The sequence below is a fragment of the Balaenoptera ricei genome, chromosome 19 (assembly GCF_028023285.1).
Source record: "Balaenoptera ricei isolate mBalRic1 chromosome 19, mBalRic1.hap2, whole genome shotgun sequence".
NCBI lineage: Eukaryota > Metazoa > Chordata > Mammalia > Artiodactyla > Balaenopteridae > Balaenoptera > Balaenoptera ricei.
This window is the reverse complement of record NC_082657.1, coordinates 6,727,991-6,835,932: the sequence shown is the minus strand read 5'-3', so window position 1 is coordinate 6,835,932 and position 107,942 is coordinate 6,727,991. Positions and strand designations below refer to the sequence as shown.

The 107,942-nt window shown below is 47.6% G+C and overlaps 3 protein-coding genes across 14 annotated transcripts; 1 reads left to right on the top strand and 2 right to left on the bottom strand.

Moving 5' to 3' along the window:
• Positions 1 to 889: 889 nt before the first annotated feature.
• Positions 890 to 67,259, bottom strand: VRK3 (VRK serine/threonine kinase 3). 8 transcript variants are annotated; one of them, XM_059904112.1, is made up of 16 exons: positions 66,254 to 66,270; positions 47,884 to 47,966; positions 45,576 to 45,638; positions 37,362 to 37,498; positions 32,104 to 32,253; positions 30,583 to 30,777; positions 22,903 to 22,967; positions 21,511 to 21,577; positions 20,080 to 20,164; positions 19,699 to 19,804; positions 17,951 to 18,043; positions 15,317 to 15,449; positions 13,990 to 14,110; positions 7,771 to 7,829; positions 4,077 to 4,213; positions 890 to 1,231 (listed from the first exon to the last, which is right to left on the bottom strand). In XM_059904112.1, the coding sequence occupies exons 4-16, from the start codon at positions 37,495 to 37,497 to the stop codon at positions 1,211 to 1,213; spliced, it is 1,368 nt and encodes a 455-aa protein (XP_059760095.1). In that variant the 5' UTR covers position 37,498; positions 45,576 to 45,638; positions 47,884 to 47,966; positions 66,254 to 66,270; the 3' UTR covers positions 890 to 1,210. The 8 variants fall into 8 exon arrangements, with proteins under 8 accessions (XP_059760095.1, XP_059760094.1, XP_059760093.1 ...); XM_059904111.1 differs by lacking the exons at positions 47,884 to 47,966; positions 66,254 to 66,270 and adding an exon at positions 46,924 to 47,094; XM_059904110.1 differs by lacking the exons at positions 47,884 to 47,966; positions 66,254 to 66,270 and adding an exon at positions 46,963 to 47,094.
• Positions 47,254 to 60,161, top strand: ZNF473 (zinc finger protein 473). Of its 5 annotated transcripts, none has more exons than XM_059904100.1 (5): positions 47,254 to 47,557; positions 50,414 to 50,569; positions 52,732 to 52,858; positions 56,053 to 56,142; positions 57,423 to 60,161. In XM_059904100.1, the coding sequence occupies exons 2-5, from the start codon at positions 50,561 to 50,563 to the stop codon at positions 59,984 to 59,986; spliced, it is 2,790 nt and encodes a 929-aa protein (XP_059760083.1). In that variant the 5' UTR covers positions 47,254 to 47,557; positions 50,414 to 50,560; the 3' UTR covers positions 59,987 to 60,161. The 5 variants fall into 5 exon arrangements, with proteins under 5 accessions (XP_059760083.1, XP_059760084.1, XP_059760085.1 ...); XM_059904101.1 differs by having other exon boundaries at positions 47,254 to 47,596; XM_059904102.1 differs by having other exon boundaries at positions 47,254 to 47,770.
• A 5,326-nt stretch (positions 67,260 to 72,585) lies between the features above and the next one.
• On the bottom strand, positions 72,586 to 107,447 carry LOC132353944 (zinc finger protein 420-like). Its single transcript, XM_059905448.1, has 10 exons — positions 107,190 to 107,447; positions 106,916 to 106,990; positions 102,451 to 102,537; positions 101,207 to 101,287; positions 97,987 to 98,110; positions 87,983 to 88,112; positions 81,636 to 81,710; positions 80,566 to 80,692; positions 77,955 to 78,056; positions 72,586 to 74,840 (listed from the first exon to the last, which is right to left on the bottom strand). The coding sequence occupies exons 1-10, from the start codon at positions 107,419 to 107,421 to the stop codon at positions 72,994 to 72,996; spliced, it is 2,880 nt and encodes a 959-aa protein (XP_059761431.1). The 5' UTR covers positions 107,422 to 107,447; the 3' UTR covers positions 72,586 to 72,993.
• Between the last annotated feature and the right edge of the window lie 495 nt (positions 107,448 to 107,942).

Below are 107,942 nucleotides of genomic sequence, written 5' to 3'. Positions count from 1 at the left end.
GGAAAGAATTATACACACTTCCTTTCAGCCAGGAAATGATCATCAGTCTGCTAATCTCCTTTCCTCTCCTGAGCAGGGAGAGAATCAGGGCGTCTCAGAGCAGTTTCCTCCCCCGTCCGGCCTCTGATTCTCCCCATCTCAAAGCAGGGTGGATGGTTTAAGATATCCAAGGTCAGATGCGGGGAGGCGGGTTTATCTCCTCCTCCTTCTTAACCTCTCCCAGTCTAATCATTTGCCACATGCTGCTGGCCAGCCTGCCTTTGACATCTCTCCCCAGGCCCTCCTTTCCTCTAACTACCATCCTACAGCTTCCTCCCGGTCCCTCTGAGTCCAGGCTCTCCCCAAAGGTGCCCTCCTGTCCCGAGGCCTCTCCCTCTCCATCACAGCCCGAGCTTTGTCTTCAGAGTGCCGATCACCACCTGAAGTCGTCTCCTTTAACACCGTCTCCTCCCGCTCAACTGTAGGCTCCATCAGCTCAAGGACCTTGGCATGTATATGTGGTTCATCGGAATCCTCTGCGCAGCATGATGCATGTCACATAGCATGTACTAAAGAAGTGCCTGCTGAATATTTCTCGAATGAAAGGAAGGGTCAATGTATGGAAGAGAAGAAGGGTAAGTGGATGGGAGAATGAGTCGTAAATGAATGGACGGACGAAGGGTGAATGGATGGAGGGATGGACAGACAAGTATATGGAGGGATGGATGGAGGGATGGATGGATAGATAAGTGAAAGAATGGATGGATGAGTGTCTGCCTGAAAGTGTGAATAGATGTATGAAAGAGTGGATGGCTGGGTGAAAGGTTGAAGGGATGGGTAGGTGGGAGAAAAAACATGAGCTAAATTTTTCCAAAAGGAACTTCTTTTGCAGACACTCAACCCTCCAAGCTCCAATGAAACAATTTATTGTTAAAGCATAGTGGTGCCAATGGCAGCGTCCTCACTGAGAGGACCAGCCCAACCCCCGTCTGTGAATTGGGGGTCTTCTCCGTCCAAAACGCCAGTGGCTGGTGGGAGACAACGGCTGAAGGGAGGGAAGGTCAAAGGAGGGAGTTCACAGTGTCTGAGCCTAACTTACGGGCTCCCTGAGGCTGATCTAGACGGATGATCTAAAGAAGTGGCAGGATACACATTCGAGGGATCTTTCTAGAAGCTTGTCTGTGATTCTACAGCAGGCCTTGAGTCACATGTCTTCTTTTTTTTTTCTATTTCAAACTGCAGGCTGAAAGTTCTGGAAGACGATAAAAGTGGCTGTCAGTGTCATTCATTCAAAGAGCACCCTTAAGCCCTACTGTGTGATAGGGGCTTTCTACTTTCTAGGGACAGGAGATACCACCACGAACAAGAGGAACAAGAAGACTTTGCTGGGCTTACAATCTGGAGGAGAAGCGTGGAGACACGACAGATTAAACACATGTTCCCTCCAGAAGGCGATAAGGGGAGGCCTCGGGATCTGAGAGGCAGTGATGAGAAGCAGCCGGTCATGCAAAAACGAAGGGGAGGGACTTCCCTGGTGGCACAGTGGTTAGGAAACCACGTGCCAACGCAGGGGACACGGGTTCGAGCCCTGGTCTGGGAAGATCCCACATGCTGCGGAGCAACTAAGCCCATGCACCATAACTACTGAGCCTGTGGTCTAGAGCCCGCGAGCCACAACTACTGAGCCCGTGAGCCACAACTACTGAGCCCGTGCGCCTAGAGCCCCTGCTCCGCAACAAGAAAAGCCACCACAATGAGAAGCCCGCGCACTGCAAGGAAGAGTAGCCCCCACTCACCTCAACTAGAGAAAGCCCGTGCATAGCAACGAAAACCCAACACAGCCAAAAATAATAAATAAATAAATTAATTAAGTAAAAAAGAAGGGGAAAATCGTCACAGACCATGCGAATGGCAAGTGCAAAGGTCCTGAGGTAGGATTGCGCTCGGCCTGGCCTAGAATCTGAGGGGTAGTTGGGCACTCGGGCCAAGGCAGAGGCAAGATGATCCTCAAGGTACTCCAAAGTCCCTGGGCTCCTTAAGGAGCATCTCTTCGTTAAGTTCCTAACCAAGGGACAAACTTGCCACTGAGTAAGTGGTCCCCAGAGAGTGAGCTGTAATGATCCTGAAAGGGGCCGTTCGGTCTTTAGCTTTTAAATTTCCATGGTACCGGAGGGTGGGGGACAGGGAGATGCTGTAAGACAGGCCAGCACTGACGGGAAGGCTGGACTCACCCACTCGGTAAATATGGGCGGAATATTTATGAGCCAGGCCAGTGACGTGAGTGGGCAACACAGAGATGCAGAGACAGACGTGACCCGGCCCTCCCAGAGCTCACCGCCAGCAGGTGACCACACTCGGGGGAACTGGGCAGAGGCAGAGCCCTGGAGGAGAGGGCTAGAAGAGACTTAGCAACCGCCTGGAGGGACAGGGCTGGGGTCAGAGAGGGGTGTGGGAGGACCCAGAGGTCTCTCGGGACAGCTGGGGGTTGGGGGGACACAAAGACTTCACGCCTTCACTTTTGGAGAGTGTCTGTGATTAAGGCAGGGAGCCTGCTAGGTTACTGAACAAACAAACAAACAACCTGGGATTTTTGGAGCGCTCTGCACCCAGGCACTGTGTGAAGAGCTGGATACACATGTTATCTCGTGTCTTCAGCTCTGGGATGTGAGCAAGGGTGGCAGGGCTGAAGAAGCACCTGTCGTCAAGGTGCCAACGGAAGACGACCACTGTGGGAGACAGGCTGCCACCCACAAAGATGCTCCTCAAGACGCACGTGGGCCTGCTTCCTCGGCCATGGCACTGCTGAGAGCAGGGCGGCCTGTGTGTCGCACGACAGGGAGCAGCGTCCCCCGCCTCGACCCCTGAGGTGCCAGCAGCACCTCTCCCCAGGCGTGACCACCAGAAATGTCTCCAGACGCTGCCAAATGGCCCCTGGGGGAACACTGCCTCTGTCTGAGAACCGCTGAGTTGGACAGACACTGAGCTTTGAATCCAGACAGACATGTGAGAGAAATGACAACCCCACGGACAGGGGACGGCCTTGGGGAAGCGTCTCCTCAGAACCCATCCATGCCGCCTCGCCAAAATGAACCGTCAAGTGAACTGAGTTTATAATTTTGACCTTCCACAGATTCCTGTACGCTCTCACTCAGTGCTAAGGGGAGTGTAAATGAGTGAGTACAGCCCCCAGGTGGAGCAATCTGCTTATCTCCTTCAAAAGAAATCCATCCTCAGGCCTGTATGCAGACGGGTGTTCAAGGTGTTTTGTCTGGAAAACAAAAGCCTGGCAAAGCAAGCAAACACCCAGCCACTGGCGTTATAAAGAGCATCCTTCATCCCCGCCATGGGAGCGCTGCAAGACTGCGGGGGAAGGAACCAAACAGTATGAGTTGCCCTTCCCCATTATCCCAAGGAACGGCCATATGGGCTCAGTGGAACAACAACGAAAAAGGCAAAAGGACCAATACAGCCCCTTTTATAAAGATGTGGAATGTTTTGTCAATGTGTTCGTCCACGTGTTGTACGGTGTGGCCTTTCTACTTCCTGGGCGTTAGCTCCCCTACTTCCTGTATGTGTATGCTTACTGTAGTCAAACAGTCATCACACACACACACACACACACACACACACACACACACGAGCAAGGTGAGGCACTGGACACAGAGCCAGGGGTTTTGGTGGGGGAGAGATGGGGTTTTGGGGGGAGTGACCCAAAGGAAAGCAGAGACTGCAGGTGGATGGGTAGAGGGATGGAGGGAAGAGAAAAGGGACAGAGAAAGACAGAGACTGCCAACATCTCGGTGCTAACTTCCAGGCCCCGAATCCAGTCACACCTAAAGCTTCCCCCTCGGAATGTTCTAGTGACAAGGGCCAATCAATTGCCCTTTTCCTTAAAGCCAGTTTGAGTCGAGTTCCTGCTACTTGTGATGCCTGGGGGCTGGAAGGTTCAAGAATCCTGTGGAAAAAGGCAGCAGCTCACTGGGAAGTTGGCTCCTGGAGTATAAACATCAAATGGCATGGGTGGAAACAGCGGTGGGAGCTGGGGAGAGGGTTAAGCCTCACAAACTCTTCCCACTGGAACCCACCTAGGGTACCACCTGGAGGTCCAAGGGGTCATAGGCCGACACCCGCAGATCCTGCAGCAGGGCTTCCAGATTGTTCCTCAGGGCGGTGTAGGGCGGCTTCTCCTCGTACTTGAGGGCCATCACCACCTTCAGGTACTCCCGCAGGGTCTCTGTGGTCAAGACACGGGAGGAACCTGAGAGGGGTACCCAACCCAGAGCCTGAGGGGCTCTGCCTAGAGGGTCTCAACAATGGTGCCCATTTGCTCAGTGCTTCCTCTGTGCCTGGCACTGCCATGGCCACGGCCACTTAGATTTAAATTGGTTTTTTTTTGGAAAACGTGAAACATAAGCAACAGGAGAGCGGTACCATGAACAGCAGCATACCCGTCACCCAGTCTCATCAGCTGTCAACTCATGCCCATCTTGTTTCATCAAAACCCCTACCCCTTCTCCCTCCTGTATTGTTTTAAAGCAAATCCAGGCTGATTATACGATTTTATCTCTAACTATTTGGTGGGTATCTCTAAATGGGAGCCAGCAAGCTTTTACTGTAAAGTGCCAGAGAATAAATATTTTTGGCTTTGTACGCCGGGAGTCTGTGTGGCCAGGACCCAACTCAGCTGTTCTCCCACAAAAGGCCCACAGAAGGCAGGAAGCCAATGGGCGTAGCTATGCACCAAGACTACTTTATTTATGGACTCTGCAGCTTGAACTTCAGACAGGTTTCATGTGTCACAAAATATTCTTCTCTTGACTTTTTTCCCCAGCCATTTCAAAAGGTAAAACAGGGCTTCCCTGGTGGCACAGTGGTTGAGAATCTGCCTGCCAATGCAGCGGACACGGGTTCGAGCCCTGGTCTGGGAAGATCCCACATGCCGCAGAGCAGCTAGGCCCGTGAGCCACAACTACTGAGCCTGCGTGTCTGGAGCCTGTGCTCCACAACAAGAGAGTCTGCGATAGTGAGAGGCCCGCGCACCGCGATGAAGAGTGGCCCCCGCTTGCCGCAACTAGAGAAAGCCCTCGCACAGAAATGAAGACCGAACACAGCCAAAAATAAATAAATAAATAAATTAATTAAAAAAAAAAAAAAAGGTAAAACAATTCTTAGGGGAATTCCCTTGCAGTCCTGTGGTTGTGACTCCGTGATTCCACTGCAGGGGGCACGGGTTGGATCCCTGGTCAGGGAACGAAGATCCCGCAAGTCAGGGTACGCGGCCAAAAAAACCCCCACAAAAACTTAGTTCACTGGCTTACAAAACCAGGCTGGCTGCCCCAGGGACGGAGTTTAAAAGATAGAGGCTGTTTTGAAAGATAAAGCCTTTTTGTTGTCTGTTTTCCCTAAATAGCACAATGCCATTATTACACTTTTTAAAAGTGCCAATTATGAAACCAATAATCATAAGAGCTCCCACTTGAGCAATGTCTGTCTCAGGCTGGCTCTGAGCACGTTTAATTAGGGCTGCAGCAGAAGCTAAGGCAGCACCCTTGGGCCCAGTTCTACGCTGAATTCTCGGGACAAACCTCGGGAGGTGAGGGCTATTATTGGCCCCATTTTACACGTGGGGAAGCGGAAGCTCAGAGAGGCTGTAAACCTGGGGCTGAACTTCCTTCTGGCCCCGCCCACCCCAAGCCCGGACCCACCAGCCCCACTGGCGCCACTGGCTCCGCTTCCCCGTGACTGGCTTAGAATCTCAGAGCTGCAATAAACTAACCGGGGGGCTCCTTGTTTTTGTTTTTTTGGCCATGCTGGCGCAGCTTGCGTAATCTCAGTTCCCCGACCAGGGATTGAACCTGGCCGGGCCCTGGGCAGTAAAAGCCTGGCATTCTAACCACTAGACCACCAGGGAACTCCCAATGGAGCTCATTCTTACGGAGCAAGAGCCCGAGGCTGGAGGGGAGAGTGACCTGAGCAGCAGAGACATGATTTGAATCCAGGGATGTCAGGTAATTTAAAAATGAGTCCTTACAGAGCTGGAGGGGATAAACTATACTTTTCCGGCTGTCTTTCTGCCTCATGTTTAGAGAGCAATGTAGACGTCCTATAGCAGGGACGCTGGAAAAAACCACTCGCCCAAACAAAACAAAAACAGCCTCAATCTTCAATAATAGGGATTGGCTTTAAAAATGATGGTTTACATGAAAAGATGCTCACCATCGCTAATTATTAGAGAAATGCAAATTGAAGCTACAATGAGGTATCGCCTCACTCCGGTCAGAATGGCCATCAGCGAAAAGTCTACAAATAATAAATTCTGGAAAGGGTGTGGAGAAAAGGGAACCCTCCTACACTGTTGGTGGGAATGTAAAGTGGTGCAGCCACTATGGAGAACAGTATGGATGTTCCTTAAAAAACTAAAAATAGAATTACCATATGAACCAGCAATCCCACTTCTGGGCATGTATCTGGAGAAACCTCTAATTCACAAACATACACACACACCAATATTCATAGCATCACTATTTGAAGTAGGCAAGACAGGGAAGCAACGTAAATGACCATTGACAGATGAATGAATAAAGAAGCCGTGGCATATATATATATATATATATATATATATATATATATACACACACACACACACACACACACACACATATATACATATATATACAGTGGAATATTACTCAGCCAAAAAAAGAATGAAATAATGCCATTTGCAGCAACATGGGTTATCAAACTAAGTGAAGTAAGCCAGACAGAGAAAGACAAATATCATATGATATTGCTTATATGTAGAATCTAAAAAAAAAAAAAGATACAAATGAAATTATAAACAAAACAGAAATAGAGATATAATTAGAAATACATTTTATAATATAAAATATAAATATATTATAAGATGTATTTCTAATTATAACCCATTACTCACATACATATATATGAGTATAAATATGTATCACTGAAGATATGGCATTTCCTTAACTTCTGTAAGGCATTCATATTTTTTTGTCTGTTTTTTAATTTTTAAAAATCCTGTTTTCGGGGGCTTCCCTGGTGGCGCAGTGGTTGAGAATCTGCCTGCCAACGCAGGGGACACGGGTTCGAGCCCTGGTCTGGGAAGATCCCACATGCCGCAGAACAGCTGGGCCCGTGAGCCACAATTACTGAGCCTGTGCGTCTGGAGCCTGTGCTCCGCAACAAGAGAGGCCGCGATAGTGAGAGGCCCGCGCACCGTGATGAAGAGTGGCCCCCGCTTGCCACAACTAGAGAAAGCCCTTGCACAGAAACGAAGACCCAACACAGCCATAAATAAATAAATTAATTAATTAATTTAAAAAAAAAATCCTGTTTTTGACCCGTTAAACGGATTTCAGGACTGACTAATGAGTCAGAACTGTAGTTTTAACTGACGTTAAGTGTATTATACCACAATTTAAAAAAATACCCATAAAATTCTACAAGTATTGACACAGAAATCTCTAAGGTATCACCGTCTTAAATGAAAAAGTAAGTCAGAGACCAATATACGTAATATGATTCCATTAAAAAAACCCACACATTATGTGTGTATGGTTGCATGTGTGTGTGTGTTGCTGTTATTACTGTTCAGACACACTTCTGAAATTTGGGAGAAGATTTTTGTTTTTCTACAAGGGGCACAAATACATGTGTGATTTGGAAAACTCAAAGAAGGAAAATAGAGGGGTGGTAAAGAGAGGCATCTGGGATGCGCCTGAGCCCCGGTCCCTCCATGGCCCCCGCCGGCTCCCTCCTCTTGGGACATACCTGAGGTATTGATCCAGCGACTGCGCTGTCCCACGAGGCCTTCTGGGTTGTCAAGAAACCTGAGAGGGCAGAGGTACATGTGAAAGGCCTTTTAGGGAAGGACAGCAACCTTCTGAAACTGGATGTCTGGTAGATGTGCCCTAGTTCTCATTATTCACGGTAGTTATGCCTTGGACACTGAAGGAGCAAATTCTGAGCCAGGAGTTTACCAGAAGCACAGCTTCCAATTCCAACATTTTTACCAACTGATCAATACATCACCTGGTTTTACCTGTGTGCCTAAAGACATCTTATTTAATATAATGTTGAGTCATTCACATGGATCTCTGGCCCAACAGCACTATAGTTCACACCTGAAGGAGGCTTATCTCACACACGTATTTCCTTGCGCTTAGCACTTCATCACTATGCTTGGGGCCATTTTAAACAGCAAAATCCCCCCCCAAAAGCATAAAAGTGTGGAAAATGTGGCACTAAACAGACCACATGAAGGACACTTGTGAGCTGAAACAAGAAGGCAGAGTGTTGCCTTGTTCAACCTCGGCTAGGATCATGTGCATCGGGCAACTCAAAATTTTCTCCACTCTGCGTGTCTGAGAATGACTTTGAAAGCCATTCAAAGTATTGATTTTGGGGTTACAAATACATTTTAGGGAAGAGGTCAATTCACAAATACAGAATCTGTGAATAATGAGGATCAACTGTCTATCCACACACATTTGTATACATATACATGTATAAATACACAGACACACAGACACACAGACACACACACACACACACACCCTCTTGGACCACTCAAGAAAAATGAAAGTTGGGGGGGGAGGGATAAACAAGGAGGTTAAGGACCTACTGTATATAGCACAGGAAACTCTACTCAATATTTTGTAATAATCTATAAGGGAAAAGAATCTGAAATAGAATATATATATGTTCACATATATATTCATATATATATATTCATATATATATAACTGAATCACTGTGCTGTATGATGAAACTAACATGCTGGGGACTTTCCTGGTGGTGCAGTGGTTAAGAACCCGCCTGCCAATGCAGGGGACACGGGTTTGATCCCTGGTCCGGGAAGATCACACATGCCGTGGAGCAACTAAGCCCGTGCGCCACAACTATTGAGCCTGCGCTCTAGAGCCTGTGAGCCACGACAACTGAGCCCTCGTGCCACAACTACTGAAGCCCGCACGCCTAGAGCCCGTGCTCCGCAACAAGAGAAGCCACCGCAATGAGAAGCACGCCCACCGCAACAAAGAGTAGCCCTGCTCTCCGCAACTAGAGAAAGCCTGCATGCGGCAACAAAGACCCAATGCAGCCAAAAATAAATAAATAAAATAAATTTATTCCCCTTCCCCTCCCCTACAGCCCAGAAGTCCCCAAGCCCCACCCTCCTGCTCCCCAACACTCTCTGCCCCATCCCCCTCTCTGTCCACGGCTCTAAGCCCAACTCAGGCCTCACCCTTTCTCCCTGGACCCCAGCCTCCTCCCCAGTTTTCCATGCACCCCCCCCCCCCCACAGCCCCAGAGAGTCTTTCTATGCCCAAGTGGACCCTGCACCTCCCTGCTCACAGCCCTCCTGTGGTTCCCCAGTGCCCTGCTGGGAAACCTCTGGCACCAAAGCCACCAGCCCCTGTGGCTTTGTCTCCCTGACTTCCTCCCTCCCGTCTCATGCTCCAGTCACACCAAACTCCTTCTAGTCCCCCAACCAGGTCACACATCCACCCACATCTCCTGGCCTCTGTACATACTGCTCCTCTGCCTTTGGCAGCCTTTCCCCACCTTGACCCCCAGTACGTGGCTGCTCTCCCTTCTGGACATGGCTTGAGGGCTGGTCCCCTGGAAGCTTCCCCTGGACCCCTGCAGGTGCAGGAAACGGATCCCTGCCGAGTGTTTGCACACCCTGCGCATAGGTCCACGGATCCCCTACAGCTACTGTCATATGTGCACAAGAAGGGCTGGGTCTGACCCTCGTCTCTCCCTAGCAGCCTCAGGATGTATGTGGTAAATGATTGAGCGAGCGAGTGATGGCAGAAAAGAGCTGTGCCAGCCTCAGGACGTTGTAAACTGTGTGAGCAATTCTCCCATCACAGGCTGTCACTGTGTTCGTGGGACCTCCCCGCCCAGCGGCAGCCTTGAGAGCAGGGACCCAACTCCGACCGTAGTCTGTGCTTTCCCAGCTGGGAGCCTTGCACAACAGTAAGCCATGGGGAATCAAATTGCCTTCCTCTTTCTTTTATTCATTCATTGTCATGAACTAGAACTTTCAAAAAAATGAATACATATTTGCTGAGTGAATGGAAAAAAGCCACGCACACCAGTAAGACTTCGGAGAGGACAGGTTAGGGCTCCGGAAAACGTGCATGTGGCAACACTGCCCCCTTGTGGGCCGTTTGGTTACTGCCTCAAGTCAACCGACAGAGGCTGGGCTGGGGGTGTCTAGAATGAGTCCCACATCACCACTGATGCTCCCTGTGGAGCATCTTCATGTTCCCCGCCCTCCCTCTGTGATCGTGACTGGGATCTGGGGTTCTGGAAGGAACTCTTACTTATTCTGAAGTCACTGATATGAAAATGATTACTAAGACCTATTTTATTTACTCTGCGTCCGACTTGACAAGGGCAGAGCCTCTTAGTGAAGCATTTCACAGTCACATTTGATTAACTCCTGTGAAGGGGAAGGTGGGAGAGAGGTGAAAAGGGAGATAAGACTGTTCTTAGGAGTTCGAGGAGGTAGAGGGAGGGAGGATCCAACCCAGTGGAGCCTCAGGAAGCAGGTTCAGAATGTACGAATGAACGAACAGAGGGTTCACATATGTGACACGCTGTCTGCCCAGAAATCTTGCCTCCCCTTTGCCTGCCTGGGAAGCTCCTCGGCCGACCGGGTCAGGCGCCTCTTGGGTAAGGGCTCCCAGCAGCCCCGAGGCAGGTCACGTGCCTCCCCCCTGCTCCCACAATGCCCCGGGGCTGCCTCCACCCTCACAGGCACCGCCCACTTCCTGCCTGCGTGTCTCCTCCCGGGCCTGGGAACCTCCAAACCTGGGGCTGCATCTGCCCGACCCGTGTGCCCACGCGGAAGCCCAGGCCTGGGTGTGAAGAAGGTTCACGCCTTCTTTCCTTAGTCGTTCATCCATCCTGCAACTATCTCATGAGCACCCACAACGTGCCAAGCGCTGTACTGCGAACAACACAGTGACAAGAGAGCTGACGCGGTCCCTGCCTTCAGAGAAATCCGACTAAAGGGGGTACTGCGGAGGAGTCCGCTACCTGGCACCCCGTGTCACTCCTCCCCTGCGATGGCAGAATCCCAGGGGTCGGCAGCCACGGGCTGGAGACATTTCCCAGCCCCCACTGCAGCTTGGGGTGGCCACGGGACCAAGAGACATGTCATTTCCGGTCCTGCCCTCTAAAAGCAACGGGAGTCAGTGGCACTAGAGCTCGCACCCAGTATGAGGGGGGCCGAGGTGCTCCACAACCCTTGGTCTCCTACCTCGGGACTGTTAGTGAGAAGGAAGTCAAGATCTACCTCCTTTGAGCCGCAGTCTTTCGGGGTCTCCTCGTAAGAGCAACTCAGCCTCCTCACTAACACAGCAGAGCGCTTCAAGGAGCAGTTCACAAACTTCAGCCTCACTTAACCGCTTTAGCGGCTGGGCTGTGGCCTCCGACTACTTGTGTTGCTAATTCTGTGACTCGTTTTCACCTGGCTTCAATGCAAAAATGGAAAACTACTGGAAAACTAGACAATAAGTGCAGAAAGAAATTAAGGAAGCAGGGAAGTGGGCTCATGTTCTGGCAGGTTCTGATGCAGAGGAAACCTGGGAGCTGAAAGCTGCTCTTTCTCTGTCGTCTCTTCGTCCTTCAGCAGAGGTGTCGGGGCATATCAGCACGGAAGTGGGACCTCCTACTTGCCTCCCTGCCTTTCTGGAGGTGATTCATCTGTCACCACTGCCATGAGACCTGCCCTGGCCTTTAAACGTAAAACAGCAGGCAGGCCCACACCCTGACAGCCCCCCTGATGGCTACCCAGGGTTCCGACCCGATGGCCCCCACCGTCTGACCTCTGCCATGCTGTGTGTTTCACTATCTCTGTACTGTCTATCTCCCCCATTAGAAAGCGAGTTCCCTGAGGGCAGGGATGTTTGTCCTAGTTACTCCTGTATCCTCAGGCCCTGGAATAGAGCCTGGTGCATGGGAGGTGCTCCACGAGTATTTGGTGAGTGGAGGACAGCTGCACCCAAACACCACCAATCCACGTGCGATACGCCTCCCGTACTTGGGAGATACTAGCTTCCAGGTGAAAGGGCCTCCTCTGGAGTCAAATGACCTGGGAGCAACTCTAATCAGCTGTGTGACCTGGGCTGATTACCTAAGGTCTCTGTGCTTTCAGATCATGAGCACACTTAGCTCAGAGCTGCTCTGAGGATGACACAGGGGAGCACTGCCCTCACTGCCCGGCACAGGAAAGTGTACAATAAAGGTCAGCCTTGAACAGGTCATTACGGGCAGGCCAATGTGACGGGCGTCCCTTCCTCTGAGCGTGAACAAGCAGGAGACCTGATGCAGTGGGGGCGAGGGAAGGGCTCCCTGGGGAGTGACGACTAAGCTGAAACCTGAAGGAGGGTGAGATTTGGGGCATGGCATCTGGGTGTGTGTTCCATCGGCATAAATCAAACATAACATATTTCAAACACAACATGTTCTTCAAGGACACAGCTACATCTAAAATTAATTGAGGAGAAGCACTGAGCTTCTTTAACAATGTAAAGTTAAAAAAATACAGCATTGAGTGAAAGAAAGAAAGAGAATGAAATTTAGAGCACAGTACCATTTATGCAAGTTAAATACACTCATCATATGTTGTATAAGGACATACACGTGTCTATACAAACTTATTTGAAAGCAGTAGTCAGAAGCAGTAAAGTTGATGCACGTGTAATGATGGGGTTAAAGTGCTGAGTGAAAAAAGCCAGAAACAGGTGAGATTCAGAACAGAATACCATTTATGCAAGTCAAATACACACAGTGCCACCACCGTCATGCAAGTTTAAGGATACAAGTACATTTACACAAGCATATCGGTAGGACATATATTCAGCAAGTATGTGTGTCCACAGTTGAGAGATCGGAAGTTGGGGGATAATAAAGGGGGCAAAATAAAATGAGAGAGAGGCGCAACACGAACCAACAACTGAGAACTTAAAAGTACGACAGACTCAATGCTGTTCACTGGAGAGTTTTCCCTCTTCCCACTCTGCACACTTTTCCTGGATAATCTCTCACCCTCTCCCAGGGCTTCTGCTGACAATTCCTGAGACACTGCTGGGGTCTAAGGCTCCGTTTGGACTTCATTCCTGCACTTCAGATGGGAGAGCCAACCATCTCCTGGATGGCCCCTCCTGGATGACTCCTCTTGGGGCAACTCTCACACCCCAAGGCTATACCAGATCTTGAATCCCAACATGTGGACCTGCAGAGCTTCCCTGTGTCTAGCTGTCTACTGTCCTTGGTGCTGAAGACCAAAGCCCCTGTGCTCGCTTCCCTCTGCGCCCAGCTGCCCTCTGTCCTTGGTGCTGAGCAGCACCTCCCTTAGCACCGAGGTGCCCTGTCCTTGGTGCTGAACCACACCACCCAGCTCTTCCGGTTTTACCCCGCCGTCCTTGGTGCTGAACGTCTAAAACAGAACTAGCAGGACCGGGCGCTTTTACATGCAGAGGTGAGGGAAGCATGTAAAAGAGGCCAGTGTTGCCAGATGCTGAGGCAGGGCCCAGGCCAAATTGTTCCGGTTGCCCGTGTGTCCCCGTGGGAGTGAATGAATCATGGTGTCCTGTACACTGTGAGCATTTTCTACAGGCCAGGCTCTGTGCTGAGTGCTGTGTACCTGACTCCCCCAAATCCTTCCACAGCCCCCCGAGGTGGGTGCTAATAGGATCCCACCTGAAGGAGGGCACTGAGGCTTGTGGAGGTTAAGCTGCCCACCCAACACCCTGCAGCAATGGGGCTGGAGTCTGACCCCAGGCAGTGTGGCTCCAGAGCCCACGCTCCTGTCTGCTGGAATGGACGGTAGAGCAGATTCCCGAGAACTGCAGAGGCCTTGACTCTGCCAGATGCCACCTCCCCCTCTTTTCTGTTCCCTGTTGGGTTCTCGGCTTCAGCCCCACCTGCAGGGGTGCTGGGCCAGTGCTGGGCTCTGCTGACCCCCAGACTCACTTCTGTTTCAGCTCCATGATTTCCTCGGTGTTGGGAAGGCACTTCGTCCATGGCAGGGTCCCATAGAGCCACTTCAGCAGACAGTAGCCCAGGGTCTGGAGGTCACTGCGGCGGGAGGGCCCTGGGGAGGGAGGGGAGGAGGTGGCGGCTCAGTCCAGATGTTCCGCTCACTGACACCCCCCCCTTCCTTTCTCTCATGGACTCAAGCACGGGCTCACACACTCAACCACCCAAACATACAGGCTCCCGTCTGTTCATTCACTTTTCACTCACCTACTCTCAGTCCCTCATGCGTCTCTCAATTACTCATTCACTCCCTCAGCCATCCCTTCATCCCCGCTTTCACTAGCTCACTCCCTCATCTACTTGTCTTTCATTCATGCACCTATTTGTTCAATGAGTCCTCAGAGCCCTGTGTGCCAGGCCCCCTCCCACATTCTTAAAACACAGGTAAGAGTTTGGTTGGGTCCCAGCCCTTGACAGTCCTTGACAGTCCAGTGGAGAGATAGTTATAGCGTGGGATCACCTGGGTTATAGAGGAGACAGAACAGGGCATGAGGGAACGCAGAAGGATGGGCACTGAACTCAGCCTCACTCAGTAGGGGAGGGCAAAGGAGACAGCAGGGTTTGATTTTTCTTATGCTTCCTAAATCACATGATGTAGACAACACTCCATATAAGCATTCAACAAACACGGAGAGTTGACTGTGCCAGACCTTCGCCCTCTGGTGCTGGAGGCACAGGTACCATCGCTTCCCTGGGGGAGCTTAGAGTAGTGGGAGGATGCGGGCAGGCACATGGATGGTCATGATATCAAGGGGTTTGGGAAAGAGAGGCCGAGACCTCCTCCAGGAATCTTCTTCTCAAAGTGCTCTCTTCTCTCCCCATACACCTTCCTTGGATAATTTCATTCCCATCCCTGGGCTTCAACTGACAACTCCTGAGATACTGCTGACATCTGAGTCTCCATCCAGACCTCGCTCCTGTGCTGCAGACGTGGATAGCCAATTGCTTACTCAACAGCCCCTCCTAGATGACTCTTGGGCAACTCTGACGCTCCAAGTCTACACAGATCCTGAACGTGAACCTCTGGACCTGCAGGGCTTCCTTGCAGCCAACCGCTCAGTGCCCTTGGTGCTGGGCTACTGCCCCACAGTGCCCTAATGTGTGGGGGCGCTATCCATGGTCCTGAGTCCCTACTGTGGCTCCCCCACTCAGCCTGACTCCTGTGTTTGGCCATCTGCTGTCCGTGGCTGTGAAAACCTACAGCTGCCCTTGTCCGAGAATCATGTCTCCACGGTCCCGAGCCCCTTCTCTGGCCTCTTACCACATCCCTTGTGCAGGTCCATGCTAATGAACTCAAGGTCCCCCTCATGTGGGTTCCTGCTGCCTTCGGTGTACGCCACGTGTGTGCCATCTGGCGAATAGCGGAAGGTGAAGCCGTAGCCTGCCAGGGTCACCTGTGTGGACGTGGGGAGAAGCCATACAGTTTGAAGGTTAGGAGCTCGGATTCTGGAGTCAGAGATTTCAATCGTGGGTGCAGTTTGAAACATAATGCCGAGCAGTACAGAAGGGTGTGAAAAGAACACAAACCAACTGTCCCCCATCACTGCTCAGCCCCCCTAAACCCACTGTCCAGAAGCAACCACTAATACAGATGCTTATGTGTTATTTCACATCATTTTCTTTAAATAATCAGTAAACACATGTGGACGGGGAGGGGGCTCTAGTTTCCCACACATGGATCACACTCTGCCTCCTGCTGGGCACACAGCTCACTGCACTTTAATAGTGTATTAACTCTAGAGCCAGACAGACCAGGTTCCAATGCCAGCTTGGCCCTTTAGTGGCCATAAACTTTGGTTAAATTATGAAACTTCTCTGTGCTTTGATTTCTCCATTTGGAAAATGAAGATAATGATAGTCCTCACCTTGCAGGGTTGTTAGGAGGCTTACCTGAGTTTAAAACAAAAAGTCCGTATCTACTACACACACAAAATTAGCCACATCAGCTTTTTAATGGCTGCATTTAAAAAAAAGATTTAATTAATTAATTAATTTATTTATGGCTGCGTCGGGTCTTCGTTGCTGTGCGCGGGCTTTCTCTAGTTGCGGCGAGCGGGGGCTACTCTTCACTGCAGTGAGCGGCTTCTCATTGCAGTGGCTTCTCTTGTTGCAGAGCATGGGCTCTAGGCATGCAGGCTCAGTAGTTGTGGTGCATGGGCTTAGTTGCTCTGCGGCATGTGGGATCTTCCTGGACCAGGGCTCAAACCCGTGTCCCCTGCATTGGCAGGCGGATTCTTAACCACTGAGCCACCAGGGAAGTCCCTAATGGCTGCATCTTATTCTGTCGAATGGAGAGTAGACAACTGTTGGCTTTGGCCATGTGAGACCTGCATCTTTTTCTGCTGGTCACAGTTTGTGATGGTTAATTTTATGTGTCAGCCTGACTGGGCCCCAGGGTACCCAGACATGTAGCCAAAGGTTATTCTGGGTGTGTCTGTGAGGGTGTATCTGGATGAGATGAATACTGGTATCAGGAGACTGAATAAAACAGACCGCCCTCTCTAGTGTGCACGGGCCTCATCGGATCAGTTGAGCAGAACACACAGGCTGAGTGAAAGGGAATGCCTCCTGCCTGACCACTTGAGCCGAACATCAGCCTTTTCCTGCCTTTAGATGTGAACAGAAATATTGGCTCTTCTCGGGTCTCGAGCCTGCCAGCTTTCAGACTGGAAATCACACAATCAACTCTCCTGGCTTTCAGGCCTTTGGGCTCTGACTAGACCACATTAGCAGCTCTCCTGGTCTCCAGCTTGGCGACTGCACATCTAGGTCCCTAGATCAGCTTCCATAATTGTCTGAGTCAACTCCTTATAATAAACCTCTTTCTCTCTCTTACATATATACGCACACACACACACATACACATTCTATTGGTTCTGTTTCTTTAGAGAGCTCTGACTAATATGGTTCCAGGATTTTTCTCTGGGATCACCCCTCTCCAATTCTCAGTCCATGTGTTTGAGGTGGGGTTCACCTGATTTATATTTCCACTGGGGTTGCTAAACTGAGGGGATTTGAGCCTCATTTGCTGGTATTTATTTTGTTACCATAGGGAAGACAGTTTGCCTGATTATGAGCAATGCAAACACAAGAGCCCAGGAATGGAAGAGCCAGCTTCCCAATGACAGGGCCTGAGTTCTTAGATTCAGCCATGCTTGAAGCCAGTGAAGTCCTAGATTTTTCCACTCCATGGAGCAATAAATTGCACTTGGCCCTTTTTAAACTTTTTTTTTTCCTTTTTCTTTTTTGCTTAAGGCATGTTAAATTGGGTTTCTGTCATTAGCAGGAGTAATTAGAATTTACTTTAAAATACTAATTAGTACTCTGCTGGGAGTATATATTTGAGGTTTTCCAATTTTACTGTCACAATCAATGTTGTCAGGAACATTTTGTACATGTATCTCCGAATATATGGATAAGATACGTTCCTAAAAGAGGACCCGGTGGATCAAAAAACATATGCATTTAAATTTTGACTGCTATGTTCAAATTACCTTCCAAAAAGGTTGCCCATTTCATACTTCCAATAGTATATAAAGAATTCCTAGTTCCTTACATCCTTATCAGCAAGAGATATTATTTTTAATTTTGTCCACCCAAAGGGTAAAAATAGTGTATTTTAAGTTTAATTGCTATGACTATTAGGGAGGTTGAGCATCTTTTCATACATTTAACTAACCTGTGGATTTCTTTTTCTACGAACTGCTTTTCCTATCCTTTGTCTATTTTTCTACTAAGTTACTTATCTCTTCTTATTTATTTGAAGGAACTCTTTATACGTGATGGATAGCAATTCTTTGTCTGCAGTAAGCATTGTGAAATGCATGCAGGTTTTGAGACAGGTGAGCTCCTGAGCCCAGAGAGCCCCCAGGATGGGGGAGGACCTGGCTATTACCTGGCACAAGTCCTCTGGATTCACAAAGATATTCTCAGCTGTCACATTGCCATGAACGTACTCATTCTCATGGAGGAACTTCAGCGCATCCAGCTGGGGGGAAGAAAGCAAGCATCTCCATGAGCAGCAGGCTGACACAAAGCTCCGGAGGGAACCCCCACTGTTGGGCCTGGGGTCACATGGTGCTACTTGTGATGGGGGTGGGGTGGTGGTTCAAGCCTGACTACTCCTAAGTGAAGCATCAGGAAGCCCACCCTGACAGCACACCTAAGCATGTCTTCTAATTAAGCCTTTGAAAAATTCAGCATTAAAGCTGATATTTGGTTTTCCATTGACCTCTTCTGTCTATCTCTTAGCTGATCTCAGGAGGGGAAGAAGCGGGTTACTTATTGACCTCCTGCAAGAAAGAAAACCCAGCGCTCATGTACATCAAAGAGGTTTTGTCTCATTCGCCCTAGGGAGCAGAAATACATTTAGTTAAGTAATTTATATTTTGATCTCTAGCTCTGACTTTTCCATTGAGCTCATATATTGAACTGCCCAGGTATTCTTACATCTTGATTACAACCTAAACCCCCGTCGACTCCAAGGCTCTACTGCCCACCAAGTTCTGCTTGTTCAAACTCTCCATCCCCACAGCCCAGCTCCTCCTCAGGCCTGGTCCTCTCTGTGCTGACCTCACCCAGCCTCCATCTACCCCCTCCAGCCCGTCCCCACACGGCCCACAGGGTCTTTCTACACCCAGAGCTGACCCTGTCCTTCCCGTATTCCCAATCCTCGCGTGGCTCCCCGGCTCCCTCGGGACAGAGGCGCCCTCGGCCCCCCAGGCTGGTGTTCAAGGTCCTGCGTGACCTGGTCACTGCTGAGCTCTCCACACCAACCTCAGCTGTTACCTTTCCCCTCCTCACGTCACGCTGCAGACACTGAGCGTAATGACCTTCGGGACTCACCTGATGTGTCACTCCCTTGCCACTTCCATCCCTCCAGCAATTTACACTGGGTCCTCTTATTCTTCGTCACTTCTAGTCAAAGCACTTTTCACAATTTGTGCAACTGTGACTTAATATCATCCTCTCCCACTAGACATAAAAACCATGATTGTGCTGCCCCCCATGGTACTCCCAGCCCCTGGGACAGTGTCTGATTCCCAGCAGGGACCTGATAAATATTTAATGAAACGATGGATGAAGGAAGGAATGAATGAACGAAAGTCTTGTGCTCTCTCTCCCACACCAGCCTTTGCCTAAGCTATATTCTTGGCCTGGAATGTTCTCCCCATGCATCTCCACTCCTACTCTACCCAGCACCTTGCTATTTCCCACTCTTGATTTAGAAATGACCTCTACCAGGAAGTTCAACTGAACCCCTCAATTTAGGCTGGGCCCCTTCCTCCAACTGCTACTGTCTCCTGAACATCCCTCATGACAATACTTATCACTCTGTTGTTTTTTTTTTTTTTTTTTTTTTGGCCGTGTTGCACGGCATGCGGGATCTTAGCTCCCCAACCAGGGATCGAACCCGCGCCCCCTGCACTGGAAGCACGGAGTCTTAACCACAGGACTGCCAGGGAAGTCCCACTTGTCACTCTGGTTCTAACAGCCTGGTGTTCAGCTGTGTTGGTCACCGTGCTCGCCCAGTGCCCAGCAGAGGGAGGTGCGGGCTGAACGTGTCAATGAGCAAACAGACCGATAAACTAGGAGCCGGGGGGCCATCCTCCGGACGGGAGCCTGCAACCCTCAGGTGCTTACCAGCCGGCAGGCCATCTGGAACACAGACCTCACTGACATCACATGCTTCGGGTTGTCATCCAGGATCGACTGAAGGCTCCTCCCCAGGATGGGGAACACCAAGAACCTGGAAGACATGAGTGTCCCAGCAAGTGGGAGAGATGACAGGGGAGGGGATGGAATACAGGCCACCAAGGATGGGGTGTGGCTGGGGGCTACCAGATCCCGGTCCTGGGTGAGATGGAGGGTTCGGACTGGTGGGGGACCAGCCTGGCTCAAGGCTGGGGGAAGGAAGGAAGCAACTATCTGGCCAATGGCTCCAGGGTCCCAGCCATGCCTGGGCATGTGACAGGGAGAGAAAGGAAGGGGCCAGTGAGGCGAGTGGCAAGTGAAGTGACTTACCTGTACTTGTCCTGGTGAACGCCAAAACCGACGCAGGTGGGGATGGCCAGATGGGGGGTCGAGTACCGCTTTTTCCACTTGTTCACTGTGGGAGGCAGGGGCTTGAGAGGTTAGGGCCCACCTGGCCCTGCACCCACAATGGACAGCAGCCCGTTCTCAGACCAGAAGCAGAGCGCGCCCAAGCCCAGGCCACACACTGGGTCTCCTGGTTGGTGACGTCGCCTCTGTGGGTGCGTGACGGCGAGGGGGGTGACGACAGGGGTTGTGAACATGGGAGAAAGCACTGACAAATCTGGAGTGAGCGGAAGGGGTAAGAGCGACAGCGTAACCTCTGAATTCCCATGTAGAGCTAATGAGATCGGGGAGTGTCTAAACTGGTCACAGTGTCACTACATGTCCGCCCACCTTCCAGGATCTCAGTTGGATGGTACAGATCCAGCGGTGTGCTGATAAAAGTTTAACAGCTGGTTGTCTGGGGAAAGATAGCCCTGATTTGTCGCATTTGCCGATTTCTGTGGTGTAAATACTTCCCAGCATGGCCAATTTCAAGCTACCAATGTGGTATCATGGAAGACGGAGTTGGAAAGAGAGGCAGTAGCGTGCCCTTACATGGTATTTCCACCACACAGACACGGTGAATGTAAACAACCTCAAGAATATAGATAATAGGGACTTCCCTGGCGGTCCAGTGGTTAGGACTCCGCGCTTCCGCTGCAGGGGGCGTGGGTTTAATTCCTGGTCGGGGAACTAAGATCCCACACGCCAAGAGGCATGGCCAAAAAAAAAAAAAAAAAAAAGTCTAGCTGATAGAAAATGTAGACAAATAATTAGGAAGGGATGAGCTTTGAGTATTTATTACCCTTGCTCTTAATTTGACTGTAAATTGATTAATTTATGATGGCTATGTTTTATTCATTCATTCATTTATTTATTTATTTAAGATGGCTATGACTGAAAGCTTGGAGGGTAATTTTATTTTTTTAAAAAATATTTATTTATTTATTTATTTATTTGGCTGTGCTGGGTCTTAGTTGCAGCACGCAGGATCTTCGTTGTGGCATGTGGGATCTTTAGTTGTGGCATGCAGGATCTAGTTCTCTGATCAGGGACTGAACCCAGGCCCCCTGCATTGGGAGCGCGGAGTCTTAACCACTGGACCACCAGGGAAGTCCGATGGCTATGTTTTAATAACTGGCTTGCAGTATTTGTGAAAATTTAATACTTGGTGCTCAAGAGCTGGTACGACGAGCCAGCCTCAGCCCACTGTCCGCTGTCTGTCCTCTGGAGCCTGAGGCCCGAGGGGTGATGGGAGCAAACATGGGACTTTAATTTAATCCCCACCCTTCCCACACCTTCAGGGAGAAGCCAGTTGTTTTGACCAAGCTGGTACCCCCAACTCTTCCCCCACTTGCCCACTTCCCTGAGGAATACCTTGCAAAGGCTTGGCAGCCCGCTGGAAGAAGTGCTGCTCAATGAACAAGCGCCCATTCTTGGCATCCTAGTGGAGGAGGAGAGGGGAAAAGCTGTCACACTGGCATCTCTTAGGCAAGGGCTCCAAGGTCATCATCACTGGCCATGGATTACCCCAGGGTAATGCCAGCAATAACTCAGGTTCCCCACGTCCTGCACATCAGAACCAAATTCCCTAGGGTGCTCCATGTGAACACATATCAGAGACTTTGAGTCACTGCCTGGGTTCCTTTTCTTTTACAATAGGATCTACAAGTTTTCCCTAGACACACACCCTTCAGCTGAAAACTACATTTCCCAGTCTCCCTTGCAGTGAGGAATGCCCAAATGACCCAGTTCTGGCCAATGGGGATGTGAGCAGAAGAGATACGGGCGACTTCCGGTTTACGCCCTTAAAGGGCTAGGGCAGGCTCTCCCCTTCCTCTTTTCTTGTTCCAATTGGCTGGAATGCAGATGAGATGGTAGGAGGTGGAGCAGCCATCTCAGCCCATGAGACGGACGTTACAGATTGAGGGGCCTGGGGCAACAAGAGAGAAGGAAAGTAAGCCCCTGGCTTATGGAACCATCATATCAGCCCTGGACCACTGCTCCAGGCTGTTACATGGAAAAGCAATAAAATATACTTGTTTAAGCCGTAACTAACATTGGGTCATTTTTTCCAAGCAGTCAAACCAAATATTTTAATTAAACGTAACTAGTACAGCTGGGTTCTTAAGAGCACAGGGTCAAAGAGAACTGGGTTCAAATCTCAGCTCTGCCCTTCATTCATTCTTTCTATAAAGCACCTATTATGTGCCTAGTATTGTTCTGGGCATTGTCAATACAGCAGTGAACAAAGCAATTTGCATAATGGGCGTCCCTGGGCAAGCGACCGAGCCTTTATCTCCTCATCTGTTAAATGGGAAACGAGGTAACCACCCCACAGGTTTGATTATGAAACTCTTAGCCCAGGGCTGGGCGCAGGACAGGCTCTCAGCAAGCAGGTGCTATCACTCATCTGCGAGCCTGGTTCAGGAGCACTCGCTCCGAACCACTCACACGGCCTCCATCTAGGGCCAAGGGAGGGCACCCGACCCAGCCGTCCCAGGTTTCCGGCGCTTGCCCAGACACACAGCCAGAAAGCATCAGAGCCAGGGCTCATGGGTGGACCCGACTGCAGTTTCTGAGGGGCCCCATGTAGAAGAACCCAAGGCCCAGAGGGGGACGCGCCCCACCCAAGGTCCCACCGCTCCTTGCAGGCCACGGCCGTGCTCTCTGGCTTGCCCAGCCCACGGAGGGGCTCAGAGGTCAATGGTGCATTTGCTAACGCCCCAGGCCCTCCCCTCAGTGCTGCCCCCCCCGGGGGCCACTCACTAGTTTCAGTGAGAATCTTTGTTTCTGGGGACTTGACTCGCAGGCAAAGGCGGAGCTGGGCTCAGCTGTGGACGGACGAAATGAACAAGGTTATCACCTAGAGGGCAGGTGAGGGTCACTGTCCTCAGAGTGACAAGCAGCAGCTGCGGTCAACGGGTTCCCACAGGGTCAAGTGCATTCTCCACTTTCATGACCTGCTCCTTCCTATTGTCAAACAGCTTCTTTCTTTCTCTCTCTGTTAATACACAACTGTGCACAAAGAGTAATTAATCCTGAGACTGCTCTCCTCGGAAAGGCCTGCGCGCAAGGCTGAAACTCGGCTGGTGTCTGCGAATCAGCTTGGAAGGTTCTAGGATTCCTAACCAATAGAAGGGGCTCCCGGTGCCCAAACTATTATGCTGAACACCTGCTTTCCTTCTGAGAGTAGAATTTTGGTACCTGCCAGGCAGAGGGTGCCTGTGTGACCAGCATCCAATAAAAACCCTGGGCACTGAGTCTCTAATGAGCGTCCCTCTAACGAGCATTTCATGTGTGATGTCACACTTTGTTACGCATCCCGTGTGACTCCAAGGGGAGGGGGACTCTGGAAGCTGGCGCTGGTTCCCCCGTACTTACCCCACGTGCCTTATCCCTTTGCTGACTGTGCTGTGTCCTTCTGCTGTAATAAATTAGGGCATGAGTATGACTATAGGCTGAGGCCTGTGGGTCTCTCCAGTGAATCACTGAGCCCAGGGGTGGTCCTGGGGCCCCTGACTCAGCAGCTGTATGCATTTGTCTGCATATATGGGTGTGTGGCTGAACCACACTGACTCCGTCTCGTCAGGGTCATCTCAGGCCCACTGTCCTACCCCCTCCCCTTTCTGCGTGACAGAGCTCTAGCCTACTCATGAGGAACGCACCCAAGCCAGATAAGTTCCTGATTAACTTTAAGCCTTCCTCTGAAAACTGGAAGAATGACTTTTGCTGACGCAGATGGTTCACGGTCCACGAGGAATAATGGTTATGAGACCCCCCCAGGGGGAGGAAAAACCCGGTTCCTGTTGGCGCAGACGTGGTCCTCCCTTAGAAGTCAGATTCTATCTTTAGCTTTGGCCCCTTTAAATCCCCCTGTACCCCTTCTGGCAGCACAGAGTGCAGTTGCAAATGCTTCCAGATTGCTGTCCGCCGGATCCTACCCATATGTAAGGTACCCACAATAAACTTCGTAACTGTACTTTTTTATGGGGCTGTCCACTTCGTTTTCTTCGATCTCAAAGTTCCTTCTCAGCTCAGGGGATACTATTCAATATCCCCGTCTTTGAACAATGCCTAAATACCGTGTGATGGACGCAGATCCCCTTGCAGGAGGACCTGTTCCCCTAGCCCCACGCAACCGGGGGAGGCCACTGCAGCAGCCTTCAGCCCCTCAGGGATGCCCTCAGCTGCAAGTCCCAGGGCGGCCCATATCCAAAGGCTGATGGAGGGGGATATAAAGGCCCAGCCATGTTGGCCTAACTCAGAACCACACTGAAGGACCACTTCAGCTCCAGAGCCCCCACGGCGCCAGCCGAGGCGCTCCCTGGGCCGCACGGCTCTGTTTCTCCCCCCACCCGCCCCACCACTCCCTTCCCCTCCCCTCTGCAGGTGCTGATCCCTGGGGCACTTCCTCATGAACACCCTGCATGCTTGCCCCATTCTGCTTAATCACAAACCCTGCAAAGTCTGCTGCCCCGTGCTAAGTGTGGGCTTTACACAAATTGTTTCCTCTAATGCTCAGGACAGCCCTAGGAAGGTCTAATACAGTGTTATTGTTATTACTATTACGGTGGCTGTGGTTGTTAGCTCCATTTTTTTTTTTTTTTAAGAGAGAAATGGAAAATTTTATTTGAGCCAAATTTGAGGATTATAACCTGGGAAAAGCATCTCAGAAAGCTCTGAGAACTGTTCCCTGTTAGCTCCACTTGACGGATGAGACGAGAAAGCTGAAGCTTAGTTGAGGCCAAGTGACACGGGAGGCTTTGTGCCACGTAGATCTGGGCTCAAGCCCAGCCCCTCCATCAACTCCGTGACTTGGTGTGAGGTGCTAAACCTCTCTGGGCCTCCGCTCCATGTCAGTAAAGTAGGACTAATGAAGCCCACCCCTGAGATTGGATGCAAGGATTCAGAGGGGTCAGTAGGAATAACAATAGTACCAGCTGAGCAGGAATCACAGCCAGCTTCACCCGTTTTTGTTTTTGGCCATGCTGCGTGGCTTGTGGGATCTAAGTTCCCGGACCAGTGACTGACCCTGGGCCCTTGGCAGTGAAAGCGCGGAGCCCTAACCACTGGACCGCCAGGGAAGTCCCCAGCTTCACCCTTTGTATGAGCTGCTCAATGACGCCCCCACCACAGCCCAGCATCACACTGGGCGCCCCGGGAGCGCTCAGTGTGTGGCAGCTTTTAAAATATAATCAGCCGAGGGCCCACAGCTGGTAAGTGGCAGTGCGGCACTGGCCTAGGTCTCCTAGCTCACTCCCAGGAGCTCATGAACCGAACCATCGCCATCCATCCCAGCCGGCTCTCTGCGTCCTCCTTCCTTTTCTCTCTTTCCCACCCTTCCTAACCATCCAGGTTGGTGTTGTCTGAGACACGGAGCTAAGGGGCAGGGAGGTGACAAAGTTACCTAGAAGCCACCCTTGCCTTCAAGAAGCTCCAGCTGGAGCCGGGCAGGAACCAGGGCTTACAGATTTAAGGCCAAAGGTGACCTGAGCCTAGCCTAAAGGAGGGAAATGTGGAAAGATCATGGATCTTGGGGGAGAGAGGCGTCCTTCCCACCTGTGGGTAGGGGGTTTGGGGGGATCTTTGAGGGGCATGCAGGAAATGGCCGGGGCACCTCTCAGGCATAAAAACAGTACCTGCCTCACAGAGTTACCTCAAGGTCCGAGGAAAAGCACCAAAGAACCACATGCCTGACACTCAGAGGCAGGCAGAACAGCTGGCAATTTAAATATGCTTTTCCTGCACTGCTCTGCGGATTATGAAGGGCTTTTCCCCTCCACTCTTCTCACTGGCCCTCCCACCGACTGTCGGGGAGTCAGCTGGGCAATTCCCATTACAGAGAGGAATCGACAGGGGAGGAAGGGCAGTGGGCTTGGCCGAGGGCCTCAGCAGAGCCGGGCTGTAAACGTGGCTCCAGACCCTGCGACCTGGGAGACCCCTGCTTGATGCAAACCTGATACGTGTATGGAAAGTCCCTGCGTGTGACAAATGCAGACGGGGTGTGGCAGGCAGGCAGGTGGGAGCCTCGGATGGCCAAGAGACAGGCGACATTGAACTTGGAGCAACAATGCTGTGCTGGGAGCCATCATAACCAGAATAACAGGAAGCGTTGATACGGTGCTTTTGCTATTTTCCTGCTCATCGTTCTACTCATTTAACTCTCTCAACGACAACCCCGTGAGGTTGGTGCTATTACACTCTCCATTTTGCAGGCGAGGAAACTGAGGCGCAAGGTCATGACATCCCTTGAGGAAGATCAGACAACGAGCTGCCGAGCTGCCGGCAGAGGCAGAGGCCTAACTCAACTGGTCTGCCTATGCTTCCCCACCTCCCCAAACCCGGCTGGGGACCTCGGGCGTCCCACGCCCCACCGTCAGCAACACCAGGATCCTGACGCTTCCTGCGCGTGTTTCCAGCCTCCGAGTCTTTGCCTGTGCCGTGCCTCTGTCTGGCCTGCCCTTCTCCGGCCCAACCTTTGTTGTGGGCACAGCTGAAAGGCGCTTAATAAAAGAACAGTGATTCCACCTGACAGTTACCAGCTGACAGGGTCTCTCCATCTTTGGAGGGCACGTCTGGGACGGCCTGACTCAGTGGTTCTCAACCGTGGGCGGTTCTGCCCCCCAGTGGGCATCTGGCCATGTCTGGAGACAGTTTTGGTTGTCACGACTGGGAGAGGGGATGGGTAAAGGTGGAGGATGCCACCAAACACCCTATTGTGCACAGGACGGCCCCCACAATGAACGCCAAGGGGGTCGGGGCCGAGAGTTAACTGTGTACTTAAAACAAGCCCTAAAGGATCCCTGGGGGACCCCTCGAAAAGGGAGGCAACCATTCTCCCAGAGCAGCTGAAACCGAGGACCAGGGAGAGGCTCAGGGCTGCCGCTGGGAGAAATACGTCGTGTTAAGGGGCTGCAGGTGGAGAGAACCAATGGCAGGTCTTTGTAGGTGTGATTAAATTAAGGGTCCTGTGCTGTGGGGACTGTCTTGGATGATCCAGGGGGGCCTAACGTAATCCTACAAAGGTCCTTATAAAGAGGGAGGCAGAGGGAGATTTGACCACAGAAGAGGAGAAGGCGATGTGATGGTGGAAGCAGAGCCTGGGGTGACGTGCTTTGAGGATGGAGGAAGGGGCCACAAGCCGAGGGATGCAGGTGGCCTCTGGGAGCTGAACAGGCAAGGAAACAGATTTGCCTCTGGAGTCTCTTGGAAGGACTAGCCCTACCCATCTCTCTCTTTTTTTTAAATTTTATTTTTTTGGTTGCGCCGTGTGGCGTGTGGGATCTTAGTTCCCTGACCAGGGATCGAACCCGTGTCCCCTGCAGTGGAAGTGTGGAGTCTTAACCACTGGACCACCAGGGAAGTCCCTTTGCCCATACCTTAACTTTAGCCCCGTGAGACTGATTTCAGTCTTGTGACCTCCACAACTAGAAGAGAATAAATGTGTGCTGTCTTCAGCTATTAAGTTTGTGGTGATTTGTGACGGCGGCCACAGGCAATGAATACAAGCCCCGAACCTCCATCCACAGGGGGGAAGGCCTGGACTTGAATCCCCGTTGCTTCTCAGAAACAACTCTCCACGCACACCGCAGCTGCAGGAATTTACATGGTTGCCTCGGTGACAGGTCTCCCAAACTGGGCCAGGGAGACCCGGGAGGGTGACGTTATAATTCAGTGTTTCACACAGTAAGAGAGAGTGCCAACTCACAGGGCTGTAATGGGAATCAGGTGAGTTAACAGACATAAAGAACTTAGCGGGGAGTGGAGGGAGGCCCAGAGTGGGCTGGAAGTGTCAGCTGCTATAATAAAAATCACCATTCTGGTTGCTGCTGTTTTACTCTCACTGTTTTCAACTACATCTTCCCGACTGGTGCAAACTGGCAGAAGCCAAAGGCAACCCGTCCTGGGGTAACGCCGCCCTGAGGCACATCCACATGCAGCCCCTCCCCACTGTGCCCGAGCCAGCACCCGGGCCTCGCACCGGGCAGGTATCTGCGGGAGAATGAATGATGCTGGCAGGCTGGGAAGGGGTCTCATCAAACAACCCGAGACACAAAAGGTGAAGACACACGGCCCAGAGCATTTCCTTCCTAACCTTGCACTGTGGGTTTCTGATGTGAGGACACGGCTGGTTTTTTTCCTTCAGATGCCTCCTGCCCTGTTTGCCTTTCTTCTCCCTCTTCCTTCCCGGCCCTCTGGGCCTCTCCCTATCCTTCTCTCTCCCCAGCCTTTCTTGTTGTTGGTTCTGCCCCTCTATCTTTTCTCTTCCTCTCATTCCTTCTCACCCCGATTCCCTCCTCCTCCCTCTCTTGTGGTGTAATGGTTACGAATTACACCTAGGTTCAAATCCCAGCTCTGTCACTTTTGAGGCTGTGTGACCTTGGGCGAGTGGCTTCCCCTCTCTGTGCTCCAGCTGTAAGATGAAGTAACATGAGTGCCTCCCTCCTAGCGTGGCTGGGAGCATTAAATGGGCCCCGGAACAGCGCCTGGCATGGAGTGAGTGCTCCCTAGTGTCGCTTTATGCTCTCCTCTCTCCCTCCCTCGCCCTCTGTCCCTCCATGACTAATGCTACTACCTACCTCCGCCTGAGAAGATCCCTCTACCGTTTTCCAAGCTCACTGCCTCTGTCCCTTCTCACCATTTGGGACCAACAGCCCCAGGAGGTGGGCAGGACACCATCTCTCACTTTTCCAACAGGGACATCAAGGCAGAGCTGCTCACCCAGGCTCACTCAGTGTGCCAGAGCCAAGTCACGACTCCACCTGGGTCTGTTTCTTTTCTTTTTTTTTGGCCTTACCGCACAGCACGTGCGATCTTACCTCCCTGACCAGGGATCGAACCCAGGTCCTCTGCAGTGGAAGTGCAGAGTCCTAACCACTGGACCGCCAGGGAAGTCCCCGCCTGGGTCTGTCTCAAATGTGGCTGCCCTGCCCTCCTGCCCGGGCTCTAACGCAGGATGGCCAACCTGAGGCTCGAAATTGCCTGCACCCGTGTCTGGCCGGCCGGTGCTTCCAAATCAGAGATTTCCTCTCAAAATCCCGATCTCTGGCTTCTCCTGCAAGCTTGGAAGCTCTCTGGAGCCACATCTCTGTCTAGTCATTAACACCCCTGGGCTTCGTTTTCCTTATCTAGAAAATGGGGATAATGACCTTGCTGACGTCATGAGGCTGTCGTGAGAATTAAACGGGTTAAGAAGTATAAAGCAAACATGTGTCCACGTGAAAACCTGTACATGCACGATCACAGAAGCATTACTCATCATGGCCCAAAGTGGACATAGTCCAAACATCCACCAGCTGATAAACTGATCAACCAGATGTGATATATACACACCCTGGAATCTTATTCAGCCATAAAACAGAAGGAAGTTCTGACGAAGGTGACAACATGGCTGGACCTTGAAACCATCGTGCTGAGGGGAAGAAGCCAGACACAAAAGGCCAGAGAGAGTATCACTCCATTTATGTGAAATGTCCAGAATAGGCAAATCCATAGAGACATAAAGTAGATTAGTGGTTGCCAGGGGCTGGGGGGAGAGGGATGAGAGTAACTGGTAAAGGTACAGGGTTTCCTTTTGGGGTGACAGAAATACTCTGGAACCAGATGGTGGTGACTCATAAAACCACATAAAGTGCTGAGAACAAGGCCTGGCCTGGAGTAAGCACTCAGTTAATGCTAGTTTGATTAATACTAACATTTCCAGTGCAGCTATTTTTTCCTTCATTGTAACAAGTTGTCTTGCTGCATTTCTTGTTTAACTATTGTTTTGTTTAACTTTTAAGCCCAGCCCGGCTTCTTCCCGTCCCACTGATAAGAAAGCCTGGAGCTTCCTCTTTTGGTGACGGCAGAGATTCAAACCACATGAGGCCCTGGCCCAGGCAGAACCCTCACCCCAGCCCCACCCCTTAACCACAGTAAAAACCGGGGCCAGGTGCTCTTCCTTGTTCTCGCAGAGCTTCTCCCCCCACCAGCGATCTCAATCACGCAAGCAGTAAACCTTTCGTATCCTCATAGGTCTCAACATTCAAACCAAATTTGGAGGAAGGGTCCATCCTATCTCTGCAGGACAGACAGAACAGTCATCACTGTCCTTATCTTCCGGCCACACTGGGCCTGCACTCCCACGTGACAACAGTAGGTGGCAGTGGAGAAGAGTGTCCTCTTTATCCAGGGCACATGTGCTCTGGTTGGCCACAGTCCCCACCACTCCCAATCGCCTGACTCCCAGCATCCTGCACTCATCTACTCTACCTTCCCAGCCGCTGTAGGTGCATAGGTTTGTAGTCCCAGCTCTAAGAGAAAGCTGCCTCGAGGCAGGTCTGCAGTTGGGATACGGCTCCATCTCCATTCTCAGAAAGTGGTTCCCTCCCCCTTTGCCTTGGCTCCAAGATGGCCCGACCCAGCCCAGCCCAGCCCAGCACCTGCCCACCTGTGGACAGAGTGTACCTTCATAGAGAATGCCCTGGCCATCCCTGCTCTGGAGGCATCTCAGCTTCCAGTGCTGCCCACTCTTGTCTGTCAGCACCGTCCCCACTGGCAAAGCCTTGAGCGAGGTGGTCATCCGGCTCCGCTTCAGCGTCTGAGGGCTCTGCCTGGTTGTCTGAGGGCTGCTCTGGGAGGTTGGGGATCTGCTCCAGCACCCTGCAGGAGGATGGTCAGAAGAAAGAGAAGGCGGCATCCGGGAGAGAAAAGTTGGGTGGGTAATCAGACGGTGCTCATAATACTGTTCATTTATTCATTTGTCCATTCAACAAAAGCTTCCTGGGACCTTTCACGGATCCTGTGTGCTGAAGCTGGGGACCCAGACATGAGTCGGATCTGGACCCTTCCCTCGGGAGCCTCTAATTTGGTGGGGGAGACTGACCTGGACACAGCTGGTCAGAACTGAGTCTGAGACAGGGCAGTACAGAGGAATATGAGAAAGAGATTGACTGTGCCTGCAAAAGTCAGGGGAGGCTTCTGGAGAAGGGGACATTTGAGTTGGGTCCTACTGGACGAGCAGAAGTTTGCCAGGGAGGAAAAAAAAACCATTCCAGACATTCAACCCAAAACATCCTAAAACAGGACCTGGCTTTGTGCTGAGCATGAAGAGGGACCAGACATTTGTTAGACTGGGGCCCTGCCCTTGAGGGGCTCCTAGACTAGCAAGACAATGTGGGCGGTGTGGTGAGACAGGGACACAGGAAAAGATATTCCCTGCTTCACTCCTCCCACCTGCCACCCACCCAAGGCACCGATGGGAAGAGGCCGTGGGGCCCAGAGAAAAACAAGGGAGAAAGAGGAGACACCGAAGGGCTGTGACCTCAGATCCAAAGACCTGGTGGGAAGGAGACGGGCACATGGTCCTCACGCTTCCCTGCTCGCTGGCTGGCACAGGGCACACACAAATGAGTCCACGAGGGACCCTCAGTAGAGCAAGTGAGGCAGAAAGGGACATGGAGCCTGGAGGAGACATGAACTCAAGTGAGGACATCACTGGCACTGTGGGAGCCCAGACAAAGAGGCTCTGGAGGGAGACGAGGTGGACTTGATCCAGCCTATGGCATTCAGGAAAGGCTTCCTAGAGATCTGACCCTGAGTGCTGGAAAGAAGAGAGGCCCCTGGGCTGAAGGAACAGACTTAGCCAAGACCAGAAGCTGAAAACCCTAGAAAGTGTTTCCAAAAGTGAGTTTTCTGTGTACAGGGTTGTGGTGAGAGCTAAAGGAGGAACCAGACCACAGTCTCAGTGGTCAGGCTGAAGAGCCCAGACAGTGGCGCGATGGGGACGGGAGGGAGCTGTGAGCAGGGAGGGGTGAGGTCACCTCTGGCCACGTAGAGATGGGCTGGACGGGGAGCCTGCGGCTGGAAGGTGGGGGAGGATCCTGGGAGGAGGGTCAAAGCAGGCGTATGTGATGCCTGAGCACAGGCATGATGCCTCAAACATTGTCAGATGACCCTCCTTTTCCCCATATTGAGCGTAACTCTCACCTTTGGGTTTCTCACAGGGACTCAAGGTAACTTCAGATTCAGAACTGTTACCTTCTGAGAGAAGGGATGATGGGGGAGAGGAAGTACAGCTGAGCCATTTCACTTTCTTGGGAGATATTTCAGAACTGGAGTTCGTCTTTCTCCTTGAGCCTAGAGAAAGGAAGACCGAATGCAGACTGGAGTTACAGAAGTCCTTTCCAGGAACCATTAAACCAGAAACCCTGAGGTCATATTCAACACTCTCTTCCCTTTGACCCTCACAGCCAAGTTTTACTAAATAATCTAAGCACACTTTCCTTTGTTTTAGTCAGTCTTTCCTAAGAGAGGCTTAGCCTCTCTTTTATATCCTCAAGCACTTTATCACAGTGTGGTCTCCTTTAGGTAATTTCTTCAGATCTGTCTTCCAGGTCACTGTTCTCCTTCAGCTGTGTCTAGTCTGCAGTTTAAACCATCCGATGAGTTTCTGATTGCTATGATGATATTTATTTTTATCATCAAAGATTTTATTTGGTTCTTTTAAAACCTGCCTAATCAATTCTAACTAGCTTTTGTTCCTTCACTGTACCTTCAGTTACTTCTTTTATTTCCGTAAACATAATAAATGTGCTTTGTACATATTCTCATCTGTTAATTCCAAGGTCTCTGGTCATTGCAGGTCTGATTCTCTAGTTTGTGTTTCTCCCGGCAGTGGCTTGTTTCCTGGTATCTTTGTTAATTGGTTGGGAGCTGATGGGCCTGTTGGAAGTCTAAGTTCTGTCTTTAAAGGATGTTCCACTAGAAAAGATTTGCCTCTGCTGGGGCAGCGGGCGCCCACATCTCATCACTTTATACTAACTTTTCTGCTTGGATTTTTGGGGGGCCACACAGATCAGTATGAATTCTGGCCCCTAACTGGTAAGGATGTGAGTTCTTGGTTAGGAATTCTCAGAAAGGACATTTTTCACTCACAATCAAGGCTGAGACAGACAAATGTCTCCACATATTTTCTCTGTGGAGCAATTTTTTTTTACCACTGAAAAGTCCCAGATTTTAGAGGAGGTTTCCAATCTCACCCCTGTGCTGCTCAGGCCCTGTGCTTTGTCTCCTGTACCCCATTAAGACCCAGGCTCAAGGCCACCAATGACCAGCACACAGCCCAGGACCAGTACCACCTATAGCATTTGCTCAGCCCTGTGGGTCTGTGTTTTCTTTCTTTTTAATTAATTATTTTTTGGCCTGCATTGGGTCTTAGTTGTGGTAAGCAGGATCTTTCGTTGCAGCACGCAGCCTCTTTGTTGCAGCGCGTGGGCTTCTCTCTAGTTGTGGCGTAAGGGCTCCAGAGCGCGTGGGCTCTGTAGTTGCGGCGCGTGGGCTTAGTTGCCCCGTGGCATGTGGGATCTTAGTTCCCTGACCAGGGATCGAACCAGCATCCCCTGCATTGCAAGACGGATTGTTAACCACTGGACCACCCGGGAAGTGCCGGTGTTTTCTTATTGTTGCTCACTTCCATGTAACTACCTTACTTTCCTACCATTCAGCCCTATGAATATAAAGATATTCTTTGTATTTTATCCAGCATTTTGTGGTGTGCTGAGCCATAAGGGACTTTTCCTTATCATCTAGTCTGCCGTATTACTAAAACCAGAAGTCTTCTTTCAGTTGATACTACCTCAGCCAGCATACTTGGTCTCTGGACTCCTGGAATGGCCTCCTAACTGGTTTCCATGCCTCCAATCTATTTTCCGCACGTAGCATTCAGAGAGGTCTCTTCAAAATGCAAATCATACTGTGTCTCCCATTTGGCGGAAATTCTTCCACGGCTCCTCACCACATCAGTGATTACTAAACTCCTTACCCATGGTCTACAAGGCCCCACGTGTCTGCCCCCAGTACAGCTGTCCTTCTTTACTTCTCCAACAGGTATGGCTCTTTCCCATACCATGCCTCGATGCCTGGAATTCCTGTTCCAACCCCCTCACCTTGCCCCCAGTCTTCACTTGGCTAACTCTTGTCATCCCTAGATCTCGGGTCAAACATTACCCACCTAGGGAGGCCTTCCCTGACCCTCCCAGAAACACATCTCCCTTATGTGTGTTCTGTGGTCCATCCATTGCCCTTCTGTTATCATGCACTCAACTAACAATTGTTTATTCAATGTCTGTTTGCCTTACCAGCCACCAAAATCTCTGAGAGACCAGAAACCAGGTCCATCTCACCTGTTACTACATCCCTGGAAACAAACACAGCACCTAAGTACACAATAGGCAGTCCAGGTATGTTTGTTGCCTGATGACTGGGTGAATGAACAATGAATGAGGCCCAAGGCTGGCATTAGGGAAGGCTGGGGTTAAGGACTCAGGCTCTGATGGATGGACCTAGAGATTATCATACTAAATAAAGTAAGTCAGACAGAGAAAAACAAATATCATATGATACCAGACATGTGGAATCTAAAAAAAATGATACAGGACTTCCCTGGTGGCGCAGCGGTTAAGAATCCACCTGCCAATGCAGGGGACACGGGTTTGAGCCCTGGTCCGGGAAGATCCCACATGCCACAGAGCAACTAAGCCTGTGTGCCACAACTACTGAGCCTGCGCTCTAGAGCCCGCGAGCCACAACTACTGAGCCGTGTGCCACAACTACTGAAGCCTGTGCGCCTAGAGCCCGAGCTCCAGAAGACAAGCCAATGAGAAGCCCGCACACCACAGGAAGAGCAGCCCCCGCTCGCCGCAACTAGAGAAAGCCCGCGCGCAGCAACGAAGACCCAACGCGGCCAAAAATAAATAAATAAATTTATATAAAAAAATGATACAAATGAACTTATTTACAAAACAGAAACAGACTCACAGTCTTCAAAAACAAACTTATGGTTACCAAAGGGGAAATATGTGGGGGAGGGATAAATTAGGAGTTTGGGATTAACATACACACACTACTGTATATAAAATAGATAATCAACAAGGACCTACTGTACAGCACAGGGAACGCTATTCAATATTCTGTAATAACCTATATGGGAAAAGAATCTGAAAAAGAATGGATATATATATGTATAACTGAATTACTTTGCTGTACACCTGAAACTAACACAACATTGTAAATCAACTATACTCCAATATGAAATGAAAATGGGAACCAAAACCATACACTAAGGATGAGGAGAAAGACAGGAGGAGCCTGGGTCCCTTATGGCATCATGGGGAGCCTGGGTCCCTTGTGGCATCATGGGGACACCATCCCTACACTGAACTGTCCCCTCCAGACTTTTTGTTAGAAAGAAAAACAAACCCATTCATTTGTTTAAACTCTTTAAGTAGTGTTTTCTGTTACTTGCAGCCAAACACAATCCCAAATGATAAAATGAATGTTGCTGAACTTTCTGCCACGTATGCCAACTTCCTTCTGTGGCCTTCAGATAAGCAAATCCACTTCGATTTACCAATGTAGGATCTGTGCTTGGGCTTTCCATTGGCCGGGACCTACTGCTGATATTTCATTCATTCAGTCAACCAATCAATAAGATTTCTCAGCACCCAACTCTGTGTCAGGCACAGTCCTGGATGCTGTGCAAACAACAGGTTACAAACCACAATCAACAGAGCTTACAAACCACGATAAACTCCTATCCTTACAGAGCTTAAAGATGAGGAGCAATATAAATGAGTAGGGCTTCCCTGGTGGCGTAGCGGTTAAGAATCTGCCTTCCAATGCAGGGGACACGGGTTCGAGCCCTGATCCGGGAAGATCCCACATGACGCGGAGCAACTAAGCCCCTGTGCCACAACTACTGAGACTGTGCTCTAGAGCCCATGCTCTGCAACAAGAGAAGCCACGGCAATGAGAAGCCTGCTCATGGCAACAAAGAGTAGCCCCTGCTCGCCTCAACCAGAGAAAAGCCCGCGTGCAGCAGTGAAGACCCAACACAGCCAAAAATAAAATAAAATAAATAAATTTATTTAAAATATAAATGAGTAAAATAATACATTTAATACAGTTGATACTTACAAGTACCGAAAGGCAAGATAAAGCAGGGGCAGGGGACAGGGGCTGTCACATGTAGGAGGATGCAATTTAATTAGAGGTGTCAGGGAAGGCCTCTCTGGGCAGGCAACAATTGCATAAAGACCTGAAGAAAGTGAGAGAGGGGGTCATGCACCAGATGAGGGAAGAACCACCCAGAGAGAGAGAACAGCAAGTGCAACAGCTTAGAGGTCCAGGGTTAGGAGATGAGCTCTGAGAGACAACAGGGAGCTGATCATGTCAGGCTTAACCTGGGAAGGTGGTGAGCAGGGGAATGACAGGGTCTGACTTTGTTTTAACAGGGTCCATCAGGTTGCCACTTGAAGAGAGCTGTAGGGAACAGAGCAGCAGCAGGGAGACCATGGGAAGAAAGCTTCTACAATATCAGTGAGGTGAGGGTGAGATGGATCAGGGCGGTGGCAGGAAGTGGTCCGATTCGGCATTGAGTTTTTTTTAAATAAATAAATTTATTTATTTATTTATTTTTGGCTGCATTGGGTCTTCGTTGCTGCTCACAGGCTTTCTCTAGTTGAGGCGAGTGGGGGCTACCATTCATTGTGGTGCAGGGGCTCTAGGCGCACAGGCTTCAGTAGTTGTGGCACATGGGCTCAGTAGTTGTGGCTTGTGGGCTCTAGAGCGCAGGCTCAGTAGTTGTGACACACGGGCTTAGTTGCTCCGCGGCATGTGGGATCTTCCCGGACCAGGGATCGAACCTGTGTCCCCTGCATTGGCAGGTGGATTCTTAACCACTGTGCCATCAGGGAAGTCCTCGGCATTGACTTTTAAAGGGAGAGCTGATGAGATCTGCTGGAGGGCTGCAGTCATGGGGTGGGAGAGAAAGAGGACTTGAGGATGACTCCATGGTCTGAGAAACTGAATAAGCTGAACTGCTGTTACCTCGATGGGATAGTCTGTGGAAGGGGCAGGTGGGGGGTGGCAGTCATATCAGGAGCTTAGTTCTGGGCTTGCGGAGACACTTAAGGGACATCAAATAGATGTCAAGCAGGCAGTCTGATATATATGAATGTAGATTTCAGGGGAGGAGTCCAAGCTGGAGACAGAAATGCATGAGTTGTCAACTTCAGAGCCAGGAGCCCGATAAAACGCCAAGAAACTCTGTATAGGGAGAGCCTGAGCTCTGGGCTTCTCCGGTATCCACGCAGGGTCAGGCAGACTGCAAAGGTGTCTGTCCTTCCTTCCCAAACGCACACACATCACCCCTCCTAAAGGGAGACGCATAAAGCCCTGGTTCTTACCTTGGGAGGATGACAGAGACGGCTTGACAAAGGTCTGGGACCCCTCATGCTCCTCTGTAGGCAAAGGTTTTCCGCAGTAGGGGCAGAATTTGAAAGTTGCTTCAACACCTTTGCCACAGTCTGGACAGAAGACCATGCTAGAAAACAGAAGTGGGGTGGGGGGACAGGAAGCTGAAAGAAAAACTTAATCCACTGCCGATGAGTAGTCACCTGAGTTCCCCACGATGATGAGATTACAGAAAGAAGAAAAGTTAGCATACCTGGAATACCGTCTCTCAGAAAGTGGTCACTTCTTTTTTTTTCTTTTTTGGCTGCACCACACGGCATGTGGGATCTTAGTTCCCTGGCCAGGGATCGAACCCGTGCCCCATGCAGTGGAAGTGCAGCATCCTAACCACTGGACCGCCAGGGAAGTCCCAGAAAGTGGCCACTTGTAAAATGAGTTCTCAGGGACTTTCTGGCAGTCCAGAGGTTAAGACTCTGCACTTCCACTGCAGAGGGCGCGGGTCTGATCCCTGGTCAGGGAACTAAGATCCCGCATGCCGCATGGCGTGGCCAAGGGGAAAAAAATAAAATAAAATGAGTTCTCGGCCCGTGTCCAGCCTCTAGCCACCTGTCTCTCCCTAATGGCCCAGGGAAGGTACAAAGCAGAACAAATGCAGAATGAAACTGCAGAGCTCACAAAAGATATGAGAATGCCTTGAGGTCAATAAAAGTTCTGCAGAACTGCTCCAATCACGGAAGCACTGAGGGTCTTCAACTGTAATTGTGATGCTCATTTCTTGAACCACATTATGGGGAAGGTAGAGACCGTTAGTGCTCACCAGATATCCACATCCTCCCCTTCACTTCCCAGGATCCTTTGCAGTGAGATTGGGGCCACTAGTTTTGGCTACTTCTGGCCAATAGGGTGTGAATGGAAGTCACTTCCCGGCTGAGGCAGTTAAGAGCCTGAGTACCTCCTCTGTCCACCCGTCCTCTGCAGGGATGGCCCAGATGGTCCATACTCCAGATGGCATAGGTACAAGATGAAGCAGGGCTGCCTGGTCCACGTCGCAATCTCATGATGGGCAAATAAACTTAACGTTGTATTAAGCCACTAAGATTTCAGGGTTTACTTGTTACTGCAGCACATCCTACCCTATCCTGACTAACTTAGAGGGATAACGGGTGTTGACTACATTATCCTCTAAGCCTTGTGTATTTCTGGAATACTTCCTAATACTTTAAAAAATCAAAGGCAAAATCACACATAGACCTACAACAAATGAGGATACAGCAGGTGTATTCATTTGCTTGGGCAGCCACAACTCAATACCACAGACTAGGTGGCTTAAACAACAGGAATTTATTTTCTCACAATTTTGGAGGCTAGAAGTCCGAGATCGGGGTATCAGCAAGTTTGGCTTCTTCTGAGGCCTCTCTCCTTGACTTGCAGATGGCTGCCTTCTCACTGTGTCCTCACACGGTTGTCCCTCGGTCTGTGTTCTAATCCCCTCTTCTTATTGGATTAGGGCCCATCGTAGTCTGTTTGAGTGGCTATAATAAAATATCACAGACTACTGGGTGGCTTACAATCAACAGAAATTTATTTCTCACAGTTCTGGAGACCGGGATGTCCAAGATCAAGGTGCCACTGTGGCTGAGTTCTGGTAAAGGCCCTCTTCTGGGCTACAGACTGACAACTTCACCCTGTGTCCCCACATGGAGGAAGGGGCTGGGGAGCTCTCTGGGTCTCTTTTATAAGGGCACTAATCCCATTCATGAGAGCTCCACCCTTACGACCTACCCACTTCCCAAAGGCCCCACCTCCTAATACCATCACATTGGGCATTTCATTTCAACGTATGAATTTTGGGGGGGACACAAACGTTCAGACCACAGCAGGCCCACCCTAAAGACCTCGCTTTAATTACCTCTTTAAAGGCCCTATCTCCAAATACAGACGCATTCTGAGATACTCAGGGTTAGGGTTTCCTAAAAATATGAATTTTTGAGGGATACAACTTAGCCCATAAGAGCAGGATGAAACTAGTTCATAAATGAAGCAGAGAAGCTCAACAGGGATGACAGTGCAATAGGCATTTCCAATGAATATATTTTAAATAGCGAAAGAAAAAAGCAAAATTATTTTATTTGTTTTTTATTCTAAGATTCAGTGTACAGTCCCAGTTATAAGCTGGGATATCAAAATCGAAGTCAAAATAAACTTGTGCTCGTGACTTCATTTTGCCTTGCAAGACAAAGTTCTTTTCTTTTTACTTTTATTTATCTTTGACAATTAACAACTGTCTATATTTAAAGTGTACAACTTGTCTATATATGTGTGTGTATATATATATATATATATATAAATAATTCTAATTTGCCATATATGTGTATATGACAAATTAAAATTATAATGGAGTGATCACAGTTCAGACATACAAAAATGGAACTGGGCAGCCATTGAGGATCTGGTCTCAGGACTTCCCTGCAACACTGAGAACTTGAACTTTCTGTGAACTAGACCTAACCCAAGGACACCCACCATTTTTAAAACAACATCTGCTACCTGGAACCTTGTGTCTCAGGGTTGTTCCCCCTTGTAAAGATGCAACCATTCTGACCCCAACCAATCCTTGCTTAACAAACACCCTACTTCTTGCCAGCTTGATTTTTTTTTAACATCTTTATTGGAGTATAATTGCTTTACAATGGTGTGTTAGTTTCTGCTTTATAACAAAGTGAATCAGCTATACATATACATATATCCCCGTATCTCTTCCCTCTTGCGTCTCCCTCCCACCCTCCTTATCCCACCCCTCTAGGTGATCACAAAGCTGATATCCCTGTGCTATGCGGCTGCTTTCCACTACCTATCTATTTTACATTTGGTAGTGTATATATATATGTCCATGCCACTCTCTTCGTCCCAGCTTACCCTTCCCACTCCCCGTGTCCTCAATTTCATTCTCTACGTCTGCATCTTTATTCCTGTCCTGCCCCTTCAGAACCTTTTTTTTTTAGATTCCATACATATGCGTTAGCAGACGGTATTTATTTTTCTCTTTCTGACTTACTTCACTCTGTATGACAGACTCTAGGTCCATCCACCTCACTACAAATAACTCAATTTTGTTTCTTTTTATGGCCGAGTAATATTCCATTGCATATACGTGCCACATCTTCTTTATCCATTCAACTGTCGATGGACACTTAGGTTGCTTCCATATCCTGGCTATTGTAAATAGTGCTGCAATGAACATTGTGGTACATGACTCTTTTTGAATTATGGTTTTCTCAGGGTATATGCCCAGTAGCGGATTGCTGGGTCATATGGTAGTTCTGTTTTTAGTTTTTTAAGGAACCTCCATGCTGTTCTCCATAGTGGCTGTATCATCTAATTATAATTTTTGATAAACAACTAATGTAACTAATTGTGGCTTTGCAGTTTTTGCCTTTGGAAGCTTCCTTCATTTGTAGTCCAGTGGAACACAATTCAAGTTGCTTCTTCTTCTTCTTTTTTTTTTAATTGTAATACGTATATATGTTATTTCTTTATTAGGATGCCCTCAAGTACTTCTTGAATCTGGGCCTCCTGGGCTGCAGTCCCAACAAACCCCAAATGAATGCCTCTTTATTTCAGTCAGTCTCCGTTTCTGAAAGTCTGGTTAACAGTATACATTATGAAACTATCACCACAATCAAACTAATTAACATATCCATCACCTCTTATAGTTCCAATTTGTGTGTGTGTGTGTGTGTGTGTGTGTGGTAAGGACACTTGAGATCTACTCTCTCAGCAAATTTCAAGTATACAATTAGTTATTATTTACTATAGCTGCCATGCTATACATTAGGTCTCCAGAATTTATTCATCTTATAATGGGAAGTTTATACCCTTTGATCAATATCTCTTTTCCCCCACAGCCTCTGGTAAGCACCGCTCCACTCACTGCTACTATGAGTTTGACACTTTTTTTTTAGATTCCACATATATGTGAGATCATGCCATATTTATCTTTCTGTGTCTGGCTCAGTCTAATTAAAACCTTTTCCTTTATTCACTGTAAAGACTGGTTTCTGTTGCGACTGCAAACAGTAGAGTCCTTAAAATTACAGGCTCTGGTCCCAGGCTGCCTGGATTTGAACTCCAGATGTGCTCCTTGCTGGGCATGTTACTTAACCTCTCTATGCTTCAGTCTGCCCAATGGTAAAACGGGGCTTTTAACAATTCCTGTCTGACAGAGTGGCTGGTGGCCTAAATGCAATACATTTCTATCAATTGCTAAGAACAGGGGCCCGGCCCACAGAAAGCCTTTTATGTTAGTGGTTGTTATTACCCTATCATGCCCTGTATCCCACTTATCATCTTCCATTTGTTAATGGTTCTATTCCTCCCTTTTCTCTTTCCACATCCTAAGTTCTGAGCCTCTCAGGTCTCTCCATTTCCTCTTGGTGCTAACTCATGGAATTCCAGTGCTTGCCCTTGAAACACACAGGCCGTCCAAACAGCCCATGAAAGAAATCTCAACCAGAGGAGAAAAGGGTTCTCTTCCCCTTGGCCTGCAGAAGAGCACAAACCATGCTGTGGCATAAAACTGCCCTTCTGTTATTTTACACAAGTTGTGTAAGACATATGATTTCAAAACTGTCGCCAAGTGTTCTTTAGCCTCTAAGGTTGTAATCCTGATCGGTCGTGAGACTTAATCATTTGCTCTCCTGGTAATAACACTTAAACGGACATCTCTAGCTTTTCAAAGATATAAATACTGGTGAGCATTTTTTTAAGTTAGAAGAGTCACCATCACTTCTCCCTTCAGGCCATGACAAACCAGAAACCCTTGTGTGATGTTACAGCCACAAGATCAAAACTGTCTAGAGAACAGTCAGCTCTACCCACCACCAGAGCCTCCCATCAAGCCTCTTAGATAGCCTCAACCACCAGAGGGCAGACAGCAGAAGCAAGAAAAACTACAATCCTGCAGCCTGTGGACCAAAAACCACAGTTACAGAAAGATAGACAAGATGAAAAGGCAGAGGGCTATGTACCAGATGAAGGAACAAGAAAAAACCCCAGAAAAACAACTAAATGAAGTGGAGATAGGCAACCTTCCAGAAAAAGAATTCAGAATAATGATAGTGAAGATGATCCAGGACCTCGGAATAAGAATGGAGGCAAAGATTGAGAAGATGCAAGAAATGATTAACAAAGACCTAGAAGAATTAAAGAACAAACAAACAGAGATGACCAATACAATAACTGAAATGAAAACTACACTAGAAGGAATCAATAGCAGAATAACTGAGGCAGAAGAACGGATAAGTGACCTGGAAGACAGAATGGTGGAATTCACTGCTGCGGAACAGACTAAAGAAAAAAGAATGAAAAGAATTGAAGACAGCCTAAGAGACCTCTGGGACAACATTAAACGCAACAACATTCGCATTATAGGGGTCCCAGAAGGAGAAGAGAGAGAGAAAGGACCAGAGAAAATATTTGAAGAGATTATAGTCGAAAACTTCCCTAACATGGGAAAGGAAATAGCCACCCAAGTCCAGGAAGCGCAGAGAGTCCCATACAGAATAAACCCAAGGAGAAACACGCCGAGACACATAGTAATCAAAGTGGCAAAAATTAAGGACAAAGAAAAATTATTGAAAGCAGCAAGGGAAAAATGACAAATAACATACAAGGGAACTCCCATAAGGTTAACAGCTGATTTCTCAGCAGAAACTCTGCAAGCCAGAAGGGAGTGGCATGATATACTTAAAGTGATGAAAGGGAAGAACCTACAACCAAGATTACTCTACCCGGCAAGGATCTCATTTAGATTTGATGGAGAAATCAAAAGCTTTACAGACAAGCAAAAGCTAAGAGAATTCAGCACTACCAAACCAGCTCTACAACAAATGCTAAAGGAACTTCTCTAAGTGGGAAACACAAGAGAAGAAAAGGACCTACAAAAACAAACCCAAAACAATTAAGAAAATGGTCATAGGAACATACATATCGATAATTACCTTAAACGTGAATGGATTAAATGCCCCAACCAAAAGACATAGACTGGCTGAATGGATACAAAAACAAGACCCATATATATGCTGCCTACAAGAGACCCACTTTAGACCTAGGGACACATACAGACTGAAAGTGAGGGGATGGAAAGAGATATTCCATGCAAATGGAAATCAAAAGAAAGCTGGAGTAGCTATACTCATATCAGATAAAATAGACTTTAAACTAAAGAATGTTACAAGAGACAAGGAAGGACACTACATAATGATCCAGGGATCAATCCAAGAAGAAGATATAACAATTATAAATATATATGCACCCAACATAGGAGCACCTCAATACATAAGGCAACTGCTAACAGCTATAAAAGAGGAAATCGACAGTAACACAATAATAGTGGGGGACTTTAACACCTCACTTACACCAATGGACAGATCATCCAAAATGAAAATAAATAAGGAAACAGAAGCTTTAAATGACACAATAGACCAGATAGATTTAATTGATATATATAGGACATTCCATCCAAAAACAGCAGATTACACGTTCTTCTCAAGTGCGCACGGAACATTCTCCAGGATAGATCACATCTTGGGTCACAAATCAAGCCTCAGTAAATTTAAGAAAACTGAAATCATATCAAGCAACTTTTCTGACCACAACGCTATGAGATTAGAAATGAATTACAGGGAAAAAAACGTAAAAAAGACAAACACATGGAGGCTAAACAATACGTTACTAAATAACCAAGAGATCACTGAAGAAATCAAAGAGGAAATAAATCTTTACCTGGGGATGCCCTTTCTTGTCTGCCTATGTGCATAGGAATGATCCTGCCCTCTATTTCACATGCAATAGGACCTTTTGAAGTTTGAAATTCATCCAGCAAATAAAAACAGGAAAAGTGGCACATCTACTAAATGTTTATTTCTGAAATGCATCAGATAATGGTTTCAGAGTGAATGATTCAGTCCCTAATAATAACACTGTATTAGCTAGTGAATCCAATTTAATCTGAATTCTTGGGAATATTCAAACAGTTTTATACTTGTCAGTACTGAAATTTAAAAAGCAAACAAATCAGCAACAGAAGAGAGGCAGGCAGCTGTACAAAGCTCAGCTCCATGGTGGCCTCACTTCATACCTGTCTCCCTTCATCACCAGACTCATCTTTCAGTGCTTCCTTAGACCATTTGAGTCTCTTTCTTCTAGGTTTGTACCACTGTTTACTCTTGAAACAGGCACACCTAACTACATATGCAGACATTCCCTGTGGTCGGTGAAAATTTCAGAAGCCGTACTACCCCGGGGCACACTCTTCACCCTCAGTATCATCCTACCAGTTTTGGCACAAAGTCCAAAGTCCTTAGCATGGCTTATAATAGGCCATCATGTAATTTATCATCCAACTCAAAGGATTTGAGAATGATAAGCGGTGCTAATAGTAATTACCATGGGATAATTGGGCGAACTGTGATAGCCCCAGTCAAATAGGAATCTCCATTAGCCTCCACACCTGGCAGTTCATGATCTAGTTACGTAACCGGCACTTCATCAATGTCTACCTTCTAACACATATTATTTCTAATCAGTACAAAAGTTCTGCAATTCTTTATTATTACCCTTATTTTACATATGAGGAAATGCAAAGAAATTCAATGGCTTGCAGGACATTTTACAAACAGGAAAAGGCAGAATCAAAAGTCAAATCCTGATCTGTTTGGTTTCTATATCCAAACTTTTCCTCAGGTGGGTGTTTTTTTTAACAAGTAGTAACTTTCTAAAATAGAATAAACAAAACAAAACAAAACAAAACAAAAAACTGTCTAGAGGACAGCTACCCTGGAGAGTTGCTCCAGATCTTGTATGAGTGAGAAACTGTTCTCTGGGTTAAGCTACTGAGATTTGGGGGTCATTGTTACTGCAGCATGGTCTAGCCTAGTCTGACTAATACACTTAAGACTGTGCTAGGTTACTTATGTAAATAAAAGTTTGAAAATTTGAGGCAGTTTCAGTGGAATTTCCCCAGGTGCCAAGTGCCGTTGGATAAAGACGGCCTCTAGGAATGGGCAAGTGCCTGGACCACTGCCACGCCGCTGATAACCTTTCTCCTGGGAGTGAAGTCTGCGAGCAGTAACACACAGGAAATGGAGCAGGAGCAGGCCGTTGGTGGGGAATAGGACTTAAGGGGCATATGCCCCAGGGGATGGTACCTTTATGGGGTCACGGTCTGGCCCTCAGACTCACTGGGCTGGAAACTCCATCTTAACTGTGTCCTGTAAGTGAAAAGAGATGGAGAGGCTGACTCAGGTTTGCTGCACATGTAAGTAAAAGATAACGGTTGGGACTTCCCTGGTGGCGCAGTGGTTAAGAATCCGCCTGCCAATGCAGGGGACATGGGTTCGAGCCCTGATCCGGGAAGATCCCACATGCCACGGAGCAACTAAGCCCATGTGCTGCAACTACTGAGACTGTGCTCTAGAGCCCACAAGCCACGACTACTGAGCCCACGTGCCACAACTACTGAAGCCCGCGCGCCTAGAGCCTCTGCTCCGCAACAAGAGAAGCCACCCAATGAGAAGCCCGCGCACCGCAAAGAAGAGTAGCCAGCCCCTGCTCGCCACAACTAGAGAAAGCCTGAGCGCAGCAACGAAGACCCAACGCAGGCAAATAAATAAATAAATATTTATTTTTTAAAAAGATAATGGTTAATGTTTACTGAGCATTGGCTATGTAGCCAACATGTCCTAAGTTTGTTCATTCATTCATTCGCTCAATAATTATTCACTGAACTCCTAATATGTGCCTGCTACTGGGGATACAGCAGCAAAGGAAACAAACAAGGCTCCTGACCGACAAAGCTCATTCTAGTGGGGGGAAGGCAAGTTTAATAATCAAATAAGCAAGCAACTGTTTAATACGTCACGTGGAAGTAGAGCTATACTAAACTCTCAATAAATATGTATGGAAGAAAGAAGGGAGTCTCAGTGTTGAAGTCACCGGTCCAAGGTCATATGGCTAGCTCAGGACTCAAAGCCAAAGCTCCAACACTCAGGCCAGTCTTTATCATTCATTCACCCATTTTCTTTATTTACTCAACAAACATTTACTCAATATCTGCTATGTGTTAAATACTGTGCCCTTCCTGGAAGAGCTAAAGATTATACTCTAACTTAGGGCAGGAGGGCTAATCATCTAGGTGACGGGATTCGCCTCGGCCCCGTCCTCCGCGGAAACCAGGGATGACATAGTACCACGGCGGGGCGTCTGTCGAACTCCCCATTAGCTCCGCCCGTCTCCGTCGTAGCTACGCCTGTCACCAAGAGCCCGAAGAAGCTGGGGACACTTGAAGCCGTCAGGTTATTTCGGAGACCAGAAGCTTCTCTCATCCCGACCCCCGACCCCCGCTCCCAGGGGCTCCGCCTCCCACAAAAAGTCGCGTTGACGTCACAGGCACCACGACGGAACTCTGGCTAGAGTATCAGGAGACCTCTCCCTGCTCCGCTTCTCCTTCCCCTCACCTCTAGATTTGGTGAGCGTAGTGCGGAAGCACATACTTACAGCTAAACTCTCGGACCCTCCAGGGGAACTGGGACTCACCTTCTCAGTTGCCCTGCGAAAACTTCCGCTTGGGCGGAGGGCGCTGCGCGCGCATCCTCTCCCTCGCGGGAGGACTGCGCCGGCGCAGCCTACACAGACCTCCGGACTGCCCGCGGGCTGTGCCTGCCTGAGAACTCCATTTCCCAGGCACCTTCGCGGCAGACCAGCCCTCTGACTCAGGGCTGGGGGAGGGATTATTCCCTCATCGCCCAACCCCATTCCACTTTCTGTGGAACGCTTCCTGGTTCTACTGCGCATATGCCAACGTGGAGCCAATCGTAAGGAGGGATGAACTAAATACCCAGATGCCACCTGATGCCGAGTCTCTTTCTACTCTTATTTCGCAGTGTGCTCAGCGGGGCCTCTAAGGACGAAGAAGCGGGTGGAGATGGGAAGACAAGATAAGGCGTCCGCATAACTCTCTGGGAAACAGGGTCCTGGGGCTGGCGCGGAGGCTCCTGGGTGGGGAGTAGCTCTGAAGAGATTCTCCCGGCACCGGAAGTGGCTGCGGGGAGGCGCGTGTCAGAGGAGTTGGGTCTTCCGCTCCCACCCGTTTGGGGTCGAGTCTTTTAACCCGGCTGACCGCAGTCTCGAGGTGAGGAGACGCCGGGGCTGGGATCGCTGAAGACGAGAGGTGACGGAATGCTTTTGGGGCGACTTCGGCACTGGGCGAGTCGCCTTGGGCTGTGGGTATCTAGGTGGAGTCTTTAGTCCTTGTTCGGAGTTACGAGCCAGGATCTTGCTGAAGTGGTTTCCATCTCTCACCAGCAGCCCTGAGAGGATCGATTCTATTTTATTTTATTCTTGGGTGAGCAAACTGAGGCTGAAGGAGGGGGTGAGTTGCCTGAAGTCTTTGGCAGAGCTGGGTCGGATCTTGAGGGATGAATGAATGGGAGTTCCTTAGAAAGTCAAGATATTTACCATTTATTTGGGCGTTTTCTGTGTGCCAGACGCCGCTCTGTCCTCGCATTTTCTCTTGTCAGCTCCGCAGCCACCAGGATCATCTCGGGAATCAGAATTTTTCAGAATTTAGAGAGTTAATAGGGTGCATGTTTCATAATTAGGCAACACCCCCAAGCGAGATCTGGGGCAATTCTTGGAAATCGAGTATTTCTGCCGGAAAAGGCATGAATATTCACACTGGAGGGGAATAAAGAGTATACATAGCCTGTGGCAATTCGGGTTCAGTTTGGCTGCCAATTTTTGAATAAAGTTCTGGTTTTCAGAGCCTTACGTTTTCAGAATTGTAGACAAGAGATTGTGGATGAGTTGTATCTGCCCCATTTTGTACATGTAGAAACAGGCACAGAAAGGGTGAATGATCTGGCCATGGTCCCACACCAGGAAGAGGCAAGACTCCCTGACTCAGGGCCTAAGGCTTTCCAGTCCCATTTGTCTCAAGTTATTATGACAGGCTGGGTGACCTTGAGCTTTGCATCAGGGCTCCAGTTTCTTCCCTCCCAGGGCTGAGAGTGTATGAGATGTGGACAGAACGGGATCTGGAAACTGTACGTAGAGTTCTCAAACTCAGATGTCTATGAGCGTCAGGCAGATAAGGAAAAGGAGAGAAGAGGTCTGGGTGAGGGCTGTGGGGCATCTGGGAGGGCTCACCCCATCTAAAGCGGGGTGCGGGGGTAGCTCTAAACAGCCTCCAACAAACTAGCTTCGTGGGAATGCAGACCCCATGTGGCCAAATCCTAGGATTTTTCAGAAGCTGGAAATCAAATTTTTAGGTGAAATCTCCCAGCTTTTAAGTTTGGGATTACTTAAAAGAATTTTCTGTCAAAACACTCTATGCCAACTTAGACCAGATAAAACATCTGTGGATTGGACATGGGGAACAGACTTGTGGTTGTTAAGGGGGAGGGGGGCTGGGGGAGGGACACATTGGGAGTTTGGGATTAGCAGATGCGAACTATTATATATAGACTGGATAAACAACAAGGTCCTACTATGTAGCACAGGGAACTACATTCAATATCCTGTAGTAAATCATAATAGAAAAGAATATGAAAAAGAATATATATATATACACACATATACTGTATGTACATATATATAAATAACTGAATCACTTTGCTGTGTACCAGAAACTAACACAACATTGTAAATCAACTTTACTTCAATAAAATAAAATTTTAAAAATCTGTGGATCAAATTATACTAAAAAGTCATGGCTTAACCTCTGTCGTGAGGGAAATCCTCATTGGGTAAAATGTTAGCACTTATTATAGGTCTTCCACATTCCCTTATCTGCAGTCACAAAAATCTAGAATGCTCTGAAAACCAAACATTTTCTTCCATGGATTTGGTGCCCACAACTGACTAGAACTGCTGTGATCTATTACTTTTAATTATCCTACCTAGAGTGAATATTGATATCTCTGTTCTAGAAATATCAAAGTATTCAATTATGAAATGCTCCCGCCAGCATCCTCCCCCCGCCCCACTGCATTGGGATTCTAATGAAATACACCATATATATGGTGGATCACCTTTTTTTTTTTTTTAAGAGTTTTTTTTTTTGATGTGGACCACTTTTTAAAGTTTTTATTGAATTTGTTACCATATTGCTTCCGTTTTATGTTTTGGTTTTTTGGCCATGAGGCATGTGGGATCTTAGCTCCCCAACCAGGGATTGAACCCACAACCCCTGCATTGGAAGGTGAAGTCTTAACCATTGGACCGCCAGGGAAGTCCCTGGATCATCTTTTTAAAATCTGAAAATTTCTGAATTCAAAGCATACTTGGCCCCAGAGACTTAAGAATTGTGGACCTGTGTCGTTGCTGATTCATGATATGGAATGCTTTCGACACCCCATAGATATATGCTACTTAGGAAATACACAGTGGCCGCACCAGTGGTACAGTGTTTTGCATATTTTCATGTCATGAAAATAACTCGGGGGGCAGTGACCATAATTTTTTGTAATGAAGTAAAATAAAAGCAACCAGAATGGTAAACATCCCAGGCCATCCTACTTTGTAAGATGAAGTATTGTTTCATGAAGCTTTTGTTCAGTTATATATGCAAATGAGTAGTCATGGTATATATTGTCTGTGTTACTGTGGGTCATGGTTTAAAAAAAAAGGTTGAAGAAACATCAACAGTCTTGGAGGCTCACCTGGACTCAAGTCTTAGAGATGATAATCAGAAATATCAGAAGCATCGTCCCAGGGGTTCAGTTAGAGACACATGTGTTCTGTCAACAAATATTTTAAAAATCCCTACTGTGTGCCAGGCACTGTGCACACAGTGGGGAGCAAGACAGAAGGTTCCGCCACGGTGATAGATCTGAATCTCCACCTCTCCCAAGTGGGTATTTACTGGCTGTATTTACTGACTGTGAGTGCTAAGAAGGGTTGTGAAGTGGCCTTGCAGGCTCTGAAGCGCAGGGGAAACGTGGGGCTGGGGTGGTTTCAATAAATACAATTGTTGTGATTCCTGCAGGAAGACTTATGTTCTGACTCCTCCTCCTGCTTCTGGACGTTTTGGGGGCTCCTCCAGCATGGCCAGAGTCAGCCCTAGGAGGAAAGGACAGTTTCTCCCAGGACGGGGAGCTTAAAGGAGGACTGGGCTGCTGGGCCCCCACTGGCTATGGCTGAGGTGAGTCGAGGGTCCCTCCCTATCCTAACCCATCATCCCCAAAGGCTGCACAGCTGGCCTGCCTTGTTCTGGCTCACTGTCTTATCATGGTCCCCAACTCGATCTTTTTTTTAAAAAATCAATTAATTATTTATTTTTGGCTGCGTTGGGTCTTCATTGCTGTGCGCAGGCTTTCTCTAGTTGCAGCGAGTGGAGGCTACTCTTCGATGCGGTGCGCGGGCTTCTCATTGTGGTGGCTTCTCTTTGTTGCGGAGCACGGGCTCTAGGCGCGCAGGCTTCAGTAGTTGTGGCTCAAGGGCTCTAGAGCGCAGGCTCAGTAGTTGTGGTGCACGGGCTTAGTTGCTCCGCGGCGTGTGGGATCTTCCTGGACCAGGGCTCAAACCCGTATCCCCTGCATTGGCAGGTGGATTCTTAACCACTGCACCACCAGGGAGGTCCCCCAACTCGATCTTCTTAAAGGAAAGCCCTCACACTGTCGCTCTGCTGCTCAGTATCCTTCCAGGAATCCTTATTGCCTATAGGATAAAATCCAGGTTTCTGAGCCCATCCCTGCGTGACCTGGGTCCTGCCCCCCTCCACCCTGTCTTCTCCGTGTCCCCACACACGCCGTACTCCCTTCTTGGCCTGGTGGTAAAATGTTACTCTGTACTTTCCAGCTTCCCGCCTTTGGTCAGGCTCCTCCCTCTGCTAGAATATACCCCGCCCACCATCTCTGGCTGGTGAGTCTTCCACAGCCTTCAAGACCCAGCTCATTCCCCCCACCTTCCCTGGGTAGCGTCAGCTCCTCCCCGCTCTGGTCTCCCATATCACCCCTGCTGCCTCCGCTGTAGCACAAATCCACCCGGATGGGGTGTCCCTGACCATATCTGTCAGCCCCACCAGACTTGGCGCTCCATGGGGACAGGTACTGATTGGGACTTATCTCTGGGTCCCCAGGGACCATCACCGGTCTGGCACACAGGAAGCCTCAAGATATTTTTTGTTTGTTTGTTTGTATTTTAATATTTATTTGTTTGCGCTGGGTCTGAGTTGTGGCAGATGGGCTCCTTAGTTGCTGCTTGCCAGCTCCTTAGTTGTGGCATGCATGTGGGATCTAGTTCCCTGACCAGGGATGGAACCTGGGCCCCCTGCACTGGGAGTGCAGAGTCTTATCCACTGCGCCACCGGGGAAGTTCCTCCAGGTGTTTGTGGAATGAGTAAATGAAACAGAAACAGGCTCACAGACACAGAACAGATTTGTGGTTGCCAAGTGGGAGGGGGTGGGGGAGGGAAGGGTTGGGAGTTTGGGATTAGCAGATGCAAACTATTTTATATAGAATGGATAAACAACAAGGCCCTACAGGGAGCTATATTCAGTATCCTGTGATAAACCATAAGGGAAAAGAATGTGAAAAAGAATGTATATGTATAACTGAGTCACTTTGCTGTACAGCAGAAATTAACACAACATTGTAAATCAACTATAATTTTAAAAAAATTTTTTTTAATTTAAAAAACTTAAAATCTTGGGCTTACCTGGTGGCGCAGTGGTTAAGAATCCGCCTGCCAATGCAGGGGACACGGGTTCAAGCCCTGGTCCGGGAAGATCCCACGTGCTGCAGCGCAACTAAGCCCACGCGCTGCAACTACTGAGCCTGCGCTCTAGAACCCGTGTCACAACTACTGAAGCCTGCGCGCCTAGAGCCCGTGCTCTGCAACAAGAGAAGCCACTGCAATGAGAAGCCTGCACACCGTAACGAAGAGTAGCCCCTGCTCTCCGCAACTAGAGAAAGCCCACGTGGAGCAACGAAGACCCAAATAAAATAAATAAATAAATAAAAAAAATATATAAATAATAAATAAATAAATAAATAAAATAAATTAAAAAAAAGAAAACTTAAAATCTTCAACAAACACTGAAAAAACCAAAAGCCAAGGTAGATGGATGTCAGGATCAGAGAGACCCACCTCTTTGACCTTGAGGGAACCTCACGTCTCCTCTTCAAGACTCCTTGTCCTTGCCTAGAAAATACGGGGAAGCCCAGTCTCTTACATCTGAAGGTTCTCACAAGATGACTTTTGCCAAAGGCCTGGCGCATGGGGGGCTGGGGGTGCTGAGTGAGCCGTTGGCCCCTCCCTGACCCCAGCCCTGCAGTCATCACTGACAGTGTGTTGCATTCCAGGAATTTGCGACCCTCAAGGACGTAGCCATGGACTTCACCTTGGAGGACTGGGAGCAGCTGGGGCTGGACCAGGGGCACCTGTTCTGGGACACGGCACTGGACAACTACCAGGACCTCTTCCTGCTGAGTGAGTGTCCACCCCAGCCCCAAGGGCCTGTCACTGCCCTGCTCGGTGATCACCCGTGGCTCTCTTGTCACCCATGGAATGAGCCCCTGCCTCCTGAGCGCCTCAGACCAGCGTACTCAGCTGGCCGATTCTGCAACATTGGCAATGCCTGGCGACCTTTTTGATTGTCACCAGTTGGCAGTGGTGGGTGTGCTCCTGGAATCCAGTAGGTGGAGCGCAGAGGTGCTGCCACATATCCCAGAATGCAGGGATTATCCGACCCCAAATGGCAGTAGTGCCCAGGTTGAGAAACCCTGATCCGGCCCCTGCCTTTCCTCTTCATCATGGTAGAGGAATTCCTCCAGCTGACACTTAGGAATCTTTGCATTTGCTCTCCTCTGTCCCCTCCCTGACTCAGGGCTTCCCCCTTTTTTTTTTTTTTCCCTTAAAAAAAAATTTATTTATTTCTGGCTGCGTTGGGACTTTGTTGCTGTGTGCGGGCTTTCTCTAGTTGCGGCGAGTGGGGGCTACTCTTCGTTGCCGTGCACAGGCTTCTCATTGTGGTGACTTCTCTTGTGGAGCACGGGCTCTAGGTGCGTGGGCTTCAGTAGTTGTGGCACGTGGGCTCAGTAGTTGTGTCTTGCGGGCTCAGTAGTTGTGGCGTACAGGCTCAGTTGCTCCGTGGCATGTGGGATCTTCCCGGACCAGGTTCGATCCCTGGTCCGGGAGGAGCCGACATTGGGATCCCACTTTGGCAGGCAGATTCTTAACCACTGCACCACCATGGGGCTTCCCTTTTTTAAGACAAACTGCAACCCCAGGAGCACTCCCTGCTTTTCCCCTGCCTGGCTTGCCCACTGCTCCTTCATGTTCTGACCGCTCGTTTTGTGGTCTGTCTCCCTCTGCCAGGATGGGAGCTTCCTGCGGACAGGGACTCGTGCTGCTCCCTGGTGGAGCCCGCGTGTCCGGAACGGCCAGTACCCGCTATGGGGACTCACCGAATAGATGAGTGAGCAGCAAGAGCCGCTGTGTCAGGCGCTGGGTTTTGTGCTGGCCAAGCGCTTACAATGCTCTCCTCCCATCTTCCAGTCACCCTGCAAGGAAGTCTGACTCCCTGTTTTCTTGATCCTCCTGAAATTGAGGTTCAAAGAGGGGAAGTCACCTTCCCAGCTCTGTGGGAGTCCCCAGGAGCACCCCGACATTTGGTGATTGACTAGGAGGACTCTTGGGACTCAGCGCATGGTCCTACTCATGGCCATGACTTACCACGGAGAAGGGGTGCGAGCACAGCCAGCAAAAGGGGAAGGCTCGGGGGGCCAAGTACAGGGGGGCCGGTGCCAGCTTCCAGAGTCCTCACCCCATGGAGTCACATGGGACATGCTTAATTCCCCCAGCGACCAGGTGCGCCAACACATATGAAATGTCTACGAGGATGCTCATTAGAGACCCAGCACCCAGGTTCTTTACCGGGGGCTGGTCGCATAGGCACCCTCTGCCTGCCACGTACCCAAATCCTAGACTCCCCGAAGGGAAGCAGGCGTTTGGGCACAGGGAGCCCCTCTTATTGGTTAGGGAAGGCTGGAACCCTCCACCCCCGAAATCCAGGTTCCCAGACACCAGCCAAGGGCCAGCCTGGCGAGCAGGCCTTTCCAATGAGAGCAGGCAGCCTGCGGTGCTAACCGTTTTCCCTGGGCTGTGAACAGCAGTGTCACACAGGGAGGGAACGGCAGGGCTGAGACATTAGGTGGAGCCTTGCTGCTCCTCATCCGTGTCACCTCATCCTGATCAGCTCATTTCCCCTTCTCAAGTTCCTTGCTTCTTTCTTTTCCAAAAGCAGAAAAAATAATTTATTCCAAAAGATTTTTAGAAAGGAAAAGAAGGATTACACACTGAAAACTATCATTTCATGTAATTTTATTGCATTGGGGCAGATTTTCTCCAAACTGCTCAATGTGCTACAGAAGCAGCTTGTGGGAGGTCAAATCTCAGTGTCTGCAATTTTTAAATTACAATCCATGGTAGAAATGTGTTTCCCTTGACTCCCTGGCACACGTTTGTGTGTGTATATATATGAGTGGTGTAATCGTTTGCTATGGCTGCTCTTGCAGATGCCACAATCGTGGCTGAAAACAGCACACACTGACTGATGGTTCTGGAGGTCAGAAGTTTTTTGTTTTTTGTGGTTGTTTTTAATTAATTTATTTTATTTATTTTATTTTTGGCTGAGTTGGGTCTTCATTGCTGAGCACGGGCTTTCTCTAGTTGCAGCGAGCGGGGCTACTCTTCGTTGTGGTGCGGGGGCTTCTCATTGCAGTGGCTTCTCTTGTTGCAGAGCACGGGCTCTAGGCACGTGGGCTTCAGTAGTTGTGGCATGCGGGCTCAGTAGTTGTGCCTTGCGGGCTCTAGAGCGCAGGCTCAGTAGCTGTGGCGCACGGGCTTAGTTGCTCTGTGGCATGTGGGATCTTCCCAGACCAGGGCTCGAACCTGTGTCCCCTGCATTGGCAGGCGGATTCTTAACCACTGCACCACCAGGGAAGCCCCGTGGAGGTCAGAAGTTTGAAGTGGGTCTGCCTTGGCTGAAATCCAGGTGTGGGCACAGCTGGTTCCTTCTGGAGGCTGTAGGGGAGAATCTCTTTCCTTGCCCTCTTTCAGCTAAAAGATGAAGCCTACTTGCTGGGCTCATGGCCTCTCATCTTTGAAGTTAGCAGTGGCTTTCTCCCCACTGTAGCACATTTCCCCAGGGATTATAACTCTGTGCTCCCTTCCTTGAGGAAGTTTGCAGGGGGTAGAGTGTGGGATTGAGCTCTGGGACCCCAACACACTTCATCACGGGGCCTGGCCCATGGAGGCCTCTGGCCGTGTGTGGTCCATGGGTGAATGAACGAATCGCAGATGGCCGAGGAAGTACCTGCCTCTCCCCGGCCACTCTGCTCATTCCTCAAGAGCTGTTACAGATCCTTTGTGTTCCCAGGCCCAGTTGTCACAGCTCTGATCACTCTGGATTGTGACTGTCCGGGTCCCTCTCCTCCACTGGACTGGGAACCCTGTAGGGCAGGCGTCCCTGGAGTCACCCAGTGCTGCATCTGGCCCTTGGGAGCCGTGCGCTGGATAAGGTGCTGAATAGTCAGGAGAGCCGGGAGTTTCCCACTCAGCGGCCAGATGGCCCTCCATGCTGCTGTCATCTGGTTGGTGACAGTGCTCTTCTCTCCCTTCAGATCCCCCCAGACCCAACCTGACCTCCCATCCAGATGATGGGGAAGAGCTGGCAGCCCTGGTGAAAGGAAGCCCAGAGTCAACAGGACCTGGTGAGTGGGCAGAGAGGGCCCACCAGCACCCAGCGAGCGGGAGGGTGGAGGGATCGTGGGGCATGGCCCTTTGTGGGCCCTCCATCTTTGGGACCTCCATCCCACCCAGTTTGTCTACCTAGACAGCTTGATTCCCTGCTTCTGGGCTTCACTCTGCCTCGCACTGGCTTTAGGTCCAGGACCCTCACCCTGCATGCCTTATCTCCACCTGCCGCTGTGTTCAGCACGTGGTTGTCCTGGTGCCCTTCCTCTGTCCCCTCCACATCCTTCCAGACTCAGCAGGGGTCGGCCTTACATTCCCTGAGTTGGTCTCTCCACCTTCCTGCCTTGTGCCCCTTGAGCACTGTGGACCCCCTGTCTACCTGTTTCACCCCCCTTTCGTTCAGGCCCATCCTTCCTTCCTGGTCCACAGGGCCTAGCAGATGGCCCATCTGTTAGTAACTCAAGCCTGGGCCTAAATGCTGCCAAGAGCCTTAGGTCTGCCCTCTTCCAGGCCATGGTTTCTCCAGGGGATCCAGTCAAGCAGTGAGGATTCCCAGGTGTTACACTGGTCGAGACATCCCCAGGAGGAAAAAGCAGAGGCAGGGCCCTGCCTGGGGCACTGGAGGCTTTTCTCATTGTTAGGCTGTTAACATGAGGAGAAGGACCCCTGAACCAGAGGCCACGGAGTGGAGGCTGCACGGCTCAGTCTCAGCCTGCACCCCAGCCATCAGCATGGAGCTCTGTTCTCCACTCACCTCTCGTGAGCTTGTGAACATGGACCTTCTGTAGCCTCCCGTTGAGCGCACAGGTGTTTTCACGTAGGCCCAGGCTCCTGCAACTGTGGATTTCTGTTTCTGCCACCTTAACATCCAGGCTGGTTCCAAGCATGTGTAACCACGTGCAAACCACCTTTGGATGTGGTTACAATGATAACCACGTGGTAACAATCGTATTGCATTGTTATCATTTATACCTCTTTTCCATTGAGTGCACTTCTCTAGGAAGTGGGCCTTAGCTGATGGGGGTGATGGTGGAGATATCCACTGAGAGCCTCCACTTCTCTGTGGAACCCTCGAGGTTGCCCAGCTTCCCTCTTAATCCTCCTGGAAATGGGCTCTGTTTCCTGTGATGCCAGTTCCAGCTGGATCACCACTCTGGCCCCGTCTCCTTCATCCCCTTGCCAGATAGGCCTGACTCAGGACCCATCACCTGTTCTCCCTTTTGTCTGCTCTCAGCGTACAGCTCCCATCTTTAACCCCCAGGGCACAGGAGACATTTGCACTTGCCCTCTCTTTCAGACACCGCTGAGGGCAAGACCTCTCCTCTGCCACAGGACTTCTTGGAAGAAGGACTCTCCCAGGAGATTACCGAGATGTTTTCCAAGGATGGCCTCTGGAACTCCCATCTGGAAGAAGCCTGCATAGGCCAGAGCTGGTTAGATAGTTTGCTCGGAGATCCGGAAAGTCTTCTGGAGTCCAATATTGTTACCAGCAAGGAAAGTCCCACAGAATGCAAGAGCCATGAACTCGAGAGCCACAAACTCAAGAGAGGCCTTGGTCCCAAGTCCCTCCTTTTCCCAGGAGCGGGTTCTGTGACTCTTGATCTTCCTGAAAGGAGCCTGACACCAGCTAAGTCTCAGGAAAGTGGGAATGACTTTGGGTGCTACTCAGACCAGAGCCAGCAGGATAACATCCAGGGAGGGGAGAAACCATATAAATGTAGTCAGTGTGAGAAGAGCTTCAGCCAGAGCTACCGTCTGATCCAGCACTGGATTCTTCACACTAGGGAGGACCCCACTGTGCTTCAAGAGTATGAGAAAGATGTCAACCAGAGTTCTTGCCTTTTTGTGCAGTCAGTGACTCACACAGGCTCCAAGTCCTATGTGGGTAACAAGTGCGGGAAGACTTCTAGTCAGAATACACACCTCCTGTGGCATCAGAACATTCACAGTGAAGAAAAACCATGTAAGAGTCAAGACAGTGATGGTCCAGCAGGTCACGACTCACAGCCTGTTGAGCGTCACAAACCCCCCCCAGGTGGTAAATCCTACAAATGTAATGAATGTGGCGAGAGTTTCAGCCAAACCTTTCATCTCACCCGGCATCAGAAAACCCACACTCGGAAACGCTACGAATGTGCCAGATGCAAGGCGATCTTCAACTTTAACAAATACCTCCTCCAACATCAGAAAATTCATGCTGCAAAAACGACCGCTGTGTGTCAGGAGTGTGGGAAGGCCTTCAGGCGAAGCTCCTTGCTTGTCAAACACCAGTCTGTTCACACTGGAGAAAAACCTTATAAGTGCGATGAGTGTGGGAAACTCTTCTGCCATATCCTGACCCTAAAGACCCACCAGAGGGTTCACAGGGGCGAGAAGCCTTACAAATGCAACAAATGTGGGAAAGCCTTTTACCGGAACACTCACCTTAATGAACACCAGAGGGTTCACACGGGCTACAGGCCCCACAAGTGCCACAAATGCATCAAGAGTTTCACCCGGCCCTCCCACCTAAATCGACACCTGTCCATTCACGCCACAGAAAAGCCCTACAGCTGTGCTGAATGCAAGGAGACCTTCAGCCACAACGAACACCTTGTTCAGCACCAGAAAATCCATGCTGTGGAAACCCCCTACGAATGTCAGGAGTGTGGTGAGCGCTTTATTTGCCACTCGACCCTAACTTGCCACCAGAGCATTCACACCAGAGAAAAACAAGGACTCGACAAGAGCAGGAAGATCTTGAATGAGAACCCAGAGCAGAGAGAGCCTCCAAGGGTCAGCGATAAGCGCTTTAAGTGTAACAAATGTGAGAAAACCTTCAGCTGCAGCAAATACCTGACTCAGCACGAGCGGATTCACGCCAGGGTGAAGCCCTTTGAGTGTAACCAGTGTGGGAAGGCCTTTGGCCAAAGTTCACAGCTCATCCGCCACCAGAGGATCCACTCTGGAGTGAGGCCGTATGAATGTGGGGACTGTGGAAAGGCCTTCGTTCGTAGTGCCTCCCTTGCCAAACATCAGTCCACCCATAAGAGTGAGCACCCCTTTCAATGTAACAAATGTGGAATGACCTTCAGCCAAAGTGCATGTCTCTCAGAACATCAGTTAATCCATACTGCAGAGAAGCCCTTTAAACCTAACAAGTGTGACGAAGTCTTTGCCTACAGTAACCACCTTGTTCAGCATCAGGGAACTCAGGCAGGAAAGAAGCCCTTTGAGCAAAATGAATGTGGGAAAACATCGCAGCAGAGCTCGTGCCTTTCCAAGCATCAGAGAATTCACACAGGTGAGAAGCCCTATGAATGTGGTGACTGTGGGAAAACCTTCAACCTGGGCGCTCAACTCATCCGACACCAGAGAGTTCACACTGGAGAAAAGCCTTACGTTTGTCAGGAATGCGGGAAAGCCTTCAGCCAGAGCTCGTGCTTTTCTAAGCATCAGAGAGTTCACACAGGTGAGAAACCCTACAAATGTGGCGACTGTGGGAAAACCTTCAGCCTGGGTGCTGCACTCATCCGACACCGGAGGATTCATACTGGAGAAAAGCCTTATGTTTGTCAGGAATGTGGGAAAGCCTTCAGCCAGAGCTCATGCCTTTCTAAGCATCAGAGAGTTCACAGTGGGGAGAAGCCTTATGTGTGTGCCGTATGTGGGAAAGCCTTTGCCCAGAAAGCAAATCTGATGCAGCATCAGAGAACTCACACTGGGGAGAAGCCTTATGCTTGTGATGTGTGTGGGAAAGCCTTTGGCCTTAGAGCCCATCTCAGTCAGCATCAGAGAATTCACACCAAGGAGAAACCACATCAGTGTCCACATTGTCAGAAAGCCTTGTGCTGCTGCTCAGGTCTCAGCCGACATCAGTGAGTTCACACTCCAAAGTAACAGGTAGCAATTCTGCCCATGGCTGCTGGGTGGCAGCGGATCCCAGACATCTGAGAATGTGTTCATCCGAGGCCTAAAGTTGAAACCATCCCAGTGTAAGCCCCTCCCCCCAAGAGTAATAAATCTCTTTATTAATAAAGATTGATTAGAAAATTTGCACGCATGAGTTTCATTAAAACAGTGAAAACACAAACATTGAGAAGCTGTGGAGCTTTGGAAGTCAGAGGTAGACTGGAGCCAGTCTGCTGAGTTAAATCCCAGCTCTGCCATCTGCCACCTAAGTGACCTAGGGAAAGTCATGAAACCTTTCAGGGCTTCAGTGTCCTCATCTGTAAGATGGGCAAAATAATAGCTACCTACTTCATAGGGCTGTTGTGAGGATAAAGAGATGTAAAGCACTTTAGAACTAAGTGCCTAGCACATAGTAAGTACTCACCAAGTGTGAGCTACAAACGTGCATCAGATATAACAAATATACTCTTTTACATTAAAAGGAAGAGAAAACTAAGCAACCCTCTATCTTTATTTCACTGCAGTTAACATTATTACTAATAATGTGCATGGCTTTTATTTTTAAAGTTTTCCACCAAAATATCCTTGGCTTCGTTGGATCCAAAAACCCAGTACTTTGCTCTTAAACAAAACAAAAAAAAAGCCTAGCCTTTTTCTTCCCTCCATTTCTCAGCTCTGTCCTAGTACTTTCTTTCTTTCTTTTTTTAAAAAATTATTTAATTTATTTATTTATCTGGCTACGTTGGGTCTTTGTTGCTGCACACAGGCTCTTCTCTGGTTGCGGCGAGTGTGGGCTACTTCTTGTTGCGATGCACAGGCTTCTCATTGCGGTGACTTCTCTTGTTGCAGAGCACCAGCTCTAGGCACATGGGCTTCAGTAGTTGTGGCACACAGGCTCAGTAGTTGTGGCTCGCGGGCTGTAGAGCACAGGCTCAGTAGTTGTGCACGGGATTAGTTGCTCCGCGGCATGTGGGATCTTCCTGGACCAGGGCTCGAACCTGTGTCCCTTGCATTAGCAGGCGGATTCTTAGCCACTGTGCCACCAGGGAAGCCCTGTCCTAGTACTTTCTTAACCCGCAAAAAGCCAAGAAGAACACGTAAACTAACATCGCATGGCAAGAACTTTCCACTCCTAACCTCCCAAACCTCTCACTCAAAAGGACCCCCTCCCATATCCACATGCCATCCCTTCCTATAATCTCCTCCCATTTAAAGTTGTTGGTTAAATGATGAGACCCAATTTATCGTGAGAGTTAATACCATAAACAGCTGGATTCAGTTAGGAAAGCTGCATTGGATGTTGCTGTCTCCACACGGTTCACACCATTTATACAGAAGATGTGCTTGGTAGCAAAAACTGTGATGCACAGAAACGACTGCTGCAATGTTCCTCCTCTACCAGTTGTCCAAGTTGGTCACTCACCAGGCGCTTCCCTAGGCTCCAGGGTGGGGAACACCAATACGGTAAGCCCTGCCCTTGCCTTGAAGCTTCTAGAATCAAAGGGAAATGGATGGCCTCGTTTCCATTGCCAAGTGACGTCTTAAAATACACATTCTCTCATGTCACAGCAAGTCCCCCGACGATTGTTGGCGAGCCCGGTGAGGACACAGTCCTTCCTGTTGGAGCCCCAAAGTTCACTGCTCACCTTGGCCAGGCTTGTTCTACAGCTGAGTCTCACCTCACGGAACCACACCACCAGCTCTCTTGATGGCACCTCCTCGGCCCTGAGCTTTTGTGTCCCACCTGCTAAGTGACCCAGTCACCTCTTTGCTGAAGCACAGTCTTACAAAGACACTGGACTCTTGACACTTTAAATATTCTTTCATATTTTTGGTACTAAAAAAAGTTCAGGAGTCTGTGCTCTGGGCCCTTAGGATTTTCAAACCTTGCACCTTGAGTTGTGCTGGTTGGTTTTGTCGTTGAAACTGGGACCTTGTTGGCTGACCGTTCACACCACAGTGGGGAGTGTACTGGTTTTCAAATGGCGGAAACGTCCAACTCCCCACCTGTTGTATCTGGGCAACAGGCCTGATATATACCTAAGGGGCAGGGCAGGGCAGGGGCGGGAACTCAACTTGATAAGTATGTTCAACCAAGAGTTTTGACACCACAGATAGAGGTCAGAGGCCTTGTAGAAAGTTGGCAGCCATTGTGTGTGTGGGCGTGGGGGGGGCGGGGGTGGAGGATCTATGTAACTAATGACCTGTGTTCTGCGGGCCAGTGTAGAAACACCTGCCCTCATGTTTGCGTGTTGGTTCTCTGATTAAAGTTTTGGGTTTCTAAGCGTTGGTTGCTTTTCTCAGCTCAGTGCCACACACCCGGCCAGAGGCTGGGCATGCGCAGTCACTACCTGCCAAGTGCTCACATTCTAGGACGGGAGGGCTCCTAATGGTGAAAACCACCCCACGATGAGATGGTTAAATCTGTTTTCCCAAAGTCTGGGAGGGGCAAGGACCACCAGGGAACCACTCAATTTCAGTTGGTCCTTAGCACGTCATCAACCGGCACTTTTCCATTCTCATGCAATCCTACTTGATCAAGGAGGAAGCGTGGACGGCATGTTTATTCCTCTCTAGTTACAAAGACACAGTAGGCCTCAGGCTCAGGCAAGAGTTGTTGCTAGAATTTAATATTGTTTTGCTCTCCTGATACTTATTTTACTTCACCTCTCCCCCTTTTTCCTCTACTGACAAGAGATACCAGTTTCCCACTCATGGTAGTGGTAGGAAGTCCTCTTTAAAAATAAATTGATTTAAGTTTTGTTTTAAAGCTGATTTAAAGGAAAATGCATGGCACACAACTACAGCAAAACAAATTGACAGTGGTATGTCATCGAATGAGGTTGGGGAACACTCGGCTAAGGCCTAGCATCCTGCCAATGGACTCTTAATTGTATCCATGAGGATGAACTAGATTATGCTATGGCCACACAGTTGTGTGTCACATTTCGGCAGCTGTTTATTTCCCTCATGTCATGCTACATGTCCACTGTGGGTTGGCAGAGGTGGGGAATGGGGTGGGGCTGGCATCTTACTCTGTCCAACCCGAGAGACCAGTGTTCCCTTTTTGAGTCTGTTAATCCCTCTTGGTCACCCCAATGAGAAAGTAGCTTTAACACTTAGCCTCTCCCCAGGACCCCAAACTCTGCCCTTTGGGTGGGCAATGCTATCCACTGAAAATGTGCAAATAGCAGTTTTCGTTGCATTTACTTTTACAGCAAACTTCCATTCATGGCAAGTGATACCGATTGTTCAGTCGCAGTCGCGGTTGAAAGTTTCAAAGGGCATGGACTGAAATAAATAGGAGAATCCTGGGACATGCGGTGGCGTCTTAGGAGGATGGAAAGGGGTCACTCTGCATAAACCAAGGAGGTGGGATGTGGATGCCTAATGTTGAGAAGATACCGTTCTAGGAAAATCGTACCTAGGAATGGTGGTTGCAAGCAGCTGGCGAAAGGGGCAGTTTTACAAGCTGAAAATAGTTGTGGGGATGAGTGGTAGTGATGGCCACACAAAGTGATGAATGTATTTAATACCATTGAACTGTACACTTACAAATAGTTAAGATGGTAAATTTTATGTGTATTTAACCACAATAAAAAATTGACAAAATTAAATGGATCAGAGATATATCTAAATGTAAGAGCTAAAACTATAAAACTCTTAGAAGAAAACATAGGTGTAAATTTTAATAACCTTAAATTAGGTAATAGATTCTTAGATATGACACCAAAAGCACAAGCAAAAAAAGACAAAAAAGATAAATTGTACTTCATCAAAATTAAAAACTTTTTTGCTTCAAAGGACAACATGGAGAAAGTGAAAAGACAACACAAAGAATGAGGACAAATTGTTGCAAAGCATATATCTGATATAGCACCTGTAGCTGGGCTATATAAGGAACACTTACGGCTCAATAGTAAGACAAATAACCCACTTAAAAATGGCAAAGGATCTGAATATAGATTTCTTCAAAGAAAATACACAAATGGCCAATAAGCACATGAAAAGATGTTCAACATCATTCGTCATTAGGGAAATACAATCCAAACCACAATGACATACTACACACTAGGATGGCTATAATCAAAAAGACAAGTATTGGTGAGGATGTAGAGAAACTGGAACTTCATACCCTGCTGGTGGACTTGTAAAATGGTGCAGCCACTTTGGAAAACAGTCTGGCAGTTCCTCAAAAGGTTAAACCTGGACTTACCCTGTGACCCAGCAACTATACTCCTAGGTATTTCCCAAGAGAAAAGAAAACACATGTCCACATAAAAACGTGTACCTGATTGCTCATATCACCATCATTTATAATAGCCCCCAAGTGGAAACAACTAATGTCTATCAACTGATGAACTGATAAATAAAATGTGGTATAATCCATAAAATGGAATACTGTTTTGCAATAAAAAGGAATCCAGTACTGATAGATGCTAAAACAAGAATGAACCTTGAAAACATTATGCTAAGTAAAAAGATCAGATATAAGAGGCCACATACTGTATGATTCTATTTAAATGAAATGTCCGGAATAGGCAAATCCACAAGACACAGGAAGTAGATTAGTGGTTGCCAGGGGCTGGGGAACGGGAGGATCGAGAGAGGCCGGCTAAGGGATTTCTTTTTTAGGGTGATGAAAATGTTCTACACTTGGGACTTCCCTGGCGGTCCAGTGGTTAAGACTCAATGCTTTCACTGCAGAGGGTATGGGTTCGATCCCTGGTCAGGGAACTAAAGATCCCGCATGCCGCGTGGCATGGTTAAAAAAAAAGAAAAAAGTTCTAAACTTGTTTGTGGTGATGGTTTCACAACTCTGCGAATATACTAATTATCTGTGCTGTGAATGAAGAAATGTGCTTCACCCTCCATCACTGAAGGCTTGTTACCCTGGAGGCAGCCTCTGGGGGTCATCTTCCCCAGGAAGCCCTTCCAAAGTGGGAGATCTTGCCCCACGTTTTGAACTTTCAACTGTCTGAACTGTGTCTGAACCCAGTTCACAAGGGTCAGGTCAGGGCTGGGGCCAGCAGGTGGGACATAACAGCCTCGGTTGCTCAAGCATCTGCAAAGAGGGCTGGGAACCCATTAAGTGTAAATGAGCACCACGTGAGCAATAATCCAACCTGTCATTCAGCTCAGCTTTCCTGAGCTCTAACCCATGAGGATGCAGGACATGACACTTCTGTGCTCCATCTGATGATCTTAGGCTCTCTGTTCCTGGACCATGTTACAAGTATGGAGCTTCTGAAGAACTATGGCCAGACAGGATGCCCTCCCCCCCCACAAATTTGCTTTGAACATCCAGAGTGTTGTCGGCACACACACACACACAGCAAGAAGGTATGAAACGACTTACTAGTCACACAATGTGACTTTCTTTAGGGAGCAGGCAGGCTTCCCAAGCTGGTTCGAAAATGGCTTGAAAGAGAGCAAGGACCGGCTTGGGGTTAGTATAGTGGTTAATGGGTGGGGCCAGGGTGAGGGTTCCTGCATTTGGCTTGAACTTCCCACTGGCACCAAAAGAGGGCACAGCCAGGCTTTCCAATCTGCTTCCCCAGATGTGGGACACGGGAAAAGGGAGGGGTGAGGCTCAATGTTTTCAGCAAACATAGAAAAAAATGGAGTTGGGAATTCCATGGCGGTCCAGTGGTTAGGACTTGGTGCTTTCACTGCCTGTGGTCCCAGGTTCAGTCCCTTGTCGGGGAGCTAAGATCCCGCAAGCTGCGTGGTGTGGGCAAAAAATACAAAAAAAAAAAAAAAAAAAGAAAGAAAGAAAGAAAAAAGGGACCTCCCTGGCGGTCCAGTGCTTAAGACTTTGCCTTCCAATGCACGGAGTGAGGGCTTGATCCCTGGTCGGGGAGCTAAGATCCCATGTGCCTTGTGGCCAAAAAACCAAAACATAAAACAGAAGCAATATTGTAACAAATCCAATACAGACTTAAAAATAAATGGTCCACATCAAAAAAATCTTTTAAAAAAAGTAAAAAAAATAATGGAGTTACTCTTTATTACATGAGGACTTTTTTTTTTGTCTAATAGCATTTCGTCGCTTGGCTTTGAAAATTATGGGTAGGCCTACCTATCTGCTGGTGAAAGAAATCCCAACAAGATAGAAAAGAGTTGTTCCCTTTGTACCATAAGCTGCATAAAAGCAGATCTCCACTGAGTCAGAAAACTTCCGTGCTTGATAAATTTCAGCTGTTACAGAGAGACAGAAAGACCTGATAAACTCACCAGGAAAACACGGCGTCACAAGGCTTGGGCCATTCCACTCCTGAGAGATCATTTACACCGTTACGACAAGGAGTGAGAGCCAAAAAGTGACACATGCTTCAGTCTTGTATTACTCATAAAACAATAATAACGATAAATTTCTTATTACAAAACATTTACTAATTACCTTCCTTAGAAAGTTAGCTTAGAAACTGAAACTGAGAAACTGAACTAGTTCAACACCTTTTAATTCAGCCAATGAGTCCCTAAACCAAGAATGAAAGATCAGTGAACAGGCCTGGACGAATCTCCACTCTTCTCTGAGCCTCACTTTCGCCAGTGGACTCAAGAAGGATATTGGATAGGAGGATTCTCAGGACAGTCAGCGAGTTCCGCCTACTCCAGCTTCATTGGCTCAATCCCACCTGAGGTCCCGCCCCTTCTCCAGGGTCACCCTCCTGTCCACGCCCATTCCAGCCAATTCCCGCTCTAGTCCTACTCATAACCACGCCTCATAACCCCGCCCCTACAACCGCCTCGCCTCTAAGCCCGCCCCCCGTCCAGCCTCAGGCTCCTTGACGACATGCCCCAGCCTCACCCAGCTTCATTCCTCTCTATACTCTAGAGCAGCGGTCCCTAACCTTTTTGGCACCAGGAACCGGTTTCGTGGAAGACAAGTTTTCTACTGACCTGTGGCGGGCTGTGGGGTATGGTTCAGGCGGTAATGAGAGCCCCAGATGAAGCTTTGCTCGCTCGCTGTTCACCTCCTGTTGTGCCACCCGGTTCCTAACAGGCCACGGACTGGTGGGTCCACCGGCCAGAGGGTTAGGGACCGCTGCTATAGATGGCCTAAGACTCCGAGACCGCTCCGAGCCTCTCTTCTGGCCAAAGACGGGGAGGACACAATGAGTGTCATGAACACTCGTATCCTGAAGTACCTGGCAATTGGGTCTTGGACTTCGAGTGGGTCCCCCACAGACAGTCCCCACGAAGGAAGGCGGCGCCGCGGAGTGCGCAGCCCCTGTGCGATGCATGCCTCTGCGCCTGCGCAGACTCCCTAACTACATTTCCCAGGTCCCCGCGGGATTCCGGCTCCTCAGGGCGACGGTCCTCTGAGGGCAAAGGCGGAGGAAACCCTGGAGTTCCGGGGCGGCCTCCGCTTTGGGTACAGCGGTGTCAAAGGCTTCTATCTTCCGTAGGCGGAGTGGAGAAGGAGAAGGTGGTTACACAGTTTGTTTCCTCTCGACCAATCACAGGCTGCGTTCTGAAAGCTAACCACCGCGCGTCCGTTGTCAGGGCAACCGTCAATCCCGGAAGCCTGTCTCCATGGCAACTGTCTAAGCACTGACGCTAGGCGAGGGGCCCTCTTTATTTATTTTATAAAATAAATAAATTTATTTATTTATTTTTGGTTGCATTGGGTCTTCGTTGCTGCGCAGGCTTTCTCTAGTTGCGGCGAGTGGAGGCTACTCTTCCTTGCGGTGCGCGGGCTTCTCATTGCGGTGGCTTCTCTTGTTGCAGAGCTTGGGCTCTAGGCGCGTGGGCTGCAGTAGTTGTGGCACGCGGACTCAGTAGTTGTGGCTCGCGGGCTCTAGAGCGCAGGCTCAGTAGTTGTTGCGCACGGGCTCCGCGGCATGTGGGATCTTCCCAGACCAGGGCTCGAACCCGTGTCCCCTGCATTGGCAGGCAGATTCTTAACCACTGCACCATCAGGGAAGTCCCAAGGGGTCCTCTTTAAAGGCGTTTCTAAGTAGTAGGGATGCTCAACAAAACAGCGTGCTTTGCTCATAAAACTTAATGAAAAACGTGTTACAGCACAAAGAAGGGAGAAAAACTGGGTAGGGCGGGACTGAAAGAGTTGATGTGAGGAAGGTTTCTCAGGGGAGGGGTGTTGAATAAGGCTTTGAGGGATGTGTAGGAGAGCGCCAGGAAGAGAAAAAAGAAAAATGCTATCTTTATTTATCTATCTGGCCAAAATTTAAAGCTGTATGATATACTATCTTGAGGGAGTGGGGAAACTAACATTCTCTTACCGTGCAAGTGGGGATGGGAATGGCTCAGCTTTCAAATAAATCAGTCAATCAGTCGGTGACTATTTTCTGAGAACCTACCATGTTCCAGGCAGTGCTCTAGGCGCTGGAGATATAGTGGTGACAGACACAAAGGACCTGCCTTCAGGGAGTCAGAGCAGGCAGTAAATAGGGGACCTATAGTAGGAAATTATGATAAGTACTATGAAGTAAACAGGGAAGGGGCTGAGATAGGAATGAAAAGGTGATCAGGCAATACAATTATTTGAGAAGATAATTGTGAAATAAAAACCCTATAAATCTCAAGTGAATTGTAGGGAAATATTAATGTATAGCAGGTGGAACTTGCCTTTCCTGTAGATTTCTTCTTCCTAGTGTTTGTGAGGTTGAGTTGGGGTTTTCTCTTACTTGCCACTGAAGGCATCCTGAAGCACTAGGATAAACAAGATGAATGTCTTGTTTTGGTCCTTTTGGCTACTTGAGCTAGTAAACTGTCTTTCTTGTTTGAACTCTTTTAAGTTTTCTGTTATTTGAAACCTAAAACATCTTTTGTAATATAGCTTATTATTCTCATTTAAAATATGAAGAAACTGGATCAGACAGCAAGGCAATGGCAAAGGCAAGATTCAAAATTAGGTTCTCTTAGACTAAGAATTCAATTATTCTACGTCAGTATGTTAGTACAGGAGGGGTGAATCTTCGAGAAGGGAGTGGACCAAGTGTGCTGAGAAAGTTACATATATGGTGGCATATATTAGGATGAGTGATTTAAATATGCTACACTGCTGGCTTTGAGGATGAAGGGGCCACAAGCCAAGGAATGCAGGTGGCCTCTAGGAACTGAAATTTTATACCATAAGCCATAAAAATGCAGAAGGAATAAATATTTACTTGTTAAAAAATCGTAACAGTACTAGAATATAGGAGGACTTTCTTCATAATCCTGGGGGGTGAGGCAGGCTTTTCTTAGTGTGAAGCTGGTCCAAGAACTATAAAAGAAAATACAGATAGAGTTGAATACCTACAAAGTTTAAAATTCTGTATAGCAAGATACACCATAAACAAAACTGAAAGAGAAATAATAAACTGGCAGAAAATATTAGTAATGTATATACCAAAGAGTTAGTATATGTAATACACAGACTTGCTCCTATAAATCAATACAAAAAGGCAGCCCAATTAAAAATGGGCAAAATATACAAATAAGCAATTTGAAGAAGGCAAAACATCAATAAAGGCATAAGAAGATCATTAATCTCCCTACCAATAGGACATTTTTACTTATTAGATGAGAAATGTTAAAAATAATAAAAGACTAATACAGTATTTGTGAAGGAAGTGGAGAGAAATAGGCACTCATGTACACTTTCAGGAGTTGTGTAAGTTGGGTCATCCTTTTTTGGAGGATTATTTAGCAATAACTATCAAAATTTTAAACATGGACATTCTATGATCCCACAAGCTTACTTCTAGGAATTCATCTTATGGAGATAATTTGCACAAGTGTCAAATAATATATGTCCAATGATGGAAAAGAAAATAAAACAACCCAAATGCCCATTAATAGAATTTGGTTAAGTAAATTCAAGAAACTCTAGCATGAACTATTATGCAGCTGTTAAAAGTGGCAAATGATGATACATATATATATACATATATACATGTGTACATATTTTTGTACAATATGTACTATATATATATTTTGGATTGTCATGGGAAAATATTCATATTATATCAAGTGAAAAAAGTCACTTTTAAAATCACGTCTGTGATTATGCCATATAAATAATATTTTATGTACATATATATTTCATACCAACAGAAAGGGAGAAACAACAGCAAACAGTCTAGAATTTTTGAAAAGAGTCTAGAATCTTTGGAATGAAGATTTATAGAGAGCCATAGTGTTCTTCATTTTTGTGTTGTTTGAATTATTCACAATAAACGAGTATTTCGTCAACCATGAATGAAGTCACAGGAGATAAGAAGAAATACCTGAGCAAAGACTTTTAAACATGTTAACTACCAGTGATGATGTTGGTGAGATGCAGTCCCATCCACTGCCAATCAGATGCAGAAATTTCAGGAAGCCATTAGCTACGTGCACGGGGTCATTAAAATGTTCTCTCTTTGACCCCACAGACTCCCTGCCAGGATTTTACTTGGGAACTGGTGGGGTGCTCAGCCTAAGACTTCAGCAGAAGGGATGTTTATAAAAGTCAAAAATTGGGCTTCCCTGGTGGCGCAGTGGTTGAGAATCTGCCTGCCAATGCAGGGGACACGGGTTCGAGCCCTGGTCTGGGAAGATCCCACATGCCACGGAGCAACTAGGCCCGTGAGCCACAATTACTAAGCCTGCGCGTCTGGAGCCTGTGCTCCGCAACAAGAGAGGCCGCGATAGTGAGAGGCCCGCGCACCGCGATGAAGAGTGGCCCCCGCATGCCGCAACTAGAGAAAGCCGTCGCACAGAAACGAAGACCCAACACAGCCAAAAATAAATAAATAAATAAATAAATAAAAAATAAAAATAAAGGAATTCCTAAAAAAAAAAAAAAAGTCAAAAACTGGAAGCAACCAAAATATCCAACAGGCGAAGGGCTACTACTAAACACAAGCTATGCAAAGCCCCCAAACATCAAGTTGTTAAAGATTATTTAATGACGTGGGTATTTAATGATATCAGTAAATCATATTTAATGATAGGGGCCTGTGATATAAAGTTAAGTAAACATAGAAGTATGCTAAACTGTATATTAACTATGTCCCAGATTTATTAAAGCGTTATAATACTGTGATTAAGTTTTAAAAATAGCAGAAGTATACCAAAATGTTATCTCTGGGTAGCACTGGACTTTGTGTAAAATCTTCTGGATTTCTTGGATCTTGTAAATTTTTTATAAAAAGCATGTATTGGTTTTTATAATAAGATAATAAACATTATTTTAAGAAGGAAATGTTATATGTGGAATGTGTTCAATCCCAATAGAAGTTCAGCGCATAGCTCCTGGAGCTTTACTACTTGAACTTGAGTTCAGGCTCCATGACCTCATAGCTGTGGGGCTTTGTCTACATCATCAGCACGCCTCGGTGTCCTCATCTGTGAAATGGGATAATACAGCCCTGAACATATGTGGCTGTTTGAAGAATGAAAGGAGTTCACACGTACCAAGGACTTAGCACAAAATTGGCACACAGTAAGTTACTGAAATCATTAGCCATTTTATATGTTTGACATGGGAAAACATTATATGATTGATGTTCAGTGCTGGTTATAATGTAACAGAACTGTAGTCCTCACTTCCCAGCTTGCTCCAGGTAGATTAGGTCCAGCCCCTTTAGAAAGCAATTTAACAATATGTTCCAGGAACCAAGAAAATGGTTAGAGTCTTGATTCTGTTATTCCCATCCTGGGAATTTGACTTAGAGAAATAATCCCCCCAAAAGGAGAGAGGAAGTTAGCATGGAAATGCTCATTATTACATGATTCATAATTGGGAAAATTGGTGAATAACCTGTGTCAATCGGGGGCTTAGAGCAAAGTCTAAATGGGGGCATGGATTTGTAGATTATTCTATGCCCACCAGTGAAACATCATTAGCCCTAATAATGATAAGGATGGAGTTTACGTGGTGACAAAGGACAATGTCATGGTATAATGAGGGCAAAACAGAGAAGCCAAAATTGTTTCTGATTACAATTAAATAAAGTAACACTTATTTTAAAATGATATTCAGAAGGAAAGATGAAAAAAATCAAAACAACCTGACTTCTGAGGGTGGCCAAGTTGTAGGTGAGTATATAGCTTTTTGTTTTATGATCCAAAATTTTCAACATTAAAATATATGGATATGGAATACAGAGTGAAACGAAACCAGAAAGACATACACCCAAAAATGACTAGTGGGTCTCTCTGGGCTGTGGGATTATGGGGAATTGGTATTTTAGTTCATACTTCTCTACACTTTTCAAATTATCCTTTACAATAAGCTTATCTTATTCTACTTAAAAAATTTTCCTGTTATAAAAGTGTATGTATTATTTTTCTAATAGAAAATACTGTTTCAAAAATATGAGGAAATAAAAACCTCCTTTTGGGCATGAATAAAATCAGAAAATGATGTCTAACAGGGCAATTACTTTGTAAAGCAGAATCCCTGGAAGTGGAAAAGACAGAAACAATAGGACATAAAAAATGGCTGGAAATATGTGAAACATATTCCATGTTTAAGCCAACTGCAGATTTTTCAGTGAAATTTGTAGCTTAAAGTTTTAAAGGAAACTAAAATCGCCTGGCATTTATCTTTAGTTACATTTATTTGTGACTTTTACTCTAACAGATGAATCTTTCCAGCTGTGTTTGTTTTTTCTTGAATTTCCAGGCTCCAATTTAACACATAATGAATAAATTTTAAAAGCTCAGAGAGACCTTATTAGAGATTCCAGATGAAGTTGCATCCTATGTAGACCACCCCATACCTACCACCATCCAGGGACATTGTAGGGTTGAGAGATGGGGGGGAAGCTTAGATTTTAGGGGGGAGCCCTTTAAATGATCAGAAGCTGTCTCCGCTGGTGATAAACAGTGCCATCTTCCTTCTAGGAGGCAAAAAAGGAACCAACTCTCTCAATATATAGTGTTACGGCTCCTCTCTGGGAAGAAGCTTCTACTGTTGATGAAGGCTGAACGGAACCCAGCAGCAGAATCACCAGTTTGTTTCATTCTCAGGCTCTCTAGTCGGCATGAGTTCTCTGATGATCACTAAGCTGCAAGTTCCAAGCAAAGGCTTTCTCAAAATTACCGCAGACGTAGCCGTCGTGCACAGTGTGAAGTCTCTGATGTTCGGCCAGGTGTGAACCCCAGCTGAAATCCTCTCCGCATTCTTTACACGCATAGCGCTTGCCACCCATATGAACTTTCTGGTGTTGAATGAGGTGTGAAATCTGGGCATAGGTTTTCCCACAGTTCTTACATTTGTAGGGCCTCTCCCCGGTATGAATCCTCTGATGCTGAATAAGGTGGATACTTTGATTGAAGGCTTTTCCGCATTCCTTACAGGTGTAGGGTTTTTCGCCGGTGTGAATCCTCTGATGTTGAGTTAGGGATGAGTTGTGACTGAATGTTTTCCCACACTCCTTACACTTATAGGGTTTCTCGCCCGTGTGGATCTTCTGATGCTCGATGAGATGGGCGCTCCGGCTGAAGGCTTTCCCACACTCACCGCACTCATAAGGTTTCTCTCCAGTGTGAGTCCTCTGGTGTTGGATGAGGTGGGAAATCTGGGTGTAGGCTCTCCCGCAAACTGTACACTCATAGGGCTTCTCCCCGGTGTGAATTCTCTGGTGGCGCATAAGCGAGGAGTTCTGGCTGAAGGTTTTCCCGCATTCGTTACACTTGTAGGGTTTCTCACCAGTGTGGATCGTCTGGTGTTGAGTAAAGGAGGAGGTGTGACCGAAAGCCTTTCCACACTCATTACATATATAGGGTTTCTCCCCCACGTGAACGCTCTGGTGCCTCATGAGGTGGGAGATCTGCGTGTAAGCCTTCCCGCACTCATGACACTCATAGGGCTTCTCACCAGTATGAATTCTCTGATGCTGAGTCAGGGACGAACTGTGGCTGAAGGCTTTGCCACACTCGGGGCACTCGTAAGGTTTCTCTCCAGTGTGGACTCGCTGGTGCTGGGTCAGTGACGAGCTGTGGCTGAAGGTTTTCCCACACTCGTTACACTTGTAGGGTTTCTCACCAGTGTGGATTGTCTGGTGCTGAGTCAGGGAGGAGGTGTGACAGAAAGCCTTGCCACACTCACTGCATTTGTAGGGCTTCTCCCCTGTGTGGATTTTCTGGTGGCGGGTGAGGTGGGACACCTGGGAGTAGAACTTCCCACACTGGTTGCATTTATAGGGTTTCTCCCCGGTATGGCATCGCTGGTGTTTGATGAGGGAGGAGCTCTGGGTGAAGGCTTTCCCACATTCCTTGCATTTGTAGGGTTTCTCTCCAGTGTGGATCCTCTGATGCTCGGTGAGCGATGAGCTCTGGGTAAAGGTCTTGCCGCATTCGTTGCAGGCATAGGGCTTCTCTCCTGTGTGGATGATGTAGTGCTGGATGAAATATGAACTGTTGCTGAATGCTTTCCCGCACTCGTTACACTTGTAGGGCTTCTCTCCAGTGTGAATTCTCTGGTGTAGGACATAGTCCGAATGGTAGATGAAGGCTTTCCCACATTCCGTGCAGTTAAATGGTTTCCTTTGGTGTTTCAGGCTCTTTCTTGACCTGGTCCACTTCTGAGGATCCTCTCCCCCAGGCACTCTTTGCTTCCCAACGAAAGCTGAGGTCCGCCTGAAGTGTCTCAGCTCGCCATGGGTGTTTTCCTCGGGAGTAGCAAACAACCACCTCAAACGCCTCTCCTGCTTTCCCTGGTCTTCCAGTTGACGGCCGCATGTCCAGGAGTCCCCCAGCTTGGTGTCTCCAAGCACTGCCCTTAAAATGCCCTCCATCTTTCCCATTGGGGAAGCCACCTCTTCGGAAATACTCTTTTTTGGAAGTGTCTCCTGAGTAGTTTCAGAGCTTGTCTCCAAGTCTGAAAGAAATGGAAAATATGAATTTCATCTGTCCCAGGACAAAAGAAGCTGGTTATTTAGATCTGGCATTGTAATCTTTTTTTTTTTTTTTTTTGGCCGCGCGGCTTGTGGAATCTTAGTTCCCCAACCAGGGATTGAACCCGTGTCCCCTGCAGTGGAAGCGCAGGGTCCTAACCACTGGACCGCCAGGGAATTCCCTGACATTGTAATGTTAAAAAGAAAGATTTCAAAGTTTATATTGCTAGTTCTAAAGGCATGAGGTAGATAGATTCATGTTGTGACACAGAAGAATGGTCTCAGTATATTCTAAACATGCAAATAAATGAGTTGCAAAGCAGTTTATATGCACAGTGGTTTCTTAGCCATATGTGTAATACATTTTCACAAATCGATAAAAAAAGAGAAACAATCTAATGAAATAGTGAAGCAGGAATGTGAATAGACATTTTGCAGAAGAAAAACAAGTGGCTGATAAATATGTGAAAAAGATGCTCAACATCAGTAATAGTCTAAAAAGTCAAATTTCTCAGATGCCATTTGACACTTTTTACATTGGAAAATATTAAAAATATCCGACGTTGGCAAACGAGCATGGTAGAAGCATTCTCACACTATGTTGGTGGACATGTGCAGGGAAAGAGTTAACACAGAAAGGTCCACTTTACTCAGTTTTTGTTTATCTCTGTAACCATGGCAATGACCCTTAGCTAAGCTCTGAGAATTGAACTCCTGGTATTTTACATAATTACTGGTTAATGATCTTTTTCGGTGTGCTCAAGACCATGGGTCAAAATGTACTAGGCTGTCAGCATTGTTTACTGTATAATTTGCTGGGATTTTAAAAAAAAATCAATATTTTCTTGGCCACATGGCATGTGTGATCTTAGCTCCCCGAGCAGGGATTGAACCCGTGCCCCTTGCATTGGAAGCACGGAGTCTTAACCAGTGGACTGCCCGAGAAGTCCCAGCATTGTTTACTGTAAATGGAAGATTCATGATGCCCATCTGGTGCCTGATTTGGGTTCTTCACCACGGCTGGTCATGTAGCAGGTATGTGCTAATGATATTGAGCATCTTTTCATATGCTTACTGATCATTTGTCTGTCTTTGAAGAAACGGCTATTGAGATCTTTGGCCCAGTTTTAACTGGATTATTTGTCTTTTTATAATTGAGTTGTAAGAAGGATCAGTCCCTTATCAGACATATAATTTACAAAATTTTTCTCGCTTTCTGTGGGTTGCCTTTTCATTTTCTTTATATTGTCTTTTGAAGCACAACAGTTTTAAATTTTGATGATGTCCAATTTATTTTTTCTTTTCTTGTTTGTTCCTTTGATGTCATATCTAAGAAACCATTGCCTAATCCAATGACAACAGAATTATTTTCAAAATCCCGCAGAGCATTTAGTTGTTATGTCTCTGTTTGGAGTGATCCCACAACCATCCACTAGTTTGGTGATTTTTCTGGAAGGATCTACATGACTCAACAACAAGTTGTACGCACAGCTAAAATTTCTTACAGCAAAGTATATAACAAATATGTGTGTAGGTGAAGGTTAGAGAGATCATGTGCGGGCTTCCATGTCAGCCTTTCTCTGCAAGGGTCACTTGGATGTGCTTTTCTCTACTGATGTGAACTTCGGAGACACATGGGAGAGGTCTTCACCCAGGGAAATCCACTTGAGTCTTAGAGTCCAGAGTTCTCTAATTCAGTCCCCAAAAGAAATTCAGTGAAGTGGGTACTATCAGTGTCCCCAGTCAATGTCCCCACTTTACAGATAAGCACCAAGAGCTTAAGTCACTTACCCACAGTCACATGGCCTGACAGTGGCAGAGCTGGGATTTGAATTCAGAGAGTCTGGCTCCAGAGCCCACACTCTTAACTGCCACATGAACAAGTGCAGTAATAGCAGCTCAAGCAAGGAGCCGTGAAAGCACCGAGAAGGGGCAGGTCACTCAGCCTGGAAGTCAGGGAAGGCCTCCTGGAAGAGATGACCTGTAGCCTTGAGGATCATGAAGGTGTCTGCCAGGCAGACAAAGCAGGGAAGGGTGTTCCAGGCAGAGGGAACAGCATGTGCACAAGCCCAAAGGTGGGAACGCACATTCAAGTTCAGGGAGGAACAGGCACTTCAGGGAGTGAGGTCAGGGCGTGGGGTACCAACACGGGTGGATGGTGATGAGAGATGAGGCCAGAGACAGAGTAGGCTGGATCACGCAGGGCCTTGAGTGCCAGGTGTGCAGCTAGGACTTTGTCTCAGGGGCACTGGGGAGACACAGGAGGGCTATGAGCAGGGGAGGGACGGGATCTGGGGCTGTGTGTGAGATGAACCAGAAGACTGGAGGCTGGGAGGCCAGGGAGGAGGCTGGGGTGAGGGTCCAGGTGAGGGTCGCTGAGCGCTGAGCCAGGGCTGTTGGCGGGGCGTGGTGGGGGGGACGGGCAGAGGGGGCAGGAGGGACAAGACTGGAGCCTGATGGGCTATGGTGAGTGAGGGGGTAGGAGGGGGTAAGTACTGGCCCCACAACAGGATGGACAAGTGACGGAAAAAAGGATGCTTCAGTTCCCTCCTCTGATGAGGTCACGGGCCAGTAGGGGCAGAAATCTGGCCTCTTCCTGTCCCCCAACACGTCAGGCCAGATCCCACTTCTGGGTCTCTTACACAAGTGATTTCCAATAAATAATCATAACGATAACCATTGTAGCCTCTTCTTTTTTTTTGGCCACGTTGCGCGGTTTGCGGGATCTTAGTTACCCGACCAGGGATTGAACCTGGGCCCACAGCAGTGAAAGCCCAGAGTCTGCCAGGGAACTCCCCATCATAGCCTATTCTGAGCAGGGGGTTCTGGGTGCCCTCTGTATGTATTAACTCACTTATTCTTCCCAACCCCAGGTGCTATTATTGACCCCATTTGGCAGATGAGGAAATTGAGGCACAGAGGAGCTAAATGACTTGCCTGAAGGTCACACAGCCAGGAAGCGATGGAGATGGGATTTGAACCCAGTACCCACAGTGATGGCCGGTATGGTACACTCCCTCACTCTCGAACGACCGTCACTGATCATGACACATGGAGGGTAGGAAGACAGCTTGCACCTGCTGGACAGCCTCACCCACCTGAACAGGTAACTCGCCGGTCTTCTCTCCTCTCCATCCTGGGCTCTTCCCCCCGCTCCAGACAGGAGATCACGTCGGGTTTGGACTCAGGAAGCCCTGCCCCTGAAAAAGATGCGAGACTTGGCCATGGGTGCCGCAGTCACAGGGAGGCCTCGGGGCTGGGCCTCAAGCCCTGGGTCTGCAGGGGAGATGCATACACTGGACACCTAATGATTAGAAGATCTGCAAGACTCGTTTATTGAGTGCCTACTACATTCTAGAGAGAACCTGAGCCCTGACATCACTGTTTAAGGCTCCAGCTCTGTGTTCAAGTTGAGTGAAAAATACACATAGCATTTCAAAGACTTGATATGGAGAAAAAAGGAAACAATCTCACTAATAATTCATAGATTGATTATGATGTCAACATGTGCCTAAATGATCATATTTTGGCTAGGCTGGGTGCAACAAAATAGATTACTAAGATTCATCTCATCGGTTTCTTTTGACTTTTTCAGGCCTGCTGTCTTTGAGATCACTAATTCCTCTCTTCCTGCAGTGGGGGAATATCACGCTCCCAGGAACCTCAGCACGTGGCCTGATTTGGAAAGAGGGGCTTTGCAGATGTAAATGGTTAAGATGAGGTCCTACTGGATTCGGGTAGGCCCTAAATCCAATGACTGGTGTCCTTATAAGAAGAGGAGAGACACACAGACACATTTGGAGGGCAAAAGGCCAGGTGAAGATGGAGGCAAAGATTGGGGTGATGCGGGTACAGGGCAAAGAACACCAAGGATGCCGCGAGTCTTCAGACGCTGGAGAAAGCCAGGAAGGACTCTCCCCAGGAGTCTTCAGAAGGAGCCCGGCCCTGCTTGCACCTTGATTTTGCACACCTGGCCTCCTGAACTGTGAGAGAATACATTTCTGCTGTTGTGAGCCCCCAGGTTTGTGATAATTTGGTACAGCCGCCCTAGGAAACAAACATACTCCCTAATGATCATTCCTGTGAGCAAACATGCTGAAAAATCGCTCCCACCTTAAATGGAGAAGTGGGAGGAGGAAGAGAATGGAAGGGGATAACATTGAGGAGGTTGGCAGGGGCCAGGTCACATAAGGGTATGAAGGAGTGGGTACAGGCCACGCCCAGGACTGGCCTGGTGACTGGATGGGTGGAAACTGTCCCTGAGATGCGGGAACCGGAGAAGGAGTGGGTCCAGGGGGATATGGTGAGCTCAGTGGGGACAGGGAACATGGGGGCCGGGATCTCCCCAGGGAGTCATTCTGCAGGCCACCAGCTGCACAGATTGAAGCTCAGGGGACAGACTGAAGGGACCTCATCTGCACGTGCAGATTGTGCAGAAAAGGGTTTAACACAGCAGGCTGACTGCTCTCCTTGGCAAGGCCTGCTTGCAAGGTTGCCCCTTGCTGGCATCTGGGAACCTGGGTTTCAGGAGGGTTCCAGAACTCTCTAACTGATAAGAGGGGCTCCCTGTGCCTGAACTGTTTGTTCAAAACAATGTGGTTTCTCTCCTGGGCATATATCCAGAGAAAACTCTAATTCAAAAAGATACACGCATACCCTACTATGTATAAAATAGATAACTAATGAGAACCTATTGTTTAGCACAGGGAACTCTACCCAGTGCTCTGTGGTGACCTAAATGGGAAGGAAATCTAAAAAAGAGTAGATGTATGTATACGTATAACTGATTCACTTTGCTGTACAGCAGAAACTAACACAACATTGTAAAGCAATTACACTCCAATAAAAATTAAAAAAAAAAAAAGATGCACCTGTATGTGCATAGCAGCACTATTCACAATAGCCAAGACGTGGAAGCAACCTAAGTGTCCATCAATAGATGAATGGATAAAGAAGATGCGGTACATATATACAATGGAATACTACTCGGCCATAAAAAAGAATGAAATAATGCCATCTGCAGCAACATGGATGGACCTAGAGTTTTTCATACTAAGCAAAGTAAGTCAGAAAGAGAAAGACAAATACCATATGATATCACTTATATGTGGAATCTAAAATATGACACAAATCAACATATCTACGAAACAGAAACAGACTCACAGACATAGAGAACAGACTTGTGGTTGCCAAGGGGGAGGGGTGGGGAAGGGAAGGATTGGGAGTTTGGGATTAGCAGAGGCGAACTATTATATATAGGATGGATAAACAAGGTCCTACTGTATAGCACAGGGAAATATATTCAATAATATATTTATATCCTGTGATAAATCATAATGGAAAAGAACATGAAAAAGAATATATATGTATGTATACCTGAGTTACTTTGCTATACAAAAGAAATTAACACAACATTGTAAATCAACTATACTTCAATAAAATTTAAAAAAAAAAAGAAGAGGGCAGGGGCACAGGCTGAAGATTCTGTGGGACAGGCAGAGGACTTGGGGCCCTCGGGGGTGCTGGGACTCCGGGAGAAGCCAGCGGAGAGACAGAGAGATGGACAGGGGCCGCCCAGGAGGGTCCGGTGAGATGAGCAGAGAGGACCCCTGTGAATGCCCACAGTTAAGCAGTGAGTGGGCACGGAGGAGATGAGGGCTGAAGGGGGCATCCTGCCTCTTCCTGGGAGGGCAGGGGGCAGGGCCTCACCCAGCGAGAGAAGGTTCTGGTAGTTCTCCAGCATCACATCCCGATACAGCTCTCTCTGGCCAGGCCCCAGCTGGCCCCACTCCTCCAGGGTGAAGTCCACAGCCACGTCTTTGAAGGTCACCGATTCCTGCAAGGGCCAATTTTATATCATGGACAGGCACGTCTTTCCAGAACTCTGGGGTGGGACAGGTCATGAGTCAAGAGCCTACCACTTGTTCCCTGCGCTGGAACGTTCTGACTTGGCAGATTTGGGACGACTGAATTAAACCGGCCCATGGGAATGTAAAAAGTCTAGGTAGGGCAGCTGTTAGCCCACAGGCACCTTGGTAGGAAGTAGAACAAGCCCCGCCCCCCCATTCACATGACTCTTTACTGCCATCTGTCAGAAAATTGTTATAATACACCAATTATTTCTAGCATGTGACAGTTGACTGCCATCTGCGTGTAAATTGCTATAATCAATATACCGATGTAGGAGGTGGAAGATGCAAATCATGCCACTGAGATGAGGCACCCTTGTGCAGTACGTAACCTACACACCTGTACATGAAGCCCTGAGAAACACTTTTAAAAAACTAGCGGACTTCCCCGGTGGGCCAGTGGTTAAGACTCCACTTTTCCAGTGCAGGGGGGCACAGGTTCAATCCCTAGTTGGGGAAGTTCTGCATGCTGCACGGCGCGGCCATAAAAAAAAAAAAAAACTACCAAGTCATTGTGTGTCGGAGCTATTCCTAAGTCGCACTCCATCCCAGACTCCAACTCTGATCCCAACCCCCACTCCTGACTCCAAGAATAAGGCTCAGGATGAAGCAAAACCATCCACTGCCCACTTCACCTGGTAACCAAAAGGCTGCTGAGCGTTAGATGATTGATTTTTAGACCGTGTCATAATGTCCCATCTCAGAGCATCCTGCCCCCAGACCCCGCACCTCCCAGTCCCAGAGAAACTCCCATCACCGCATCTCTCCCAGTATTGGGAGGGGCAGAAGATCTTGAGGGCACAGGCAGAGACGGGGAAAGCCGTCTGGGGTCCACAAAGTCATCTTGGGGAAGAGGGAACCCAGACTCACCTGGCCCTTGCCCGTCAGGGTCCTGATGGCCATTGCTGGGTCCCAGGCATGCACCTCCAGAAGAAAGGACCAGGCCTAAGTCCGCAAAGCTACAGGAGGAAGACGGAGCAGAGAGGGGGTCAGTTCTGGCCTAGACAGACAGACACTTTGCCAAAGATGCCTCATAACAGAGGGGACCCTGGTCTCCTGAGAGACAAAGCAAAGGATCAGGGCAGGGTGCCTGAGGCCCCCCTTCTTTTTTTTTTTTTAATAAATTTATTTTATTTATTTTTGGCTGCATTGGGTCTTTGTTGCTGTGCGCGGTCTTTTCTCTAGTTGGGGAGAGTAGGGGCTACTCCTCGTTGCGGTGAGCGGGCTTCTCATTGCGGTGGCTTCTCTTGTTGCGGAGCACGGGCTCTAGGTGCGTGGGCTTCGGTAGTTGAGGCACGCAGGCTCAGTAGTTGTGGCTCGCGGGCTCCAGAGTGCAGGCTCAGCAGGTGTGGCGCACGGGCTTAGTTGCTCCGCAGCACGTGGGATCTTCCCGGACCAGGGCTCGAACCCACGTCCCCTGCATTGGCAGGGGGATTCTTAACCACTGCGCCACCAGGGAAGTCCCGAGGCCCCCATTCTGTAGCGATCACCACTAGCAATCAAGGGGTTCAGCTCACTGCACCCAAACAGCAGCTCTCAGAGAAGTAACTACAGTTATCCCCAGATGAGGAAATCCAAGCACAGGAGGCCATGGCCATTGCTCAAGGTCATAGAGACATCAAGTGTCAGAGTGAGATTCGAACCCAGAAGTCTGCCTCCAGAGCCAACCCCTTTTTTTCTTATAATTTTTATTTATTTTTAATAATTTTAATTTTACTGGAGTAGAATTGATTTGCAATGTTGTGTCAGTTTCAGGTGTACAGCAAAGTGAATCAGTTACACATATACATATATTCATTCTTTTTTAGATTCTTTTCTCTTATAGGTCATTACAGAATATTGAGTAGAGTTCCCTGTACTATACAGTAGGTCCTTCTTGGTTATCTATCTTATATACAGTAGTGTCTTATAATTTTTAAATTGTGGTAAAACACAGAAAATATACCATTTTAACCATTTGAATATATACAATTCAGTGGCATTTAATACAGTCACAACGGTGTGCAACCATCACTGCTTCTACTTGCAGGACATTTTCATCATCGCCCTAAAAGGAAACCTTGTACTTAATCAGTCACCCCTGAATCTCCCTTCCCCAATGCCAGCCCCCCCCCCATAACCACTAACCTTTCTGTCTCAATGGATTTGCCTATTCTGGACATTTCATATCAATGGAACCATACCATATGTGACATTTTGTGTCTGGCTTCTTTCATTCAGCACAACGTGTTCAAGGATCATCCATGCTACAGCATGTAATCAGTGTCTCATTCCTTTTTATGGTTGAATAATATTCCATTGTGTGGATGGACCACATTTTGCAGAGCTCCTTCTATCTGTCCTAAAATCCAAGCAGTATCCAAGGATCCTGGACTCCTGCTTAAGATGTCATTTAAAGGAGGATTCCAGCTGTTGAGATGAAGTTGAAGAATCCTTTACAAAGAGAAGTTGGTGCTCAGACTGTGGTCACCCCCATTCATTCGTCAAACATGCTCTGTACCCCATGTGAGTAACAGGCTCCATTTGGGGTTCTGAGGGCAGAGAGATGAGTGAGATGTGATCCTGCCCTCGAGGGACTTCCTGCCTGTGAGGGAGACAGGCCTGGACATAGACCAGGTGGTGGGCTGAATAATGGTCCCAAAAGATATCCCTGGGATGAACTTTTTAAAAATTTTTATTAATTAATTAATTTTTAAATTTTTGGCTGCTGTTGGGTCTTCGTTGCTGTGCACAGGCTTTCTCTAGTTGCGGTGAGCAGGGGCTACTCTTTGTTGCATGCGTGGGCTTCTCATTCTGGTGGATTCTCTTGTGGAGCACGGGTTCTAAGCGCACAGGCTCAGTAGTTGTGGCTCACAGGCTCTAGAGCACAGGCTCAGTAGTTGTGGTGCTGGGGCTTAGTTGCTCCGCGGCATGTGGGATCTTCCCGGACCAGGGCTCGAACCCGTGTCCCATGCATTAGCGGGCGGATTCTTTTTTTTTTTTAATTAATTAATTTATTTGTTTGTTTTTATTTTTGGCTGCGTTGGGTCTTTGCCGCTGCGCGCAGGCCCTCTCCAGCCGCGGCGAGTGGGGGCCACTCCTCGCCGCGGTGCGGGGGCTCCTCACTGTCGTGCCTTCTCCTGCCGCGGAGCACGGGCTGTAGGCAGGCAGCCTTCGTAGTTGTGGTGCGTGGACTCAGCAGTTGTGGCTCGCGGGCTCTAGAGAGCAGGCTCAGTAGTTGTGGCACACGGGCCCAGCCGCTCCACAGCATGTGGGATCCTCCCAGGCCAGGGCTCGAACCCGTGTCCCCCGCATTGGCAGGCAGACCCCCAACCACTGAACCACCAGGGAAGCCCCAGGTGGATTCTTAACCACTGCGCCACTAGCGAAGCCCTGGGATGAACTTTTGATGTGATTAAGTTAAGCATCTTTCTTTTGCTTTTTTTGGGGGGTGGTGAGTTCCTGAATGCAGCCAGCCTCTCCTGACTCAGAGCAGAGCGGGCTGTGTGCAGATCACAACCACTTGTAACATTTGTAACAGAGCCAGGCTGTGAGCTCAGAGCCCCAGCAAGTTCTTAGAAAAACCAAGTTAAATATGTGAGCTTTCCACAGGCTGCCTGGAGGGACTGATGTTTGTGGGCTCTGGAAAGCCCCATACACTGCAAGGTAGATAAAAACACTAAGTTTGAGTCTTTGGGCAGGACTGTAATCCCAGCCTGGAACACTGCCTCTCAAGTTACGCATCCTGAGATGGGAAGATGATCCTGCATTGTCTGGGTGGACCCCAAATGCAATGACAAGTGTCCTTAGAAGAGGGAGGCAGAGGGAGATCTGACGCGGAGGAGAAGCCCATGTGACAGAAGTAAAGAGGAGCAGAGTCAGAGAGGCAAGGCACTACGCCTCTGGCTTTGAAGCTGAAGGAAGGGGCCACGAGCCAAGGGATGCAAGCAGCCTCTAGAAGCTGGAAAAGGCCAGGAAACGGGTTCTCCCCTAGAGCCTCTGAAGGAAGCATGGCTCTGATGACACCTTGATTGCTGCCCAGTGAAAACCAGTTCAGACTTCTGGCCTCCAGAACTGTAAGAGAATACTACATCTGTGTTGTTTGAAGCCACTAAGTTTCTGGTAATTTGTTAGAGCAGAAATGGGAAACTAACACGGTCCAGAAATAAAGACTCAGAGCCTCACGTGCCTCCAGGCAAACAGCTGCACGTACACCCAGCTACACAGGAACGCACCCACCTGAGGGCTGAAACCAGTGGGTGAAATTTTGATGAGGAACAGAGGCTTAACCACCTCCTCATGAGTCACTAACTACGGTAGCGCCCCCTTATCCGCGGCTTCACTTTCCACGGTTTCAGTTACCTGAGGTCAACTGTGGTCCAAAAACACTGAATGGAAAGTTCCAGAAAGAAACAATTCACAAGTTTTAAATCACACACCATTCTGAGTATCGTGATAAAATCTTGCGCCGTCCCACTCTATCCCACCTGGGGCATGAATCATCCCCTGGTCCAGCGTATCCTGCCCAATAGTCACTTAGGTAGTTGTCTCGATGGACTGTCGCGGTATCACAGTGCTTGTGTTCAAGTAACCCTTATTTTACTTAGTAATGGCCCCAAAGTGCAAGAGTAGCGATGCTGGTAATTCGAATATGCCAAAGAGAAGCTGTAAAGTGCTTCCTTTAAGTGAAAAGGTAAAAGTCCTCAATAAAGAAAGAAAACAATATCAGACTTCCCTGGTGGCGCAGTGGTCAAGAATCTGCCTGCCGGGACTTCCCTGGTGGCACAGTGGTTAAGAATCCACCTGCCAATGCAGAGGACACGGGTTCGAGCCCTGGTCCGGGAAGATCCCACATGCCGCAGAGCAACTAAGCCCCAGCGCCACAACTACTGAGCCTGCGCTCTAGAGCCCATGCTCCATAACAAGAGAAGCCACCGCAATGAGAAGCCAGCGCACCGCAATGAAGAGTAGCCCCCGCTCGCCGCAACTAGAGAAAGCCTGCGCACAGCAACGAAGACCCAACACAGCCAAAAATAAATAAAATTAAAAAAACAAAAGAAAAAAAATCATATGCTGAGGTTGCTAAGATCTATGGTAAGAATGCATCGTCTGTCTGTGAAATTGCGACGAAAGAAAAAGAAATTCAGGACTTTGCTGGCGGTCCAGTGGTTAGGATTCAGCGCTTTCACTGCCATGGCCCCGGGTCCAATCCCAGGTCGGGGAAGGTCCCACAAGCCGCGTGGCCAAAAAAACAAAAAAACGAAAAACCCCCAACAAACTGCAAAAGTTATAGCCACAGCGCATAAGCATAAGTGCTTTACAGAAGAGGCATTAAATTTGTACAATGAGATTTTTTGAGAGAGTCCACATTCACATAACTTTTATTACTGTATATTCTTAAAATTGTTCTATTTTATTATTAGTTATTATTGTTAATCTCTTACTGTGTCTAATTTGTAAATGAAATTTTATCATAGGTATAAGTGTTTAGAAGAAAACAGTGTGAAAATTAATAAAGGCGAACCTCATTTAAAGTGGAGTTGGGGGGCTTCCCTGGCGGTCCAGTGGTTAAGACTCCATGCTTCCAATGCAGGGGGCGCGGGTTCGATCCCTGTTCAGGGAAGTAAGATCCCATATGCCGCGTGGCGCAGCCAAAAATTAAATTAAATTAAATTAGATTAGATTATTTAAAAAGTGGAGTTGGGAGGCCAGGAGGGGGAGTTCTCAAGCAGCACCACTCCACATCCATCACAGGCCCTAATGGAAGAAGCTTCAGCAGGAAAGAACCATCTATTATAGGCCCCAACCAGAAAAGATGTACATTGCATCCCCTACAAGAAATCAACTACCGCAGCAACTAGGCCAATGAGAAACCATCACCACTCTGAATTCTCACTTTTCTCCAATGGACTTTCATTCAAAAGAACTCCTCTCAATTTCCTGGGTTTTTTTTCTCCATAAGATAAAGTTCCTCTATTGTTTGTTGGACTTCCTATGGCTTTTGCTATAGCCTGCTTGTCCCGAATTGCAATTCTTTGCTGTTCCTGAATAAGCCCATTTTGCTGGTAAAAATAACCCGCTGCTTTATTCTTTAGGTTAACAACAGTATATAGAGGGTTCAGTACTATCCAAGATTTCAGCCATCCACTGGGGGTCTTGGAATGTACCCTCCGAGGATAATGGGATCTACTGTAATTACAAAACGAAGAGGATAACTTTTTAAAGTGGAGAAACTTGGCAGATGCCACCTTAGCCAAGTGATTGAGGCCAATGTGACCAGTGATGGGCAAGCGGACATCACAGGCTCCTGCTCTGTTAAGGACACATCTCACTCCTAAGGTATTCCTGCCAAAAGCATGTAGCCTAAATCTAATTACAAGGGAACAACCAACACATCCAAACTGAGGGACATTCTAGAAGTACGTGGTCTGCAATCTTCAGAATTGCTAAGATCATGAAGGTCAAAGAAAGACTGAACAACTGTTCCAGGTTAACGGAGACTAAAGTGACGACAACGAATGCAGTGCATGACACGGGATTTTCTTTTGCCATTAATGACATTATTGGGACAATTAGCAAAATCTGAAAAAGGCCTGCAGATTAGCTAATCAATAGTATTGTATGGATGTTCATTTCCTGATGTGAGCATAGTGCAATGGTTTTGGAAGAAAATGACTGTTTTTAGAAAAAACACAGAGACTTATGGAGGCTGGGGGCACGCAGAGGCCCAGAGAGAAGGGAACAGACACAGAGAAAGAGAAGCAGAGACCCAGGGAGAGAGAGGCAGAATGGGGGTTGGGGTGGTGGTGGGAGATTGGAGAGGGGAGATGAGACCCAGAGAGAGGGGCTAGGGCTTTCGGGTCAGACATCCCTGGGTTCACACCATGTCGACAACTCATCGGCATTGTGATCTGGAAGAAGCCATGAATCTCCCTTGCCTGTTTCTTCTTCACCTGCTAAGTGAGGAAAAGGTACATTCTCCCTCCTGGGAAATGGCCGCAGATCCGCACTCGGCTAGACTCCTGGAAAACAGCGGGTGCCCAATTCCTGTGCGCTGAGTCGATGGCACTGGGGCACTGGGGCTCTGAGGCAGCCTCACGAGTGACAGGAGGGGGCGGGGAGCCGCCCACAGCACCCTTCCCCTCCCACCCAGGCAGACTCGGCCCGCCTCCTGCGCGCCTGCCTCGGTCAGCCCACACCCAACAGCAACCTCTCGTGTCCGCCAGTTCGGAACTCACCTGTGCGCCCCCGCGGGTGGTGCACGGCGGCCAGGCCTTCCCGCCCTCCTTCGGGCCCCGGAAAGCGCCTGCGCGGTCGCTGTCTCGGAACCTCAAGTCCTGATACTTTAAACTGCGCTCCGCAGCTGGACTGCATTTCCCAGAAACCACTGCGGCTCACGCTCCTCTAGGCCTAAGGTCTCTGAGGGCAGGGGAATGCTGGGAAATGGAGTCCACGAGTAGAAAGTGGGGCGGGAGAAAAAGTGCTGTAAACAGCTACTTTGCAGCTGGCTGAAACATGGTATTTGGCAACTGTATGGCTGTACTGGCACCGTGAATATTTCCATTATAGCCAAAGTTTTTCACTGCCCTCCACAGGAGGCGACGTCATAGTCCAGTTAACCCATCTAACTCAAATTTCTCCTACCAAAGCAAAAGTTTTCAAGACACCACCTAAACTGATGGTGAATGAATCGAGCCTCTGTTACTTAATTATTCAATTTCCCTGGGCAACCGCCTTCCTGTTTGGCTCAGTTTCATCCATCACCTCTTAAGGGGCAGCGTGGTAAAGGAAACAAACCCTTATAGTGGGAGCTGGAGATGGCCAGGAATGCAAGGATGCATTGGGTTATTATAAATTCGTCTGTTAATATATCAAAATAATAAAATCTTGTTGCCGAAACTCGGACTCCGTTCACCGGTGCTGAATAGAAATGCGGAGTCAGAGTTTTGGGTGAAGTAGAAAAGAGTAGCTTTTATTGCTTTGCCAGGCAAAGGGGCCATAAGGGGCTAATGCCCTCAAGACTGTGTGACCCACCCTGGAGGGGGTAATGAGGAGTTTTATAGTGTTCAAGGAGCAGGGCGTGATCAGCTTGTGGACAATTCTCGGATTGCTTGGCATCAAGGTGAAGTTTCAAGCATCATCAATCTTCTGGTTTCAACCAGTCTAGGTTCTATGTTCTTTTTTTTAAAAATAAATTTATTTATTTATTTTTGGCTGCGTTGGGTCTTCGTTGCTGTGAGCGGGCTTTCTCTAGTTGTGGTGAGCAGGGGCTACTCTTCCTTGCCGTGTGCGGGCTACTCATTGTGGTGGCTTCTCTTGCTTCCAAGCACCGGCTCGAGGCATGTGGCCTTCAGTAGTTGCAGCAAGCGGGCTCAGTAGTTGTGGCTCACAGGCTTAGTTGCTCCGTAGCATGTGGGATCTTCCCGGACCAGGGATCAAACCCATGTCCCCTGCATTGGCAGGCGGATTCTTACCCACTGCGCCACCAGGGAAGTCTACTTCTACTTTTTTTTTTAAACATCTTTATTGGAGTATAATTGCTTTATAATGCTGTGTTAGTTTCTGCTGTATAACAAAGTGAATCAGCTATATGCATACGTATATTCCCATATCCCCTCCCTCTTGCGTCTCCCTCCCACCCTCCTGATGACACCCCTCTAGGTGGTCGCAAAGCACCGAGCTGATCTCCCTGTGTTATGCAGCTGCTTCCTACTAGCTATCTATTTTACATTTGGTAGTGTATATATGTCAATGTTACTCTCTCACTTCGTCCCAGCTTACCCTTCCCCCTTCCCGTGTCCTCAAGTCCATTCTCTACGTCTGTGTCTTTATTCATGTCCTGCCCCTAGGTTCATTAGAACCTTTTTTTTTTTTTTTGATTCCATATATATGTGTTATCATACGGTATTTGTTTTTCTCTTTCTGACTTACTTCACTCTGTATGACAGACTCTAGGTCCATCCACCTCACTACAAATAACTCAATTTCATTTCTTTTTATGGCTGAGTAACATTCCATTGTATATATGCGCCACATCTTCTTTACCCATTCATCTGTCGATGGACACTTAGGTTGCTTCCATGTCCTGGCTATTGTAAATAGTGCTGCAATGAACATTGTGGTACATGACTCTTTTTGAATTATGGTTTTCTCAGGGTATATGCCCAGTAGTGGGATTGCTGGGTCATATGGTAGTTCTGTTTTTAGTTTTTTAAGGAACCTCCATACTGTTCTCCGTAGTGGCTGTATCAATTTACATTCCCACCAACAGTGCAAGAGGGTTCCCTTTTCTCCACACCCTCTCCAGCATTTACTGTTTGTAGATTTTTTCATGATGGCCATTCTGACTGGTGTGAGCTGATACCTCATTGTAGCTTTGATTTGCATTTCTCTAATGATTAGTGATGTTGAGCATCTTTTCATGTGTTTGTATATCTTCTTTGGAGAAATATCTATTTAGGTCTTCTGACCATTTTTGGATTGGGTTTTTTTTTTTTTTTTGATACTGTGCTGCATGAGCTGCTTGTATATTTTGGAGATTAATCCTTTGTCAGTTACTTCGTTTGCTGTGCAAAAGCTTTTAAGTTTCATTAGGTCCCATTTGTTTATTTTTGTTTTTATTTCCATTTCTCTAGGAGGTTGGTCAAAAAGGATCTTGCTGTAATTTATGTCATAGAGTGTTCTGCCTATGTTTTCCTCTAAGAGTTTTATGGTGTCTGGCCTTACATTTAGGTCTTTAATCCATTTTGAGTTTATTTTTGTGTATGGTGTTAGGGAGTGTTCTAATTTCATTCTTTTACATGTAGCTGTCCAGTTTTCCCAGCACCACTTATTGAAGAAGTTGTCTTTTCTCCATTGTATACTCTTGCCTCTTTTTATCAAAGATAAAGTGACCGTATGTGCGTGGGTTTATCTCTGGGCTTTCTATCCTGTTCCATTGATCTATATTTCTGTTTTTGTGCCAGTACCATACTGTCTTGATTACTGTAGCTTTGTAGTATAGTCTGAAGACTGGGAGCCTGATTCCTCCAGCTCCGTTTTTCTTCCTCAAGATTGCTTTGGCTATTCAGGGTCTTTTGTGTTTCCATACAAATTGTGAAATTTTTTGTTCTAGTTCTGTGAAAAATGCCATTGGTAGTTTGATAGGGATTGCATTGAATCTGTAGATTGCTTTGGGTAGTAGAGTCATTTTCACAGTGTTGATTCTTCCATTCCAAGGACATGGTATATCTCTCCATCTGTTTGTATCATCTTTAATTTCTTTCATCAGTGTCTTACAGTTTTCTGCATACAGGTCTTCTGTCTCCTTAGGTAGGTTTATTCCTAGGTATTTGGTTCTTTTTGTTGCAGTGGTAAATGGGAGTGTTTCCTTAATTTCTCTTTCAGATTTTTCATCATTAGTGTATAGGAATGCAAGAGATTTCTGTGCATTAATTTTGTATCCTGCTACTCTACCAAATTCATTGATTAGCTCTAGTAGTTTTCTGGTAGCATCTTTAGGATTACCTATGTATAGCATCGTGTCATCTGCAAACAGTAACAGTTTTATTTCTTCTTTTCCGACTTGGATTCCTTTTGTTTCTTTTTCTCCTGTGATTGCTGTGGCTAAAACTTCCAAAACTATATTGAGTAATAGTGGTGAAAGTGGGCAACCTTGTCTTGTTCCTGATCTTAGAGGAAATGGTTTCAGTTTTTCACCATTGAGAACAATGTTGGCTGTGGTTTTGTCATATATGGCCTTTATTATGTTGAGGTGGGTTCCCTCTATGCCTACTTTCTGGAGAGTTTTTATCATAAATGGGTGTAGAATTTTGTCAAAAGCTTTTTCTGCATCTATTGAGATTATCATATGGTTTTCATCCTTCAGTTGGTTAATATGGTGTATCACATTGATTGATTTGCATATATTGAAGAATCCTTGCATTCCTGGGATAAACCCCACTTGCTCATGGTGTATGATCCTTTTAATGTGCTGCTGGATTCTGTTTGCTAGTATTTTGTTGAGGATTTTTGCATCTATGTTCATCAGAGATATTGGCCTGTAGTTTTTTGTGTGACATCTTTGTCTGGTTTTGGTATGAGGGTGATGATGGCCTTGTAGAATGAGTTTGGGTGTGTTCCTCCCTGTGCTATATTTTGGAAGAGTTTGAGAAGGATAGGTGTTAGCTCTTCTCTAAATGTTTGGTAGAATTCACCTGTGAAGCCATCTGGTCCTGGGCTTTTGTTTGTTGGAAGATTTTTAATCACAGTTTCGATTTCAGTGCTTGTGATTAGTCTGTTTATATTTTCCATTTCTTCCTGGTTCAGTCTCGGAAGGTTGTGCTTTTCTAAGAATTTGTCCATTTCTTCCAGATTGTCCATTTTATTGGCATATAGTTACTTGTAGTAATCTCTCATGATCCTTTGTATTTCTGCAGTGTCAGTTGTTACTTCTCCTTTTTCATTTCTAATTCTGTTGATTTGTCTTCTCCCTTTTTTTCTTGATGAGCCTGGCTAATGATTTATCAATTTTGTTTATCTTCTCAGAGAACCAGCTTTTAGTTTTATTGATCTTTGCTGTTGTTTCCTTCATTTCTTTTTCATTTATTTCTGATCTGATCTCTATGATTTCTTTCCTTCTGCTAACTTTGGGGTTTTTTTGTTCTTCTTCCTCTAATTGTTTTAGGTGTAAGGTTAGGTTGTTTATTTGAGATTTTTCTTGTTTCTTGAGGTAGGGTTGTGTTGTTATAAACTTCCCTCTTAGAACTGCTTTTGCGGCATCCCATAGGCTTTGGGTCGTCGTGTTTTCATTGTCATTTGTTTCTAGGTATTTTTTGATTTCCTCTTTGATTTCTTCAGTGATCTCTTGGTTGTTTAGTAGGGTAATGTTTAGCCTCCATGTGTTTGTATTTTACAGGTTTTTTTCCCCTGTAATTGATATCTAGTCTCATAGCTTTGTGGTCAGAAAAGATACTTGATATGATTTCAATTTTCTTAAATATACCAAGGCTTGATTTGTGACCCAAGATATGGTCTATCCTGGAGAATGTTCCATGAGCACTTGAGAAGAAAGTGTATTCTGTTGTTTTTGGATGGAATGTCTTATAAATATCAATTAAGTCCATCTTGTTTAATGTGTCATTTAAAGCTTGTGTTTCCTTATTTATTTTCATTTTGGATGATCTGTCCATTGGTGAAAGTGGAGTGTTAAAGTCCCCTACTATTATTGTGTTACTGTCGATTTCCTTATGTATTGAGGTGCTCCTATGTTGGGTGCGTAAATATTTACAATTGTTATATCTTCTTCTTGGATTGATCCCTTCACCATTATGTAGTGTCCTTCTTTGTCTCTTGTAATAGTCTTTATTTAAAGTCTATTTTGTCTGATATGAGACTTGCTATTCCAGCTTTCTTCTGATTTCCATTTGCATGGAATTTTTTTTTTTCTATCACCTCACTTTCAGTCTGTATGTGTCCCTAGGTCTGAAGTAGGTCTCTTGTAGACAGCATATGTACGGGTCCTGTTTTCGTATCCATTCAGCCAGTCTATGTCTTTTGGTTGGAGCATTTAATCCATTTACATTTAAGGTAATTATCAATATGTATGTTCCTATTACCATTTTCTTGATTGTTTTTGGTTTGTTTTTGTAGGTCTTTTCCTTCTCCTGTGTTTCCTGCCTAGAGAAGTTCCTTTAGCATTTGTTGTAAAGCTGGTTTGGTGGTGCTGAATTCTCTTAACTTTTGCTTATCTGTAAAGGTTTTAATTTCTCCAGCGAATATGAATGAGATCCTTGCTAGGTAGAGTTATCTTGGTTGTAGGTTCTTCCTTATCATCACTTTAAATATGTCCTGCCACTCCCTTCTGGCTTGCAGAGTTTCTGCTGAAAAACCAGCTGTTAACCTTATGGGGTTAACATATAACCTTGTATGTTATTTGTTGCTTTTCCCTTGCTGCTTTTAGTATTTTTTCTTTGTATTTAATTAATTAATTATTTATTTATTTATTTTTGGCTGTGTTGGGTCTTCGTTTCTGTGCGAGGGCTTTCTCTAGTTGTCGCAAGCGGGGGCCACTCTTCATCATGGTGCACGGGCCTCTCACTATCACAGCCTCTCTTATTGCGGAGCACAGGCTCCAGTCACGCAGGCTCAGTAGTTGTGGCTCATGGGCCTAGTTGCTCCGCGGCATGTGGGATCTTCCCAGACCAGGGCTCAAACCCGTGTCCCCTGCATTGGCAGGCAGATTCTCAACCACTGCGCCACCAGGGAAGCCCCACTTTGTATTTAATTTTTGATAGTTTGATTCATATGTGTCTTGGTGTGTTTCTCTTTGGGTTTATCCTGTATGGTATTCTCTGTGCTTCCTGGATTTGATTGACTATTTCCTTTCCCATGTTAGGGAAGTTTTTGACTATAATCTTTTCAAATATATTCTCAGACCCTTTCTTTTTCTCTTCTTTTTCTGGACCCCTGTAATTCGAATGTTGGTGTGTTTAATGTTGTCCCAGAGGTCTCTGAGTCTGTCCTCAATTCTTTTCTTTTTTCTTTATTCTGCTCCCTGGCAGTTATTTCCACCATTTTATCTTCCAGCTCACTTATCCGTTCTTCTGCCTCAGTTATTCTGCTATTGATTCCTTCTAGAGTATTTTTAATTTCAGTAATTGTGTTGTTCATCATTGTTTGTTTGCTCTTTAGTTCTTCTAGATCCTTGTTGAATATTTCTTGTATTTTCTCCATTCTGTTTCTGAGATTTTGGATCATCTTTGCTATCATTACTCTGAATTCTTTTTCAGGTAGGTTGCCTATTTCATCTTCATTTATTTGGTCTTGTAGGTTTTTACCTTGCTCCTTTGTCTGTAACATATTTTTTTGTCATTTCATTTTTTTTTTTTGATGGATGTTGCTGTATTCCTGTCTTACTTGTTGTTTGGCCTGAGATGTACAGCACTGGAGTTTGCAGGCAGTTGGATAGAGCCGGGTCTTGGTGCTGAGATGAGGACCTCTGGGAGGCCTCACTCCGATTAATATTCCCTGGGGTTTGAGGTTCTCTGTTAGTCCAGCGGTTTGGACTCAGAGCTCCCATCACAGGAGCTCGGCCCAACCTCTGGCCTGGGAACCAAGAATTTGCAATCCTGCAAGCTTCGTGGCACAGTTTAAAAAAAAAAAAAAGAAAAGAAAAAAGAAAGAAAGAAAGAAAGGAGCAGTACAATATCAAAGAATAAAAAATAAAATAAAATTAGAAAGATAAAAAATATATTAGGAAAAATAAAACTATAATTGAAACAACCAGTTGCTGGGGGCTCCTCCCGTCCCCTTAGGTGTCTGTGGTCCCCAACCAGTGCCTGGTAGGTGCCCTAGTTGTGAGGAGACGCGAATTCTGTGTCCTCCTAGTATGCCATCTTGACTCCGCCCCTCTAAAATTCTATGTCTTTTAATTGAAACTTTCTCAAGTATTTTCAAGAATATGAAGTTTTATAAGATTGTCTTTTTAAATTTTTCAAATAGAAGTCTTCACATAGGATTAAAAACTTGCTGTTAAGGAGAAACATAAAGCATTACCAGGAGAAGGTGTCTTCAAGGCTGTGCTTCCAGGCTTAAGGATCTTGGTAGGCGCCTTAAGCCCGCTTGGTTTTAGCATACTCATTGTCCTTAGTATGTCAGAGATGTTTTTCCTTTGCCTGTTGCCACTATCTTTCCCCAGTCATTGATACAACTGTGGGTGTTTCTATAGTGAAGTCAGTCTCTGGGTTAAATCGCTCACTGCCGCCTCAGTCGCCGCCAGTCACCGCCACCTGCCCCACTGCAGCAGCAGCCGCCGCGCGGCCCCCGCCTCCCACCTCCTGGCTCGTCAGCGACTTCTACTTTTTAATTAGGGTATTTGGAATCTACAGATGAGTGAGACGTGGCCCCACCCCTTGAGGAGCACCCAGTCAGGTGTCCAGAGCGGGACACCAATTGGGGCACGGTCCTCCAGAAACTGATGCAGACACTGAGGAATCTGTCACAGACTTTATTAAACTTCTTTTCCTTTCCCCTTACAAACCTCAAAATCAGAGCCCTACTGAAGCAGGAGTTTTCGGTTTCGCCTATATGTAATAGCCCTGGTCAGAGAGAAAAAGTCTGCAGGTTAGAAAAAGAACTTCAGACCCCTCCAGGTCAACTGACCACCCAAAACCTTCCCTCCAATCATTGGCTTTATTTGGCTCAGCCAGTGACATCATGGGTCTCTGGGAAGATCTCCAGGGTTCTCAGCCAATCAGAACATAAGGAGGGAGGAGAGAAAAGTTGGGACTGGGACTGAGGGTATGAAATGTGGAAACAGAAAGAATGGAAAAAGACAGGAGACTCTGAGAGACACAGACACGGGGAGAGAGACTCAAAGAGATGAGAAAGACAGAAAGAGAAATGAGGAAAAGAGAGAAGCAGGTGTACTGGGTTGAACTGTGTCCCCCCACTCCAAAGATATATCCAAGTCCTAAACCCCAGTACCTGTGAATGTGACCTTACTTGCAAATAGGGTCTTTGCAGATATAATTATGTTAAGGTAAAAATGAGATTATTCTGGTTTTAGGCTGGCCCTTACATTCAAAGACTGGTGTCCTTACAAGAGAAAGGGGAGGGAGGTTTGGGACACAGATACTGAGGACAAAGCCATTGAAGACAGAGGCAGAGACTGGAGGGAGGCCACTAGCCAAGGGATACCACGGATGCCAGCCGCCACCAGAAGGTAGGAGACAGGTATGGAATGGACTCTCTCTCAGAACCTCCAAAAGGAACTCACCCTGCCAACCCGTGGATGTTGGACTTCTGGCCTCCAGAACTCTGAGAGAATAAATTTCTGTTGCCTTGAGCTGCCCAGTTTGTGGTCATTTGCTACAGCAGCAAGAGGAAACTAATACACAGGGAGACAGTGGGGAGAGAACAGGGAGAGAGTTCTGCTCTAGAGAGATCAAGACGGGAGACAGAGGCTGAGGGAGAGAGAAACAGAAATCAAGATGGGGAAGGGAAATCCAGAGATGGGAGAGGGGAAGACAGACAGAGACAGAAATGAAGACCAGAAGATGGAGAGGGAACGGTGGGAAGGTGGGAGGGGAAAGAGGGGAGTCACAGAGGGAGAGATTTAAAGAAGCAGAGAGGGGTTGACAGATAGGGACAGAGTCTGTGGAGTGGGAGGGACGGGAGTCAGAAACAGAGACCCAGAGATGGGGAGAGACATTCAGAGACAGACACAGAGACTGAGACACACAGATTCAACATGGCGGGCAGGGAAGGGGAAGAGGGAGATGGCAGAATTGGGACCGGGACAGAGGAAAGGAGGAGAAAGTCCAGTGGGAGAGGCTGAGAGGGGGAGAGAAGGGGAGATTCCTTAGGCTAAGGGCTGATTTACTTCTCACCACCACCCTTAAGTGGGAGGTACTGGGATTATCCCCAGTTGAATATGAAGAAACCAAGGCATTTGGGAAAGGAGGGTGAGGGGCAGATAGAGGAGGCAGAGAGAAGAGGAGAGGGGCTGAGAGGGGGCTGAACCAGAGACAAGCAGACAGGGGCGGGGGGAGCGCTCAAGATGGAGAAAGGAGGGTGGGGGTGATTTCTCCCCTCGTGGGAGCATCATGGGCTCAGTGCTTGGGGCCCTGGAGATGTTTTCATTTTAAATACTTTGACTATACTCAATATTTTGTAATAACGTATAAGTGAAAAGAATCGGAAAAAGTATATATATATGTGTGTATCTGAATCACTGTACTGTACACCTGAAACTAACACAACATTGTAAATCAACTATACTTCAATTAAAATAAGTAAATAAATAAACACTTTGAAAATCAGGAGAAAATAAATTAATATAACAATGATGAGGATGATGGATATATAATAACGAGCCCAGATTGGATTATATCTGTCTTCATACATGAAATATAATTTTTAGTGTTTTTTCAGTGGAGGAAGAGACCCATGAAGGCCAAAGTGATGAGGACCCAGGAAAGACATAATGTGGCCCAGGGGGTGGGGGGAAGAGGAGATGAGAGCGACAGATGGACGGAGAGACATGAGAGAGAGAGAGAGAGAGAGAAAAGAGATGGCAAGAGGGAAGGAGAGACCAAGAAAAAAGGAGAAAGAAAGAGAGACAGAGGGAAACAGAGAGAGAGGCATAAAGTGACTGGGGAGGAGACTCCCAAACGACACAGTGACGGACCCAGGGCAATGCTACTTTTCAGGGGCCCAGGGGGGCATTTGGGGACCTCAGGAGGGGGCAGGGATGACTCACGAAGCCACGATGACACCAAAGGCCAAGACAGCCAGACACACGGAAATGATGCTGCCGAACAGGGCCCGATTCCGCGGGGATCCGCTGTCCTGGTACCGCAGGTCCATGCGGGGCTGCCCGTCGACTGGGTAGTGGACAGTGGGGGTGGGAGCCAGCGCGACTTCCAAGTCATCACCCTTCCCCGGGCTTGTACCCACACCCACCTGCTCACTCGGCAGCCCAGCCAGGGTCGGGCCTCTCTCTCCGTTCTCTCTACTTGGCCCCTGCCCTCTCCTGGGTCTGACTTTTCCTTCATCGGTTCCTCAAATTCTGTGTCCCAGGCACCGTTCTAGGTGCTTGGGATACCGCTGGGAACTCCGCTGGCAAACCTCCCTGGCCTGAAGGAGCAGTCTACATAGCACAGCACAGTGACAGAGAAGAGCCCAGCGCCAAATGCATCTCATTGGATGGGGATGGGAGCGGGGGCGGCGGGGATGGAGGGGAGGACTTGGTAACTACCCACAAACGTGAGAGGGGGATGCAAAATGCTGACGATCTCAGGCTGCATCTTAGCTGGTGACCCTGAAGGTGGCCTGGGGAGTCCCATTCTGCAACTTCGATTTGCTCCCTCCCCTAACTCTTTCATTCTGTCAGCCAAGCCTCTTGGCTCGACCTTCAAAACCAGCATCTGATCCACCTCCTGGGTTGCGGACCTGGTCCAGCTCTCATCACCACTCCTTTCAAGGGAAGGGGCTCCCTGCTTCTCCTACAGTTCCCCATCTGGCCACCAGGGGGCGTCGATAACACCCAAGTCTGCTCACGTCCCTCTTCCGCTCAGAGCCTTCCAGTGGCTCTCGTTTCATTTAGAATCAAAGCCCAAGTCCTCACCATGATCCACCAGGCCCTGCACGATCTGGTCACCATGTGGCCACCCTACTACCCTCCTCTTCATTCACTCGCCTCTGGCCACACTAGCTTCCCTCTTATTACTCAACCATGTTGGATCTTCGCACCTGCTGTTCCCTTTGTCGTTCACACTGTTCCTCACGCCTTCACTTCCTTTAGATCTCAAACATCACTTCTTCAGAGAGGTCCCCCCACCCGCCCCTCCCCCAGGCACTTTTTATCAAATTGTTCTGTTCTGTTTTCATTAGAGCACTATCGCTGTCTGGAATTAGTCCATTTATTTGTTCATGTAATTATCATCTAACAGTGGTTCTCAGCGGGGGACAATTTTACCTCCCAGGGGACATTTGGAAACGTCTGGAGGCTGGAAATGATTGTCATAACTTTGGTTGGAGGGTACTAACTGGCGCTGAGCGGGTAGAGGCCAGGGGGGCTGCTAAAATTCCTATAACACATAGGACAGCCTCAGAACAAAGAATTATCCAGCCCCAATGTCAATAGTGCCAAGGTTGAGAAAACCTAGGCTAACCCTTCACGCTATTAAAATGTGGGCTCGGGCTTCCCTGGTGGCACAGTGGTTAAGAATCCGCCTGCCAATGCAGGGGACACGGGTTCGAGCCCTGGTCCGGGAAGATCCCACATGCTGCGGAGCAGCTAAGCCCGTGTGCCACAACTACTGAGCCTGCGCTCTAGAGCCCACGAGCCACAACTACTGAGCCTGTGAGCCACAACTACTGAGCCTGTGAGCCACAACTACTGAAGCCTGTGTGCCTAGAGCCCGTGCTTCGCGAGAGAAGCCACCGCAATGAGAAGCCCGTGCACCGCAACGAAGAGTAGCCCCCGCTCGTCACAACTAGAGAAAAGCGCGTGCGCAGCATTGAAGACCCAGTGCAGCCAAAAATAAATAAATAAATAAATAAATAAATAAATTTATAAAATGTGGGCTCTATGAGACATTTGTCTCCCATTCTGCTGATCCTCAGTTTGGGGCATTATAAGGTGCTCAAAATATTTGTTGTAGTTAAACATCATCCTCAGAGAGCAAATAGATGAATTCTTCCTTTTCAACTAGTCAATGTCATAGGGGAAAACAACTGGTAAGAGAAATTCCTCTAGATTTAAAAAAAAAGTGAAAAAAAACCTAACACTTAAATGATACGAGAAGTCCTCTCATTGAATACTGGTTTGAATGAAATCAGCAGTGAAGATATTCTGGGGGAAATTAGGGAAGTTGGAAAAGGGACTTGGAATTATTTGATACTGAAGAATTGTGAGGTTCATTGGGAAGGGCATTGTGGTTATGTAGGAAGTGTTCCTTTTAGAGGTACACACTATGGGTGAAATCTCGTGATGCCTGATTTCTTTTAAAATATGACGGCAATAAACAAAGTGAAGCAAATGTGGAGGTATGTTCATTGTCAACATAATTTGATAGAAAGTGATACTTTAGAGGGCTTCCCTGGTGGCAGCAGTGGTTAAGAATCCGCCTGCCAATGCAGGGGACACAGGTTCGAGCCCTGGTCTGCGAAGATCCCACATGCTGCGGAGCAACTAAGCCCATGCGCCACAACTACTGAGCCTGTGCTCTAGAGCCCGCGAGCCACAACTACTGAAGCCCCTGTGCCACAACTACTGAAGCCCGTGCGCCTAGAGCCCGTGCTCCGCAACAAGAGGAGCCACCACAATGAGAAGCCCGCGCACCACAATGAAGAGTAGCCCCCGCTCGCCGTAACTAGAGAAAGCCCGCACACAGCAACAAAGACTCAACGCAGCCAAAAATAAATAAATAAATTTATAAAAAAAAAAAAAAAGAAAGTGATACTTTAGAAAGTATGATCAGGGAGTTCTCTCTGAGGAGGGGGACTTGATGACTTTACTGAAGTAAGGGAGTGAGAGGAACAGTGTGACAGAGAGAGGGAACAGCATGTGAAAAGGTTCAGCATGACTATTCAATCTTGATGGATATATAGGGGTTCACTGTATTATTTTCTGTGCAATAAGGATGTATGTTTTTTAAAACCTCTGAATGAATGAGTGAATTCAGCACATCCTTTCAGACTCCCCTGGTATGGCACTGGCTAAGCATAAAATGTTTTTCTAGCACCTGCCATTCTGGCCTTAGAAGCACTGTAAAGTTACAGAGGGGTCTTCCAGTTAGTAGGGGGAAAGTGAATTTCAGAATGTGGAAGCAACTTCTGGGCCACTGTGTAATCAAATGGAAAGGGCAGGGTTTAAGGCTGCATGTGGGAGACCTCAAAAGTCATATCCACTGGGATATGGCTGTCTTCACCTCTCATGCACCTGTCCCATGCCTTCCCCCATGCCAGGAACTTACCAAAACAGTACTTTTCTTTGATGCATTTGGGACTGATCCTCTGGCAATGTAAACAATCCAAGACTTCTTCTTTTAGCAAGCCTGGACAAGAGGAAAGGGAGAAGTGGGATGAGGGCATATATCAGAGGACTGGCAAGGGGGAGGAAGGCAGAAGGGGAAAGAGGAGAGGGAGTCCCTTGGCCCTCCTGAATTTGGAGGTCCCATGTGCAGCAGAGCCAGCTGAGCAAAATGCACTGATGACTCACATTAAAAATAATTTGTATATAATCACTGAAAAGTGGAATTCAGTTGTGCATTTGACCCAACATTTTGTTGGTAGACATGTGATTACATTAAATTAATTTTAAATTTAATGTCTACCAACAGAATGTTTACACTTCTCTATTCCTATTTTGCTGCCCCTTGTGGCATAGACTGGCTGCCTGCTCCCTCATCTGTCTCCCCGGCTTCCCGCCACACAGGAAGACTACATTTCCCAGGCTCCTTTGTAGTTGGTTGTACCCATGTGACCAAGTTCTGGCCAATAGAAGGTGGACAGAACGATGTATGTCACTCCCAGGCCAGCTACAAAAGGCCCTGTAGGATTCCCTATTCACTTTCCCTTCGGAAGTTAGCCTAGCAGCCACCGCACAGGTGCAGCCTGGATCCTGGAGTCACCACTTGGAAGATGTTCAACTCCCAATGGAATTTTGGCAAGAGAGAAATAAACCTTTCGTTTGTTAAACAACTGAGATGTGGGGGGTTATTTGTCACTGCAACATAGCCTATCCTAGCCTGACTAACATCCCCCCAAAATCTTTTTTTGCAGGTTGAAATCACTTTCATAAGCCCTCAAAAATCAGATATCCCTCGGTGCCATAGTTTTGGGGTGGGGGAACCACCAGATGGAGTAGGTGTGACAACAGGGCTTGATTTGGGGGAGACAAGGTAAAAAGGGGTAGGAGGGTAGCAAAAGGAAGAACAGACAGTAAACCCAGGACTCACGGCAAATTTTGGGATCGCAGGCTGCAAGAGAAAAGAGTGGAGGTGAGTTAAGTTGGGTCAGCAATTTGAGAATTTAATGGGAAGGGACCGGGAGAGGGAGGAAAGAGTCTGGAAAAGGAGAGAAGGGAATTTTGGGGAGAGGCAGAGAAGGCTGAGTCATAGGGGAGGTGAAAGAGGAGTTTGGAAGAAAGGGTGGGAGAAGGGGATCAAGTGATAACGGGGAAGGGGAGAAGGGGGCTTGGTGGAGAGAAATGACGCACCTTTTAATTCATATGATCTTAAAACTTTCTTGAGTTCCTTGATCACCCTCTCCCTAAGAGTCACCAGTTCATCCAGCAGAGGCCCATCTGAGGAGAAAAAGGGATCCTCCTGGGGTGGGAGGCACCCAACAAGCCCACCCCACCAGCAGCTTCAAAGAGAAGGGATGAGGGGCAATTCCCTGGTGGTCCAGTGGTTAGGACTCCACGCTTTCATTGCCGAGGGTGTGGGTTCAATCCCTGGTTGCGGTGCAGCCAAAAAATAAAAAAAGAGAAGTGATGAGGAAAGTCCTTTTCTAAGCAAGACTGGCTATTCCTCGGGGTCCACTAGGTGAATCTATGGCAGGGAGGTCCTACATCTACCTTCTGATCCACTGCAGGGACCCAGGCTAAACCACCAGCCTTTGGCCTCAGTTTCCTTACCTGGTAAGTGGTAGAAGGGTACACTCGGTCACCTGTCCTCTCCTTTTCCCTAATCTGCTCTCCTCTTTTCTTCTATTCTGTCTACACTCACTCCATGATTTCACCCAGCCTCATGGCTTTGTACATTATCTAGAAAGGCACTGTCCAATATGGCAGCCACTAGGCACACATGGCAATTGAACACTGGAAATGGGCTAGTCTGAATTGAGATCAGCTGTTAGTATAAAATGTATGCTGCATTTCAAAGACGTGGTATGAAAAAATAACTGTACAATGTCTCAATAATTTTTATTTTGACCGCTTGTTGAAATGGTAATATTTTAGGTATTGGGTTAAATAAAATCTATTAAAATTAATTTCATCTGCTTCTGTTTACCTTTTTAAAAATGTGACTGCCAGAAAATTTTAAATTACATATGTGACTATTTGTGCCTCACATATTTCCACTGGACAGCACTGTTCTATACACACTGGTGCCTCCTACATTGGCATCACTAACCTAGACCACTCACTGAAGTCCAGATGCATATATCCAACTATCCACTCAGGATCTCCACTTGGATGTCTAATAAGCAGCTGAAACTCAGTGAGTCCAAGACTGAACCTTGATATCCTCCTCCAAACTCACGTCCTATGAAAGTGAAGTCTTCTCCATCTTCATAGAAAGTGAAGTCTTCTCCATCTTCATAGAAAGTGAAGTCTTCTCCATCTTCATAGAAAGTGAAGTCTTCTCCATCTTCATAGATGGAGATGCTATGTTTCTAGTTCCTCAAGCCAAAATCCTTGGTGCTTTGATTCTTCTTTCCTTACATCTCACATGCAACTTGTCCACATGCATGTGAGTAAATCCTGTCCGTGAATAGTCAAGAGAGATCCAGGAATCCAACATTTCTTACCTCCTCCACTCCCTGGTGCCAGCCATCATCATCTCTTGCCTGGGCCATTGTCACAACCTTCTCATTGGTCCCCCAGCCTTCCCTGCTGCCCTGCTAGATCTGTTCTCCACAGCCAGAGGGACCCCAGTAAAACTTCAGGCATCTCACTAGCTTCACACTTCTGCTCAGAACCCTCCCATGTGACCCAGAGCAGAAGCCAAAAGTCCTTACCATTATAAATCCCTTCCAGTGGTCCAGTGGATGGGTACCAACCTACCCATCCCCTCCCCCTTACCTCTAGGACCTCAGCTTCTACATCTCTCCCTCTCTCTCCACTCCAGCCTCCCTGGCCTCTTCGAGGTTCTGTGAATATGCCAATCACACTCCCATCTCAGGCACTGCACTTGCTGTTCTTTCTGCCTACAGCCTTCTAGCCTAGACGTCTACCCTCTCATAGCTGCTTCCCCCTCTCCTCTGCATCTTTTCTCACGTGCTGACCTCTCAGTGACATCCTTCTTGGCTGTCCTATTTTAACCTGCAAGCCCTGCCCCTATTCCCAGCACTCTCCATCCACTGGTCCCTGCTTTATTTTTTTCTCCGTAGTATTTGTTCCCATTTGACATGTTATATTGTACAGTAAAGGGTTAACTCAGCAGGTCTGAGTTTTCCAAACCCTGCACATTCCAAAAAAAAAAAAAAGGTTTGGTTCTTGCCTGGCTCTGGCTCCTGGGAGGTAACCTCTAAGTCCTTGGAATATCCTGCCTGTTAAGTGTGTCTTTCTTTACTTGGAAGCCTTGGGTCACACCACGTAGTCTGTGATAACAATGTGATTCATGGTGGTGGCCTTGGGCCAACATGGTAGCAGCTTGACCTCTGGTGGGGCTGGAGACAGAATAACTGAGATCAGCCACTTGGGTGCTCCTTGCCTATGTAACCAACCCCAATAATATAATAATAGTTGGTAAAATCATTGGCCTGGACTCTTCAAAAGTGTCATCGTCATAAAAGACAACTGAATGCAATGCGTGCTCCCAGAACAGATCCAGGATTGAAAGAAAACTAGCCATGAAGGACATGATTGAGACAGTTGGGAACATTTTAATGAGGTTTGAATATTATAGAGGATAGTATGGAATCGATGTTAAATTCCTAGGTACACTCACTGTGTAAGAGAATGTCTTTCCTTGTTTTTAGGAGATTGCCTGCTGAAGAATTTGGGGTTGAAATGTCACTAAGTCTCAAATGGTACACACACACACACACACACACACACACATAGCAAATGTGGCAATAGGTTACCATATAGTGAAATGTTAAGAATGGTGTATAGGTGTTTATTGTACTACTCTTGCCACTTTTCTATACATTTGAATTTTTTCAAAATATAAAAATCACTTTTTTTTAAAAGGTGAGAGTTTAAAAATTACTGATGTTCAGGGCCCGCCCCCTGATATTCTGATTTAATTGGCATGGGCTGCTGCCTGGGCTCCTGGATTGTCTTAAAAGTTCCCCAGGGGATTCCAACCTGCAGCCTGAGTTGAGACCTCCTGCTCTAAGCTTTTTCTGTGAAGGTCCAGACAGTCAATATTTTCAGCTTCGAGGGCCATATGGTCATTGTTCCTACTCAGCTCTGCCTTGGAGAGCAAAAGCAACATAGACAGTACATACATGAATGGGTGTGGCTGTGTTCCAATAAAACTTTATTTGCAGATTTGGCCCCCAGGCTATATTTTGCCAATCCTTGCTCTAGACAGAGACGCAAGATGCAGCATAATCATCTTAATAACTAACATTTATTGAGCACTTACTGTGTGCTAAATGCACATTCACAAACCTCTTTATGGCTCTCAGTGACTATGGGGTGAGTGCTATTATTCCCATTTTACAGATGAGGAAACCGAGGCACAAAGATGTTAACTAGCTTGCTGAATGTTAGCCAGGCTTTGATTCCAGGGCAGTCTACCCTCAGGACCTCCACTGTAATTTCTACACCTCTCTCAAAGGTCTAGAATGGGAACACAACCTCCCTCTCTGTCCGCCAGCTGAGAACAGAACTTCCAGTGTTTAAAGTTCCCAGGAAGGGGCCTGGTCAAAGGAGACTATACACATTTGGATTTTTTTTTGGACAGCTTTACTGAGACATAACTCACATACTATACAATTAACCCATTTAAAGTACACAATTTAATGGCTTTAAGATTATTCCCAGAGTTATGTAATCATCGCCACAATTTTAGAATATTCATTACCTCTCCCTGCCCCACCAAAAGCCCTGCACTCCTTAGTATGCATTGTTTTTTAAAATTTCATATTCACTAAATGGTAGGGCAGCTCTAAAAATTGAGATAAAATTTAATTTTTTAATGTAATTAAAATGATTGTTATTTCCTCCTGATTCTATGACTACTACATATTCGTTATTAAAAAGGTGAGGGAGGGGAAAAGAAAAGGAAATTGAAATACACAGCAATTTGACAAGCATAGGCAAGAAAAGCATACATCACCTTCTGTTCCCTTATCCTAGGACAACCGACACCAGTATTCTGGCAATCTACCCACCTCCCCACCCCCATTCCTCTTTCAGGGCTCGCTTTATACAAACCACACACACACAAACATTTCATATCTTTAAAAAAAAAATGGTGGGCTCTTCCGTGGTGCCCTTCTCCCTGCTCCATCCCTCAAAGTGGGGTGAGGTTCCTGGGGCTTAGATCCGTCCTCCCACCCCAGTCCACGGGACCCTCTACTGCCCTCCCGTGGGAACTGTCTTAACGACCACAATGATTTCCAAGGACCAACCCTGAGAGTGGCGTCCCAGGAGCCGCTGAATACAAAACCAGGAGACATCTCATGGGGTGACGGTTAGGAATATAACGGTCTAAGCTGGATGTCCCAGGTTCAAATCCTCAGCTCTGTTATTCCTAGCTGTGTGACTTTGGGCATGTCGCCTAACCTCTCTGAGCCTCAGCCTCCCCCTCTGTAAAGGGCAGATCACAATACCGCCCACCTCGATGACCTGTCCTAGACTTTTCTAGAACTCTGTCAGACACACAGTAAAGGCTGTACAGTGTGTTTGCTTTTGTTTTTACACCAAGAGAAGGCGTGGTGAACCGGTGGAAAGGGAGGAAGGGAAAGGGGGCTGGAAAAAGGCTTTCCCTCTTAGCTCCTACCTCTAAGAGAATTAACCATTAAGTTGTTTGTTTGATTCTTGATAAAGGATGCCACAAGGTCCAGGTGCTCTATCCCTGGGGGCGAGAGGGGAGGAAATTCCAGTGGGTCCCTGCGAGAGCCACGTGATCCCCTCCATCTCCCTCCGAGAGTGGCCCCGCCCTCCCCCTCTTGGGGGCGTGGTCCCCAAAGCGTCGGTCTCCCGGCCCAGCCTTGGGCTACCCCACTGGTCCCTTTCTCCACCGTGCTAGGCACCCTCTCCTCCCCAGCACTCACCCACTCTCCCCACAAAGGCGTTCAGCGCGTAGTCCCGGAAGAAAGGCCCCTCCATGCCCAGCAGCAGGGCCTGAGCGCGGGCCTGCAGCTGCTCCTGATGGAAGCGGTCGGGGATGAGGGCGACGCGCAGCTGGCTCAGGGCCTCCCGCACCGAGTGGTCACACTGCAGGCAGCCCCAGCCTCGGCGGGCGCTCAGGTCCAAGAGCAGCAGAAGAGCCAAGGCCAGAAGCATAGCACGGCCTTTGTGACTTCACAGAGAACCCAGTCGGCCCCGCCCCCAGGCAGGGGCGGAGTCAAGGAGGCCGCGGGAGAAACACTCCGTGCGTGAGTGCGTGAGTGCGCAGGCGCGTGTTTGCTGAGCACCTACTTTGTGCCAGGCGTGGAGCTGGGAGCTAAGGAGAGAATTTCAAAAACCAGAGGTCTGCCCTGCCTTCTTGGATCTTACATTCATTCTTTTTTTTTTTTTTTTTTAAAGTCCTCCAAACTTCCCCGACGCCCCAAGGAGAATTATAAGGTCTTTTTATTTATTTATTTATTTATTTATTTATTTATTTATTTATTTATGGCTGTGTTGGGTCTTCGTTTCTGTGCGAGGGCTTTCTCTAGTTGCGGCAAGTGGGGGCCACTCTTCATCGCGGAGCGCGGGCCTCTCACTATCGCGGCCTCTCTTGTTACGGAGCACAGGCTCCAGACGCGCAGGCTCAGTAATTGTGGCTCACGGGCTTAGTTGCTCCGCGGCATGTGGGATCCCCC

Coding starts and splice junctions, on each gene's coding strand:
- VRK3 (XM_059904113.1), bottom strand. CDS start 37,497: ATGGTCTTCTGTCCAGACTGTGGCAAAGGTGTTGAAGCAACTTTCAAA. Junction 30,778..32,103: donor TCCCTGTGAGAAACCCAAAG/GTGAGAGTTACG, acceptor ATCCTCCTGCAG/GGTGCTGGAGCAGATCCCCA. Junction 4,214..7,770: donor TCGCTGGATCAATACCTCAG/GTATGTCCCAAG, acceptor TCTTGACCACAG/AGACCCTGCGGGAGTACCTG.
- ZNF473 (XM_059904100.1), top strand. Junction 52,859..56,052: donor CCAGGACCTCTTCCTGCTGA/GTGAGTGTCCAC, acceptor CTCTCCCTTCAG/ATCCCCCCAGACCCAACCTG. Junction 56,143..57,422: donor CCCAGAGTCAACAGGACCTG/GTGAGTGGGCAG, acceptor CCTCTCTTTCAG/ACACCGCTGAGGGCAAGACC.
- LOC132353944 (XM_059905448.1), bottom strand. CDS start 107,421: ATGCTTCTGGCCTTGGCTCTTCTGCTGCTCTTGGACCTGAGCGCCCGC. Junction 101,288..102,450: donor AAGATCATATGAATTAAAAG/GTGCGTCATTTC, acceptor CCTCTTGTCCAG/GCTTGCTAAAAGAAGAAGTC. Junction 74,841..77,954: donor CCGGCGAGTTACCTGTTCAG/GTGGGTGAGGCT, acceptor CATTTCTTTCAG/ACTTGGAGACAAGCTCTGAA.